At 36.0% G+C, this 119,464-nt stretch overlaps 11 protein-coding genes across 11 annotated transcripts; 6 read left to right on the forward strand and 5 right to left on the reverse strand.

Moving 5' to 3' along the window:
* Positions 1-635: 635 nt before the first annotated feature.
* Positions 636-11,379, forward strand: LOC120630163 (solute carrier family 22 member 7-like). The gene is made up of 7 exons (XM_039899315.1): positions 636-904; positions 1,984-2,218; positions 2,942-3,197; positions 3,727-4,058; positions 9,623-9,917; positions 10,444-10,625; positions 11,203-11,379. Exons 1-7 carry the CDS (start codon positions 636-638, stop codon positions 11,377-11,379), a joined length of 1,746 nt encoding a protein of 581 aa, XP_039755249.1.
* A 1,782-nt stretch (positions 11,380-13,161) lies between these two features.
* LOC120630018 (solute carrier family 22 member 3-like) lies at positions 13,162-19,342 on the forward strand. Its single transcript, XM_039899136.1, has 7 exons — positions 13,162-13,406; positions 14,468-14,702; positions 15,033-15,288; positions 16,006-16,334; positions 16,650-16,944; positions 17,352-17,533; positions 19,128-19,342. The coding sequence occupies exons 1-7, from the start codon at positions 13,162-13,164 to the stop codon at positions 19,293-19,295; spliced, it is 1,710 nt and encodes a 569-aa protein (XP_039755070.1). The 3' UTR covers positions 19,296-19,342.
* Positions 19,343-22,420: 3,078 nt separating this feature from the next.
* LOC120630014 (organic cation transporter protein-like) lies at positions 22,421-26,254 on the forward strand. Its single transcript, XM_039899132.1, has 7 exons — positions 22,421-22,707; positions 22,782-23,016; positions 23,108-23,363; positions 23,426-23,751; positions 23,972-24,266; positions 24,988-25,169; positions 25,595-26,254. The coding sequence occupies exons 1-7, from the start codon at positions 22,496-22,498 to the stop codon at positions 25,766-25,768; spliced, it is 1,680 nt and encodes a 559-aa protein (XP_039755066.1). The 5' UTR covers positions 22,421-22,495; the 3' UTR covers positions 25,769-26,254.
* Positions 26,255-27,067: 813 nt separating this feature from the next.
* On the forward strand, positions 27,068-32,562 carry LOC120630015 (solute carrier family 22 member 7-like). Its single transcript, XM_039899133.1, has 7 exons — positions 27,068-27,354; positions 27,911-28,136; positions 28,228-28,483; positions 28,548-28,861; positions 29,216-29,510; positions 30,249-30,430; positions 32,012-32,562. Exons 1-7 carry the CDS (start codon positions 27,119-27,121, stop codon positions 32,177-32,179), a joined length of 1,677 nt encoding a protein of 558 aa, XP_039755067.1. The 5' UTR covers positions 27,068-27,118; the 3' UTR covers positions 32,180-32,562.
* Positions 32,563-36,634: 4,072 nt separating this feature from the next.
* Positions 36,635-43,955, forward strand: LOC120630013 (solute carrier family 22 member 3-like). The gene is made up of 7 exons (XM_039899131.1): positions 36,635-36,913; positions 37,274-37,508; positions 38,471-38,726; positions 39,170-39,495; positions 40,482-40,776; positions 42,608-42,789; positions 43,234-43,955. The coding sequence occupies exons 1-7, from the start codon at positions 36,687-36,689 to the stop codon at positions 43,399-43,401; spliced, it is 1,689 nt and encodes a 562-aa protein (XP_039755065.1). The 5' UTR covers positions 36,635-36,686; the 3' UTR covers positions 43,402-43,955.
* Positions 43,956-45,273: 1,318 nt separating this feature from the next.
* Positions 45,274-50,938, forward strand: LOC120630012 (organic cation transporter protein-like). Its single transcript, XM_039899129.1, has 7 exons — positions 45,274-45,521; positions 46,594-46,828; positions 47,122-47,377; positions 47,563-47,885; positions 48,739-49,033; positions 50,191-50,372; positions 50,703-50,938. Exons 1-7 carry the CDS (start codon positions 45,283-45,285, stop codon positions 50,868-50,870), a joined length of 1,698 nt encoding a protein of 565 aa, XP_039755063.1. The 5' UTR covers positions 45,274-45,282; the 3' UTR covers positions 50,871-50,938.
* Positions 50,939-54,376: 3,438 nt separating this feature from the next.
* On the reverse strand, positions 54,377-88,108 carry LOC120630016 (organic cation transporter protein-like). The gene is made up of 11 exons (XM_039899134.1): positions 87,973-88,108; positions 66,800-66,860; positions 64,707-64,891; positions 62,312-62,525; positions 58,312-58,412; positions 58,015-58,163; positions 57,356-57,510; positions 57,069-57,242; positions 55,929-56,238; positions 55,260-55,441; positions 54,377-54,639 (listed from the first exon to the last, which is right to left on the reverse strand). The coding sequence occupies exons 3-11, from the start codon at positions 64,889-64,891 to the stop codon at positions 54,469-54,471; spliced, it is 1,641 nt and encodes a 546-aa protein (XP_039755068.1). The 5' UTR covers positions 66,800-66,860; positions 87,973-88,108; the 3' UTR covers positions 54,377-54,468.
* A 3,793-nt stretch (positions 88,109-91,901) lies between these two features.
* On the reverse strand, positions 91,902-100,074 carry LOC120630164 (organic cation transporter protein-like). The gene is made up of 6 exons (XM_039899316.1): positions 99,857-100,074; positions 97,369-97,594; positions 95,544-95,799; positions 94,093-94,734; positions 92,891-93,072; positions 91,902-92,072 (listed from the first exon to the last, which is right to left on the reverse strand). Exons 1-6 carry the CDS (start codon positions 100,072-100,074, stop codon positions 91,902-91,904), a joined length of 1,695 nt encoding a protein of 564 aa, XP_039755250.1.
* Positions 100,075-101,460: 1,386 nt separating this feature from the next.
* LOC120630165 (organic cation transporter protein-like) lies at positions 101,461-107,213 on the reverse strand. Its single transcript, XM_039899317.1, has 6 exons — positions 107,017-107,213; positions 105,521-105,746; positions 104,650-104,905; positions 103,424-104,065; positions 102,672-102,853; positions 101,461-101,633 (listed from the first exon to the last, which is right to left on the reverse strand). The coding sequence occupies exons 1-6, from the start codon at positions 107,211-107,213 to the stop codon at positions 101,475-101,477; spliced, it is 1,662 nt and encodes a 553-aa protein (XP_039755251.1). The 3' UTR covers positions 101,461-101,474.
* A 1,613-nt stretch (positions 107,214-108,826) lies between these two features.
* On the reverse strand, positions 108,827-113,697 carry LOC120630166 (organic cation transporter protein-like). Its single transcript, XM_039899319.1, has 6 exons — positions 113,492-113,697; positions 112,762-112,987; positions 111,972-112,227; positions 110,592-111,233; positions 110,166-110,347; positions 108,827-109,009 (listed from the first exon to the last, which is right to left on the reverse strand). Exons 1-6 carry the CDS (start codon positions 113,695-113,697, stop codon positions 108,827-108,829), a joined length of 1,695 nt encoding a protein of 564 aa, XP_039755253.1.
* Positions 113,698-114,774: 1,077 nt separating this feature from the next.
* Positions 114,775-119,212, reverse strand: LOC120630167 (organic cation transporter protein-like). The gene is made up of 6 exons (XM_039899320.1): positions 119,037-119,212; positions 118,105-118,333; positions 117,427-117,682; positions 116,577-117,218; positions 115,695-115,876; positions 114,775-114,927 (listed from the first exon to the last, which is right to left on the reverse strand). Exons 1-6 carry the CDS (start codon positions 119,210-119,212, stop codon positions 114,775-114,777), a joined length of 1,638 nt encoding a protein of 545 aa, XP_039755254.1.
* Positions 119,213-119,464: the final 252 nt, after the last annotated feature.

Raw genomic sequence — 119,464 nt, forward strand, 5'->3', positions numbered from 1 at the left:
TTTTGAAAATGGAGATACTCTTTCTGGCTCTTTGTATTCAGAACAAACTAAACAATGCCCCAGCTCACTGGTCCGCCGTTGCTATGGCTGCAATTCGAGATGCTGGCTCTGAAATATTTGAGCATATCACCTCCGTATTCACCCGACTCCCCCAGTGATTATTATCTGATTCCACGGTCGAAGGATTATTTCAAAGGACAGAGATTAAAAGAGTTTTTATGAAAGAAGTTTCAAGTTAAGGAAATATAAATAAAGATAAACAAAAAAATTTAGGAAAAAGGTATTGGATGTGTAACAGGCTGCGAGACGACTTTTTTGCTGCGTGACTTTTAACACTTTTAATTCAACGTCATACGAATATGTACGTACAACGTAGTTTTGTACATCGCAAACTTAAATAAGATACTTTGAGTTTGTTGGCTCTATTATTTTTATTATTTTTCCAGACAAATAATGGTAAAAGACTTGTTTTGGACAAAAACGAAACATTCGTAATGAGGTCATTTATGTTTTGGTTAACTGATAAGTTAATTCTACGCAATGACGATTATTACATTATGCATCAGGCACGTTTGACTGGAGGTTGCAAAATGAGATAGCATTTCTGACAAAATATAAATAATAAAATTGCCAAAATGTCTGAAAGGAATTGCGATGTTCAAAATAACAGTAATAAGCAAAACAATTGTGAAGCGAAACCTGAAAATGGAAATAAAACTAGTAATGATTTTGATTGTAAAACAAAAGTGTGTGAAAAACCCTTAGCTCTGGATGATGTTCTTACAAATGAACTAGGTCAGTTTGGATGGTTCCAGATGAGGAACATTCTCTTGGCAGCTTTGCCTATTATGATTTGTGGTCTGGGACACGAGTATATATTCTCAGCAGCTGTTACACCGCACAGGTAAAACGCAAAGTATTTAGGTGTTAATTGAATGCAACTGAGTCGGCATGTCACAAACAATAATATTTTATATTTTGATGGAATTTTACAGCGTGTAAATGAAAACCGAAATAATACTTCACCGGCTTTACATTATTTTTTGTCTGTAAGACTTATCTGTGAAACCGAAAACCTAATCATTTTTAAGTAAACCATGCTATAAGTTTTACTGAAAGAAATCAGATACAACCACTTCCTTAAGTACGCGTCGCGTAGCGTAGCTACTGTGCGCGTGGCGGTCTTTTATCTTCAATAGGTGTCATAATTAAATACATGAATGTTTTGAATTCGTTTGTATGGAAAATAGATATGCTTCTTTCGATTTTATATTTTCACAGGGTGATTCTTATGAAATAAACTTATGCATTCGTCAACATTAGTTCGTAATTCGTGCATACGTTTCACGTTTTTATTATTATTATTAAACTCTTTTTTGTATACCACAACATTAACATATTTAAAATATAACAAAAACAGAAACATATCGAAAGAATTAGTAATACAAAAGGCGGCCTTATCGCTTAATAGCGATCTCTGCCAGGCAACCTTAGAATTAGGAAAAAAAAGAAGAGGAGAATAGACTGCTGGTGGTACAAATATTAAAATACATATATGCGAATAACTACATGCTAATACATAAACTAGTGTACACAAATAGATAAAAAGTAAATAATATAATAAATAAATAAATATAAAAATAAACTAATATATATAATAACAACACTTACATAATTAAATACTTTAACATACAATAAATGAGTAAGTATATACATACTATTAATAGAACGTTTTCTAATGTGAAAGGCTCAAAATACAATGAAATCATATATATTAAAATCATGTCGGTTTTTATATTTTTGGGGTCTTAATGCCCGTGTGGTTACCACTTAACCAGCGCTCGGCGGCATCGATATTTTTCGTAAACAAATTACCTAGGTCCATAGCCCTTGATGTAGATACAACCGTTGAGGACATCTCATATTTAAATATTTTTTCTCACTTGGCTACAATTTTAGTTTGCTTGATACGTTTTCATTTAGATGTCGGATACCGGAATGTGGTGAAACGGAAAAATTACACGAATATCATCCTAAATGGATAAAAAATGCGATACCAGGAACTGGTTCAGGGTTTGCCAGCTGTGAAAGGTACGCTCCTGTAGACCTTGGCTTTAATGGAACCTTGGAATCTTGTCCCGAAAATCTGTTCAATAAGTCTGTGACTATTGCTTGCGATGGTTTTGTGTACGCCAAGGATAACACAGTCGTACAAGAAGTAAGTATCCAGCAGGTATTTATTGAAATGGAACTTAAAATAAATGTAAATATGGTGGCTGTTTAATAAATATTTTCAACTCGATATTCAATATTTGGCATATCGGTGATAGCACAGAACGCAACTCTCACTTTTCGAAGTTACGTGCGTTTTAAGCAATTAAAATACCACTTGCTTCAACGGTGAAGGAAAACATCGTGGGGAAACCTGTATATCTGAGAGATCTCCATAATGTTCTCAAAAGTGTGTGAAGTCCACCAATCCGCACTGAACCAGCGTGATGGATTACTACCTTAACTTCTTCTCATTGTGGCAGGAGAGCCGTGCTCTGTAGTGGGCCGGTAATGGGTTGATATGATGATGATGCAATGTTTACTTTGTAAACTTATTCCGCCTAAAAAATCAAATGTCAGATATTCCATAACGTATCCTCCTTGAAATTGGTGTGCTAGTATACTCTTATGAGCGTCATAGTTGACGCTACTTTGTGTTTTTCTGTGTCTTAATTTATCCGTCATAATTTACTGATATATTAAGACACTACTAGCTCTAGCACACTAGTAGCTGTTTTACTATTTATCATTGAATGTAAAAACGTGAGGTACACTTTAATTTTCTGGTTATTATACAAAACTGGTTCAGACTGCTGCAAAAAGGAGCTGCAGTTTTTGAAGGTAAATGATGGATTTATTGATCCGCCATAATTATTTATTTTTTGTCCAGTTTGACCTTGGATGTCAAGAATGGTTACGGGCACTAGCGGGCACTTTGTACAACATCGGGACAGTCTTTGTGCTGCCCATCACCGGTTATATCTCGGACCGCTATGGCCGAAGGATAGCCTTAATAGTGAACATCTTCAATGTGGGTCTTTTTGGCTTTATCAGATCTTTTTCTGTCAATTACACAATGTACTTGGCTTTTCAAATTTTACAGACTACTCTTGGGTCTGGTGCCTATAGCGCTGCTTATATCTTTGGTAAGTTTACGTATATGTGTTTCATGCAAAACAGCTACATTTTTTATTTAAATAGTTCTGTTTACGACGTAAAATATTTATCGCTACATATTTTTTCCATTAATTTTATATGATAATTAATCAAAATCTTGTTGACTTAGAAATAAAGCCACGAGGGTTTCAAACGAGTTCTGATCTATATAACAGCCTTCTCACACAACAAACAAACTCGAGAGGACATTTCTCTTACTTACACATTCCAGAATAATGTTAAGTAATAACTTTGAAAAGGCACCTTTTCATTAATGCATCATTATATAGTACTTATACATTTTATTTTATTTTGCTGCGCTTCAGTATCAAAGTACCTTTTAATTTAGAATGACATTATTACCTATTTGTGATTCTTGTATTTTTATTATTTTAATTGTAATGTAATTTTTTTTTAAACATTCGCACACTGTCTGTGACAGTCGATTGTAAAGGGACTTTTTAAATAAACTTGTTATGTGCCCACAATTATTTATAATGTATTTTTTTATTGTTTCAGTTACTGAACTCGTTGGGCCAAATTACCGAGTTCTTACGAGCGCTACTTCAATTTCATTGTTTGCGATAGGAGAAATTATACTCGGCAGCGTGGCTTGGCTGATCTCACCGTGGCGTTACATGCTCATGGCTATAAATATTCCATGCTTCTTCATCGTCTCATATTACTGGCTATCGACAGAGAGTGTACGATGGCTGCTTTCAAAAAAGAAGTACAAGGAGGCAAAGGAAATATTGTTTACAGTGGCGAGGGTAAATAAGACACATATCAGTGAAAAGTCTCTGGATGCACTTATGAATCCCCCGCGACCTTTCGCTCCGGCTGCACTCTGTGTAAGTGAATTGACTAGAAATTCTAGCAATGAAATTGGTAGCATTATTCGTCAACAACACAAGCGGTACAAAACCGTGGTATTTGGAACCCCCTAAAAATGCCTAGGTCCAGCAGTGATGATGATGATTCTTCGTCGGCCTCATAATAACCATAATAACGTTCCATAGCTAGATACTGGCCTGTTTGTCATGGAGAAGAGAGCTAAGACCACGCGTCTCGCAAGACAGAATGACTATTGTAAAAATAATGATGTTGAAAAAGCGGAACTGCTGAATTTCTCGTCGGCTTCTTCTCGGTAGAATTTGCCTTACAAACCGGTGGTAGAGTAACTCAAACTGACAGACTTGACGTTTCAAAAGTGCTTATACTATTAGACTTACTAGAAATAAGTGTTATTTTAATTATCATGTTAATAAATATATAAATTTCGACAGTGTCAGTTGTGGATTGTCGTTTCGTCCTTTTACACAGCTGTGACTTCGTGAATTTGTTTTTTTAAGAGACGGGGTATGACTAGTGTTGCCCAAATTCAGTCTTGGTCTTGCAGTCTTGGTCTTGTTCTTGCGTTTTTGCAAGACCAAGACCAAGAACAAGACCGCGTATTTTTAGCAAGACCAAGACCAAGACTGACCGTGCAAGACTTGAGCAAGAACAAGACATAGCCTGCAAGACTCTTGCGTCTTGCAGCTAGGACTTAGCGCTATTTCACGGAGTAGTTAGGTGTAACAGTTCGGTGTATAGGTAGGTAGGTACGCTTAGGAATTCTATGAGACGCAAAAAACTATATCAAAGAATATGAAAAACTGGACCTATGCGCATTACGACTAATACCATAAACATAGCGAATAAAAAAATATCTATTAAAATCAAACTGAGTGCATGCATAGTTATGTTTTAACCATCGGCACTTTGATAATGCGGCATCAAAGGTTTTGTACTTACTTCTCAAAGAAATTTGCCGCTTTTCGGAAGTACATGGTTATGATACACGCGCCGGCGGCTTCTTTTGAAATCTAAAACAATCGTTGCCGCCGCGCCGAAATCATAACATTTGACACTATTCATGCAAAATAATTTCGAATTTTAAGAGTACCTACAGGTGTTCCAAAGAATAAATAAGTTTCAGAGTGCTTAGAATGAAAATGAATACATTATACTGATCACGCAAGTAGTATTATGATTAGGATAAAATGGTGAGGATAGGTAGTAGATGTCATAATAATTCATTCTAGTAAGTAATTATAATATTGATTACTTATATGGTTTTAAACTAATTACTTAGGTACTATTATTGTACATTTAGTCATTATATTTCTTAAGTTTTTACAAGAAAAAATAGCAAAAAAGTGTTCGAATATCTCTGAGAGAGATGATGAGAGTAAGTATTTACTAGCTGTGCCCGCGACTTCGTCCACGAGGAATAGTAACTTTGGAGGTATAGTGACGTTCAGGATTTATTTATTTATTTTAAAACTTCTGTCATCAAACATACAAACGAACTCTTCAGCTTTATAATATTAGTATAGATGCACGCCAAAACATTCACTTATATGTAAAGAATAGTGATTGCCACCAATTCTTTACATATATTTTATTCACGGGTCGCGTCTGTACAAGTAGGTAATATTTAGTGTGTGTTTGTACGCCGCACGCGGCATCGTTCGATTTGCGGCGGCATCCTTTTCATAGAGCCGGCACGTGGCGAGGCGGCGCGGTAAAAAGCAAGGAAACGTACTATAAATGAAGGAATTATTTCAATTCCAGTCATTTCCAATTGAGCTGTGCTTCGATTCTAACTTAATAATTGTTTTTACTAATTCTCGTTGTTTTCTAAAAACGTATCACGTGTACAATTTAATATGAGTGACGAAGATTCAAATTATTCTAGTCCGAGTAACGAGAGTTTGAGTCACAGATCTAAAAGACCCAAAAGCAAATTTGAGGAGTTTTTCGAAATAATTCATGCATCCCAAACTGCCTTGTGTAAATTGTGCCAACATAAAAAGATTGAAATAAAAATGAAAAACAGAAACACTTCAGGCTTAAGGAAACATCTAATGTCTTTCCACAAAAAGGAATCAGAAATATTTCTTCCTGTTAAACCAAAATTAAGTGGAGATATAACAAGCTTTTTAGTAACCGCTGGAAGAAGTGGACAGGTAAGAATATTTTTTTAACAGTTAAAAGAATTTTAACTCCGCGTAGCTATTCATGCGATACTTTCAAAAACGCCATTAACTTACGTAAGTATTTTTGAGTTAGTGGTGTTTTCATCTAGGGGTGCGACATATTAAGTATGTAATTATCGTCTTAAATATTTTTTATAAACACCCATATTTTCATTTAATCGGCCAGTAACAACTAAGTACTTTATTTTGGTAAATTACAGTACAGTGCAACCTTAATATAACAAATATCAATTTAACGATTTTCTCGATTTAACAACAACAAACCTCCTCCTCTTATACGCTCAAACCTAGTATGTTTTAAATAATAACACAAGATTTATTGTTTTGTTTCAGTCGGAAAACAGCAGTGACAACATCACGACAGCTACAGTTGATTGGGTGGTGAAAAAATATCTTCCCTTCTCATTTTTCGATGACGAAGCTACACAAGTATATTTTCGACGTATTTGCCCTAATATGGTGTTTCCTAAAAGGTCTACACTTAGAAGGAAAGTCAAAGAGCGATTTGAAGAGCTCCAATTGAATCTCAAGGAACGACTTCAACCATTATCATCTAAAATGTCGTTTACCATTGATGGGTGGACGTCAATTGCTGGTAGGAGTTACTACGGGGTTACTATTCATTATATAGACAACGAATGGAAGTATCGATCTGTAGTTCTTGATTTTATACCATCACGCGGTCGACATACTGGGGAAGATATTGCAACGATTTTCCATGAATGTTTATTGGAATATGGCATAATTGATAAAATACAAGGTATCACGGTCGACAACGCAACTGCAAATACCAAATTTATGTATGAACTGGGCAAACAGCTGCCGCCACACTTTGATTCAGACAATCAACATTTCCGGTGCTTTGCTCACATTTTAAACCTTGGTGTACAAGATTTATTAAAGACCTTAGCATTACACTGTGAGTCTGACACTAACGCGCAAGATCAGCAGTACGAAGACTATGCAGACGAAACTGAGGATGAGGAAGATGAAGAATCTGCACCAAATATTGCTGACTCGCGTACATCTGTAACAAAGTTACGCAGTATTTCCAGTAAAATAAAAAGAAGTGAGATAGTGAAGAAGAAGTTTCAGTCTGCTTGTGAAGCAGCTGGCGTGCCATCAAATCTAAATGCCATTCTTGACTGTCCAACGAGATGGAATTCCACACATGATATGATTGGATTTGGTTTAAAAGTGAGAGCGGGCATTGACATATTGTGCAGTTCTGTCACCGAATTGAATGATTTTCAAATCACAGCTAATGAATGGCAGGTACTCGAAAAATTACATAAATTTCTAATAAACTTTAAACTTTTAAGTACAAAACTTGGTGGAGACAAATATGTTACGTTACCGCTAGTCATTGTATCATTTAATCTCTTGCTAGATAAAATTGAATCCATGGTAAAACAGTTAGATGAGAAACCTAATCGATCTGAAGTGGATGAAAGGCTCATTCTAGCTTTCCAAGCAGCTCGAGACAAAATGCTTAAACATTACAAGAAGAGCAACTGGATTTATTGTACTTCTTTAATTTTAGACCCAAGGCATAAGGCTCAGACTTTTGACCTGACAATGTGGGGGAAGCAACTTAAAACAGAAAGTCTGCGCAAGTTCAATGAACTTTATGAAGAATATAAAAGTCTACACTCACTGAACAAATCTCTGGAATTACCAGAAAAAGACAATAAAGTATGTGATGAAGATGAAGACGTAATAGACTTTGATAAACTCTATGAATGTCCCTCGACGTCATCTGGATCTTGTCTTCAAGGCTTAGTGATAGACGAGTTGGAGGAGTACCTGAGAAAACCAAGAACTGCCAGCTCGGAAGACATTTTAGATTGGTGGAGGACGCATGAGACAGAGTATCCGATTTTATCGAAAATGGCCCGTGATTTTCTCTCAATACCTGCAACTTCAGTACCTGCTGAGAGGTTATTTTCTAAAGCATCATTAGTAATTAGAAAACATAGAAATAGGTTAAGTGATGAGTCAGCCAGATGGTTACTTTGTATTAATTCTTGGTCAAAAGAATTGATATAAAGTATCATAACCTAATGATAAAGCTGTTGATTTGTGTTGTATTTTATTTTTTATTCAAATAAATGATAAATCGTAAAACTCTTTTATTAAATTTCTTATAAGTTGAGGGTTCAATCTCTTTCTAGACAGATAAGTATTGTTCTTTAAAATACAGTCAAGTTATTGTAATTAATTTGTTTTTTTACATGTTTTAGCAAATGTAAGCTTATAAATCATAAATGTTTATTAAGAAACAGTTACTTCCATGGAAAACGACATATAGGTCAGTTGATTTTTCGAATTTCTTATCAAATCTTCAGTTATTTATTAATCTGCTTGATCTTTACTATGGCTATGTTAATTCAAGCTCACAATGTTCCAATTCTGATACGTTTTTCTAAGATTTAAAGTAAACTTTAATAAATAGTAATAGACTAATAGGTAATTGCAAGACTTGCAAGACTCTTGCTGCAAGACCAAGACCAAGACCAAGACTGGGAGCGCAAGACCAAAACCAAGACCAAGACCAGGTGTATTGGCGCAAGACCAAGACCAAGACTGGCTAAGTCTCGTCTTGTTCTTGCATTTGGGCAACACTAGGTATGACCGAATGATGAATTATTTACTAACTTTTTAGGGGACATATTCACGCAGGTGAATTCACCAGCTTGTTATATTTTAATGATACTGAAAGAAGTATTATTATAATACTTTAAAACTAGCAGACCGCGTTTTTTGTCCTCAATTATTTCGGTAATTTAAATCCCGTGGGAACCGTTTGATTTTCTGGGATATCCAGCCTATGTTACTCTCCGCTCCGTCCTTTCATGAAACAAACCAAGGTGATTGCTTAGTTACGGGGTTAACAAACAAACAAACAAACTTTCGAATTTTTAAAATTAATACATTAAAATTAAGCGAAATCAGAAGTTTTCACTTATCAGTGTACACCAATTTACTTGTCAATAATTTATACTAATAATTGAGTCTCAGTTTTTGGACCATTATCTTTATAATTAAAGTAACCTGTTTAATAGTAGTAGAGTTTCTTCTGAAAGAGCTCGTCCGGGGAAGTACTGATACCGTGCTTATTTCTGCCACTTAGCGGCATTGTAGCAATTTTATGTTCCGTGGAACATGAAGCTTATTAACTAAGCCTGAGGTCGATGTACACAGGGCGGCACGTTGCAGGTACTGCTCCTTGGATGCTCTGCGAAGGGTTGCTCTGTTTACGCACCAGCGATGGCCCGACAATAAGAATAAAAAAAATAGGAATATAAAGAAAAAATAAGTTTGAAACAATAAAATTTAAATCGACATCTTACGCAAAAATCGTTATTTTTCAGGCTGGCGGTCCTGGTTTAATTCGTACAGTCATGCGTTCTCCAGTTTTACTCAGAAGAGTGTGCACGGTACCAGTTTGGTGGATCACTACAACCTTTATCTTCTACGGACTCTCCATCAACTCCACCGGTCTCTCTGACACCATCTACCTGAACTACATCTTGACTTGTGCCATCGAGATTCCGGGCTACTTTACAGCTGCTCTAGTTTTAGACAGAATCGGAAGAAAAGCCACCGTGTCTTCAGGTTTCATCTTTAGTGCTGCGTGCAACTTAGTTTTTATCTTTGTTCCCCCAGGTGAGTTCTTAGTGCGCATATCGATTTTTGTGGTAGGTACTAACAACGAACTCTTGCGCTAAGATCCTGGGTTTGATTAATTTATAATTACACAATTTTCTGTGGAGGCGTGAGGTAATTACACTCTACAGACGAAGGCGTGCCGCCAAGTGATTCAGCGTTCCAATACGATTTTTTTTATAGTAATGGTTGACGGACGAAGCAGATGGCTTAGCTGATGGTAATTGGAACACCATCGCCTACATAGATTGCACTACTGCGCAGGGCATGCAAGGAAGGTGAGGCGTAGATGTCAGCCCACTTCCACCTTAATGTAATGTTTATTATTAATATTCCACCTTAGAGAACGATTGTACATATAATGAGACAAGAGATAACGCTGATAAACTTCTAAAAAGAACATTGATGATTTTGGATGCGTTACAATAGCAATTTGATTTTGTACATCAATAAGGTGTCGTTCACATAATGCATCAACACTTGCGAATTGTAATTGTAAGGGCACAAATATTTATGGTGTTTCCAGATTTCACCATTCCACGGCTGATTGTGTATTTGCTTGGAAAGTTCGGCATATCGGCGGTGGCGGCATCTGTGTATTTGTACACATCAGAGCTGTATCCCACTGAGTTCAGACATACTTTACTTGCATTCTCTTCCACGATTGGTCGGATCGGGTCTATCACAGCACCTCTCACACCAGTACTTGTAAGTGCCAGTGTTAAAGTCTGTTACTTCCTGATAATTTCACTTCCATTTGATGAAAAAATGGTTGAAATCAGTCCAGTAGGTACTTTCGAAATTGGTTCAAACAAACAAACAAAAAAAATCTTTCATCTATGTAATATTAGTAAACCTTAATGTTAAATTTAAATATGTTTTTCATTAAATTATGTATTATAATTAAAGAAGTTTTGTATTAATTTAAGTGACACCAGTCGAGTTGATCATAAATTAATATTTAAACTGTAGATATTTATTTAAATAGCTCTTACTTTTTTACTAACAAAAAGCACCAGATTCCTTCTTAGGGCGTCGCCTGTGAGCGATACTCGGTTTGATTCCCGGCACGAACCTTAATCTTTTCACAATTGTGTGCGATTTTAATTTGAGCTATTAAAATATTATATGCTTTAACGATGAAGGAAAACATCGTAAAGAACCCTTCATGCCAATTTACCAATCCGCACTTGGTCAGCGTACGGCCGAAACTTTGCTCATTCTGAGAGCAAACCCGTGCGCTGTAGTGGGCTGGTGATAAGTCGATAATGATGACGTTTTTCAGATGAACTATTGGCATGGCATCCCATCTTTGCTGTTTGGTAGCATGGGTATCATCGCTGGTCTCCTCGTACTCACGCAGCCAGAGACCCTCGGCTGCAAGATGCCTGACACTCTAGCTGAAGCGGAAGCTATTGCAAATCCAGAGTCCAAAAATAATATTAGCCTAGTTGATATTTGATCTTAGGTAATTTAAGTTTACAACTATAATCAATTAAATAGTCTTTTTTTCACGTATAATATTACATAATATAATAAAACAATTGGTATCAGAGTAATAGTATCATATTTTTATATTAACGAGTCACCAATATTGTCCGAATTTTGCTCGTAAATTATCATGAAATTTAGCTTAATTTGCAGTGACACTTTGCTTTTCTAATTCAAGTCGTTAAACCGTTTTCTTCATCCTTATTTTAATACACTATTGTGTAACAAATTCAAGTCAATTCATGTCCTATTTCCAAGTTTTGCGAACGCAGAATACGGTTCTTTCTAACAAGTGCTTGACAAAGATTCAGCGTAATTAAACTTTGGCTTTACCGATTGTCAATTCTGTCGAAAGTGTAATGGCATAAAAAATAAAAAAGCTTTTTGCATGCCTACCGCCAAAATAGATTTTAAACAATCAAGTTGTCAGGCCTTGTCTATTTCGAAATAGTTTAAGTTGAAGTTTGAACCATAGAAACGTATTTAGATGGGTACTTAGCAACATATTTTTTGTATCGTTTCAAAATAATATAAGCTAATAATTCTACTATGCCTTATTCAACCTTCGCTCAAGTACAGTCAATAAGTTAACACAGTTTTATCTCAATCGGATAAACCGTACGAGAGCGAATAAAATATGAACAAACAAGCAAGCATTAATTTTTATATATTAGATTATAATATTATCAGCATTAAAACAAGTATGCATAGTTAACAGATAAGTGCTGAGATATTAACACTAGCGTTTGCCCTGAGCGTTGTCTCACAATGTTATAGACACAGCAGTACCTATTACTTCTATTTTATCATCATTTTCATCATCACCATTTTCATCATCATAGTTATCATCACTATCATAAACCCAATAACCAGTATCGGAAATTTCTATTTAATAATTTAGGAATATTGATACAAATACAAATGACGGAAATCCCTCACCTAAATTGTTAAATTTCAAAGAACTACTAGATCTATCCCCGGCTTCTCTTGTATGTGATATTTGCGTATATTCCTGAAATTGAAGGGAAATTGTATATTTATTTATAACATATAACCAGATTAAATCTTCGAGGTGTCTCTCAATAAGTTAAAAGTTTATATTTCAACGTAAGCTTACAGAAAAATCCTATTATAAGATTAAAGATTATAATGAACGATAATAATGCTTGGGGTTTAATTGCTCTTACTTTTGAGTGTGATGGTGTGATTTAGACTGTGAGATGGTGATACAAAACAAAAATTCGGCGCGTTTGGTAACCTCCTAGCTTTAGTTTTTCAGTTAATGAATGCAGTTATCAAAATAATGGTAGCCTATAATATTATGTATGAACGCTTCATAGGCAAAAATTGTGTGCCTGCAAGAATTCTTTGCTTCTTTGAAATTTCCTAATTTCACTTAAATCAATCCGTTACTCTATTACGAAGTAGACACAAATAAATAAACTTTGCATTAATATTATTACTACAGTCATTTTGGGATCTATTTAATTTTTTTTAGTAATAATACCCCGCAAGCCTGTATGTAAACATTTAGTTTTACCGATATATGAAATAAATTCAGACTTTATAGGGCTCTGGCAGACGGGCTGTGGGCCGGACAGACGGGCAGAGGGACCGATAGACGGACGGATTAGGTGCGAATTTAAAATATACTTGTGCCTCGATTTGGTCTGTCAATAAGATAGCATTCATCAAGAGTTCGCAAAACTTGATAACGTTAGGCACTTTAAAAAGAAAATAAAACTGACAAAATATGACTGAAAATCATAAAAATAGTGATGTGGAAACAGCACAAGAACAACCAAAAAATAGAGAAGAAGATGAAGACGAGAAAGCGAATGTGTACGAAAAACTTAGGGATCTTGATTATGTTTTGACAAATGAACTAGGTCAGTTTGGGCTGTTCCAGCTACGGAACCTTCTCTTACTTGCTGTAGTTATCATAATTACTGGAACAGTGCACGATTATGTATTCTCAGCTGCTTCTACAGCACACAGGTATGACAGCACTGTATTATTAATTTTAATCATTATAAACTAACGGGCCAGGCTGATGGCCCACCTAATGGTAATTGGACAACCATTGCCTATAAAAACAGCAACACGTGAAAGATATGCCAACACAAACCTGTGAAGTGACATTTTATCCTCTGTATGCTTGTAATATGGTAATATTATAAATGTGAAAATGTGTTTGCTTGGTTTGTTTGTTTGTTTGTCCTTATTTTACGCCCTAAATAAGCTACCAATAGACTTGTTCAGGCAAAGAGGTAGTTGCAAGGACGGACAGTAAGATACGTAACTTTTTATCCCAGGAAAACAAACGGTTCCCAAGGGATTTGCTATAAAATAGGAACGGAGAACGCAGGCAACAGCTAGTAAAGTTATATTTTAATTAACTACGGTTTGCCATGTATTATCTGGATTTAAAGTAATTGTATACTATAATTTAGAAGTTGATAAAATGTACGAATTCACCCCGGAAAAGTCAGACATCTCGCACTGCTTTGGCAAACAGTTAGTCGTGTCTAAATGAAGCAGTATCTCAAAGTTTTCTGGTACATACACAATAAAAATAGAAACAATAATTCTAAGTTACTTCACATACCTAGTTGGCGATCCCTAATAGGTTTTAACTGCCTCGTTGGTCTAGTGCTTATCATATTTGACTGCAGATCACGAGGTCCTGGTTTCGATCCGAGTCGGGCCAATTAATAGTATTTGGTTTTTCTATCAAGAAATTCTTAGTACCAGTCCGGATTTTGGAAATAGGCGTTGATTAACCCCCATGTCTCTGAGAGCAAGTTAAGCTGTTGATCCTGCGCCTAATCTCTCTTCAGTTCTGTCAGATCTGCCGCCCCATCGGACTTCGAGAGTGAGGGAATAGCGAGTGCTGCTGTGTTTGAATTTGAAATTTGAACTTGTGCACTATAATATTTCCCGCGTAGTTGGGAAATCTGGCAGGGAAGTTCGTTATTTAGAATTAAGAAAACACAAGTACACTTACAAATAAATATTTATCGTAATATTGGATTTATTTCTACTGATCGATTACTTAGATGTCGCGTCCCAGAATGTGGTGAAGATGAAAAATTGCAGAAACATGATCCCGAATGGATAAGTAATGCGATTCCAGAGACTAGTTCAGGGATAGCAAGTTGTGAAAGATATGCCCCGAATACTATTGGAACTAACGGATCCTTGGACTACTGTCCTGTCACTCTGTTTGATCAATCTAAGACTATTGCTTGTGAAGATTTTGTTTACGCTAAAGATAACACAGTGGTGTATGAAGTTAGTATTTAATATGATTGTACTAAAATAAGTTTCTGGACGCACATCCAATAATTACTTGGATTTGCGTTCATTTAATATTCTTTTATGTAACACTGAATGTCTGCTAGTTATGATAAGTTTTTTATTTCTTTCATTAGATAATGGAAATATATTATAGACATAAAAAAATCGATATCTCTTTCACAAGTTATCTATCATTTAGGTCATATACATAGTAGTAAAAATTTGTTATTATCTTGCATTATATATTAGTTAAACTGTTATCTATTTATTATTTAATAATCTTCAATGTTCAATTAAAAAATCTGTATTTACGTTTTTTTTTAGTTTGACCTCGGGTGCAACGAGTGGTTGAGAGTGCTAGCTGGTACTTTATGTAACATTGGGATGCTGCTTGTACTACCCATCACAGGATATATCTCAGATCGCTATGGCCGAAAGATAGCTTTAGTTATTAATGTCTTTAATGTAGGTTTGTTCGGTTTATTGCGAGCATTCTCCGTCAACTACACCATGTTCCTGACCCTACAAATTATACAGAGTACTTTAGGCGCCGGAGCATTTAGTTCCGCATATATTCTGGGTAAATATTACGTAATATTAAGTTACGTTATAATTTTTTTATTGTGTGTAGTCAAGTGGTAATGATTTTAGTAACACAATGGAAAGAAATTCTGCAGCCTAAGATGCAGTGCGCTTGCTGAAAGATGTTATTTTACTCTTGATTTGACGAGTTCACGCTTTATTCGTGTCCAGAAGATATCAACCACGTAAGAATGTAGATCCTTACGTACTCACGGTTTGATGGTAAAAGTTGTGAAATGAACCAATTATCAATCAATCAATCAATCAAATAGTTCCTGAGTCAGTTCAGTCGAGTCGATCAGTTCGAGAAGCAAAATTTCAGAAATACTTTCCGAAATTTGGTTTGGGAATGAACGCTTATAACTTTGAAGTTTTTTATTGGATAGGTCGGCCAGTGAGTTTTCCAGCAAGGCGGTCTACTGAATAGTATGCATCAATGACAAAGTCAAAGTAAAAAAATGTAAGAGGGCAATCTAGATGCGTACATAAGAAACATAAAAAAGATTAAACATGGTAGTGGGACGATGGCGATAAAAATGGTAATATTGGTAATCGTAAACTAAAGCTTCGAAGGCTTCAAACGCGTGGTCCTAATGATCTAAGAAGAAGCCTACTGGTACATGGCAAAAGTTCAGGAGCAGTTCCGCAATTGAAATTCCAAGTTTCTTGCCTGCTGTCCTTAAATTAAATAATATTAAGAAATATTTTGTTTTAGCTGCAGAGCTGGTGGGCCCGAAGTATCGTGTTCTTGTGGGTGTTTCTTGTTCTGCAATGTTTGCGACAGGAGAGGCTCTACTGGGCGGTATAGCTTGGGTGATTTCACCTTGGCGCTACATGATCTTGGCGATCACTGTTCCTAACTTCTTCTTAGTCTCATACTATTGGATAATCTCAGAAAGCGTAAGGTGGCTTTTATCGAAAAAAAAGTACACCGAGGCTAAACAAGTACTGTATACTGTGGCAAGGGTGAACAAAACACAAATAAGTGAAAGGTCGTTGGAAGCGCTCGTGAACATGCCGCAAAACTCGGAAACAAAGTCTAATGTAAGTAAATATAATCGAGCTTGTTCGCTAACTATTCGATATGCAAAAAAATTTTTTTTATTTCTAAATATTTGAATATAAAAGAGGGGAGGCTTTTTACAAGGGGGCTATTTTATTATTATTGATATTGACATAATTAATTGTAGCTTGAAGTTTATTAATAATAGGTTTTACTTATAAATAATGAATACTGTAATAATAAATAATATTTTATATAATTTCAAAGAAATTAAACAAGGTTGACTATGCTTGTTTACTTTTTTTTTAATTAAAATTAAATATGTTGTTTTTATACCATTCCAAATATTTTTTTAGGCCACCAATTTTGGATTGGTTCGTACTATTTTTCGTTCTCGAACCTTGTTCAGAAGAGTGTGCACGACACCGATATTATGGATCACTATGACCTTTGTCTACTACGGGCTGTCCATCAACTCCACCAGTCTCTCCGACACCATGCATTTGAATTATATTTTGTCGGCTGTCGTCGGAATTCCTGGTTTCTACATAGCAGTTTTCGTTTTGAATAGAATTGGTAGAAAAGCTACTATTTCTTTGGGTTACTTTTTTTGCGCTGCATGTAACATCAGTTTTACCTTTATTTCCAAGGGTAAGCATATTTTTGATAAAGTAAAAATCTGCTTTATATAAAAACAAACGATTTTTTGTTTTGCTTGTTGTTTTGCCAAAGCCCAGAGATAATCAAAGAATTCTCCGGGGTTCTTTATTCGTACGTATTCAGTATTTGTTAATTAATATCAATATTCATTTTTAAGAGGAAATTTTGTTTTCAAATCGTTTGATATTATAATATTAATTGATCCATCTTAATCGCTTTAACCGAAAAAAAAAACAGCTTAGTTCGTTGTGGGCTCTTCTTAGACCAGAGCGCATTTGAAACCCTCCTACTCATAGCTTAGTTATAAGTTAATGAATGTATTTTTGAATTCAAATTTGAATTTATTGTTGAAAGTTTTACAAAGAGGTAAATTTTAAAGGTTTGTATTATGTTTCCAGACTTTTCCACTTTACGTCTAATAATATATCTGTTTGGAAAGTTTTTTATCGCCATGGTGGGAACGTCGCTGTATTTGTACACATCGGAACTATATCCGACCGAATACCGACATACTTTACTCGGCTTCTCCTCAATGATGGGTCGCATGGGATCTATTTTTGCACCACTGACGCCAGCACTTGTAAGTGTACATTAAAAATTATTTGTAACTAAATTTATTTTATATTCCACTACAACTTAGGACGGCAATAACACCTGGTGGAAAAATGATCAGTTTAGATGGTAGTCAGTTAATATTTAGGGGGTATGGAAGGTAAATAAAACACATACTAATTGGGTCATACGCTGCGTCGGAACGGTTTATCATATGGCCGCTCGACTATTCTGTAATGATTATCAAAAGTATATTGTGCTTAGTTCTTACTAATCTTGTAAATGTGTGTTTGTTTGTTTGACCTTCTTTTACGCCCTAACCAAGCAAGTAATAACTTGATTTTTGGCATGGAGTTTGTTAAAACGACGGCAATAACTTATGCTACTCTTCAACCGACTTAAATAAAAGAGGAGATTCTTAATGCGACTTTTTTTTTCGATGACTTTTTTCTATTGGCTCGTCAATATAAAGCAAAGAATGTGAAGTGCCGGGGAACTCCGTAACCATTAACGCACTAAGCCCCATGTTCGGGAGAAAAAAAAAATTGTGAAAGTTTATGAGCAGTTGACATTTGGCTGTTAAAACTCCAGAAATACTTATAATCCCTTAATACCAATCTTCCGGAAAGCAGGGAAAAAAAATATTTTAGTAGAAAGATACTGGCACATCCTCGCTATAATATAAAAGAGAATACAAAGTATGTGATCCATACCTAATACATTTCTACATTATACTTTGCACAGACTTAAAAATGTTGTCGAAAATATTTATTTATTGCTGTTTTGTTCTTAATCAAAGTCGTTTTTTCATTTCTTTTTGCTAGCTAAACAAACGGTTCGCACGGGATTAATAAGAAACCGTAATAAATGCGGGCAACAGCTAATAATCGGTGGCAACCAGACAAATCTGTACACTATTTTCTTAATATTTAAAATGCGTAAAAAAAATCTTAACTGACAGATTTTCACCTTTGCGTGCAGCAAGTGCTACCTCAGTGCTTTGCCAGTTCAGCCACTGCCCCGTACTACCAATTTCATTTTGTTATTCCATCCAAGTGTAGGTAAAAACTCTTATTTAAATAATTGTTCTAGATATCCGTACGACGCACGCTATAATCCATACAGGTATAATAAACTACATCGTACAGATTCGAGTGGTTATTATTTAGCTTATCATGACGTTCAGACAGATTTAGTTTCTCTACTTTGCGATACCTCGCAGTTTCATGTTCTGTTATTTTATACAACTTACTGAAAATATCTGGGGGTATCTGGGGGTACCATCGCTCAAGGTAGGTCGCTCTTTTCTTCTTATATTTTAACTGACAAACTAATAGAATATAATATAATTTGTTTATTAACGAGAACCACAAAAAGAGACATACAAACGGAGTAACTTAAAATTTTATACTTAAGTCTGTCTCAGCTTATGTTCCGGATACTAATGTACCCGCAACTCTGGTATTCTGTCAGTACCTATTGAGTTGAGGGAAGTCCTGTATTTTTATGATATATTATAAAAATAATAAATAGAATTCTAAAACAATAATTCAAAAGTGTTAATAATACTGTTTCAAATAATAGTAGTAAGCCTAATACTATGATATTTTGCCTTCTTTCAGATGACCTATTACCACGGTATTCCGTCATTGTTGTTCGGAGGTATGGCTATCATCTCTGGCCTTCTGGTGCTCACGCAGCCGGAAACCCTGGGCTGCAAGATGCCTGATACTTTAGAAGAAGCGGAAAGCCTTGGAAAACGAGAGAACAAAATAACAAAATCTAGTTGATAACTTTAAGACATTATTAGTGATATCGTAATAAAAATTCTAAGACTGAGGGGATTAAACGTGTTCAAATTTGTATGAAAGTTTTAATATTTGGTTTTAAATTAGAAAAACCAAATACAGTTTTTGTTAGTTAGCTAATTAGTGGAATAAATTACCCTAACAGGCAAAATATGGACAGTTTGTTTGAAAATCTTTTATTTTATAAAATATTTTTCGAGTTATGTCCACCAAATATGGTAATTTTTCTTTCAGTTAAACATAAAGAAGTACGTGTTACAGTTTTAAAAACATCCCTAAAAGATTGAATAGGGGGTTTGTAGCAAAATATTTAACTTTTCAAGTTTCATAAGTTTGTTATTTTTACTAATATTTGCTGTAATCTCTGCCCGCAACTTTGTTGTCTGGAGACTGGAAAAGATTCCTATTCTTATGGAATATGTGAACTTATAATTATTAAATATATTATGTCCATTAAATTTTTATTTTATTATGTATTAAATATCTTCAGGTTTCACTATGATGCAGCGAATTATATAGAATCGTAACAGATGCGCCATATAAATAAATTCCACCCTCATCGTCTGGGTGCTTGGTATTCTTCTACGTTCGAAATACCAGAAGCCGGCAACGCATCGGTGGGCCCACTGCTGCTGCAGATGTTTGTGGGCTACGGTAATCACTTTACATCAGGTGACCGACTTTCGAAAAAAAACTGAAAAAAAAATTCGCCCGCGTTTGTGGTGAAATGCTACAACAACCTTAGTTAAAAAAAAACGTACAAACATTATTTTTTTTTATTACTAGCATACTACGGCAGCAAGGAAAATCTTAGCCCCAATTAATAATTTTATCTCCTATATTATACATATGTATATATTATATATTTTAATAAATCCCTTAGGAATTATCTCGTTTCCGGGATAAAAGTAATCTATTTCCATTTCCTACAGAAAGCAATCTATGACTGTGTTAAATTTCGTCAAAATCAACTCAGTGTTCACAAATAAACATACACATTTCAACTGGTATGGTATGAATTGTTTATACAAAAATAATAATATAATATAACATTTTTGTTAAAGATGTGTGAAATAGGAGTTGGAAGATTGTATGAAATTCTTATATTTTTGTCATTTTATTCTATTATGGGAGCCACTGATTCTTCCTGTGTTTTGAAAAATAGCCTTTAAAGGTAGGAACAGGGGATGGAAGTTTAAATAGAAAAATCAGAAGTTATGCGCGGTTAAACAGGTGTGCAATACTAAAGTAGTAGTACAAAAGTGTACATCAATTTCTCGTAAGAAATATATGTTTTCTTCTGCTCTTACAGAACGAGGTCTTATTCGGAGGCAAACCTCGAGCAATACTACATTAGATTTTCCTTAAATATTTATTAGATGTAGTAAAAACGTATTAAGAGTGCAAGGTTAACGGAAGGAAGGGACGTCGACTGTGCCATAAAGCACAGTCTGATCTAGATAAGATATAATTAAATAATATAACATTTTTTTTATGATCTCTTTGTTCTTAGATCTTTGTGGCCACTGTTGTTAAATATTTTAAATCAAAAGTAATTTAAATTATTCACCCTTTTTGTCGCCGTCCTTTGTTTTTTCTTTGTTCATTCCTCTGTTTGAAGCCGGTGAAAAATTAATTACTTACCGTCGTATCTTAAACACGACACTGTAAGAAGTATTTTGTTTTTTATAAAATAATATTTAAAAGAAAGAACTTGGATGAATGAATACACTTTTATTGTACACCACAGAGAAAATTTACATAGATACAAATACAACAGCACAATAAGGTAGATCGTACAATTTGGCGGCCTTAGAACTTCCTGATTAAATAGAAAAAAAAAGATCGTCTTTGAAATCCGTTTGAAATTAAATTCGCCTGTTGGTCTTAGATAGTTAAAGGCAGTGGCTTGCATAGAGGGTACGCAAAGGGTATGCAGGCGATATCAAATGAAGAAAACCTGCAATACGAGCTATAAAAAACTTAAGGATAGGCATTGTAACAGTAATAATAATTCTACCCTTATTCATAACTCAATATAATCATCTGCATACCCTGTGCATACCCTCTATGCACGCCACTGGCTAAAGGCAAAACATTAAACTTTTGAAATTTTATTTATTTTTGTTTTAAAACTAACGTCATTTCGGGCTTAGTTTAACCGTAGAAATTCGTTTAGTTCTCATCTTTACATAGGATGAAACAAAATTGCTTACCTGTCTATATATTTACTCCTTTTAAGCCACTCAACCGATGTTAATGCGGTTTTCACCATTGTATAATAACTTTTTTCAGATAGTTTTTTATTTTAGCACTCGTACAAATAAGCTGATGACCGCAATCTCACCTAAGTCTAAGATCGTATCGGGCTAACCTGGAGGTATAAGGAGGTACGGCAGTTATAATAAGGCCATACCTAACTTAACTAGTTTTACGCGTAATCGTACCGGAACGCTAAATCATATGGCAGCACTTCTTTGCAGGTGAGATAGTAGCTAGCCAAGGTCGAAGCCTTCCAACAGACATAGTTTTATAATCAGAGGCAGTAACTTGACTTTTCTTTCTTATTTATACCGGTTCGCGTTTACATTCTAAACTTATTCTGAAATTTAGGTTGTAAAGTATGTAGACTCTTCAAACATAAATATTTAAAAAATACCATGATCACCATCATATCAACCCATTAAAGGCCCATTACATTTGTCGTGAGATACGTAATTTCCCTGCCGGTTTCCTTCCACGATGAGATGGGGTTAAGGCCGTAGTCCACCCCGGTCAGGCCCAGTGCTGATTGGAGGACTCCATACAGCTTTAAGAACATTATTGGAGAACTGTCAAGCATATCGGTTTCCTCACGGTGTTTTGCTTCACCGTTGAAGCAAGTGATATTTCGCCACCCGAAAGTGGAGTCGAAGCCCTAGCCACTGGGCTATCACTGTTCTGTTAAAAGACATATTCTGTTATAATTTGATATAGACGGATAGAGTCATGAACAGAAAATAGTTAAAGGTAAAACGTACGACTTACTATATATGTTGATAAACGCTGATAAAAGTGATACACTCGTGTTGACATACAAGATGAGATGACCGATCCTATTACTAAGATAAATGTCCTAAACGTTTCACAGTTTACGTAGTGCGCGTGGTAGTGTATGTGTTCTCCTTTAAACGTATTTAATTATGGAAACACAATCTCAGAGCAAAACTAATGCCGATAATACCAAAGTGGAAGATATCGTGAAAAAGCCTCTGACTCTTGATGATGTCCTGGTCAATGAGCTAGGACAGTTCGGATGGTTCCAGCTACGGAATATTCTACTAGTGGCTATACCGATTTTAATGTCTGCATTTCCTAATGAATATAACTTCTCAGCAGCTGCTATACCGCACCGGTAAATAAATAAAAGGTGTTTTTGTTTATTAAGTTTTGCTGTTCGGTATTGTTAATTAAATTACGTGTTTCTAGATGTCAAATCCCAGAATGCGGTGAAGTTGGCAAGACTCATAAATATGATCCTGAATGGATCTTTAACGCCATACCTAAAACTGATAAAGGAATTGACAGCTGTCAGAGATACACTCCAATGAATCTGGAAAGTAACGGAACCTGGAATGATTGCCCTGCCACCCTATTTAATAATTTCTCAACCGTGGCTTGTGAAGGTTTTGTATATGCCAAAAATAACACAGTTGTATACGAAGTAAGTACATAATTGCAAAATAAACAACTAATTGAATTAAAATTTTGTAAAAGTTCATATAGTAAAGTACACTTAATAATGTTTTTTTTAGTTCGATCTCGGATGCCAAGATTGGTTAAGAGCTCTCGCAGGCACATTTAATAGTATCGGTACTTTGCTGGTCTTACCTATTACTGGTTACGTTTCGGATCGCTTCGGCCGAAGGTTCGCTCTTGTCATAAGCGTTCTTAACTTGGGCACTATTGGTCTCATCCGAGCATTTTCCGTCAATTACACAATGTACCTGATACTTCAAATCCTACAAACAACTCTAGGAGCTGGTACTTACAGTACTGCTTACATTTTCGGTAAATATCCCATATGATAAATAATTAATAGCTTAACATTAATGTAATATTGTTTATTATAGTTACAGAGCTGGTTGGCCCAAAGTATCGTGTTTTTACTAGTGCTACTTCATCCTCATTATTTGGACTTGGTCAGGTGATTCTCGGCAGTATAGCATGGCTGATATCACCTTGGCGTTCCTTGCTAATGGCTCTTCATATCCCTTGTTTTCTGATAATATCATATTACTGGATACTCTCCGAAAGTCTAAGATGGCTGCTTTCGAAAAAAAAGTACTCCGAAGCTAAGGAAGTATTGCAGACTATTGCGAGAGTAAATAAAACGAGTATCAGTGAGAAGTCACTAAACACTTTGTTACAACAATCCGAACGCATTGATACCTCTCAAGTGAGTTGATTCTGATGACAATCTTTTAAAAAATAAGTTAGTTAAAAAGCTAGGTATTTTTGAAAGCTTCAGTTACTCCAAACTATTAATACTACAACATTTGTATTACCTCGCTATCCCAAAATATGAACTGACTTGATACCCTTCTATTTAAACATCATTTTATAGTCATCAACAAAATATTTTTGACTTCGTTGATCAATATCTTTTTATGTTCCAGTCAGTCGGTCCTGGATTAGTACGTACCATAATAAGATCTCCAGTTTTACGCAGAAGAGTATGTACAACGCCCATTTGGTGGATCACTGCGATCTTTGTTTACTATGGATTATCCATCAACTCTACTGGTCTCTCTGACACCATGCACTTGAACTATATTTTGACATGTGCTATCGAGATTCCTGGATTTTACACAGCAGTACTTGTCCTGGATAGAATCGGCAGAAAGGCTACCTTATCTTCGTGCTACTTCATCTGTGCTATATGCAATATTGCCTTCGTCTTTATTCCTAGTGGTATGTGAAACTCAATATTATTATTTAATTTAAACTGCTCGTTAGTACACTTAAAAATTACAGCTATGGTCCATATTATCCTATCACGTGTATACCTCTTCGACGTAGGTCAACAATGATAACCATTACAAGTATTATATTTATTAAGGTCATTAGTACTATCTTTGTTTTAAAACAATGTAGGTATTTCTTCAGATACAATAATTAAAATACACAGTTACGAAAAATATGTTTGTACGTTTTTATTTCAAGCATTCAAAATAAAATTCTTATTTGAATACTATTTATATGCTGTACTTATATAAAGTACGAACTTTTATATAAGTAGGTACTTATATAAAGTAGGTACTTTTATATAAGTAAAAGTCAGTTAACAAATATTTAAACTGGTGTCTAGATTCCACTTCGTTATAAAGTCAACAAAATGTTAAGAGAAATGTCTATTGACCTAGTATCCTCACATATATTTGCATATTGTTCGAATATTTAAAACGTGTAGCCTTCAACTCGGCTTAAAATAAACAGACACTGGTTTATAAAGTAGAACGAAAGACTTACATTATAAAATCTCTTTTAAGTCCTATATCCATTGCTATCTTCTTATAAAAAACTGTAAATTATGAATTTATAGTTAGTTTTATGACAAAAACTGTGTAATGTATACTGTTTAGTAATGTTTAGTGGTATCGCTTAAATCCATTTAGATTTTTTCAACTTTCAGACTTGACTGTTCTTCGGCTGATAATATATTTACTGGGAAAGTTTAGCATTTCGACTGTGATGACTTCAATGTATTTATTCACGTCAGAATTATACCCTACGGAGTTCAGGCATACATTACTCGCATTCTCTTCCATGGTCGGCCGTATAGGTGCAGTAATAGCACCACTTACACCAGTACTTGTAAGTCTGAGTTATAGGATAATATAGTGTTCAACACCAAGAAGAGATCTGTATTTCGACGCATTTCGTGGTAAATGCTGATGTTGTCCAGATAGCGTCCAGACAGTTTATAAAGGCTATGCAGGTCCCTTACTAATGAGGCTAGTAAGAGTCCTTTTTCGCTTCGCACCACCCGGACTTATTTATCACTCTGTCTGTCAGACTGTGTATTAGGACCTCTGTATAGCTATTCTTATTCCGTACTCTTATACTAGTATAATTATTGACGTCGAAACTTTATAGTAAACCAAATTGCTATTTGTGAGCGATAAATACCTTTTCATAATATTGGACTCAGTTGGATATGACTTTTAGTTGATGCATGTTTAGGTCTGCGCGATAATATTATATTTTAGCAAAAACAATAAAAAATTTGAAAATTTCAGAAAGACTATTGGCACGGCATCCCATCATTCATGTTCGCTGGCATGGCCATCTTATCAGCACTGTTGGTATTCACGCAACCAGAGACGCTGGGCATTAAACTGCCAGACACTTTAGCTGAGGCTGAAGCTATAGGAAACATGAAATTAAAGAAAGAAATGCCTGAGAAGAACTAGAATTTTTATATCATGCAACATTGTAAATTTTGGGGTAATGTTTGCAGTAATTTGAAAAGATCAAGCAAAAAGGAATAAGTGTTTTTTTAAATAGTTTATAAGGAAGTTTCTATCAGAGTAAGATAGTAACAATAACATTTGTATTTTATAAAAGAATTACAACATGTTAAAATAAAATGAAAATATTGATGTTTATCAAACTAAAACCTACGAATGTTTGCGAAAAAAAAGTTGTGGGCTCAAGTGTCAATCGATTCTGCTTGGTTGGATGTATTTCAAAGACAAGCGGAAAATGAAATAACACAAATAAAATAACAAAAAAAAAAACAAATGATAAAACCTTTTCATCGGAATGATCGACATACAGATACTGATCCCTGTACTTTAAATATTTCATTGTTTAATCATACGTTACAATGAATATGTAATAAGAGTATTTGATGGCCACCTTAAGAGACTGCATAGATTACATTATTTATTGTATTAAATTTGTTATTATTATATATCACTTACAAAAGTTAGCATATAAGAATCAATAAAGTAACATTAATTCTTATATTTGGGATTATTTATTACTATTACGTTACTATTTATTGTTTATTGTTATTAGGTACACAAAACAGGTAATAACTAAAAGTAAATCTAAATATAAGTAATAACAAGTTTTGTTCTAAACTACAACCCAAAGTATGTGGACACAACTTGGAATTAAATATAAAGATTTGATGATTGAAATTAAAGATAAAATTAAAGTTGGAACAAAAAGAAACACTTAAAAAAATTATATATATATATATATATATATATATATATATATATATATATATATATATATGATAAAGATTATGTGGAATAGTGCTTAATACTTTCATTTTTAAAAATATTTATTCTTTTGTTAAAAATTTCAATATTACGATTACATGATACTAAATCATTATAAAGGCGGCACATGCGAACGATGGGATTGTAAAAGGAAGTATTGTTCTTGTAGACGCTTAGGGCAAAGGGTGTAAAATATTTTAAACTGGTATTAACGCGAGTATTTACAGAAATGAAAGTGTACAAGCCTGATTACAATAATATTATTATACTTTAAAAAAATTAAAGAAAAAAGTCATTCTGAAAATATTATATATCTTACACGATCAGAGTTCCTCACAGAATATAGTATGTTGAAAGTTACATCTTACTGAATATTTTGACGAACTATGCTGATAAGTGCTAAGCGACGAGACGAAGAGATGACTGATCTAATAATTATTGAGATCGATCGTGAATATTTACATATTATAAAGATTGTGCGCGTGGTTGGTAGTGGCCGCTATATTGAACATAAATATAATATAATAAATGCCGGAAGGCCAGAAAAGTGATGTGGACACACAATCGCAAAGTAAAATTAAAACAGACAATGATGAAAAAGCCAGTGATGTTCAGGAGCTCGTGGATCTTGACAATGTTTTGACCAATGAGCTGGGGCAGTTTGGCTGGTTCCAACTGCGGAATATTCTTCTGGTTGCTATACCTATTGTGATGGCTACTTTCTCTAACGAGTATGTCTTCTCAGCAGCTGAAACACCTCACAGGTAATCCTGATAAAAGTTGACCTAATATCATCTAGCTTTACACCTTATGGAATTACTAATTTTCTAAAATTAGTTCTTTGCCAACTTACTCCCGCTTTGCTGTATTTTATTAAAATATAACAATCAAACAATGTATCTTCCCAAAAAGGAGAAACTACTAACTTCTTGTAACTTATTCTTATGTATAACATTTTTTGGAATGGTATTTATGTAGGAGATTTGCATACAAACATTGCCCCGATATTTGTGATATTAATACCAGCCTAAAGCCTAGATCGAATCAAACTAGTCTGACAAATCCGTTGAAAATACGTAAGAATAACCAGTTGGATTTTAAAGTTAATAGTTTTAATCAAGAAAAAGTTATAATTTAGAAAACGGTTGGACATACCTATAGGTATTTCTTTTGGCCATGTGCAAATGAACATTAAAAAGTAGCAAAGAATTACAGTATCATAGAAGAGTAGTATTATTCTATCTCAACTAATATCATAGAAGAGTAATATTTAAAATATTTTAATATCTCAGCTTTATTGATTTCGTAAAATATCACTAGGTGTCGAATCCCAGAATGCGGTGAAGTTGACAAATTGCATACCTTTAAACCAGAATGGATCTTAAACGCCATACCAACAACTGATAGTAGCTGCCAGAGATACTCTCCACTTAATCTTGAAAGTAACGGAACCTTGAATGATTGTCCTGCCACTATTTTTAATGATTCCTCAGTTATAGCTTGTGATGAATTTATTTACGCCAAAAACAATACAGTCGTGTACGAAGTAAGTATCATTAAAATTATTTACGATGAATTTATTTAATTAACTTGGTTATACTAAACTTAATAAGTTTCTCCTTTATTATGTTTTTTAGTTCGATCTTGGATGCCAAGAATGGTTACGAGCTCTCGCAGGCACATTGAATAGTATAGGCACTTTATTAGTGTTACCTATCACTGGCTACGTTTCGGATCGCTTCGGCCGAAGGTTCGCCCTCGTCATCAGCGTTCTCAACTTGGGCACTATTGGTCTCATTAGAGCATTCTCCGTCAATTACCCAATGTACCTGATACTTCAAATTCTGCAAACAACTTTGGGGGCCGGTGCTTACAGTACGGCTTACATTTTTGGTAAGTTTATCGTATGAATAGTTTTCCAAGTTAATTGTTCACAATATTGCATTGTTTATTTTAGCTACGGAGTTGGTTGGCCCAAAGTATCGTGTAATCACAAGCGCTACTTCATCCTCCTTATTCGGGCTTGGTCAGGTGATTCTCGGTGGTGTAGCCTGGCTGATATCACCTTGGCGTTTAATGCTAATGGCTTTACATATCCCTTGCTTTCTGATAATATCATATTACTGGATACTCTCCGAAAGTGTAAGATGGCTACTTTCGAAAAATAAGTACTCAGAAGCAAAAAAAGTATTGCAGACTGTTGCGAGACTAAACAAAACAAGTATCAGTGAGAAATCCTTGAATGCTTTATTAAAACCATCAGAATCTAAAGTAAGTTGATTTATTTCCTTTTCAACTAATATTAAAATGTTATAAATTAAATTAATTTTTACTGTGTTACTGTGTATAATCTGTGTTAATGGGAATGAGTGAAAAGTTCAGACTACGTAAAACTATGAAAATGAAAATATTGATATATGTTTGATGGTTACTTTTATCAGCATCATACCAACGCGTGCCACAGAGCCATGTGTGAGAGCAAATTCCTTAAAACTCATCTATTGACGCATAACTTCAACTGGTACAAAGTGCCTCTAGACATTAAGTTGTAGATAACATAGGTACATGTTATTGGGTAACGTAGTCCAATTTATTGATTTCATATTAATATATTTTTGATTTTAGCCAGAAGGTCCTGGATTAGTACGTACTATAATAACATCTCCAGTTTTGTTAAAACGAGTGTGCACAACACCTGTTTGGTGGATCACTGCAATCTTCGTCTACTATGGATTATCCATCAACTCCACTGGGCTCTCGGAAACCATGCATATGAACTATATTTTGACGTGTGGAATAGAAATTCCAGGGTTCTATACAGCAGTGCTGATTTTGGACAGAATTGGCAGGAAAGTAACCATATCTTCGTGTTACCTTATATGTGCCATATGCAACATCGCCTTTGTCTTTATTCCTAGTCGTAAGTACAAATTTGTAATGCTTTCATGAATATCGTCATCTTGTAAACCTGATTCCGTCCACTGTTGGACATAGGTATTTTCTAGAATCTCTTTATTATTAGCTATATCGTCGTTCGTTTGTTTTCTACGGTTTCTTATACACTCTTGAACTTTTGTAGAAATCAGATCTTTTTTTTTTCCTTAACGTTTAAAATAGTGCATACGCATATAAATCTCAAATGAAACGTCAATAATGGTAAACAAAACAAAAAAATATTTAATTTTTGTTATTTTTTACTGAATATCTATGCAGAGAAGTATAATTATATTAGTCAAAATGTAATAATACTTCTTTGCAATATTCTAGAAAACAAATATTTAAGCTTATCTGGCGGTAAAACTTCCACTTACGATAATTTTAATCTTAACTCTTATAAGTGTCCTACCGACTTATTTATTTATTGAACTCGTCCCATCTAGTTTACCGCAGACTACCGTAAGAACCATTTTCGGTTCTAGCAGTTCCTACGGCTATTGAATTTGGCTAGTTATTAAAAGTATTTGAAATTAGCTATACTTCAATTAAAGTCTTTGTGAATGCTCATGTAGCTCTTTTTATGAATTGTATAAAATTATCAAATTATTAATTTACTCGTACTTTATTAGTTTTAATAAAGCTGTTGGTCGTATTCAGTAAATGGGTATAAGATGTGTCACAGTCAAGATTTTATAATGGTAAACTACAAATATATTTCCAGAGTTGACCGCACTTCGCCTGATAATATACTTATTGGGAAAGTTCAGCGTGTCGACAGCAATGACATCTCTGTACTTGTTCACGTCGGAGTTGTACCCGACAGAGTACAGGCACACGTTACTCGCCTTCTCCTCCATGGTCGGTCGCATAGGATCGATTACAGCTCCACTAACACCGGTGCTTGTGAGTATGAACTTATGGAATGAAAACAGATCAATATACACTTTATTGTACACCATACATAAAGCAGTAACAAACACAATGAAAGAAAATAAAGCTACTGGAGGTGGCCTTATTGCATAATAGCGATCTCTACCAGAAACTTCATGAACTTTACGTATTCTCGTAATGTTTGTGCATATCATTTCATCTAAAATGTGTCTAATTAGTTTATAAGTGATCATCATCAATGATTATATATCAAGGGATCACGCCCTTATATATTTTAAATCTTTAAGGAACCGCAGACGCTATCCTACTTATATTTAGGGTCGCAGCAGGGTGCAGAATAAAAAGATGTTTGATGACAATATTAATTATTATAATATTAAAACTAAACTTATAAACTATGCTCGGCCGATTTGTGGCACGAGCTACCTAGCCTAGGTCTTACAATTAATTCCCATAGGAAGCGTGGTAAAAAAGGATCGCATCACGATTCAAAGCTAGCCTCCGGAATTTGCCGCTTCTTGATTAGCAGGCTTACTACGGCTATCTCGTGGTTATGCCTACGTACATCATTACTAATATTATCAATGTGAAACTCAGCAGCCAATCAACTTGATTTCTGGCATACAATTTGTTCAAAGGTCGTAGACTTCTTTTTTTTTCAAGGAAGTAACGGTTCCTAGCGGGTTTGTACAAAACCTTAATAAATGAGGACAAAGAACGCGGGCGACAGCTATGTAGACACTTTATTATCAGACATATAATATATCTCAGTGTAAGTTACTGCAGCGAACAGCCCTAAGGTAGGAATGAGAACTAATAAATAGTTTAGACTCACCACGCTGATATTCAATCTACAGCCTATCTCCGTCCACAGCTGAAAATAGGAATCTCACCATCGGGTCCATGAGTCTCCACTCCAGAACACAAGAACCCCAACACCATTGCTAGAGAATCATTAAGCTACTTGCACACTTCAGTCACTATCACCAACAGCTGATAATAATCAATAACTTAGAATTACAGTGTCCGTTACTCAGCAAACCTGGTTTGGAGCACAGTGATGCACCTAAGCACTACACGTGTCACTTACGAGAGAGGAAGCATCTGCTCAGCTCGGCTAGCCGAGGCAGGAGATAAAAATCATACACCCTGACACGGGATACAATTTAAGTGGCCACCTGCCCTCGTACCTGACCCTTTTTTTTATCACACTTTTCATCTGGTGAGAGGCTTTGGCCGTAGCTAGTTACCACCCTACCTTTAAATACTTGCCGAAAAGCGATTTAGCGTTTCAGCACGACGTCGTGTAGAAACTGTAGGAACAGAAACAGTAGGGGTATGGGTTTAATATAACGGCCATAATAGACTGCATCGTCATTTACCATCTGAGGAAATTGCAGGGATAACTTAAGTATAAAAAAAAAACTCTTATATTATTTCCACACGTGGATAAAACTGTGAGAGAAGATATATTTAATCATTTTAAATTTCCCTTTTCCCCGGGGACAAAAACGTCTCCTGCCCATGATAGCAGCAACAATGAGACATTAATATAGATGATAATCATCGTGAAAACTGATTGCAATGTTTCAGAAGGAGTATTGGCACGGCATCCCTTCACTCATGTTCGCCGGCATGGCCATCCTGTCAGCACTGCTAGTGTTCACGCAACCGGAGACGCTGGGCACGAAACTACCGGACACCTTAGCTGAGGCCGAAGCCATTGGGAAACCACTGAATGCAGAATCTGAAAAGAAATAAACACATATTATCAAACTTACTTATATAGGAGATATTGTGTTGCGGAACCTATATTTATTGGTAATGCAATTTAAAGATGAATGTAAATTTATAGGAGTGAATAGTTTCAATTCAGTTGGTTGCGGTAAATCATGACCGCAAGGTCACTCGTGTAGTTAATTGTATGAAACTAAATGTAATTATAAAAGGTTTGTGCACGCGTGATTTGGAACGAAATGAGAATTCACTTGTTCTCTTGTGCCAAACTAGGATTAAAGAAAATTATCAGTTCTGTCTCCAATTTTGGCAGATATATTTTTTCTACAATGTACTGAGTAAAGAATAATGTAGAAACTAATAACAAACTAAAGTTGCGATATATCTCGTATGTGTCACAAAAATAATATTCGTTACTTAATAGATCATTGATTATACAGTATTTATGTTCTGTTATGTGTATTGTTGAAAAATATAGGTTATAAGAATTAATAAAATTAAAACTAAGATTTTCGTCACTTTCATTAATACCTGTTTCGAATTCTAATCAATATTATAAATGCCAACGTGTGTTTGTTGTTTGTTTGTCCTTCCTTCACGCCCTAACCAATCAACTTGATTTTTGGCACAAAGTTAGTTGAAAAGGCGTAAGGTAAAGAGTAATATAGGATATGTTTTTACCCAATGAAGGCAAACGGCTCCTTCGGAATTCGTTAAAAAAAACCACAGTAAACGCGGACGAAGAACGCTACCCGCGTTCTTCAGCAATATTACAGCTAATATTTTTATAATATATGTAGGATATTCCTCTACTTTCGCCGCCGCCAAAAGTCGCAGGCCAGCAGCCTGGGCAGCTTTGGCGCTGAGCCCGAGGTACCGTGCTCCTGCCACCTTCTGTGGCCCTGGTACTTTTGTTCTTTACGTTTTTACGGCCGATACCCACCAAATCATCGAAGACATTCAACTGCGCGCGAAATGAATAAAACATGTGTATCTATATGGCTCCTGCGAACTAACTTGTAGCAATTTCTTGGAACGTATCGCTAATATGATACTAATATAACAAATATATAATGCTTTGTTCTCCATCTCCACCAAATCTTCGAAGACATTAAACGGTCGGACGATTCATATGTGATTCAATTCCTCATAATGATTGCCTGGAAGAAATTATTATAAGTGATAAGGCCCCCTTTGTACACAAATTTAAATTAGTTGTACCTTTGTTCTTTTTTATTTATCTCTGGTGTGCAGTAAAATATTTTTGATTTGATATTCTATATCTTTGTTTTCTAAGTTTTAAATGGGTCCGTTACTCGTAAAGACTATTGGGAGCATTTATATCTCATATAAGTCTACCATTGAGAGCAATTGTTTTGGATTTGAGGACAAATGGTTTAAAGCCATTGAGTATAATAATAATAATGTTTGTACCTACACCGATTTCTTCGACATAATTTGGCATCCAATCTAAGTATACAATTTGCTTCTAGTTATTTAATATTATTTGAATTTGGAAGGTTTGACTAAGGAAGTGCTAGTGTTTTTCTTTTGTTAATTACATACCAATTAATGCTTTACGCTGTGTAGTCCACTTCCCGCGGGTGTCGTACGAGGCGACTAACGTAATACAGCTGAGAACGGGAAGCAGCGTCTTTTGTGCAACTACTACTGTCTACTGCGATCCCTAACCAGTCTGTCTAGTGTGGTTATTATAGGCAAACCCTCCCGTTGGGAGAGACGTTTAGTCCAGCAGTAAACTATTATGGGCTATTTGTTTAAGGATTTATGCTTAAAGTAAACACTGAGCCAATACCTATAGAGAAGGATTTGAATATTTTTTTACAGTAAGTCCATTTCTGACATGCGCTTTAAGCTGGTGTTTTTGGAACGGGGTATTATGCAACCGTTTCATAAACTATCACTTGAAGGTCACGTCACTTACAGCGGTCATATAGAGAATGATTTTGACCGACTTTGATATCATAGTGATAACATAAAGATATTTTTACTGGTCTTAACAAACGACATCTTGATAAGGATAAAAGATGACATATAATATAGTCTGCATCGAGATTAATTCTTGCAAAAGAATTTCCACTTAACATATCCGGTGAAGCTCAGTGGTTAGGACTTCAGCTCCACTTTCAGGGGGCCGAGTTCGAATATCAACACGCACCTCTAGCTTTTCTGAGTTATGTGCGTTTTAAGTTATTAAAATATCACATGCTTCAATGCTGAAGGAAAACATCGTGAGGAAACCTGCATGCCTGAGAGTTCTCCATACCATTCTCAAAGGTAAGTCGACCAATCCGCACTGGGCAAGCGTGGTGGACTACGGCCTAAACCCTTCTCATTGTAGTAGAAGACCCATGCCCTTTAGAGAGCCAGTAATGGATTGATATGATGATGATGATGATCTATATATATGATGAACACAACCCTTTTAAACATTACCATTCTTTCCGAGACAGTCGAATTAAAAGAAACAAATAAACCAAGTTTCAGTAGATGAAAAAAAAAACATATTCATATATACATCAAACGATATTGCTGTTAAATTTTAATAAGGCATAGGTCACGATAGAAACGGTCAAAACAAATACTAATTTTCTATACAATTCTTCTACCATTCCACGTGCCAAGAGAAAAGTACAATGTGCTGGTTTGGTGCCTAAACGTAAAAAAAGAAGAATGAATTCGCAACTTTACTTAGATTGGGATGGGTGCAAAGCCCAAAGTAAGATGATACAATTACAAACAAAGACAATATGTTATTATGAATGAATGAATGAATACACTTTTATTGTACACCAAAGAAAAAATGAGGTGCAGAGATACACATAGAGCAAGACAGAACAATTTGGTGGGCTTATCGCTACATAGCGATTTCTTCCAGCCAACCAAAGGCGTACAAGGATGACCTCCCTGTCGCAACGGTGAGCGAACGGTGAGTTTCAGTACGTATGCCCCGGGTTCGATTCCTGGCAGGTGCGATTTAGAAATTTAAAATGTCTAAATTTGCTCTGGTCTGGTCTGGTGGGAGGCCGTGGCTAGTTACCACCCTACCATCTTAGACCGCAATAACATCATTACATACCGCCAGGTGAGATTGCGGTCAAGGGCTAATTTATGGAAGAATAAAAAAACAAAAAAAAAGGAAAAAACATAGAAATGAGGTAGGTGGTGCAATAAACATTACACAAATGTATAAGTAATACATACAAATGAAAATCTCTAAAAGTTGTAAAATGATACTGAGAAATCTTGCTCGCTAGTATATTTATTACTGAAGTATGTCTGAAGTATCACTAACGAATATAAATTAAAAACTCGTGCGCGAATCGCACAGAGGAACGTAAAATGCAACGCATGAGCGCAATCAATTACTAACGTAGATTTTAATCTATAACCGTCATCTTCATCTACTCATCTTGTCATCAATTAAACAACCTCTCATTATCTCATATCTATTGCTAGGCAAAAGCTTCCATAGGAGGTTCGAAGGGGCGATTATATAGCGAAAGTTTTTTTGTTTGTTTCACATAGTGTGAGATTGGCGTGTTTTTTAAAACAAAAAAGTGTCATAGGCTACTTTTTTATGAAGTGTTTCTAGTGGATTAAAACAGTTTTCGCATTAAACCGAAATACTGTTATTGCATAAAAAATAATTAACGGATTTTGATAGATTTTTTTTTAATTAATTCCTCTTCAACTTAGCCCTTGATTGCTATCTCACTTGGTGGTGAGTGATGTTGCAGTCTAAGATGGTAACGGGCCGTAACGGGCCATCTTGTTACGGGTTATGGCAGTCATATTATACCAATATCCTTAGCTAGGTATTAACGTATCCAAGGACTTTGAGCAGGTACTCACGCAAGTGAATTTGTTTGTTTATCTTTCTTTCACGCAGCAACCAAAGGGAAGTAGGAAAATAGATATAGCACATGCATAAGAAATGGGCATAGCTAGTAGATACTCGTAGGTATTCTACACAGCTAAAACATCATGCTACTCTATCCCAGAATGGCGGGCTTACTCGTAAAGCTCGGACTTTTTTGTAACGAAGCCAGGGCTGACATCAAACATGCGCCGTGAAATAATTATATCTTCCATTTACCCCTCCTATTTCTATGAACACGACAATAATTAGGTACATATTATAATAATTTCTCATCTCCCGTAGTTCTACTGGTGCTAATCAGGCGTATAGTCAACAATTATCTTGGCGGACTTTTGAAACAGAAAATCGAAATCGGTTCAGATTTGCGAGAGATATACTCCCAAATCTAAACCGATCAGGATCATCCAACAATTCACGTTTAATTGGCAATCTATTCCCTTTAGAAATCGTTCAAGAAGTTGATTAGCGTGTGAGAAACTATGGTTAAATGGTTTGTTAAATGCTACACCAGTTTAAAATGTTGATGATTGACCTAATAATCTACATGCAAGCTCATTCGTCCAGAGCTCTTAGACGGGAGCACCGCGCACTCCGAAAATAACTAAAGCGTTCGTAATTTTCAGCTAAATGCCCGAAGAACGCGATGTTGCAATGGATTCAGTGTCTGGGAAGATGGAAAGTGAGAGAAAACCTAGAGTATTTGAGAAGCCCCTGGATTTAGACGACGTTCTGGTGAACGAGCTGGGTCAACTGGGCTGGTTCCAGCTGCGGATCATTGCGTTAGTGGTCGTACCGATCATGATGTCAGCGTTCATGAGTGAATACATCTTCTCCGCCGCAGCGATACCTCACAGGTATTAAGAGACTAGCTAAAATAAGTGAGGATATTTAAGATAATGGTAAATTGTTTAGCAAATTGTTTAAATATTTGATTTTAAATACCTTGTAGCAGTTTTAATTTGCGATTGAAGTTTTTAATCGGAGACCTAATTGGATTGAATCGACGATCCTTTTTGGACGATGACGCTTATCGATTAATCGTTAATGTTTTTTGGTCTTTCATGCTTCCGGCGATCGAAAAGATTTTATGTAAACCAGAGAGTGCCATAGAAAGTTCTTTTGAAATTTTATGCAGATGCAAGTTGCTAATTACAACAATTACAAATTACAAATGTTGTTATTATAATTATTAACGTTAACAATGATTGTTACAGGTGTTGGATACCAGAATGCAATGAAAAGAGTAAAGAGTTAAAATATGACCCTGATTGGATATTAAACGCTGTACCAAGTACCGGGTCTGGATTTTCCAGCTGCCGAAGGTTCGCTCTACAGACTTCTGGTACTAACGGTAGTCTCGACAACTGCCCTGCTCAGTTGTTTGATCACTCCAAAACTGTGGGGTGCCAGGGTTATGTTTATGAAAAAAACAATTCAGTTGTCTTTGATGTGAGTATGAAATTATCATTTAGATAAAGAAAAGGAATGCAGAGTTTTATTTTTAACCCCCGACACAAAAACAACGGGGTGTTAAAATTGTGTACGTGCGTGCGCGCATTTGTGTGCGTGTGTGTGTCTCTCTCTCTCTCTTTCTCTCTCTCTCTGTGTGTGGTTGTGTGTCCATCGTATTTCCCGAACGGATGAACTGATTTTAAACAGATTTTGTTTTTCTTTTTTTTGCAAAGAGTCGGTAGTGTACATAGCTAATGTTTCATAAAAATCTATCCATCATAACCGGCACCAAAAAATGGCATAATGTATATTTTAAGTCCCTGAATATGGGTATACAAATGAAGGGGCTTGACTAGTAGAATAATGTACATGTATATGTTTTTAAAATTTTAAATTTATTTACTAAGTCTGTTTCCGACTTTTGTAGGCGTTTATAACTCTAGACCTTCATTTACTTTCAACAACGTTATTCAACACGGTTTATTTATATCATGTTTAAAAATGATGGATACCTACCTCGTATTATTTGTAAGTAGAAGCAAGGCATTTTAAGCCTACAAACATAACAAATAACAAATGAATGCCTCGGTCGTGTGCTGCCTTTATTTCTTGGAGTTATCAATTCAATAAGTAACTTCAATAAATTAACAATAAAATAGTGTAGTGGCAACCTTTTTCTCGACTACATGTTTTTGATAAAGAATTCATTTTCCGAGTATCATAGTTACTTTTTTTATTAAATATTTATAATTAACTAGACCCACGTTCTTCGTCCGCGTTTATTACGGTAGCGAAACAATTTCAGTAGTTTAATCGCTGATACATTCGTTGGTCAGTTGCCGATTATGTTGCCAGTAAATATATTTTCTTGGTTAACTTCATGTCATACATATTTCTCTTTATTGTAATAATTCAAGGAGTTTTAAGTTACTAAGATTATATGATGATGATGTTTTCAGTTCGATCTCGGTTGTCAAGACTGGTTGCGAGCGTTCGCCGGCACGCTAAACAGTATCGGGATACTGCTGGCGATGCCTATCACGGGCTACATCTCGGACCGCTTCGGCCGCAGATTCGCTCTCGTCGTTAACGTGTTTAACCTCAGCTTGGTCGGCCTGATTAGAGCGTTCTCCGTTAATTACACCATGTACATGATACTACAAATTGTTCAAACCACGCTAGGTGCTGGTACTTTCAGCTCTGCTTATATATTTGGTATGTGCTTCTTATATTTGTTTAATGCTTGTGTTGTGTGCTCCTGTGAGCTGAAGCACTGCAATATCTACACTTTCTATTTGATTCAATTCAAAACCGGGCAGTTCAAACCTTCTCAGAGGTGTGTGGAATCCACCAATCCTTATGGGCCAGCGTGGTGGACTACGGCCTTAACACGTGCTCAGTGGGCCGGTAAGAAATACGATGATGATGATGAATGTCAGCAAAACGTCGAGCACGTGCTGAGTATTTCATGTTTCTCTATAGAAGAAACACATAAATAAATAAAAAAGAATCTTCTTTCCAAAACGGTACCAGAGTCCACAATACTTTGGAATTTAAATTTGAGTAAGAAATGTGCTATTTATGTATATGTTCGTAAAACCTCACCTCATACCACTTTAATGCCATTATCTTATTATTTTAATGTTATAATGTTCCAGCTGCTGAACTGGTTGGACCTAAGTACCGTGTGCTAACAAGTGCGACATTATCATCTATATTTGCAATCGGACAAGTGATCCTTGGCGCGGTGGCCTGGCTGATTCAGCCGTGGCGGTCTATGCTTATGGCCCTACATATACCAGGTTTCGTGATAATCGCGTACTATGGGATATTGTCTGAGAGCATTCGATGGTTGATTTCCAAAAGAAAATTCACCGAAGCGAAAAAAGTTTTGGAGACTGTAGCGAGAGTAAACGGGACACAAATAAGTGAGAAGTCTTTGCAAGCACTTATGGGTTCAGCGGAGACTCCACCTAAAGCGAATGTAAGTCTAATAAAAAAGTGGTAATCTTTTGCTATACATTTATAAATGAACGCTTGCATTTTAATATTAAGTCATCGATCACTAATGAAAAGGTAATCGATGTATCAAGTATTCTGTTCTTGATTCTCTACGACCTTGAAATCATCACTGATTACTGAGTGTATTTAGTGACGTCATATTTTAAACATCTAGAGAGAATAATTGTTGCTGAATTTATGAATTGTAGTGAAGGCTGCTTACTATTTAAATATTATTGAAAATAAAGACACAAGGTGAGGTAAATTGAGGTTTTTAGATCGTATTCTCAGCAACAGCCATTAATTAGGAAAGTGGCTTTATTTATCTCATAGCACTTATAGAATCGTCGGTGGGGCGGTGGGGCACTGCTAGAATCTTATAATTAATTTTTGTGAAGGACATTATCGATTTTGGTTCAAATCGGAAAGTGCCCGGCCTAAACAAATTTTGCGGAATCGTACTTGTCTGCCGAAACATTTTTTATTGGTAACATTTTTCTGAATCGTTAGAATTTCTATGGCGATACATTTTTTATTACTACACCGAAGCTGTGGTATATATAACCTTGGTTTTATTTAAGTTCTAAAATATTTAGTTTTCTACCAACTGGAATGTTTGTACGATTTATTTATCTTTTTTTGGGGTTTATGTAAAACCAAATAAAGGAACGGACATTCTTAAATAAAGAAATACATTGTTTAACATGCATATATCCACAATTTTCTCGGAAGGCGTGGGTATATTACCTAGTTGTCAATAATAAAAAGTTGACTAAACAAGTACGAGTATGTCACAATCATCTTCGGTGTCGTGATAAAAAAAAATTTAGGAAGCAAGTAGTAATCTTTAGTTTAAACACACAATAGCTATTTCATTGCTTTGCAGCACCTTAGCATTATTCTTTGGGACCAAAAATGTATGAATTGATGTCCTTTAAAACAATATTTATAAATATATCATTATTACAGGACGGAAGTCCGAGTCTCATCCGTTCAATTACACGCTCGCCAGTCCTACTGAGGCGAGTGTGCACAACTCCAGTGTGGTGGATCACCACGATCTTCGTGTACTACGGTCTCTCCATCGACTCCACCAGCCTCTCCGATACCATCTACTTGAACTACATCTTGACTTGCGCCATAGAGATTCCAGGCTTCTATACAGCAGTGTTCGTGTTGGACAGAGTTGGCAGAAAAGCTACCATTTCCTCCGGCTTCTTCTTCAGTGCCGCTTGCAACATTATATTTGTTTTTGTTCCGAGCAGTAAGTTCATTTATTTATTATTATTGTTATTAGGTTGTACAAGTAGCTTACATCGAATTCTCTGTTTCTCTAATTGCAAACATGAGAAGATTTTTGGGTCCCTTATTTTGAGACTATCCCGAGCTTCAGACTTAAGCGTGGTCCTAGATAAATCGGAAGCCTTCATTTCCGCTTCCAGTACCGTTTCCATGTTGCCTGGTCTTCGACGCTTTCGTTTCTCTCCGGAGCCTGACTGTAAAAAATACCAGATGTGGTCTAATGCCTCAGTCATAAAAACGAACTTCTGAACTAATGTGTAATGATCTGCATGATACTAATTATTGTGTGGAGGGCCATTTCTGACATATTTTAGAGTCAATGACGGTCGGGACCTGAATAATTGTTCTTAACCCAAAACGTGTACATAGAAATTACATATGCAAAAAAGTACATTTAATCCATACAAACTCATTACCGGCCTACTACAGGGCACGGGTCAGCCCTGAGAATGAGAAAGGCCGAAGTCCATCGCACGAGCCAAGTGCGTCTTGATGGACTTCACACACAAACCTTGAGAACGTTATAGAGATCTCCGAGCCATGCAGGTTGCAGGAAACTTAACCGTTTTACGGTTTACCTGCAGCCTGCTAATGATATTTTCATTGGTTAAATTACAACGCACAAAAAAAGAACATTACTCAAAAATGTGTATCCCAATTTCGTCTGTCTAGCAAGCACTCAGTAAAGTTGACGCAATCAATAAGTAATGGATGCACGATGTGTTATGTTTAAGTTCCATTGAACTCATTGCTTTATCAATTGGTATCTAAATTGGGACTGATTTGAAGTACTTGCTGCTAATATTTGATACAACTGTTTTGTCTTTCAACGCTCACATTGTTTGTATCGAAGTAAATCCTGTATGCACCACAGGACTGCCACAGCTGATATATGAAAATAGATGTTGCCCGCGGCGACTTGAACCGCGTGTTTTTATTTCTTTTTTTTACTCACCGTTAATTTCCCTGAACTAAAAATAAAAATATGCAAGCTATCGCTACGCAAAATTTTAAAACCAAATTTCATCAAGATAGCACCAGTGATTGCGCTTATACACTTTATAGGTAGAGCTACAAATAAATTACCAATAGACACATTTTATATAAGACAATACACGTGTTTTAGCAACAAAGTCAAACGAACACAGTAGCAGCAGTAGCAGTAGAGCTTTTTGCGGTCGAGTTTGTCCGGGGAAGTACTGCCTCCACGTTATTTCTGTTGCGATGTTCCGGGCCGAAGGACGTGGATGCCGGTGTATAGGCACATGAAGCTTAACACCTACGCCTCAGGTCAATGGACAAAGCGGCACGTAGCAGGACGTTTTGCTTGCATGCCCTGCGAAGTGTTTCTCTGATTAAAAGCGCTGGATTTTCACTTACCGTACAAAACGGCGGGTGTGACGGCCGAGTGGCGCAGTGGGCAGTGACCTTGCTTTCTGAGTCCATAGCCGTGGGTTCGATACCCACAACTGGAACATGTTTGTGTGATGAATAAATGTTTTTCAGTGTCAGGGTGTTTATCTGTATCCGACATCTTAGTACCCATAAGACAAGCTACGCTTACTTTGGGGCTAGAAGGCGATGTGTGTATTGTCGTATGAATGAATACACTTTTATTACCACATAAAAATACAGGAAAAATTATAAAAAAAATAATTAAAAGTTGTCGTTATACAATCGAAACCAGTAGAAAAGGAGAAGATAAATGCGAAAGTGTGTTTTTTCTTACTTTAATCCTTATTGTAAGGAACCGTTATAAACGCGGACGAATAGTGTATAATACATATCCACAGGTTTGTCGGTGTTCCGGCTGATAGTGTTTCTGCTGGGAAAATTCGGCATCTCCATGGTGATGACGTCCCTGTATCTCTACACCTCTGAGCTGTACCCCACGGAGTACCGGCACAGCCTACTGGCCTTCTCGTCCATGATTGGACGGATCGGATCTATCACGGCTCCACTCACACCTGTACTCGTAAGCTCATCCAGATTTTTACCAAATTACCTTTAAAGGCAGCGTGGCATGGGTATCTTAGAAAAAGTCCTTGCTTTTGCATTGTTATTTTCCTTTTAATTTTCCAGCTATCGATAAAAAGATTGACACACTATTGTTATCCATTTTATTTGAATGTTATTATGAATGTAAAATAAATAAATGTGAAAGCGTATTTGTTTGTTTGTTCGTTTATTTCTTTCTTTGTCTTTACTTCACGCCCTAACTAAGCTCACGGCCCAACAAGCTGCTACTTGATTTTTGGCACAGGTTAGATAAATGGACGGAGTGTACCTGAACAGAACATAAAAAAAGTCCAAAAAAATGTTTAAAGGAAGTTGGCACTGATAATAGCTATAAACAAAAATTAAATTGAAAGACTATCTCTTATATATATATATATATATATATATCATTTATTTTCAGATGGACTACTGGCACGGCATCCCGTCAATGATGTTCGGTGCGATGGGCATCCTGTCCGGCATACTGGTTCTCACGCAGCCCGAGACGCTGGGCACCAAGATGCCCGACACCTTAGCCGAGGCGGAAGCACTGGGCACACCAGAATCCAAATTGCAGCCGCCCAGTTGATCTCGCTTCTCATCAGGGCTGTCCTGAATTTACAAATATCTTTAGATTTTACCTTCTTTAAGCGTTAGTTATCGCAGGCTGATCTTCCGTCAAAGTGTCCGAAATTTTGGTGTCGTGACGCGGTGTAAAGCAATATAAAAGCAATATAAATGTGGTTCGATACCAGTCTTGCACATAGCTAGGCTAAGCCACCTTTGTTTCGTATCTCAATATAAAACACACTCTGCATTATTTTGTACTGTGATGTTTATAGAAATGCTGTGTTGATAATTTTCGAGAGTTTACCTATTACATTGTTTAAAGGTGAAATGTACCGAACCTCAGATTTTTAATAATAATATGAATATATTTTTCTCCCTACTTTATTGACTGATTTGGATTGACTCTTTTGTAAGTCTGGTTGAGTACTACAAGTATGAGAAGTTTTATATGGGAACTCGCCATTCTGCTTTGTATATTGCATTATAAACAAGCTGTAGATGTTTTTGCAGCATGACTTTTGTTATTCTGAATTTCTGCCGCGCTTAGAATCTTGTCTAGTTTACTAATGGTATTTTTAGATGGTAATTAATATATTGTTGCCATTAAATAGTGGCTTTTTTATGGCATAAATTGTTTTTTTTTTATTATGATAAGTAAGAGCCCTGTGCTTAGTTTTGACGGAAGCTCGGAATACAGTTGGTACAGACCCTCCTCCTCCCGTAACGGATGACGGGCAGCGGCGTTCTGTGTGCTACTACTACCGATAACAGCGGTTACCAACCCGACAGCCCATCGCAACGTGGTGATTATGAGAAAAACTTCCCGTTGGAAGAGGCCTTGAGTCCAGCAGTGTACTGTTAATTGTCTTGGTCTTAGTTTTTATATTTAATTCTATTATTGTGTTGGTTAATAAATAAAGTCCATAGATTATTATTTAACAACAATAACACCTTCTAGGCGGCTTCTCGTAAGACTTGACTGACGCTTTGAAGTGATCTGGTCTTGTATATTGATCTGGGATCAATCAAATAAAAATTAAAGACAAATATATGACTTAAGCGCATTTTGTTGATTAACAGGCTTATTTTTTTCTAAATCTTAAATTGAAGGTGAATCTACTTCTAGATAACGTACAAAGCTTTAGATAAGTATAACATTAATTAATTTACAATCATCTGTACGATACAATTGTTTAAATACCTATTTATCTAAATGTTTTATATGTTAATTGATAACGTAATAATCATATAACTACAATGCTAGAACCAAGTTAGTAGTGACTAGAGTTAGATCGCGTTAAGTTTGTTCAAAATTTATTATTATTAATTGAGAAGTAAAATAAAAGAGAATAAAACAATAAAAACATAATTTATAAGTAATATTATCTAAAAAATATTTGAAGTATTCATTAGTATACATATACTATTTGCAAATTTACGTCTGTGTGAACCAATCATTTTGCTTACTGAAACAAAAATTATCCCAACTAGTAATCACCAATATAAAAAAGTGTCCGAATGTTTTTTCATTTTATTTCCAATGCACTGCGTAAATCAAATCACAAATCTTAAAATTGTCTAAGTTATAAATTGAGTTTTGATGGTAGTTGCCTGTGAATTGAATGAAATGGATTGAAATCTACGTAATTTCTGTTTTTAACATCTAATGGCATTTATCTGAAACGCTTGCATACTAGTGAATACGAGGCTTTATTATGCAAATTAGCGGAAATCAAAACGTGCATTTTAAATGTTAAGTAATATATCAATCAATCATACGTTTTTATCATGACCAAGCCAAGATAAAAGAGACACTGATTATCTTTTTTAATGAAAATATTAATTCGAATATAGTACTCATTAGTAAAAACCTGGTACGTGAAGGCGCCAGTCAAATAAAATGGAGTCTCGAGAAGGTGAGAGTAAATTCGAGTCTCCAATAATGGATCGAAAAGAAGGTTTTATAAACGTGCATGGAGAATCTCCTGAAAAACCGGTGGATCTAGATGATGTACTTACAAATGAATTGGGACAATTCGGCAGGTTCCAATTGAGGAACTTCATTCTAGTGGCCATACCGATAATAATGTCTGCTTTCATGAGTGAATTCATTTTCTCTGCGGCTGCAATTCCTCACAGGTAAAATTGTTTATCGTCTAAATTATCGGACTTATTTATTTGTCATAAGTCACACAGAACAGTTAGTATATAGAAAAACTATAGTCTCATTAAAATATAAATAATATCGAACTTTGACCAAAACTAAAACCCAAAGTGTGTGCACATAACTTTAAATGAATACTGTGATTAAAACAAAAATTACTAGTTTACAAATACAATATAAAAAAACCGATAAACACACATACTTATATTGAAAGCAATAAAAGGATGAATTGATTTATTTGTTAATTCAAAAGCTATAGTGACTAAGCCAAGCTATTTAATTGGGCATTTGAACGGAATTAAAAATGGAGTGATAAATAATAAGAAAGATTTTGAACGATTTACAATATTGAATGCCCCTTTTATTGAATTTTTATACTGTTAATAGGTCTGGCGTTATCCTGCCTTAAAATTAAATAAAACCTGAAATCTGATAGCAGCAGCTTCGATAGCAAAAAAAACAGTTTAGTGACATACATTACAGATGAAATAAAATATAATTCAATTTATATTATGTATAATTTCTTATAATAGTCACTAGCAGCACATGACAATATTAAATCATGTAAACATTAATTCATTGTTCCCTTTTCAAATATAGCAACGTCACTTTGGTAGCATCGAACGATGCTTACGGAAAAGCATGCGAACACAGCGTATTTTAAATATCTGTATGGGGTTGAGTATACCATACACCACACAGATTTGTATATCGTGGATTAAAGACAATTAAGCAATCTTTACTAATTTTATAAATGCGAAAGTGTGTTTGTTTTTTTGTCCTTTTTAAACGCGTTTAACTAAGCAACCAATTATCTTGATTTCTTGACATAGAGTTTGTTGAAAGGACGGAAAGTAATATAGACTACTTTTTATCCCATTAAATCAAACGGTTTCAAGGATTTGCAAAATACAGTAATATACGCGGAAGAACAAATAAAAACCAATATTCGCATGCATCATATAAATAAGGATAAAGATGAACGGAAAGAGCGTTTTTCGGCGGGTGTAAAACACACATAAAATATATTTTTGTGCTAAAATTTAGGTGTCGGATACCAGAGTGCGACGAAATTGGAAAAAGACATGAATTTGAACCAGATTGGATAAGGAACGCAATACCCGAGTCAGGTTCTGGCTTCTCCAGCACCCAGAGGTTCGCTCCACGTAACCTAGGAGTCAACGGATCTTTAGACAACTGCCCGGCTGATCTTTTCGATCCGACCGTCACAATTGGTTGTGATGGATTTGTCTACGCTCGGTTTAATTCAGTTGTTTATGATGTAAGTAAAAGCTCTTAATTATGTTTACGCATAATAACTATTTTTACATAATATAAAACAATGTCCTTCCTGCTGTTTGTACGCTTGGATCTTTTAAACTACGAAACGGATTTTATTGCAGTCCGCAATCGATAGAGTGATTCAACAGGAAGGATTATATCCAGTAATTTATTTGCTTTTTTTGTACAATAATATGCATGTATATTATAGTAGAAAAAAAGCTAATAAATTCAAAGATTAGAAATTATTATAAACTAGAGTTTTATATATAAAATAATATGTTTTGTTTGTAGTTCGATTTGGGTGGACAGGAGTGGTTGCGAGCTTTGTCAGGCACCCTAAACAGTGTTGGTACATTGTTGGTGCTTCCCCTGACGGGGTACATCTCAGATCGTTTTGGTCGCAGAATAGCTCTCGTCATAAGTGTGTTCAATTTGGCCACTATTGGTCTAATTAGATCGTTTTCGGTGAATTACCCGATGTACATGGCTCTACAAATACTTCAGACGACTTTGGGTGCGGGAACTTTTAGTTCTGCGTATATTTTTGGTATGTATCCTTTACACTACACTGATCTGTAATCTGAGATTTTTAAGGCGTTATGCGTGATTCTAAAAAAAATGTTTTTTTTTTTTAATTTTTATCTTTGGCTTCAGATTAATATTGTATAATTTATTTAAAAATTTTTGGTGTTGCGTGAATGTTTAATTTTAAATTAATTCAATTGGTTTTAGCTGCCGAGCTTGTCGGTCCGAAATATCGTGTACTATCAAGCGCCACTTCTACATCCATGTTTGCATTGGGACAAGTCATACTTGGCAGTGTAGCTTGGCTGATTGAGCCGTGGAGGTACATGATCATGGCTCTACATATTCCATGCTTCCTGATAATCTCGTACTACTGGATCTTGAGCGAGAGTGTCAGATGGCTACTAGCTAAGCGGAAGTTTGATGAGGCAAAAATTGTGCTGGAGAAAGTAGCCAAAGTCAACAGAAAACAAATTAGTGAGAAGTCTATGCAAGGGCTTTTGAATCCTCCCCAATCAGAACAATCAAAGGTAAAAGTGCCATATTAATTTTTTTTCAAGTCACGATTTAAAACGATGACAAAATCAAAGAATGTATTCCGGATTAACTTATTATTTTAAATGTACTTTTTTGAATATTTGTTTCAAGTTTCTAATTTAATTTGCTTTAAGTATGTCTACTTTATGAGCACTTTTTTAACGTCAAGTGTATCTATTTGCATCTGAGACTTTACCACCGGTTTAGAAGGCAGATCTACCGTATAATGGAACCGGGCAAGAAACTAAACACTTGCTCTTGTTCAACATAATATTATAATCATTAAGAAGCGGTGACATATAGGTGGGTAGGTCTCCAACTTTTCTTGCGTTGGGCCGAGTTCAAATCCCAGCACGCACCTCTAACTTTTCTAATTTATCTGCGTTTTGAAATATCATTTAAAATATCACTTGCTTCAATGGTGAACGAAAACATCGTCGTCACCTGCATGTTTAAGAGTTCTCGATAATATTCTCCAAGGTGTGTGAAGTCCACCAATCCGCACTGGGCTAGCGTGGTGGAACAATTAGGGTTGATATGATGATGATGATTACAATTAAACAATGGTTTTCTATCTTGCTAAGGATGAAAGCAGAGCTGCTGCTTCCAAGCAGCCTTTTTCATGATGGTTTATTGCAATAAAGGAGTTTTAACTCATTATTTAAACCAACTATATAGGGGAAGGTCCAATATTAACCTTGGGAATTTTAATATATACTCAACACCATTAGAAACTTTTTATACCATTGGCAATATGTAATATATTGGCAAAATTTAGTTTCTGCCCATTTCTAGTCAATTATAATTTCGCTACATTTAATTTAAAGTGTTTGTATTTCATTTCAGGAGGGAAGTCCCAGTCTTTTCAAGACGATAATTCGCTCACCTGTGTTACTCAGAAGAGTATGTACCACACCCATATGGTGGATAACCTCTACTTTTGTGTACTATGGCCTATCGATCAACTCAACTAGCCTCTCTGACACCATGCACCTGAACTACATCTTGACATGTGCAATAGAAATACCCGGGTTTTATACTGCGGTTCTGGTATTGGACAGGATCGGTAGGAAAGTCACATTATGTATAGCGTTCTTCTTCAGTGCTGCTTGTAATATCGCCTTCGTATTTATTCCCAACGGTAAGCCTATTTTTATAAATTACATTACATTTGTTTTCTTCTTCGTTATTCTGGTCGGTGAAGAAGTAGATTGGACGAAAAATTTCGATCGTTGGATCAACTTCTGTATTGTGTTCTTTAAAAAAATGTAGCAAATCAAAACTTTTTTTTTAATATTAGTATTTTATTGGGTAATAGCGACTTTGTCCGATAATAAGTCAACTTAAAAAAAACACGTCAATTATGCCTATCCAAAAAACCACATCACGTCGTTTAAAACTCCGTTGCGCGGATATTGAAAGACAAATGTGGATAAAATAGCGAAGCCATCCCGTAGAAGCTGTTCGCTTTTCCGGGGTAAAAAGAAGTATATATTGTAGGTATCTCTGCCAAATTTTAGCCAAATCGGTTCATTCGTTGTGGCGTTAAAGCGTAACAAACATCCATCCATACATACATCATTCTCACATACTTTCGCATTTATAATATTAGTAGGATGGCACGCATACATTCGATCGTGGTCCCATATGACTTATTATCGACTTGCTGTTATCTGTGAAGAATTATGTCCTTGATCTCCGACAATATTCATCAGATTTTTATTAAAATTAGACAATACACACATACTGTCAAATAAAAAAAGAATGATTAAAATCGGTGCAAATTAAACGGAGATATGAAGTCAAATTGATAAAAAATTTCATCCCATATCCCGGAGGAAACTTGTTGTTTATGTTGACCCGGGATATCAGTTACCACTGTACCAAATTTTATTTAAATCCGTTCTGTACTTTTCACGTGATGCCCGGACAGACAGACAGACCGACAGACATACAGAAAGACAGACAGATAGACAGACAGACAGACAAAAATTAAATAAAAATCTGTTTTGGACTCGACTCGTATCGATTAAAAAGCTTCCCCTGGTCAAAATTTTCAAAATATATTTAATGTACAGAAATCTTCCAGTTACAGTTTTATTATAAGTATAGATTTATTGTTTCTCCAGAATTAACATTTGATGATACTGTTTACGAAGTTTTGAATCGCCGATACTACTTTACCGCACTATAACAGTGATTTTACTGCAGCCATATGCGCTTTTATTTATATTAGAAAAGCGGTACATTATTAAGAGCAACGATCTCTGTGTTCTTGATTTACTTTTTTCCTAACAGATTTGTTTGTGCTACGTTTGGTCATCTTCCTCTTGGGGAAATTCGGTATCTCAACGGTAATGACGTCAGTGTATCTATACACCTCCGAACTATATCCTACGGAATACCGCCACAGCTTGCTCGCCTTCTCATCCATGGTGGGCCGCTTGGGATCTATCACGGCACCACTCACTCCCGTTCTTGTAAGTTAACATTCCTTTAATATAATTCATTAGGTCTATTAATGAGCATTGTTTAAATACTCTCCATTTTTTTGTGAAGTAAAACTAAGTTACCAAGCGCAGTTTTATCCTTTTTTAAGGTCGAGATAATAAGCCAGTAAAAGAAAAGTTAAAAAATTCGCTCTTAATGAATATTTCTTTAATGCTTAAAAATTTTTGGGAAAATAAAAACCTGTCGCGATAAGTGATTTTATTCGGAGTGCAAATCGTTAAAAATTTTGATTCAGTAGTGATATTCTTAATACTTATTTTAGCTTTGTTATTTTATTGATTTATCTTGATATTTTTAAGATGCAATATTGGCACGGCATACCGTCCATGATGTTCGGCGCCATGGGTATTCTCTCCGGTTTCTTGGTGCTCACGCAGCCTGAGACCCTGGGCACCAAGATGCCCAACACCCTGGCTGAGGCAGAAGCGTTAGGAAGACCAGAATCTAAGGTCGAGCGACCGAGTTGATGTGAATGAGACACACTTTGGAATGTAAATTAAGGTAGAATATGGGTGTGTTTTATGACAAGATGAGTGTTAGAATTAAATATGTGTGTATACCTATGAATACTTAAATAAATACTTATGATGTTAAATTTAATAGATCGATTTGTATTGAATGTTTTTATTTATTATAAACAAAACTACACATAAAAATAAATAAAAAATAATGACAAAATCATTTATGAAGTAAAACATGGAAATATTGCTGCTACAGTGAGCTGTGGGATGGCGAATAATACGGTCTATCATGGTAAAGTTTTTCACATAGAACCTTAGACCTCCTAAGTACCTGATTTACTAGACAAGCATAGTGATCCAATGTAGAGGAGTATGTATATCTGTAAAATGTCGCAAAAACGTCCCAGCGCTTAAATGCAAATAGAACCGATTAAAAGATACATGTACAATAAAATGAGGTTTTTCCAGAAAAAAAGAGATAATAGAACTTATAGCCTTCTCGTGTTTTATCGAAGATCAATTTGCATTGATTATTGACTTGTTTAGATTGCAGAAGACTATAAGCTATTCTTAAACATTCTTTTGAAAAGCTTCTTCTCCGACCAAAATATTATGTTTGTACAGATTTAAGTTAAATATCAATCACATTAACTTCTTATTATTAATGTAATCTTATTCTCTGATTTATGTACAGTCGATTGATCACATATAAGATAACCTAAATTAATCATTTAAAATTGACAAGGATTAGTAAACATTATCTGTAATATATTACTATCAAAGAATTCGTTGGTTACTATGGATTGTTTTTATTTTTGAATATTTTTATCATTATCAGCTGTCCATCCGTTTTATAATACTAGGTATATTAAATATAATACCACCCATACCAATCTTAGTAACAAGACACTGGAATCAATGTTGGATACGCGTCACCTTGTCGCCGCGAACAAGACTCAGAGCTCTCGAATTTTAACAAAACAGTTGTGACTTTATAGCTAATTTTAAACTACAGTGCCTCTTACACTCTAAATCGACTAGTTTGTGGAAAATAGAAATGTATGATTCCCAGCGCTTAGTATTTATATTTTGAAGTTTTAGAGCCTTTGTCGTTCGGCGACAAGTGTTAACTATAATGACAGTCGTTAAGGGCCTTTAAGGTATTTTGTTATTAAGGTTTATGACAGCACCTTTATGAGAATAACAGTTGCTTCTTTAATGCAAAGATTTTAATGCAACTGTAATTATTACGTTTTCGAAGAGTTATGGTATTAATGAGCCTATCAATTAAATTATCTGTTATTACGTCTGTAATTTTTAATGCATCTATTATGACAATAGCGTTTCACACAAATGACAATATTATGAAATCGTGGTTCAGTCATATAGTACCTAATAAAGTCATTAAAAAATAATTTATCTCTACTTATTACTATATGAAGACAACAAATTTGCTTATTTGTTTATTTTTTTGTAATCAATAAATTCTATCTCCGAAAGTTAGTTTTTCCAGAAGGCAATATTTTTCAGTATTAAAAGGATTTCAGCCTGAAATAATAATATCTGTAAACTAAACTAGCAGGAAAAAATTTTGTTGGACCGCGTGCGTTGTCTAAAAGGCCAGTGAAATAGAAAAATATTCTACAAAAATACCTACTGGTCTTCAGAAGAATTAAAAAAAAAAAATTCTTACCATTACTCTTCTTTTATATTATAATTTAAGAGATCAAATATCACGATTTGTGAATAGTCTATAACGGTCCACTGCTCGACTAAAGGCCTCTCGCAAAGGGAGAGTTTGCCCATAACCACCATACCGAAAAACGTGTTGGTGATCGCAGTCAATGGTAGTAGTAGCACAGAGAACGCTGCATCCCGTTCTCTGTTTAATTTTTCGTTTGTCTCTGTACTTCCTCAGTCGACTCGTACGACACCCGCGGGTAATGGAGGAATGGTGACTACTGTATTCAGATCGGCCGTCACCACATGGCTACGACAGTTTCAAGACTTATACTCGAAGTAACTTATATTTATTTACGCTAGTTTCTATATTAAGTTGTAAAAAGGTATATTTTAAATATGAGGTAAGTGCGTTAGTGCATTAGTTATTCAGGTAATTAAACTTTTAACTAATAGTATTTTAAGAATAAATAAATTAAATACAGTATCCAGTTTTTTTTCTTCCTTACTATTTATTTATTAATAAATAAAGCTGAAATGGCAAACTTTGTTGGAGGTGACAAAGTATTTGTGTGTCTCATTATATGCAAACATACATATTTATTTTATGTACATTTTTTCGGTAGAGATAAGGTGGGTATAAAAATCTTATCTGATTCGATAAAGAAATGCATTAAACTAAATAGAAATACATATAATAATTATATATTATTTACACATAGCGGAAAAAGAACATTTTGGATGTTGGGCTTTCATGTCTGGCATTCCAAAATCTGTTTTATATAAACCTTTAACATCACCCAAAACTCGTAAGCAAATTGATTCACTGCTTATTAAAAATGGCACTCTTTTTTGTAAAAAAACAAAATAATTTGGTACATATTAGTTTTTATGTAAAGCAGATTTTATTTTCCAACAACAATTTCATCTATTTTATAAATATATATGAAAAAAGAAATTGTATTATTAAAACCACGTATTCACTAGTATACAATGTGTAAATATAATCAGTGTTTCAGATTAAAAATCTTGTAACTTTACCTACTGAGTGCATACTTACGAGTACCTACCTTTTAATCAATATACATTATAATGTGTCCAGTGAAGAATATAATCTATATATCTATAAAAATAGAATATATCTATAAAAATTTGATGTAGACGGAAAGTCTCTCGAAACATTTATTTTAGAAATATTTCATATCAATCAGTTGGTGTCTAATGTAAGGTGAATACGTAGCATCATATTCCACGAGGTGTCCATTTACAATAAGCGTACTATTAAAAAATAAATTCATAACTATTGCATCACACAAAGTTAATGTCTTTCTTCAATAAGAACAATAAATAATTATCACTAAAACGTCCGATCCATCAAAAACACTTTTGTCTTTCACTTGTTTCGAGGTATTAACACAACCCAAACCTTAATACTAGTCTTCGCCAGCAAAGACGAGGTCCACATTTTCTTACGTCATCCGTGGCTTTCCAGCATGGCAATATGCCTGGTAGGTACAAAGTTTCCTCTTACTTTCCACATCCAGAGCACATTCGTAAACAACTCTCTTACTTTTCACTCAATTAATTCCACTATCACAAGGTTTCGTCAACTTGAGCCTCCTTTATTTTTGCCAGGGCGACGTGAACCTTCTGCTCAGCTGCTGTTTCATGCAGCTGAGCAGAAGGTTCACAACAATTGACAATTGGCTAGAATTAGCTCTGGACTGAAACTATCAGCGCAGGTGGAGTGTGTTCTAACAAGCATCTTACAATCCTGGTGAAGATCACGATGAAGGGATGACGTAAACGAGGTCAAGGCTAAAACCACTCGGGTTGACGTGGAGCAACCCACTGGGGGAACTTCAACACACTACATCACCAAAATTCTATTTCTGCAGTCCTGTCTCAAGACTACCGGTCACTATCACGCAGGAGCGGTGTTATCTTTGGCAACTTGATCGTCTATTTTCTCCGCGTCTGCTATTTTCTCCGGCAGGGCGGTGCGACTGGTGTCGGGCAGGCAAAGGGATAGCGCTGCGGGGCCCAGGGCGGCTACCGCAAACACTATGCTGGGTAGACCGGGCATGAACTGTTCCTATAAATTAAGACAAACATAATTTATTTTCTGAATTCTCTAGCATAGCTACAGATGCAGCATCATCATGAGGTCACGAGTTGAATTTATCACGGTTCTAGTGTGCTTTTCTGGGTAGGCTACCTACCCTGCGCGTAAAGCTGTAGTGACAAGCAATAACATATTCCGGCATGATACTTAGTAGAAAACAATAAGTGGTATGGGATTTGTCAAACGACCTAGTACTTCCATTATTTAACAGCGATTACATCTCATACTGTTTCGATACTTATCATTGTATGAGTCGTTATAAAACTATAGTTTATTAAAAAATCAGAAAGTTGACAAATAGAGTAGGTCTGAATCATCATATCGCCTGATAACCGTCCACTGCTGGACTGGTTTTGTTGGGCGTTCCAAGAGTTTTACGCAACATTTGGGTCTACATGCGCTTTATTTTTTTCTGCTTTGCGATTCCGGGAGCAATGCCAGTAACTGTGGTTATTCTAATTTCTGATTTCATTACTCCGAGCCAATCTTTCTCCTTTTACAAAGTATGTATTTTTCAATAATCGTCCTGCTTCTATTGAGACAATTCTTCCATCAGAGACAAGGCACGTAATCATCAATAAATATCTTACAAGTAATGGAGTTTGAGGTGCAAGCACGGATCCAATCCGGCCGACGGTATTGGCAATATTTGTCAGCGAGTTTCTCGAGGTGGTGGGAAACACTTCCATGGCCACCACGTTAATGGAGAAGATGCCATAGCTGCTGCACATCTTGCCCGCCATATAGAACATCACCGATGCCCACCAGATTGCTGGTAACGTAAAAACACATTAACGAATGCTCTAATCCGTCTATTTACTGACTTTCATATATTTCGTGATCATTATTAACTTACATAGAGTTTGCATTTAACATAAAAACACGCGACGTCACAAAAAATTGTCAACAAACAAGTAAAATTAAACAAAAGGAAAACTAAACAGCTGAATAAACAGATTTGCGAGCAACACACTCAACTAAGCTGATCGTATTCCTATAAACATTTAAAGTACGCGCCGCAATAGACAAAATTTTAATAATTAAAGTCCTGTAGCATTAAAGGGGTAATGAGCTGATTATTGCTGCTCAGCTAAACTATTACGAATGACGTCATCAACAAATTTTCATTCGAATATGAAGTTAGTATTGAAAACCCTGTCGGTATTAAAAACTTGAATGGTCAAAAATAGCGAGCGGGCTGATTGGTATGCGACTAGCTTTAGTTCTAAATGGTACAATACATGGGCACTTGTACTTACTTTTAGGTACAAAAGCAGACGTCATAAAGAACACCGCACACAGACAGTACGCCACACATATTGGTGTCTTTCTGCCAAACCTGGTCAAAGTCAACGCAGTCACTATCCTTGTAGGGACGTCTACCAACATCAGGATAGAGAAGTTAAGGTATTTGTTGCCCGAGATGTTGGTGGAGTTGATGATGGTGCCGCTGTTGACAAACATGCAGCAGAAGAAACAAGCAGCTATAATGGAGATACGTAGCAAGATTTTCTTTGATCTGAGGATGGAGCAGATGTTTGGTGTTTCTTGAAATTGTGTTTTTCCAGTCTGAAAATGTACAACCATAATTTATTTAACAACATAATTTGAATATAATTTTAAGAAACTTTTTTCGTTTACTCCGCGAAATGCAGGAGAATCTGTACTGTGTAATTTATTATTTCTTCAATCCTTAACTCCAAACCAAAAAAATTTTCGGCAATGTACCATCTGTTACGCACTATTTGTTAAGATTATGAAGAATTTGTTCTTAACAATTATTCATTGTAAAGTCAACAAATAAAATGAGTGAAATTAAATGAATTGAATGAATGAATTTCTTAGTTTGTACTTTTTGAATTCAAGTTATGAAATCAAAGCAATAATCTATAAATTTTGTTTAATTTTCTTGAACCCAATTATTATCATGAATTAGTTAATGATTAAGGACTTTGTACTCTTGTCCTTGCAGTCTTATCAATCTTATTATCTACTAGCTATTGCATTCGACTTTTACGCCGTGAAATTTGGGAAATGCAGAATCTTCGATACCAGATTTTGGTCCAACTGGAAGTTACATTCAGTCAGATGAGCTTTTAAAGGATAGCTCTACAATACGTTCGATATAAACAGACATAATCTTATCAACTCATACTTAATTTATGATAATTATAGCGAGGTATTTTGAATCGTCAAATTAAAAGATAAATTAGAGTATAATAGAAAGTAAATTTTGTAAATTTGATCCATCCACTAGTTTTTCACGAATAAATGAATAACCAGAAAAACCATTATATCTTTATAATAGTTATAGATAATTTAAATAATGTCCTTTAAAGGTTTTCATATCAGTTGATATCGACCTTAGATATAATTTTAATCAGGTGTAAAAATCGTACCTCCTCGGCTTTGTTTTGCTCTTCAGTTATCATCAAAAGCATCTCTTTAGCTTTGTTGGAAAGAGTGATGTTGTTGATTTTAGCTACTTTATTCAGCACACGCACCGCCTCGTGTTTTCTATTGTTTGCTAAGAGCCATCTCACGCCTTCATCGACGAGAAAGATATAAAACACCTGAAACAGTTATAAATACACAATTGACATAAATTATTCGTGATGCAAGATATTCCGAATTTCAGATTAAAGAAGTGCGCAGAAGTTAGAAATACGAGTTTCTGCTATCATACCACAATTAGTAACGGGGCATAGATGGCTCGCATCATGTGGCGCCAGTAAGGAATCTTCCATGCTATGAGTCCGAAGAACGCGCCTCCCAAACTCGATAAGATGTCGGCGATACATGAAAATGCGACCCTGTTGTTTTGGCTCACTGACTCTAACGCTGAAAGAAAGGAGCTCATTTTTAAGATTTCCTGAACAAAAGGTTGTTAATTGATTGCGAATTTGTAAACTCCGGAGAAAAGTGAGGGGTGTAATATTTTCCTGCAATACAACGTATTTTTTTTAAATTTTCACTATAGAGTCATAATTTCAATACAAGATTAAATTGAATTTTACAATATGGAGGGTGCGTTTTTTAAATTTCCTCACAAGGCAGCCCTTGACTGCAATGTCACTTGGTGGTAAGTGACGATGGAGTCTAACATGGTAGCGGGCTAACCTGTTTGGGAGTAAAGTAGTTAAATTTAACCCAATCCCTTTTCGGTTTCTACGCGATATCGTAGCGAACTGCTTAATTGCTTAGGGGCACGTCTTAGCATTAGTCTTGAATTTAAGTCTTATTGAATAAAGAAAGTTTTACTTTAGTGGTCAAATTCCGTCACTTAAACGTTTCTGAATTTCTTTACACTAACTCTATTTTGCTGGACAAGGAAATGAAACTTACATAAAACCATAGAAGCGTTCCCATAACCGAGGGCAGTTTCTAGAAATTCCAGCACCAGCAATGTCCAGTAGTTGAAGGCGATGGACTTGAGCAAACCAGCGATGCCTACCATCAGCGGGGTTCCGACAATGATCACCTTTCGGCCATACCTTAACAAGCACATTAACAACCTTATTATTAAAATGTCATAAGCAGGAAAATAGTAGGATTCTAAATCTAATGAAGATATTGCGATGCAGATAATTTTTTTTTAAAATAGATACAATAGGTCTAATAATAAACAATATATATTCTAACCTGTCGGAGATTATTCCTGATACGACAAAAGAGAACAGAAGACCGAGGTTATGAACGGTTCCGATGAGAGTACGTTTCCAAGGCTGACAGCCCAAATCAAACTGAAAAGAAATAGTCAAACTTAAAATAATTAATAACAAATTAAACGTTCTTTGATTTAAATTAACTTGCAACATTAGTCCAATGAATATCCTGCATTGAGCAAAAGTAGTTAAAGTTTAACTAAATGTAGAGAGAGCTAGTAGTGTTTTAGCTCTGATCGCGACCTCTTCGTGTAAACTTTTAGTTTCTATAAATAAATAAATGTGGTGTTAATCTGAACATATTTCTGCCTCTTCTACTAATAATACCAAGAGTAGTAATGTATTAAGTACCACAGCATGGCGATAAACTTGCGAGCTTTGCTTTTTACGTTCAAAGATTGTAAGTACCACATTTATGACTCGTTTCCGAATCACGTGTCCAAATAACATTCATAAATGGTACATACAATCCTATATACATATACGCTCATTAACCGTATGCTATCATTTAGTTAAATACCTAATAGCGAACGTCAACGCAAGCTGGCGGTGTTTCGCGTTTAGAAATCCATAAGTGTCACCGACTATTTAGTTTCCCGCACGTCGCTGTAAGCAATTACTAGGAAAAGGATAAATTCAGCAGGCCAATTGTGTATCTCAGTTGACACAAAATTTAGCTTGCCACCGCGAAAAGTTGCCATATAATAATATTTAGGTTATTGTATCTGCCAACCGAGTTGAAATTAACTGAGTTAGGAACATAGGTTTCAGAATACAAAATATGGATTCAACAGGAAAAGTGGCTAGCTAAATTTGCTGTCAACTAAGATACAGAATCGGCGTGCAGAACATTCAACGCCCTATATATGCAGTCCCTTCTTAACTTAGCCGTAAGGCCACTGATACGTTAATGTGAGTAGGTAGGTATATTGCCTGTTGTCTGTGTGACGATTTAATACATCTATCAATCTCAAAATACCGTCGCGTTCATCTATTTAGATACAAAAGTTTAAATCAGACAATATAATCAAAGAATATGCATTATTCTGTGATATTATTGCCCCCCGGCAACTGTCGTCGTCGATTTCTAACATTATTGACTAATGGGGTTTTTCTGCCAAAAAACTCTCACTACCAATGCCTAGGGCAAACCCTAAGGAGCAAGCTCGCGGCTGTTGCCGGTTATTATCACTTACAACTGTTATTAATTGTTAAGGCCCGCCTACCCGCATTAAAGCAGCGTAATGGTTCTAACTTCTTAACCCTCTCTCATTTAAATGAAGAGGCCATTACTCCAACAATAAGGCATTAATAGCCTGGGGATGAGGATAATCTTTCAAGTGGCTAAATATTTAGTTGAACAATAATTTTCTATAATTAAAAGGCTTAAAACATATTTTTATTACTAAACGCAAAAGTCCTGTTCGGAAATTTTCAACACCTTATGATGTAAATATATTTAAATAGTTGTTTATCTATTCAATGTATCTAGCGATGCATGTTCGCAACTACACGAACACGATTATGTGTTTTCCGTTTTAATTTACTTACTGATGTACGCAAAACAATAACGGTCGCATCCTTATTATAATTAGATTATCGAAGTTTATGACGTGTATATATTTGTGTGTTGGCCAGAATCAAATCTTTTTTAATAGATTTTTATCATAATTAATATTTTTATCATGTTTTCAATCGGGGTATTTTCCTCGCACACTTTTTCCGATTAAAACACTACTCTTACCAGATACCTAAATATGTTTTTATAGTCAGTGCTCTTCAGGTATTTGGGGTACCTACTGAGTTTTGAACGAGTAATTTAAATTGCATTGTATAACGCAATTTGGAAGTACCGTTTTCCTTCTTTTTTTTTAATTTATTGACGGACCAAGGAGATCCAACGCCTACACACAGAGCAACACCTGGCTGGGTATGCAAGGAACACATCCTCCTACGTGCTGCATCGGTGTTAAGCCAACCGGAGGCGTTGGTGTTAAGCCTCACATGCCTGTAATTATCACGGCACCTTCAGACCGGAACATAAATATACAGATTGTAATAATGCAACTTAGCGGCAGAAAAAAACATGGTGGTAGCACTTCCACGGACGAGCTCCGTCACAAAAAGCTCTTTGTTTCACTGTCAAAAAGTCCACATTCGACACCTAAAGCGTAAAGATATGTATATTTTGCCGAATCTGAAAATCGTTTCCTTATCGCCGATGCGTATCATGATCGCATGGTGATGACATTCAGTATTGATCCGTGGTCTAGATTAGCCGCTCTAATACGATACGGTACGTTCCATGTGGGGTCGGTTTTAGCTATCACAGTTGTAGACAATTTGTTGATTATAGTGTTATGATCTGAAGCGGTCATAGCCTAGTGGTTAGAGCTGCGGCCTGCCTTTCGGGGTGACCGAATTCGATCCCCGGAACGCACTTCTGGCTTTTCATAGTTATACGCGTTTTTTTCACTTGCTTTAACGGTGAAGGAAAACATCGATAGAAATCCTGCATGCCTGAAAGTTCTACATAACGTTCTCATGTAAGTCTACCAATCCGCACTTGGTCAGCATGGTTGACTACGGCCTAAACCATTTTCATTCTGTAACCCGTGCCTATCCTGCCCGTATATCCTTAAGTGTCGGCTGCTGATAATCACGTCTCTACTTCTCCCACCAAGCAGCATTTTTGCAATGCTGTGTTCCGTTCTTGTTGCAGTGTAACTACAGTCACATGAGGCTTAACACTTACGCCTCAAGTTAATGGACACAGAGCGGCGTGTTGCAGGACGTGCTCCTTACATGCCTTTTGAAGTACTGCTAGGTTTATATGCGTTGGTTTTCCACTTACCATCACGTGGGCCATATGCTTGGCCCGTCAATCAATAATATCAAAAATGTTATGAAGTTAACAGGCTGAAGGGTATACAATGCGATACGATGCTTGAAACGGTAGCAAATAATGTACTCATCAATATATCTACACTACCGTAAAGAAGTTGAATCATTTTGGAGTATGTAGCGATTTTTTTTTTGAATCGAATTAAATCTCGTTTAATATATTTTGAAGATTGTTTCGTCCATGTCAATGTGCAATAAAGATTACAAAATAAATAAATAACCCTACTTTTAGTTTACCTGTAACTTTAAGAACGAAAAACTGAAGACTTTGTCTCAGTTTTAGCCATTCGTGAACTGGACAGTGATCATCAACGCAAAGCTAGCCTTGGCAATGACCACATAACGCACATCACCACTAGCGACAATCGGCGGTTACTGTCATTACCCCGTCCACACGCGTGTAATGATCGCAATGTCACGGTTGCCACCATTCGCGAGTGCATTCCAATGTCATTGACAATGCCACTGTTTGAACAGGTTGCGGTACACTGAAGCTTGATTTATTTTTATTAGCTATTCTTTTTCAACCCGGGACGCAAAAACGACGGGAGGTCATCTGACGATGCAGTGTGTAGCTGTCTAAGAAAGCATCGGTTAAACCTGTTAGGGATATGGCAATAAGATTAAAACCGTCAACGGTAAATCGCGTTACCGCATGTCTTTGTCAGTAGGGTTGTTCTAGTATCGGCCAAAGCCAGACAAGACCAGAAAAAATTCAGAAAATATTAATTCCCAAATTGCCCTGCTGGGGATCGAAACCGGAAACCGTATGACCACAGCGCTCAAACCTACGCCAGGAAGGTCGACTAACTACTATAAAAGCTCTTTTAAGACTTGAAGTTTCAAAAGTGCTAGACATTATTAATTCCTCAATTGCTTCTGCCTTCTGTTCAGCCTGGAAACTGTTATTTATGTTACACCTCTTAAACCTGCGCCAGAGAGGTCGCCTACTCTGAGAACTCATTTCATATTTGACGTTTTAAAAGTGCTTTCAATTAGGACTGGTCCTGCTTGAAATAAATGACTTTGGACCCGTGCTATGGACTCGAAACCATCTGATCCTATGTACTCACTTCAGCCACAATGCTATTGTAGTCCTCGTAAACGACTTCATCACAAGGTACCGTACTGTTCGCTCGGAACATCTCCGGCACGCAAGTGGATGTGGCATTGGTGGATGCTGAAGAGTACAGTGCTGCTCGGAAGCACGTCGAGTTGACCACGGCCAAGCTGCTCCAGGACTCATTGAAGGTTGTCACGGGGGACTCGCATTCTGGAATACGGCATCTGGAAATGAAACATAGGTATATAGTTTTCCTTTTTTTTTATTCCATGACAATTTAGCCCTTGACTGCAATCATGACTTCATCTGCATCACTTATCCCCAGCACGGCTAGCATAGCATAGCAAAGAGACAATTATTTTCCCGGGGAAAGGATAAAAAATTATCTTCTCGCACAACTTTATCAACTCTCAGAGCAATTGCGCACAAGTGGAAATATCATCCAAAAAATATTGGTGTAATAATAAACGGGGTAAAAAATCTCCTATTCCATGTTCCTGCTTTAGCAGGTGGACGCGATAATGTCAGGGGATATAGTGTTGTGCAGTTTAAAAAAACATATTGGGAGAAATTAAAATTCAACACATTTTTACACATTTAAGTCTATATTATTAGTAGGTATGAGTTACAAAATGTTTGTAGGAGGTACGTCGTAGTTACGTATGACGGAAGATCTAGTAGCGAAATAGCGGTTTTTATTCAGGCTTGACAAATGACATTATATCAAGTTGATATGTTATTATTAATGAAATAATAAAAAAAATCTACGTTACTCGCGAACACACGTAAACACACACAATATAGTTACATTTTGGTCAACAATCAACAATAAAAATATTATGTGATATTATATAATAGCACTAATTGCTAAAGCAATTACTTATCTCCTAATTTAAATGGCTCCCTATCTTTGTGGCCGTTTAATGTAAAAAATTGATCAATAATTATATTGGATGCATAAAGTTGCACAACTGTATAATAACTTTTTCAGCAAAGCGACGTCTCCCAAGTTTTATTTGAGGTGGTTTTAAATGTGTGCGTTCGTATTTCAATGTCCGTTCGTCTATGTGTTAAAGATCTGTCATATTTCTTTGCAAGTAAAACATTTGAACAGGAATTTGTAATTTTGAGTGTGAATGAGGTATTTACAATTCAAAAAAAAATAATTTCAAGAGATCTAGTTCTTAAAAGATAAGTTTGATCACAGTTTTTTAGTTATTGCCTATAACAACCACTTATGGAAAATAAAATAAGTGGGCAGTCCAGTACTCCAAAATAAGGTCCTTTCTAACATTCAATTATTTTACTTTTAGATTCGCTTTAAACTAAACTATGTATAACTAATGGGAAAAAATATGTAGATATTATCAAAATTAAGCTTTATTTGCTATACCCCACGAAAAGCAGGAGAATATGTGTGGTGTAATTGAGTAATTATTTTAATTAATGAATTAAGTCTCCTGAGTATGCTCCGGTTTCGGAGCGAAACGTGCGTAGAGGGTATATTGCCGAAAATCTTTTTGTTGTGGAGTATAATGATTAAAGAACTTATAAATTACACCACACAGATTCTCCTGCTTTACGCGGAGTATAGCAAATAAAGCTTAATTTTGATAATATAACATGTATTATCAAAATTATCTATATATTTTGAGTATTAATGTATAAGTATTATTCATAAAAAGTATTCATCAGTTATCTTAGTACCCATGAGACGCGCTACGCTTACTTTGGGACTAGAGGGCGATGTGTGCATTGTCATAGTATATATATTTATTTTATTTTTATTATTTCCGCAAAGTAACGTCTGCTTCTATCGAAAAATATAAATGGTTGCCGGATGGACGCAATAACATCCGGATTTTGTTATTCTCTTTTAAGAATTATATGAAAATCCCTAATGTAGAGAAAGCTCTGACAGATGGGCACATTGAGCTTACAAATTAGTAGGAACAAATCAGACCAATGGAGGTAGAATCAATGAATGAAACTTCATTGCATTTTGTTCCTTATTTTAAAGGCGCTGATAAAAAGACGCATAAAGAGAAAATTTTGTGTGCATCTATGTGAGTCCTAACTGGAAATCCTTCAATCGGCAAAGATATCATTGAGGCATCATCGATATATTTACCTGAGAAAGGAAAATAACGCGGTAAATCGAAAATATATTATTAAAAAAATTAAGCGACTCGACTTATATGAATCTGCAAAACTTTAGTACATATAATTTACATTAAAAGCAAAATGGCAACACCAAAAATAATTGCAAAATAAAAAACATAATATTCAGATTGTTTCAAAGAAGTAAATAAAGATTTAGAAAAATTATATTAAAAGGTCGCTCGATTCTTCGCCCACTACTTGTCGCAACGCCAACGTTCCAGTTCAAAAACTTAGTAGTGTACCTGAAAGGCACCTCGGCAGCGGTGAACACGTAGTTGAAATTGCACATGTTGAGAAAGGAGTCCCGGAATGCCAGCAGGAGCAGCAGCAGTAGCTGGTACTTGCCGTAGCTGCCCAGCTCGCTGAGGATGCCATCCAAGTTGAACTGCACCTCCTGCACCGGCGCCGCGTGCGGGGAGACCGACATCTGAAAGAAGAAGCAGTACACTAGACTACACAAAATAAGCAATTCATTCAAAGGAAATTGTATACAATTTTACAAAAATTACCGGTATGATATCTTGGGGATGTCACTAAAAAAGTTCAAAGTTTGTATTAAGCGAAAGCTTATAGAAAAGTCCTGTTATAGTATAAAGGATTACGTAAACGATAAAAAAGCTTGGGTGTGAACAATTGCTCTAACCAGGTTGCTTCTTTTATATATTTTCTAATGACAGTGTGAGATGGTGATAACAATAAGAACACCCGGCTAAGTTTGTTGTGGGCTTCTTCTTAGACCAGGGCGCGTTTGGAACCCGTAGTTTTAGTTTTAAGTTTACGATTGTAGTTATCGACATCACTACTCACTGCTATGTACACATTTTGTATATAATCAACGCATCAAAAGTGCAATCTATGTGCCTATTTGAATAAAGAAATATTTGACTTTGATTTTGAACTCATCATGATGAGCCAATACCAGTCCTATACAGGGCACGGGTGTGCTGTTATGAAGGAGAGTTAAGGCAAGGCCAACACGCTGGCCAAGTGTGGATTAGTAGACTTCGCACATTCTTGAATGTTGTTGAGAACTCTTAGGCATGCAGGTTTCCTCACAATGTTTTCCTTTCACCGTTAAAGCAAAATTTAGGAAGATATAGCGAGGCTTAATCAACATAAAGCTTTATTGGTTGCAATCCGCGAACACCAGATAAGGTGCTGGAAATCATTTTATAAGCAACACTTCAAAATAAACTTCTACGCACGTTTTGCTCGTATTGGACGATATTGGAGCATCTATAGAGGTTGACTTCATCATCATCATCATCATCATCTCAACCAATGGACGTCCACTGCTGGACATAGGTCTTTTGTAGGGAGTTCCACAATGCACGGTCCTGGGCCGCTTGCCTCCAACGGCTCCCAGCTACTCGCCTGATGTCATCTGTCCACCTCGTTTGGGGCCGACTTACGCTGCGTTTACCGGTGCGGGGTCGCCATTCCAGCACCTTAAGACCTTAAGACCTTTGACTTACGATCAATAATTGCAAAGTGGAATATTAAGATGTTCTTAGTAAAGTGATGTTATTATCATAAATTTATTTTTCCACATCTTCGTCATAATAATTGGAAACGAAGGTTTAATGTAATACGTAGAAAAACGCAATTCGATTGATTGAACGATTTCAGATTTGAGGAAATTAAACCCACGATCTGCTAATCACTAAAGAGGCAGAGGATTACGCGAAGTTGTTATTAAATTCTAAATTTTAAATTGAGCAGTCTAGTATACAAAATGTTTTATAATAATTTGCTTGACTGTAATATTTACACAAAATTAAATAAAAATTAACGGCTGAACAAATATTCGTCATATATAGAAACATTAAATACGATGAGCACTATCGCCAACTAAACAGAAGATTTAAATTTTTATATTCGTTTTGCACTACAATGATAGACAAAGCGGCGAGGTTTAATAGATAGTCTTCTATTGTACCTTGCCGCTAGAGCCGCATTTCGATTCTACACGTGATGAAGCTAAAATTTGGAGATTCGAAAAAAAACAAATGATTTAGATAAAACTACACTACACTGTGATTTGTAAGAGTCAAATACATTCTGATCTAATATTGATAGAACAAGTCTTTTAAACACTCAGAACATCGACTGGTATGATTTACTGCAAATTACTAAGATAATCAAGAAATAAACAAAGATTTAAGCCGTGAGAAATTTCCAGGACCAATCTCTGTGCAATCTTAAAGTAAACAAAATGTGATTAGTTGCAAAACTAAAAGCATAATCATTGTCTAATATCGATTAGGAAACAATATCCTTTAAATGTGTATTGTTCCATGTTATATTAGTTGTAGTTTAAAGTTACTCAACTTACTATAATCGCTAGTTTTTGACAGTTATGATCACTGACGTCTCGTGTATTACGCCACTCGCATCTAAAACAAATAATATTATTTTAAGACGATGAAGATATTACTTAACGTGAACCGTTAATAGTCAGACTTTATAGAAATGGCCGTTTGCTAACTAAAATGTATTTTGAATTATATAATTTTGAATTGAATTATTGCATTTATAATAAATATTAACAAGATCATCATTTTATAGGAGTGTAATATTTCCTATTACCTCGAAAAATATATAAAACAGGTATTATACTAGGAATGAAAGCTCCTACCGAAAAATTATAGCAAAATCGAAATTAAAAGTAAACAAAAACTATTCATACTCAATGTTGATAAATATAGATTAATAAAATATTGTAACGAAAAACAGAAAGTAATTGTAATAGAAATTCATAACCAAAGAAGTTTAAAAATTACTGGTTAAGATTTTACAAATATATAAAGAAAGATTCTAGCTGTTGGTTATTTACTGGTAAAATTTTTGTAGTATGATCAGGAACTTCACTATCTTATTCTTTCACTCCTTCGACCACTAGTTAACACTCAATATTATATTTAACATATCTTTAACAGTCAGACATATTTATTCAGTCTTCCTTAATAGTATATCTTTTTCAGATCAGCCTGTCAGGGTCTATGAATTCTGTGTATTTTAAGTCTAGCGAGTGGAGACAGCTGATTATTTTTTGTATCTTCTACTTAATCTTGCTTTATGTCAGTTATAACATCTATTCGCTTGTGTTCTTTATACATAATATGTCCAGTATCTTATTCTTTCTCCTTTTTTCTTACACTTGTATTTTGATTTTAGAATTCACGTATTTACAGCACCATAGAACCCGTTCTTTATTTCGCTATACCTGAATTCAGGGTATGAAGTGATTTTTCTTTATTTTCAGGAAACTTCTGGTCTGCCCAGGATTCGTGGTTCCGTTACGAGGTCCGCTACTGATCTGTTTACCGGTAAATCTTGAGTGAATATGTCTTATAGAGATATGGAAATGCTGCAATAGTGATACCACACAACATTAAGCGATAATAATGACCACATTGTCATTTGTGGTGAGATTAATGTGCAGCCAGAATTATATAACTTACATAACATAGCAATTAGCATTATCTTAATTCAGAATCTGTAATTTTTGAAAATATTCAGTCTGCGCTAAGACTCGCGCGATTTATATCGTGAAGTGAGTTACTATATCGTTGTACCGTAAAATTCATGTCTCTAATATGATTGATGATGAATTCCTAAATATGTTTCCCTTTGACGTGATCTACAGTGATATTGATTATAACGATATTCATTCAAACTGCATAATGATGTTGGAAAAGAGCAACCGTTTCTTGCGGCTTTATCTCGGTAGTCTCTGCTTTCCGAACCGTTGGTAGAGCCACACAAGCAGAATCTGCCGCTAATAGTGAGTATTTCGCTTATAACTTCTTCTTTTTCTTAATTCCATGTTCATTTGTTTTTTGTAAGCCTTCAAAAATCCTAATTAATAATTAGTTTAATCCTAACTAATATTTTAAATGTAAAAGAGCATTTGCTTGTATGTCGTAGTTTCACGTCATAACTAAGCAACCAATCTACTTGACTTTTGGCACAGAGTTGGTAGAAATGACGGAGTACGGCAGTACTAATATAGGCTACCTTATATACCAGGAAAACTAACTGTTTCCTCAGGATTTTTAAAACCCGTAATAAACGCGGACGAAGACCGCGGGCAACAGCTAGTATAATTATAACTTTGAGAACCAATCGTTAGATTGCGTGCCCCAAACGGAATGGGCGACAACATACGTCCCTAACTTCCATTCTTGTCTCGGAGAGCTTAGTTGGCCTTATTCTGGCCATAATAACTAACGCCGCATAATACAGGTCGATATGATGAGCGTGGTGAGTGGACCAAGCCGATGGGCCACCAGTAAGTGGAATACCATCGCCTCTGAATAATGCTAAACTTTGTAGGATATGCAAAGAACACGTTCTACAAAGTGCCACCCTGTTCAAACTGAGTTTAAGTTAAGCATCTTAACATAATATAACATCTTTGTTAAAGCCAGTATCAAAGCAATAAATAAATAAAAATAATCGCCACCTAGCCCCAAAGTAAGCGTAGCTTTTGTTATGGGTACTAAGATGACTGATGAATATTTTTATTGAATAATATACATAAATACTTATAATATACATATAAACACCCACATATAAACAACACTGAAAAACATTAATGTTCATCACACTAACATTTCCCAGTTGCGGGAATCGAACCCACGGCCTTGAACTCAGAAAGCAGGCTCGCTGCCCACTGCGCCGATCGACCGTGCAATGCTGCTTGGCGGCACAAATAAGCATGGCGTTAGTACATCCCCAAGCTGATTCCCTCTCTCCTATAAGAGAAGTTGCCCATCAGTATGACCGGATGACAATGGACGATATTTGGATACTTGGAACTTAATCTTTTCTATAAGTCGATTTTTAGGTTTTGAGGAGACGTGTATCTCTAGCCCACCAACCCGCATGAGAGCAGTGGGTTGGGCCTATGCTCTAAAACCGACTCTCCCATGACTGCCGAGGCCTGTGCTAGCGGCGGAAAGTAAACAGGCTGCGGATGTGTACCTCCAGTCATTCACCACGAGCGCAAGATTTGCCAACTTTTGGAAGTACATACTGAATAGCCGCATTGAATAGATCATAGGGTCACAGATTAAGCGCAGTGCTACTTGCTTAGACTTGATTTTGTTTTTATTATGTAGTAATGCTTACTTTTATTTTCTATGTTTCACAATGATGAGGCGTATCGCTGTGTTGTTGTTTAATTAATGGCATTTCCTTTCGCTTATAGTACTTGTGTTCAGGGCAGTCCAATAATAGTTGGGCCAAGATCATCACACATAGCTGATGAGTAATGACAGAACTCCTCAACGGATAATAGCATAGGTATTACTGGCAAGCTGTAGGAAGGTACCATACTTTAACAAGCAGTATAATTACTTTCAAACATTGTCTATACAATGAAGTCGGTTTTGTACCTATTATTTTAGCCTGTATTTAGCATTACAATAGAAAAGTCAACTGAATATTATTTTAATGAAAAAATATATATCTTATAATTGCAATACGGCGAAATTCATTCTTATTTTAATGCATGTTATAATTTGAAAGTGAATAATTTTAAATATAACCAGTTCTACATAGTTTCTAGGGTATTTACCTGAAACATCAAACATTCCTACCTGTGGTGTTTTTATTTTATTTGTTACGAAATGTTTTAGGTTTATTTACCTATACTGAGCAGAAACTCAGCGCTGAAAGCTGTGAGCAATTATTGCCATTAGTGAAGAATCTCTTCGAGTGTACTTTCGTTTTCGTTCGCATGCAATAATGATATCGAGAAATACAGATTTCCTCAATAAACTACAATGTAATTGCAATAATAAGTAGCATCGTGAGTACAACTACATTATCTCTTGTACCTACGTAGAAAACTCCAAGACAATAATTCAGTGACCCGGTCTTTTATAAGTGGCCATTATTACTTTATTAAACTCTAAACTTCATACAGTTTAGTTTAACATAAATAACGTACACCAAAAAAACATTTTGAGAATAATGTATCGTCATCCTTATCAGCTTTGTGAATGTCCCACAACTGGGTGCAGGAATCTTCTATCATATGTGAGATAAATAAATAAAATAAATAAATACAAAGTGTAAATAAAAATCGAAATAATACTTCAGAGGTTTTGGAGGTACATTATTTACTGTCTCTGAAACAAACTTATCTGTGAAACCGAAACGCTAATAGTTTTTGAGTAAACCATTGTCATAGATTTTACTGAAAGAAATCGGATACAGCCCTAACAGCACATGCAAAAGTAAAATCAAGTTACTACCGTCACATTATTAGCCTACGCGTCGCGTAGCGTCGGTACTATGCACGTGTCGGGCTACTTGCCTTCAATAGGGTTTTCGTAAGTAAACACTGAGCATTTTTTGAATTAGAAGTTAAAATAAATATGCTTCTTTTGATTTAATATTGTTACAGGGTGATTCCTTATCAAATATACTTTTGCACCCTTAAACCGTATTTCTTATTTCCGTTACACGCTGTATACTACGTCAATACACACATCGCCATCCAGCCCGCGTATCTAGTAAACGTAGCTTGTGTTATGTGTAGTAAAATGACTGATGCATTTTTACACTGAAAAACATTCATGTTCATCACATAAACATTTTCCAGTTGTGGGAATCGACCCACAGCCTTGATTCAGAAAGAAGGGTCGCTGCCCATTGCTCCAATCGGTCGTCCGAATCCGAATAAGAAACTTAAACCCACGAGGATAATCTAGTGCTGGCTGGGAAAAGTGGAAAATACTCACTTTACAATAAAAGTTAAATATACCTCGTATCTACACATTAATCAATGGTGAAGCAAGTAAGATTTTTTGGCTTACATAATTGGTATGTAACACAGGGTGCGTAGGTACTACGTAATAGCTTATACAAGATGGCTATTGTTTAACTAACAGTTAAACCTATAACCCTCCCTAAAAACTTCCTCGGAATTAATTCAATCCATGGTTTAACCTACATAGTACCTAAAGATTCTTCCATTGTATCATAGAAACACTTAGGTTCGGGCACATCCCAATAATATTTTACAACAATAATTAAATGACGAAAAAAGTAAGTACTGCGCCATAATTGTAGTAGTACCTACTAATAACTGAATAGCCAGACAGGCTTCAATTGTTATCATCAGGTTAGTGATAATACGCGGGACTGAACATGCTTAAGAATCCAGAACGAGATCAAAAATACCCACAGTTTAAAGAGTCTAAGCCATAACCAATGAAATAAGCGACAACAATACGCAGATACAAACTGTTCTTTTCTCTCTTATACACGCCAGTTTGTGTAACTTAATTATCTCTTTTCATTGGGCTTTGTTAAAACGGTGCTCTCTAAACTAATTCCATAGTTATCGTTACTTCCATGTTCAGGTAAACTAATGTAGATCACGAAACATGCGTAACGTGTTTACATAATTAATGCCGTCAAAGTTTTACTCATTTTAAAACTTTTTGATGTGTCATCCGCTAACAATACTTGTACGTCTGCTGCCATCGTCTCAGATGTTGCTAATTATTTCGAACAGTCTATTGAATGGTTATTCTGAGAACAACTGCGACAACATCTTAAAATAATAGTTCCCTGAAAGGCATTGTGGAGACACAAAAAGAATATTAGCACAGGTGGCACGTCATGATAAACAAACAAAATCCAGAAATGTTTAGTCACATCGACTAACATACACTAAGTTAAATTGGATTCCATAGTACCAACAGGTTTTAATGAAAAAAATTTTTCAAGAAAACCTGACCTACCTTCGCCCTTAGTCACACATACTTTCGTAGGTATACCTGAAGACAAGCAAGGGTAGGTGATATCTTAAAGTAATTAGGGCTTAATACAGCCAGGAGTTAGGGAATCGGCGCTACACACCCATTCATTAGAAAGCACACCATTACTTTCAGACCACGGCCTTTTCTACGATATTTTAAATATAATAATATGAACCTTTCAGAATACTGTACATTACCAAACAGCGACGCGGTCAACTGCTTCAGAGTGTACAAAACAACAATTAAGGTAAAAAGTAAGTTTTGCAACTTGGGTTCCTTTACATAAAGAACATTATGACGGTATCAAGTCTCGTTCAAATGGACGCATAGAGGGAGTTGTAAGGTGTTTCCAAAGGATTTTATTTTAAATCTTACTTTATCATTGAGTAAGGGATAAAAGTAAAACCTCGAACCCGTAAAGGTACAGGTACTCTCTCGCGGGAAACCTGCACCCAACGTGGATACTAAAGTGATTAGGAAAATACCTTTAAAAAATGGATGGCTTGGGAGAGAGAAGAGCATTACATGACGTTTGTGGTAGTAAATGCTTATCAAACAAAACTATACAATTGTCAACATTATTACACAAAGTACTAGGTAGATACATAATTCAGCACATAATAAACAATGAGTTTGCAGTTTTCAAGAAAGTGTCCCCATAACTATATCGTGGCACACTGTAAAGGGCAAATTATAATAAAATAACATGTAACAGCATTATTTGTACCCATTTAAACGTAATTTAAGGTTTCTTGCTTGATGTCTATGTTATAATTTATATGCTTCTGATTCGAAATCAATTCCATCGTTGAATTTTTTTGTACTCATGGCTTGCACCTTAAAGATCTGATTGAATAATTTTTATCCAGAGATAATAAAAGGTTCTCGTGGGATTTTTCAATAAACAAAATACGGCGGAAGAAGTGGTAGTTGCCATTTGCATTTTTAAAATTTGATTAATTGTATTCCCTGCCCTCGCACAAGTAAATACCAAGTTTGTGGTCCCAAATAATGTAGAAACCAAGGTATTGATATCATCTTATGCTTTAAAATAGCCATTATAAACTTCAAAGTAGCTGATGGAAGATTCGGTTCCAATCTTAAAAAATCTAAGTTAGTAATCTGTGCTTTTTCTTGCCACACCATATATTTTGCGACTATTAACTATAATTCATTATCAACTTGTCCAATCGACTATTTATTTGGTGCACTCAGTAATCTTTATGATACTTCAATAATTTATTAACTTTAACCTAACACTTTAACCAGAAGTACTAATACACATTTAATTTATAGTTAAAGTTCATTATTGTTAGTTAAATCTACAATCTAACCCTGAGATTTTTAATTTGAGAGAGCTCTAGTACAATCAAGTAAAGTTAAAAAATAGATTTTGACTGTATGGGTATTATTGGCCTTAGACAATTGAAATTTTTAATCGACAGTGGTATTTGCTGATTTGGGGAACTGTCTAAGTAGTTGTTTTAAGAGAGAAGGTCTCGAAAAAGGTTTTTTCTACTATTTCACTTTGCTTCGTCAATTAAAAAAAACAGTTTTAATAGATATTTAGAAATTTTTCATTTAGATAGCAGGATCCCAGAGAACCTAAAAAAGACAGAAGCAATGCAATCACATGGAACGCCAGCGGCATGCGGTGTGGCCTGACGCGCGCTATCAGCATGTTTACAAAACAGAAACTGTTTAAACGCGTATTCAGCGTCGAGTAAGGTTTTATCAACAAAATAAATTTCCTACAGACAGCATGTGGTTTATTAGGTATTTATCAGATTGATGATTTGCCAGTCAAAGAGCATATTGGATTGACGTGATTTTTTGCGTGGAAGTATTTTGCGGGCCGGAGACTGATAGATGCCCAAATAAAACCAAAGGGTTGTAATAATCGTAAGCGTTTACAAAAAAAAGCAAAGCCAATTTTCTTGATTCCATCTAAAGTTTCTTGATTCCATCTTTGATTTTCTCTTTTACGCATAATGGTTTTTATTTTATAGTTTTTTTTTATTTCTTAAAGTAAGAGGAGGGCTCTTTCTTCAAGAACCATAGTTTTTGGGATATCAGTGATATCTAAAAAGTTACTTTTACGATACGAATACGAAGGACATTTATTATATTAGTTAGTATTAAGATGTGTAGTGAACAAAACGAAACTGCGCCTTTTTTGAATAATGGATACCGAATTTTTCAATAAAATTTACAGTTTACAGAACCCTTACGAGTATATTATTGTTCAACTTTAATAGTTTCCAACTAGAAAACGAAACCTCTAGTGCACGTGCTAAAAAAATATAGAGGAATGAGAGGGCCCAGGTATTCAGATATTCACTGCAATACCCACAATGTTCAGGATGGCACTTAGATCTTTCATTAATTAACAGTATTATTGAAGCTAAATACCTAGTTTCTTATCAGTAATCATTTATTCTCATAACTATTATTCTTCCTTCCTATTAAAGTATTCATTTTCTAAAAGAAATCTTTAAAGCCCACCAACCTGCTTTAGAGCAGTGTTGTGGGTCTGTACTCTATAAACCTGACTTCCCAAGGAGTGAAATAAAACAACTGGACTGACTCTAATACTGTATATTAAGCATCTCTATAATTCATATTACTTGTTACCTTCAAATGACTCTACTACCAGTTCGGAATGCTGTCTTCGGCAGAGAAGACCACTGGCAAGAAACTCTACTGTTGCTCTTTTATTCAATCAATTAAAACAACTTATCAACACAATTACAACATTGTCATATGCAATAACGCTAGGCCCTTTGATACAAGACATATTTTAAGACAGGTAAAACATAACTACTATTATCACCTATAACATCAGGACTTTTGGAACAAGTTGTTTGTATAGAGCAACCTCTGCTACATAAACTGTCGGTATAAAGTTATGCTAGGGCTCCATATACAGGATGTTTGGTGCATCGTGTGCCAAATCGAATCTGATGATTGGAGGGGTCTTTGGCTATCTCTTCAGCCCTCGTAAAAAAATCTTGCTCAAACGGTTTTTTTTATACTGATTTTAAATTGTTTTTTTAAAAATTGTAAAAATTCTACATTTAAATTTTAATAAAAAATAAAGTTGTTAAGTATTAATTAATTTTCTTTTTAATCTTTAATTTGTAACGTTTTACGCTTCTTTTGAAACTAGAATTACACGCCAGCAACATCTAGTTTTTGTTTTACAGCCCCGCAAAGTTTTTTTTACGTAAAAAAATAAGCTTGAACGTCAACTTTCGGTTTTAATAAAAAAAAAACTAAAAGTGATCATGTTCTTCCAATTTTTTTAAAACATCTCTGGACTGTCCCCTTTCTAATGGTGTGCAATATGCCATGAAAAGTAATTAGTAACATCACTAATTTTCAAATTTTCTAAACTTGGTCGCAATTTTCTAATATTCAACAGGTGAAAGAAAAACAAGGGTTTGCGTAAATAACACTCACAATTCACAAGGCAGATGACATTTTCTGTCTCTTTCATAAAGTTATACGCCCGTTGTTCGTTTAAACAGGCAAAAATAGTTTTTTCACTCTAGTGAAGCGAAATCTATCTTCTATTCCTTTCTTGCATAGTGCAAACCTGTTTGAACCAATCGCGAACGGGCCCCGCGTCGCGTCGACACGGCGGCCATCTTATTTTTTAGTCGAGACATCACTGCCTCTGCTGCCTAACGTGTGTGCTAGCTTACTGTACTCCACGATTCTTTTATTTAGTTTTCGTTAAGTTTTGTTGTTTTTTGTTACGTTTTATTTACTTTTGGTGTTATTGTTAAACTTTGTTGACTTTTTTGTTGTTGCAATGACGACATACTCTAACGAGGAATATGCGGACATCATAATGGTTTATGGTGCAGCCCGTGGTGTCGCTCGTGCAGCGCAACGACTTTACCAGGAACGCTTTCCTGGTCGACGATTACCTGGCCGCAGAGTCTTCCAAGACACATACCGACGTTTACGCGAGACTGGGAGTGTCAATTTTCATGAACCAAGGGGACATGTTGTGCGACATAATGTTGAAGTGGACGAGAGAATACTGGCACTTTTTGAGGAAGACGACACAAGAAGCATTAGATATGTGGCGGCACAACTTGATATTTCAATATGGAAAGTGTGGAAAGTCCTTCGACAAAACGAAAAATATCCATTCCACGAGACTCCGGTTCAAGGTACGTAATTTAAAACCTTTGTTTGACGTTGCCTTTGTTTAGCAGGTATCCATAATCTTCTAGTGCAATTAATTACTGCTCAAGGGGAATTAAAAAGATTTTTGGTTGTTGCAGGTCTTGAGGGTGGCGACTTTGACAGACGAATGCACTTTTGTCGGTTTTTGTTACACACAGATGTGGATAATCCTGATTTTTTAAAAAGAATACTGTGGACTGACGAATCCAAATTTACCAGAGAAGGGATTCTTAACTTGCACAATTTACACCATTGGGCACCGAAACGGCAAAACCCACATGCCAAAAGACAGCAATCTTTTCAAAGACGGTTTAGTGTGAACGTTTGGGCAGGAGTGATTGGGAATCAGGTAATTGGACCGCACTACCTGCCTGATAACTTAAATGGCGATAATTATTTAGAGTTCCTGCAAAATGATCTGCCGGAATTATTGGCCGAGGTGCCCGTGTTTAATGAAGATGTGCCCATAGTATTTCAAAATGACGGCTGTCCCGCGCATTGGCGTTTAACTGTGAGGGAATACCTCGATAATGTGTTCCCCAATTCGTGGATTGGGCGCGATGGGCCTATTGCATGGCCTCCACGTTCCCCAGACTTAACTCCGTTAGATTTTTATGTCTGGGGACGTGCCAAAGAGCTAGTATACGCCACAGAAGTCCCAACGAGGGAGGTACTAATACAACGCATAGAAGCGGCCTTCGGTACAATTAAGAACGAAATACGGCTTCGGACTACAACTGTAACAATACGTCAAAGATGTCGGGCCTGCATTCGAAACAGGGGTGAACAATTTGAGCAGAATTTGTAAAAATTATGAAATAAATGTTTCAAATGCAATGTATTATTTTTATTTCAAGTAAAACCTACGAAATTTAAAAATTTTACCTGCTTGTGAGTTTTATTTACGCAAAAACTTGTTTTTCTTTCATCTGTTGAATATTAGAAAATTGTGACTAAGTTTAGAAAATTTGAAAATTAGTGATGTTACTAATTACTTTTCATGGCATATTGCACACCATTAGAAAGGGGACAGTCCAGAGATGTTTTAAAAAAATTGGAAGAACATGATCACTTTTAGTTTTTTTTTTATTAAAACCGAAAGTTGACGTTCAAGCTTATTTTTTTACGTAAAAAAAACTTTGCGGGGCTGTAAAACAAAAACTAGATGTTGCTGGCGTGTAATTCTAGTTTCAAAAGAAGCGTAAAACGTTACAAATTAAAGATTAAAAAGAAAATTAATTAATACTTAACAACTTTATTTTTTATTAAAATTTAAATGTAGAATTTTTACAATTTTTAAAAAAACAATTTAAAATCAGTATAAAAAAAACCGTTTGAGCAAGATTTTTTTACGAGGGCTGAAGAGATAGCCAAAGACCCCTCCAATCATCAGATTCGATTTGGCACACGATGCACCAAACATCCGGTATGATACCTAAATAAACCAAAGGATGAGATATACTTATCTAATGCAACATCAGGTACAACCATAGTACCAACAACTTTTAACAACTCCATCACCAGTATATACGACTTGTTTCGCCACAACAATATTTCTTTAAGTGTATCGTTTCCATTATAAATCATCTCAACCCAATTTGTAACGTTCTATCCACAATACTTTACTTAATCTCCTTTTCTTAATTAATTCATTTTTATATCCGTCCTCACTTTTCTTTGCCGCCAATCTAACTTGTCAAACTCGCGTCTCCCGCCATAGATCCTATACTTTTATTTGACAGTCTACTAAAGTCCATTATTCTATTTTCAATACATTATCAATGAGTATACAAACTATGATTTGTTGATACATTTAATATAATCATCGGGTTTATTATAGATAAAGTGCTGTAATTCCCTATTTCCTAACACGGCCATTCTGACAAGTACTTCGTTCTCGAAGTACATAGGGTTATTCTTTTTAGGTATATGTATTGTATCATAAGTCTTTAGTTTCAAAGAACATCCTTATAAGTACATCATCTTATGTACACCTCTATAACATTAGTTCAAATGGTATATAAGCATAAAAAATCATCAAATCCGTTACATTCTGTATACACTTTTATCAATAAACTGTAAACAATATTTTTTCAAAAGATAGGCATAATCATAACATTTTATAATTACATTTAAGTGAAAGAGACCAAAAAAAATTTTCATCAAAATTCCACACCATTTAACATATTACAACAATATAATACTTCTATTAAAGTAAAATGATTAATTTTCAACAATGTAAATCATAAATACTCATTTTCATTTAACTTGTACATCTTAACTTGTACCTACAATCACAATCCAAATATTTCCATCTCAATATAAATATCAAACAATTTATCCATTTGCCTCCAGTCCAACTTTATCAAAATATACACATAATTGTATTTCTCCTCAATTCTGTTATTTGCATTGTTAGTCTCATTTAGTCACAGATGCAATAGGTACAGTCTAAATATGCCAAGGCAATTCGAACAATGTGCAATACAAGTCTCAACAGCTCCTTACTCACAAACACTGAAGCCTAATCAGCTGTGGGCAAGAACCTGACGCATGACTTACTTAGCCAATACCAAAACACCAACTCCTACTGATGATATCAACATAATCATCACCCACTGGTGATATTCATATTCTTTTCACTGTCCAAGTCAAGTAATATATAAGATAAATATAAATAAATTAATATAAAAACGCTAAGATGGAATTATTTCTATTATGGAGGGTTTACCTCTTTTTTTATCATATCATCAAAAAAGCCAAGGTTTATGTTTAATTGTTATTTCTATTATTCAAAGATTATTTCAATCTAAACATCAATTAAACCACCTGTTTAACAGAATATAATCTAATTATTTATAATGCAACTAATATATTTTCCTTTGCAGCAGCAACATTATTTTGTTTATAATTGTATTTTATTTATATCATTTTTAAGAACTTCTCTCAACATCATACTGAAAGGTCTCTAACCTAACCTAACCCGCAACATTTAAGCTGACTCCTAATTCTTTTCTTCACACAACCCAACATATAAACTATTTCATTTAGCTATTCAGTGGTAAATTTCCCTATATGTATTGTTCTGATACATAATCATATTCTATTCTATTCTACCAACAAATATTTTTTTTTTGTTTTGTTTTGTTGTTTTATGTGTATTCTTTTATATGTTCTGAATAATTTACATAATCTCTCCTATCTGGGCTTTCCTGACAAGTACTTCGATCTCGAAGTACATAGAAAAGTTCCTAAATAAAAGTTAACAGCTCAGCTAACCTGACTAGTTGCTCAATATAAAATTGAAATCTTGTATGTAATAAATAAGAATTAAAAGAAAAATCTATTACACATTCCGTTCGGCTAACCTGACCAGTTAATTTATTTTAGCCTGGACAGACTAATAAAATAAAACTTAGCACAAATTCCATTTGGCTAACCTGACTAATTAAATAAAACTTGATAATTCAAATTTATCAAACTTATTACACATTCTGTTTGGCCAACTTGACTTGTTGGTTATCACAAACAAACTTAATCATTTCAGCAAAATAAACAAAGAGCCACTAGGCCATATCAGTTTCAGGTAATAAGTACTATCTTTCAAAAGTAGAAACCACAAAAAGAAAAGATAAATAAAAATATCACATCAATTGGTTCCCCGGACCACATATACTTCAATGGAATTTTACCAAGTCTGGTGCTCTGTCTCCAGAGTGTTTCTGTTTTAGCACATACCAGCTATTAGTTGAGACATCATCAAAAACATCAAACCATGTACTATATCCACATTTGCAGGGATGGTTATTAATTGGTTCCTCGGACCACATATCCTTAAATAGAATTTCAACAAGCATGGTGCTTTGTCTCCAGAGTGTTTCTGTGTTAGCACATAGCAGCAAAAAGTTGAGGCATCATCAAAATCATCAAACTCTTTACTATGTCCATATTTGACGGGATGGTTCTAAAAAAAGTAAATCTGCATTAGAGAAAGGCATAAATTGGACATGAATAGGATCCCACTTCTGATGCTAAAAAAATATAAAGATATGGGAGGGCCCAGGTATTCAGATATTCACTGCAATACCCACAATGTTCAGGATGGCACTTAGATCTTTCATTAATTAACAGTATTATTGAAGCTAAATACCTAGTTTCTTATCAGTAATCATTTATTCTCATAACTATTATTCTTCCTTCCTATTAAAGTATTCATTTTCTAAAAGAAATCTTTAAAGCCCACCAACCTGCTTTAGAGCAGTGTTGTGGGTCTGTACTCTATAGACCTGACTTCCCAAGGAGTGAAATAAAACAACTGGACTCACTCTAATACTGTATATTAAGCATCTCTATAATTCATATTACTTGTTACCTTCAAATGACTCTACTACCAGTTCGGAATGCTGTCTTCGGCAGAGAAGACCACTGGCAAGAAACTCTACTGTTGCTCTTTTATTCAATCAATTAAAACAACTTATCAACACAATTACAACATTGTCATATGCAATAACGCTAGGCCCTTTGATACAAGACATATTTTAAGACAGGTAAAACATAACTACTATTATCACCTATAACATCAGGACTTTTGGAACAAGTTGTTTGTATAGAGCAACCTCTGCTACATAAACTGTCGGTATAAAGTTATGCTAGGGCTCCATATATGATACCTAAATAAACCAAAGGATGAGATATACTTATCTAATGCAACATCAGGTACAACCATAGTACCAACAACTTTTAACAACTCCATCACCAGTACATACGACTTGTTTCGCCACAACAATATTTCTTTAAGTGTATCGTTTCCATTATAAATCATCTCAACCCAATTTGTAACGTTCTATCCACAATACTTTACTTAATCTCCTTTTCTTAATTAATTCATTTTTATATCCGTCCTCACTTTTCTTTGCCGCCAATCTAACTTGTCAAACTCGCGTCTCCCGCCATAGATCCTATACTTTTATTTGACAGTCTACTAAAGTCCATTATTCTATTTTCAATACATTATCAATGAGTATACAAACTATGATTTGTTGATACATTTAATATAATCATCGGGTTTATTATAGATAAAGTGCTGTAATTCCCTATTTCCTAACACACGCGTATGACGCATACGTCGCCTGTGTTATTTTTAATTGTATTAATCCACATGACTAATGCCGAAGTAATACTGGACATATTTTGATACGGTTTAACCATATTACAAAATATTTACACGGAATTGATGTCACGCTTTTCCGCACTTAACACTTTTATGGCTTTAAGTGCAAAATAACTGCGTTACTGAATTATTTCCACTAAGAATTCGATAAACAGTGTAATGAAATTAATAGATTTACTTCGGTTCGTTTTACATATAAGTATGACATGTTTCACATAATGCGATTTACCGCCTTATATGTTGATGCTGAGTCCTTTTTTCAGCTTCGAATAATTTTGTAGATATTATATCACTCTTTTGCTTTCCCTAATGCAAAAAAAAATTCGAAGCAGATGGCCCACCTTATGGTGAATGGAAAAAAATCGCCTATATAAACAGAACAACACTTTACAGGGCATGCAATGTATGCAAGCAAGGCAGTAGTTGGTACTTTGCCGGACGATCCTTTCACAACAAGCTCTTCTACTACTACAACACAAGCAACCACTATTAAATATAGGCGTTTCCAAGAACGCGCCACTGCACACAGTCCTCCGCCTATCTCATCCAGCCGCTTCCAGCCAACATTTTAAGGTCATCTATCCAGCGGGCTGGAGGTCTTCGCAAACTGCGCTTTCTGATTCGCGGTCTCCACTCCAGTACGCGTCTGCCCCAACGGCCATCGATCCTAACAGACATGACCCGCCCACTGCCATTTCAAGTTGCTTATCCTACGAGCTATGTCGGTGACCTCGGTCTTTTACGGTTTTCCTGGTTGCGAATTTTGGTCCAGAAGAGAGACTCTCAACATAGCTCCATAACGCGTTGCGCGACTTTGAATTTGTGGATCAGGTCGACTGTCAGTGCCGTACAACTATTTAAATAAAACAAATAAGCTTCGTAGTGTGATCCTGTAAACTTAATATGTCCTGTTGCCATTATGTCGACTAACAGAGTTCTCATGCCTTTAAAACTGTTATGACAACTCTAAAGCATGCAGGTTACCTCACGCTGTATTTCTTCACCGTTAAAGCAAGTGATATTATTTTTATTGTTTAGAAAACGCACCTAATTCCAAAAAGCTAGATGTGCGTGCCAGAGATTGAATTCGCCCGTGAAGGGATGTCCAAGCCTTCGCTCCGTCCACTAGGCTATCACCTTTATATCAGTAACAGGTACCAATAATCAAACAGGCATTTTGATAAACTTTTAACAGTCTAGGTTTCCATCAAATAGTAGCAGGGCTGGCATAGGCAGGAGATAAAAAATATATCCCCCGGTTATATCCCCTGACGAGAGATATAATTAACGTGCCCACCTTCTAAAACACGGGAAAATGGAATAGGTGAAGTGTACCCCCGCTTACATAATATATTATAATATACACATATATTTTATGGATATTATATCCTGCTCTACCAATGCTCTGAGAGTTGATAAAGCTGTGGGAGAAGATACATTTTTATTCTTTCTCCGGGGAAATCATTATCTCTTGCCCATGCTAGCCTGCACGGCTAGTCCAAAACGATAAGCAAATTAACAATTTATTATTTTCGGTCTTTCCCATGTAACCATCCTAAGCTTATGAGAGTGGTATATGTGTGGCAGCCGTTTGAGGACTCACCTTTGTTTGGAAAGCTAAGGTTGTTGAACCTACGATCGATATAATTCATAAGTAGTGTTTATGTATATAATTCATTCAATATTCATCAGTCATCTCAGTACTCATAACACAAGCTACGCTTACTTTTGGTGATGTGTGTATTGTCGTAGTATATAAATTATTATAAAATATTAGTCAATCTTCTCAGGTTCATACAACGACCTTGGATTTCATTCCGTATTTACACTTTTAAGTTATTGGAGCATCAGTACAAAGCCACGAGTATCACTTGATAACAGATCAGCGACCCTTCCTATTTATAGAAACCCACTCTCACTCGTTAGTTATAGTCTAGCCGGTTCCTATCTCTGACGGTTAACATTGTAGTATTTATATACATTTATATGTATATCTAAAATTACTATCTATTACATGCGCACGTGTGATAGCCCAATGGGTAGGACTTTTTTTCACTTTCAGAGCGGCAAGTTCGAATCCCAGCACGCACCTCTAACTTCTCTAAGTTATACGTTACAAGCAATTAAAATGTATTTTGCTTCAACGATGAAGTAAAACATCGTGAGGAAACCTGAGAGTTCTTCGTAATGTTTTCAAAGGTGTGTGAAGTCCACCAACCCGCACTGGACCAGTGCCATTGTGGGGGGAGACCCTTGCGCTTGCGCGGTTCTAGGTTCTGAATAATGCAGTAGTAGAGGTTTTTCTGAGTAGTAGAAGGTTTTTGTGACAGAGCTGCTCCGGGGAAGTGTGGTGACTCGTCCGTGTTGTTGCCAGTTTAAATAAATTTCAATATAAAAATAATTTATAAAAAAAAATGTTTTTAAAATGAATATCATTAATCTATACCTTGTCACATAAACTCTGTGTGGTTTGAGATGAGGTGAGTGACCTAGTTGTCGTAAATTGTTTTACTCTTAAGTTGACCAATAAAATTAAAAAAAAAAAAAAGTACAGGCACACGAGGCTTAACACCAACGCCCTCTCTTTATGGACACTGTCCGCACTTTGCAGAACATGTTACTTGCACCCCCTGCAAAGTGTAGCTCTGTTTAAAGGCCTACCATCTGATGGAACTTCTGCCATCTGCTTGTTTCATATAATATCTACTATAAAAAGCAAAAAAAAAACCTTATGATTCAGTACCCTGAGTACGACATAGCATTTCTCGCAAGCATCGACAGTATTCGATTATTGAAAAAATATAACGTAACTAAGCTAAGTCCGTTCATCCATTTACAGCGGAGAATTCGTGAAATAAATCAGAAGCACGGAGTATAAGACTTTAATTTTGTTTGCTTTTTTAGTAATTATAACAAGTTACGTTATTTCAGCTCTTGGAAGTTTTTAACTGATTTTAAGTGTTTTGTATCAAAAATTAAATTATTATGATGATACATAAGTTCGTAGATACTCACGGATTAAAATATCATTACCAATTATGTAAAAATCGAAAGTGATAACAAAGTACTTATTCATATTAGAAATTAATATTATTAGATAATAGTTTAAATTAAATTAATTATAGTGTCGTTTGATACGTGCTGATGCATAATGACTATTTATTTTTACTAATTTTAAAATCACTCTCAAATGGTTTAATCCATTAGGTACATAGATATTTTAAACTTATTTCCAAACTATGTTTTATTTAGATGATAATAATATTGTAGGTACTTACTTTAAATATATTACTTCCCATTATGCGTAAAAAAGTATTACAGATACATAAATAAATAATCTGACGTTAGTGTGTTGATTGAATCGTAATCCAGAGGGTACTTTTGTCGTAGATTCCGATCGTATTCGAGCAATATGCTTTATTATATACTGAATTTCCCGTAGCCTTAGTACAAGATTCGCTTGCTCGCAATCGAGACGTCGTTTTCGAATACGGAAATACTTCAGCATCCTAGTAAAATGGATCTTGATAGCATAATATTAAATACCAAATTTACCTACAACTCTTTAGCTCGGGTTTTCAGGACATACGGTAAGCACAAATTATTAAGTAAAGGATTTGCGACTCAAAACAAGTGACGGTTTGATTTGCAAAATCGACTCCTCGGTTGTGAGCGTGCAAATCTCGTACTAAGGCTACAGGTATCGTGATGTCGGGTGTGTCAACAAGTAGCGCTTTAGTTCTTGCTCTCACACATAAATCGAGCCATACATAAGCAATGAGGTGCCCATTAGCTAGAAGAAAAGACAATTGACGCATTCGCCTGCCTGAACAGAAATGAGCACGTTTTGATTGTAATTAGCGCAATGGCAGTTATGTCTTTTGTTTGAAACTGTCACCACGTCAACACAATATTTTCTACTTTAGGCCCGCCGCCGACGAAGAAGCAACGATTTATGGTTCTTTCGCTCATGAAGCGTAAAACAAATGCAGACCGCGTGCCAATAAAAAAAAAATCAGTAATCAATACATCTCATTGATCGCTCAATGCTTACACTGTGAGCGAGAACTCTTTCTTGTTTCTCACAGCAACAAGACCTTGCAATAAGAGATTGGTGTGTATACCATCGCACTCGTACATTCGCTTATAGTCCAGACTAAACTATAGGATATACACATTTGCTTTAAGCACTACTCGTTTTCATTCATTATCAGGACAGATGTCATTGCGTGAGAAACTATATGATTTAGTGCTGACACATAGCTAAAACGATGAATGTTGGGGACCTGAACTAATTGGTACGACTTGAAATCACATTAACAAGTATGTGTGTGCGTATGAACTTGTACCAGAGTTATTTGTTTATATATGATCTCGGACCATATCCTTTTTGTGGTTACCATAGTATTCCAGAACATTGTAAAAAGACTGGTGATAATTTAATTATTATAAACATATACGCGATGGCCGGAGCAATTGGGATATATGCATTTTAAGTCAAATAAATATTTGCAGAAAGGGGATATAGTATACAATCGTTATCTATACAAATACCCAAGTAGTGAGAGTTCAATTTCACGGTAATTTGCGACGATTACATAATCTTAATGAGGTTAATATTAATAATTCTGCCACAGTTTAATGCTGCGAATCCACGACTAAAGAAAAGACCGAACCGATGTGAGATGGTGATAACAAAAAGAACACCCGGATATGTTTGTTGTGGGCATTTTCTTAGACCAGGGCGCGTTTGGAACCCTCCTAGATTTAATTTTAAGTTTACGTCTGTATTGATCGACATTATCTTACTACTATGTCCACATTTTGTTTGTAATGAACGCAATTAAAGTTATTTTTTTGACTTTTTGAATAAATAAATTGACTTTGACTTTGCCTTATAGGCGATGGTTTATTGTTACGGTAAGATGAGCCATCAGCTTAGTCCGCCAATTTTATTGCTATATAAAAACACAAGACTGTGATGCACAAATGCGTTGAACGTGAAATTAAACGCCGCTTGAGGAGCAAGTTATAAACCGCTAATTGGCCCAGCGTTTAGTTCTTACTGAACATTTTTGACTATAAAAACCAGTATTATGACTACAGCCTCCTGTGCGGAGGGGACAGAAGTTTATCCGGCACGCAACTCTTAACTTTACAGAACTGTGCTTAAGCAATTCAATATTCCTTCCTTACTTTGAAGGAAAACATCGTAAGGAACCCTGTATGCCTGAGAGTTCTCTATAATGTTCCCAAAGGAGTGCTAAGTCTACAAATTTGCATTGGATACAAAAATTACATGAATGCCCTTATCTCGGCGGGAGGAGACCTGTGTTACAGAGGGTAGGTTTTTATTTAAACCTGTGTTTCATGAAATCTACACATTATAACAAATTAACAGGTATAATAATAAATTAAACTTACAGAAAATAATAAATTGCATAGGTCTTGGAAACTGTATGGGGTATGCATAGTGGACGGATATAAACTTTATTTATTCTATGAGAAGACCTGCAGCTAGCAGGTCTATAATGAGTTGATGTTAGTAGATAGACTTTGGCTGCCACCAGACCTAATAGTAAGTGATGCGTGTGCGAGAAAAGGAATGCTTATTTACTGTACTTATATTTTATGGTACCCATAATGTTTAGTAATAACTGAGCCGAAGAGCTAATTTTGTTTGTTTGTCTGTTAGTTTGAACGCGTTTATCTTTAAAATGAATGCACAATATAGCATTAGGCCGATTATTGACACTTACATGTGAAATTAACCGATAAAGCCCGCCATCCCGTAGTGGAACAACGTTAAAAGGGGTGATGGTGAACTGGAATTTATGTTACGTAGTTACATCAAAAGGAGATATGGTGGACCGAACCAATGCCAATCGTGTCTTAAAAATACAATAAGTTGATCCACAATTCATAAAAACTTATATCGCAATTCATAAAATTCAAAAAATTCAATATTAAGTTATTGCAAGTAGGCCTAATATTAGCTCTTTTGAAACGTCAAGTCTGTCTGTTTGTAGTGACTCTACCACCGGATCGGAAGGCAGATTCTATCGAGAAGAAGCCGGCAAGAAACTCAGCAGTTGCTCTTGCTCACAACATTTATCGATATAAAAAAAAATTTAAACTAGGGTTCACTTTTATTAGATTGAGAAAGGTGCTACGAATTTCACCGGGTCATTATAATCATGTATATCTTTATCTCTCTATACAAGAAATGTGACAATTTGTCAATATGCTGTTGAGACGTGGTCTCACGACCGCGTCGCTGCGTGAAAAGATGACATACAATAATAATGTCATCATAATTATTTCAGTGGTTTTAATATGATTGTATTGTTTATTTACCTTTTAGTTTATCAAATTCTAGAAGATCCGCTTTTCATAAATAGCTTATTTCGTAACTTCACCACACTTATCACAACCCACAGCACTGTTTATTTTTTGGTTCTCTGTTCGAAAATATTTAATTTTATTTCTAAAATTTTCAGAGATTAGAGATATTTAATAAAAACAAATAAATTGGGTTGAATTAATTGAAACTGTGTTTTAAGACCTCCTGCATACATAAAAAAATAACTCTCGAACAAACTTTAAATTGGAACTTAAAATTAATTTAAACTTTTATTTCGATAACTAGTCTGCTTTCGCGCATGCGTGCCGGTTCGCGTCGCACGGCCAGCGCTAATGTAGTGATGTGCCGGCGAGGTTACACAGACTGCTGCACCGGGGAGAGTTGGCAACAAACTACCACTTCACTAATTAAACACTATAACAATGAGTATTGGAACAATATGTAAAATTAATCATGAAAACGTGGACTGGTATAATATGGCTGGGTATTGTGCGTAAATTATAATGGGTAGGTATAAGGCAGCGGTGATTCATACAGTGCGTAAACCCCAAACGGTATTACCGCAGTAGGTGCACTCCATCATCTATAACAGTCCAATAGTCTATAACAGTTCACTGCTGGACTAAAGGCCTCTCGCAACGGGAGGGATTGTGATCTCTGCGACCCGTTCTCAATTATATTCCTTTAGTAGCCTCGAACACCCACATCATAACCACCCCCAGTACCACGGCGAGAAGGCACCACCCGTATTGCCAAGGGTGTCGTACGAGACTACTACAACTGTATTTTAGTCTGTCCTCACAACACGATACTAGATTCAAAACTCAAACTCAGCACTTTTTCATTCAGATAGACCTATCAAAACAATTCCCGAATCAAAGTTAAAGTCAAATTGGCCTATTACAGCCGGTTGGCGCAGTTGGCAACGGCCTTGCTTTCTGAGTCCTGTGGGTTCGATTCCCACAAAAGTTTGTGTGATGAACATGAAATATTTTCATATCCTGGTGGTTTATCTTTGTATTATAAACATTTATATTCATTAAAATATTTATCAGCTATTTTAGTACACACAAGCTACGCTTACTTAGGCGATGTTTGTATTGTCGTAGTATATTTATATATTCACAGGTTATATTTAATATTTATATATAGAACTTCTATATGTTCCTATATTACATACAAAAATATGTATATAGTATTAGAGGATGGGGATAACTACTATATTCGTAAACCTAAAACGACAGCTACGAGGGTTATTAGCGCGAAGCTGGTGTAAGAAAAAGTCCACCTTGTCAATTGCCTTGTCAATTTATAACACTTAACATAAATAGTAAATAATTATATTACAAAAACACACTTCGCCTTTTATCCCTTAAGTAATCGTAGTTTTTTCTATGGTTATTAAGATAGCTGAGGGATATTTTTTGAAAAATATCGGTCAGACACTGAAAAAAGATCATGCTCATTACACGAAACATTTTCCAGTTATGTGGGAATCGAACCTCCAGCCTTGGACTCAGAAAGCAGGCTCACTCCCACTGCTAGTAGGACGTCAAAACGTTTGAAAACTTAATTAGAGGCAGTTAGAATTTTCACTTAAATGTCTTCTGTTTTGAATACATAGCATGTCAGTGATTTAGTTTTTGTCTACGTGGTATATGTGGTTATGATGATGTAGCCTAAGGATAGTTTTCCTGACCGAGTGCAGACACGGTGGTCAATCTCCAGGGATATTATTGTGGACAAGTGTGTGCGTGAACACGGGTAACACAGATCTATTCCATCACTCTCCATGGTCCGATGGGACGAAAGCTCCGACCGGAAAGAGATCCACGGGGTGAATCGCCACCAATTCCAAAACTCTGGGCTGGTACTAGGAATTTCGTGATAGAAAAACCCAATACTACTAACTCATTGACCAGACCAGGAGATCAAACCTAGGGCCTCGTGATATTCAGTCGAACATGCTCTCGACGGACGATGCAGTCGGAACGAACTATACTAAAGCTATGACGAATCCAAACGTAAACCCCTGTTTCTTTGGTGATCTACTTACGATAGTGTAAATTAAAGCAAACCCTTATCGTAAGAGATTTATGATCCAGGTCCTTCAAAATTATATTTTTTTCAGTCTTAAAGTACTTACACACTTATACAGACAAGTATAGTCGACTTTTTAACCGACATTATTTGGCGAGTGGAAGGACAAGTGTAGGTGAAACACTATTCAAAATTATAAAATTATCAAAAAAGCAATGTGTTAACTCTTGTTTCAGTGAGTTGCTGGTACTCATTGACTTATGTACCTTTGAAAATTAGATCGAAACTACAATGTTTCTACAGTCGCTATAGGACTGATAAAAACGCATATACTAATTACTAACTACTAATACTGGTGTTCGGTCTAAGTGGTCAAAGCGCTCAGGACGTAGGTTCAAAAACTGTCGGTTCCGATTTTTTTTTCTATATGCATTTTTAAAATTTATAAAATGTTACTGTAGCTGTGCGAAATATTAATCGATTTAGATGGTAGTAGTTTTTAATTTGAAAAAGTGTTTACAATTGCTCTATAAAATACACGGCACACTACACTGACGGCACTTAAGTAATTAATGTGTAATTAATATTAAATTAATATGGCTAGCAGGATAGGCGCAGGTATTAAACTGATGGGGCATAAAATCATTTGAAATAATGAAAACTTTTAGCGAAATAACTCAACAAAGTTTAAAAAAAAATACGCAAGAGTCAATATAACATCAACTCTGCTTACATTAATTAAGAAGAGAAAGAAGAAACACTTTACACGTATACGTTTATTACACGTATAACATACCAGCAAAGAAACATTAAGAAGTTTACGAAGTTACTCCCATTTTATAACCGTCTGTGTGAATTTATTATATAATCAACTTCTTTCGTGGCATCAATACAAAATTGCTATTTCGTTAATGAAGGCGCTATTTTTTTATCCCGAGGAAATAAAGGGTTACCTTGCGCAGCGGTGAGCGCTGTGATTTTAAGGAGGACCCGGGTTCAATTCCCGGCAGGCGCAATTTCGGAATTTATAATTCCTGTATTGTCTCTGATCTGGTCTGGTGGAAGGCTTCGCCGTAGCTAGTTACCACCCTGCCGACAAAGACGTGCCGCAAAGCGAATTAGCGTTCCGGCACGGTGTCGCTTAGAAACCGATTAGGGGTATGGGATTAAAATAACTGCTTAGAAGTATACTTCTTAACTATAACTTGTAGTGAAATGAAAACAACATTATTTTGTACCAAGGTTTGGCTCAACCGCTGAACCAATCCTAAAGTAATTTAATTTAACGCAGCCGCGGACACAGCTAATTGTATAGAATATGTAAAGTATAAACATAGTATATGAGATATTCTAGTTTGTTGATATACTAATTACATATCTCCAACAGTGTTGTAATCTTATTGCCTGACGCGGGACTCGTGAAACTTCATAATACAGCAATTAAATGATTATTTATTATTGTATTTTACGAACAAGTTTCAAACAAAATTACTTTATTCTTCAATGGAGTTATAAAAAGTCAACTTTGTGTATGCGTTAACGTCATTTGGCTTAATTAAGATGTATGCCTTTATTGTTGTTTATATAATGATATGTACGGCTTACCAAAACGATCTTGGAGATTTTTTTACAGTATCAATTGATGGACCCACCAGATGGCAAGTGTAAAACCAAACGACCATCGGCTATAAGCAGAACCACACTTCTCAGAGCATGCAAAGAACACGTTCTGCAACGTGCCGCTATAATTTTCGCAAGTATTTAAAAGGAGTGTTAAACAATCATAAGGATTTTCGCGCTGAAGGATCTTTTTGCCTGTGTCTGGGTCTTAGTGGTACCATCCTAATAGTCGAATGACGCCAGATCGTCAGACAAGCGGCGTTTACTCGACAATTCGAGGGTCAGATTTGTTGGCCCCGATGTCAGCAGCCTCCTCCAATGTGTCCGGAAGCTTGGTGCCCAGCGTCTCTGGCGCCAGGAATACTAGGGCACCAGACAGCAAGGCAAACCCACAGAAGAGCATCGAAGGAAAATTATCAAAAAGGGCCGCTCCCTGCAATGAAATAACAAAGTTAACTTAAACAGATAAAAAAAGTTAAATTCATTTATTTTCAATAGGCCTAATAAATGCACTTTTGGGACGTCTGTCTGTTTATAGTGACTTTATGACAGGTTCGGAAGGTACACTACCTATCGAGGTAAAACTCTGTTTTGGTTCGTAATATATATTTTTTTAAGTAAAAGTCAAGCTGTAGAGGATATATTCAAGAATCAGCAGATGGAAAACGTAAAAAATTCAAATGGATTCTATTTAATAAGTGCAATAATTTTATACTTAATAATATGTGTGATGGCTATGGAAACAAACAATAAGTTACCAAAGAGAAAATAAATTAATTAATTTAAAAAAAGAATGTTATAAATTATTAGTAACATACAACAATTAGTTAAATATGACAAATATGACACAGACAAAGTGCTATTATTAGTTTAATATGACATATGATGTACTAGTTTTAATTGATTAACTTTAGTTTTTAAATAATAGTTTGTAATATAGAGAGAATAAAAGAGGTAACATACATTGGGACTTCATAACATGTAATTAGCTATATCTAACCTGTTATATGCAATAAATGAATTTGAATAAAAAATAGGATAAACAAACAAACTCGTCAGCTTATTATTATCACTGATAATAACTGATAATTTATCAGTATATAGGTAGATACGCTCATTGATGCATGTTAAAAGTACAAACGAATAAATAACTTATAAGTAGACAAAATGACATGCTGATTAACTCAGTGGCTACTTCAGTATTATGCCAATAGCTAAAATAACTAAATGGGAATAATTAAAATGACTTACAAATGCCGGAGTCAAAGGGGCAGTCATCGCACCTATTCGCCCAATCATAGAGGAAAAGGCAAACAAACTGTGTCTGTATCTGGTCGGATAGATCTCCGAGGTGTAAATGTACAAGGACATCATGACGACGGCGATGGCGAGCTTGCCGATGAGGTACATCATCATGGAGAGGCCGTACTTGTCTGCGACAAATATAAATAAATTATCAGTAAAATAATAGTAATTGCTAACCACCGAAAAATTGTATACGACGACGACGATTTAGACTACACCTAGCGCAGCGTTGAGCGCTGTGGTTTTAAGTGGAGGGCGAAGGATCGATCCGGCAAAGGATTTGGGAATTTAATTTATTTCTGAATTTTCTATTGCCTGATCTGGTCCACACCAGACCTCAATTACCCTACCGACGAAGACTTACAGTTAAGTGATTTAGCGTTTTGGTACGATGTCGCGTGGAAACCGATTAGAGGTATGGATTTAACAAAAACTGCGCTCCCTGTTTTTCATATTGATCTTAACGGAATAACCCGTCTATATTCCATCTTATACGACATCATCACCTTTTACCAAGTGAAATTGCAATAAAAGGCCAATTAAAACAGAATAGAAAAAATATTTTTAATATATAAATGTGAGTGTGTTTGTTGATTTGTCGTTACTTCACGCCCTTATAAAGAAAACCTTCGACTTGATTTTTAGCATGGAATTAATTGTAAGGACGGAGAGTAAATCGGCTACTTTTGGACCTAGTCAATTCAAATTAGAAGGGTTACCGCCAAATTAATATTAATTCACGAAATATAATCCTTCACGTCCTAACAAACTAACCAAATGACTTGAAGCATCATGGACACCACGATAGTTAGCAGCAGCATCCTCAATTTTTTCAAACTTTATTTCTGCATTTAGCACACAGTCAAAGGTCACTAACAAAAACGTACAATATACACAGTGGCGTCAATAGAGGGTATGCACAAGGTACGCAGATGACATAAAAAGAAGAAAATGTCCAGTAAGAGTTATAAAAACTTAAGGATAGGCTTTTTATAACTCTTACAATGCCTATCCTTAGGTTTTTTAAAACTCGTACTGGAGATTATATTAAGTTTATATCATCTAAACTCCCTGTGCATACCTTCTATGCACGCCACTGAATATACAAGATTATAAAATTAAAATTATCAACATGCTACGAAACTTACTGATTGGTAAGAAAATATAGCCCAATTGGCACGCAGCGCAAATCCAGTAAGCACCAATGAGCACAGGCTTTCTCCCGATTCTGGTCATTAACACTACAGCTATCCAATATCCCGGTATGTCTGCTGCAGCCACCGCCATGTAATTAACATATCGATTACCAGATATATTGACTGCGTTTATCGACATTCCGTAGTATACCAGAGCGCTCGTGAACCACCACACCGGTGATATGCAACAGCGTCTGAGGATAGCTTTGTTCCGAAAGACTAAAATGATCAGCCAAGGTTCCTTGGCTTTAGTTACTTTCTCTGCATCAGCCCGAATTTTCTCAGCTTCTGCGCTGTGTTTCAATGCCTGTAGAGATTGATCCGACAGTTGTCGTTTATTTGTTCGGGCAACATTTTTGAGAAAGTCTTCAGCGTTTTTGAATTGTCCTTTACTCAGATACCATCGCACAGATTCGGACATAATCCAGAAATAGCATATAGTTATGAATTGTGGCAAATAAAGAGCGAGCGTTAAATTCCTCCAGTTGGGAACTGCCCATGCTATTAGAGCCATAAGCACTTGGCCAAATGAGAAGAAGGTACTGATGGTCGCCCCTGCAGCCACGCGGTATTTTGGCCCGACTAGTTCCATAACTATAAAGAAAATAAGACACATTTGGAAATATTATTAAATTTTACACGAATATACGGCAGGCTGGGTAGAATGAGAAAAAGTTTCAGGTTTTCACCACAATCTTATTGTTATCATAAACCAAAGTCTAGAAATACCTACAGAACAATAAAGACCACTACACTTCGGTTGAGAAACTTAATGATATCAACTCTAGCATTCACGTCTTAAAACATCGATAAATAAAAACTAAAATCATCATCATTATCATTTACCCATTTACAGCCCACTGCAGGGTACGGGTCTTCTTCAGAATTAGTAGTGCTTTGGCCGTAGTCCATCACACACCTTTGAGAAGATTCTGGAGAAATCACAGGTGAAATCAAAATATTTGTAATATTGCATGCAGTTATTGCATGCAGTGTAAAATGTAAATTTTTGATGTTGGAAAAGAGCAAATGCTGAGTTTCTTGCCGGCTTCTTCTCGGTAGAATCTGCCTTCCGAACCGGTGGTAGAGTCACTACACACGGACAGACTTGACGTTTCAAAAGTGCTTGTATTAGGCCTACTTGAAATAAATTAATTTTGAATTTGAATTTGAATTTTGAGTTAAACTAAATTTATCTTGATACCTTTTTTATGCATAAAATAAGAGCTTTTACATAATATACATAATAACATTTTTCCGCAACAGTTGACTTTAATTGATTGATTAATTAAAGCTTAAATATTCTCCACAAATCACAGAAAATTTAAGCATAAAATTGTTCCAACCGAATCGCTATTTTCTCTAACACAAATCTGACATGATCTAAGATATTATTTGCTGACCTAAAATGTAGGCACAGGAGTAAGCACCAGCTCCAATCGCCGACTCGACGACTTCAGAAATGACAAAACCATAGTAAGTGTCCGCCCAGTAGCGCACGGTGCCCACCCACGCGGTGTTGAGGGCGTTCAAGCTGAGGGCGAAGCGCCGGCCCCAGCGGTCAGACGTGAAGCCCACGAGGGGCAGTGCTAAGAAAGTGCCAAAGGTTCGCGCCGTTCCGATAAAAGCTCGACGCCATTCTTCACATGCCAAGCCGTACTGAAATTAAATACAAAATAATATTGATGCCAAACGTGGTGGAACTAATTCCTTGTCATCCTGAGAAGTCCGGCTAGCATGGGAAAGAAACAATTTTCTCCCCGGGGAAACAATAAAATTGTATCTGCTCCCAAAGCTTCCATATAATAATAAACTGGGATCAACTTCAGAATATTATTTCCCCTTGTGCGATAGTCCTTTGGGAGTTGATAAAGCTGTGGGAGAAGATAAATTTTTATCCTTTCCTCGGGGATATAATTGCCTCCTGCCCATGCTAGCCGCGCTGGACACGTTAATTTTATGCCTTTTCAGGGTAGCTGATAAAATTTGTCTTATAAGATCCCCAAGACAGTGGTGATTCGAGGGGCGTTCGAAAGTTCGAAAGTTTCGAAAAACTTTTCAAAGTTATTTGCGTTTTAAGCAATTAAAATATCACTTGCTAACGGTAAAGGAAGACATCGTGAGGAAACCTGCATACCTGAGTGTTCTCTTCGAAGGTGTATGACGTCTACCAATTCTGGGCCAAGGTGGGGCCGGTAATGGGTTGATATGATAAAGGTGCCCAAAGGTATTCTCAATATAAACAAACAAAATAGACAGTAAAACAAACAGTATAATACAGCTTGTTGAAATAAAATATGAAAATGGCCAACCAATTGTGAAAGGTCTTTTTTCAATCTTGAACCCTGCTTTTTTTAAATACACCTCTTTCATATAGCTATTTCTATTTCACTTTGGGTTATCTCATCGGCGATTATTTCATATACGAGTAATTTCAAAAAAATAATTAATACGGAGATGATAATATGGATCTACAGATATCCGACATTCATGACAAAACTTTATTATTCATTATTCTTAGGCCAAAACCGACTGCACAGTCTGCGATAAACTATAATCGTAAGTGTGACTGCGTTTGTCAAGTGAAGTCAATCATCTTATCAACTAGTATCACCGTCTTTATATTTTTTCTTTAAAGTCTGTTTATAACAAGAGAGCGAAAAAACAACAGAACATCAAAATAAATAATATTTTGAAGTGACATCGCACAGTATCGCTAAATCACTTCACGTCCACGTCCTTTTCGACAGGGTGGAGAAAATATAGAAATTATAAATTCCTAAACTGTAATATTGGATGCCCCTACCGGGATTCGAACCCGGGACCTCCGAATTGAAACCACAGCGTTCACTACTGCGCCAGAGAGGTCGTCAAAAAATAATTTCAGAACCTATTCGGGGTATGGATTGCATATAACCGCCATACTCCTTACAGGTTAGCCCATTACCATGTTCCATGACTGCATCAAGTTAAGGGATATTTTGTAGTAGAATAAAAAAAGCTGTTTACATTATTATTTTTACGGCCGATTGGCGCAGTTTGGCGTGGGTTCGATTCCCATTATTGGAACATGTTTGTGTGACGAGCTTGAATGTTCTTCTGTGTCTGGGTGTCATCTTAGTACCCATAACACAAGCTACGCTTACTTTGGGGCTAGATGGCGATGTGTGTATTGTCGTGGCATATTTATTTATTTATTTTTTAATTTCAAAATTAAAAGAATCTTACATCATAAGCAACGGTATTCGTATTCTCGTACACATATTCCGTGCAGCCAACATGCTCTTTTCGGTTAAACCATTCTGCGGGACACTCATCCCTGCTCGGAGTCCCATTGCTGGAGTCGAAGCGCAGGCAGTTGTCAAATGAACTGCCACTAGCCGGGATAGCGTTCAGAATCCAGGTTGGAGAGAATTCTGCAGCTTCCGAACCCTCGCACTCTGGGATTAGGCATCTGTATCATTATAAAAATATATCTCTGATGGTAAAACAGCCTTAGCCTCATTTATCCGACTAATATCATAAATGCGAAAGTCTGAATAATATTTATACTCTTACTCACTTGTTACTATTTGTTTAAACTTTATAGATATACTAGCTGTTGCCCGCGACTTCGTCTGCGTTTGATTTTGTTTTTAAAGTATTCAGTATCGCTAAGCTTTAAATGAGTATAGTAGTATATATATATATAACATGTCACTGCCAATTAATTATAGACAAATAATTTGAAATAAAATAAAATTGCGACTATAATTAAAGATCTAAGCTATCCTATCTCTTAAGTTGGACCAGACTGCTCACGGTGTACCAATTTAATTTTAAATCGGTTGAGTAGTTTAGGAGTCCATCGCGGACAAACATCGTGACAGGAGATTTATATATATTAAGATAATTTATACCTCTGAATAACATATTATAGGCTATTTATAAGCGTATTGCATAAATTGGCCAAAATATAACAATACATTTCAACTAAGTCGGAAAAACCATCTGCCATCGGACAGTTATCTGGGCGAGGGCTGCATAAAACATTAGAGGTAGAATGAAAATAATGTATAGAGGAATTAAAACTGTTAAACACATCCTATAAAGACTGCCACAGCATATACGAGTATCTATCTTTTACGTGGTCATTAGCCATTAAAGTCTCATAGCCAAAATATTAACGGTTCGAAATACAAACTTCTTGCTAACAAGTAATCCAAAGGCATCTGCTTGTCTAAATCTTATACTTACTAATATATAAAGCTGAGGAGTTTGTTCGTTCAGTCGTCGCGTTGATCTCAGGAACTACTGGTCCGATTTAAATGAAAATTTATTGTAGTGGATAGACTATTTATCGAGGTAAGCTATATATCATCACGCTACGAAAAGAAAGAAAAGTCTGGCCTCAGTATATGTTTAGCTTTTAAGATTGACTTATACGCAGACAAAGTCGCGAGGGACTGCTAGTAAATTATAGAAGTCTATACTACTACTACTAATATAAAGGAGTTTTTTTTTTTGCTTAAACGCCTAACTTCAGTTAACATTTTTTTGCATTCGACATAAACAGATTATTTAAAATAATACTAATCTTACAAGCAGAGTAACTGAAAGAAAAGCGATGTGACGCGGATATATCGTGTCGAATTGTTGGTAAAAGTTTTTATGAAAGAAAAATTAACTTTACAAAAGTTGTAAGCTGACAAGGTAGCGGGAACCACGAATTATAAATAAAGAAATTACAAAATGATTTGTGAGCCTACTTGTGACATTTCAAGTAAAAGAAATACCAGTTTGACTCACAGACCAAACCGCAGCAGAAGTAATCGTGGTCGCTGACAAATTGTGTTCGTTAATGATTGTCCTTCCTTAAGTTAATATTTCTTTGTCATCAAAGCTTTACGTTTGGTTATTCACGATAGCGCATAATTACGTGCGTTCCTCTACGCCCTTTCGACTAACTCTATCCCAAATATCTAGTTTATTTGTTGCGTTGCGTTGGAGTTAGGTTGGTGAAGGAAGGACAAACAAACACACAAGTAGTAGTAGAGCTTATTGTGTCCGATATTGTGGGATGGTGGTAGTAACTACCGTGCTTATTTCTGACGCTAATCAGTATTGTTGCAATGCTGTGTTCCGGTCAGCAGGGCGTTGTTGCCGGTTCAATTAAAGGCATATGAGGTTTAACACGACGCCTCAGGTTAACATAGGGCGGCACGTTGCAGGACGTGTATATTGCATACCCTGCCATATCTTGCCCTGTTTATAGACATTGGTCTTATGATCAGGTGGGCCATGTGCTTGGTCCGGCAATTATTAATTTATAAAAACATTTCACTTCACTTCACATTTAGTACCGTATACATCGCTTACTATAGGCCTCATAAGAAGACTCAGAGTCACTCAGCGGGCGATGGAGAGAGCTAGGCTAGTATCTCTACGTGATCAAATCAGAAATGAGGAATTCCGTAAAACTCCGTAACTCAGCGAGTCGCGAAGCTGAAGTGGCAATGGAGAAACGATGGACGTCTCGACGATGGAGGTCTCAAGGTGCTAGAATGGCAACCCCGCACCGGTAAATACAACGTAGGTCGCCGCTAACGAGGTGGTAAGACGAACGAGCCGCTGGAGGCAACCGGCCCCTGGACCGTGGATTGTGGAACTGCCTACAAAAGACCTACGTACAGCAGTGGACGTCAATTGGTTGAATTGATACTGATACTTCGGTTACCTAGTTTTAATCCTCGCAGTTGTGAAAATGTACTCCGTGGCGCCCCACGCTCCAAATATGATCACAACCAGTGTTAGTATTAAAGTTCTGACCTGGTACCTCCCGAACTGACCGATTTCTTCCACCAGAATGTTATCCAAATTCACTTTCTTATTCGGCATTTTCACAATCGGATCATTAAGATTAACACTATCTATTATATCATTTCGGGATGCCATCGTTCACTTGTCTGCCGCAAAATATAACTTGTGTAATATTTATACAAACACTGTCGAATCACGATAATATGATATTCTCCCAATAATGTCATTCTGAGATAATTTTTTGTATCCATTCGTTGAAATTTTACCTCAAACGTACGTGAAATAGAGAATAAATTACTTTACTAACCTCATAAAAATTGTTATGCGAAATCTTATTGTAACTTTAATGTCACAGCGGTACATCGTTAAAAAATTATCTTTGACTTGTCATTTGGGCACATACAAAGTCTTGGTTGGATGTATGCCGCAGATTAGTCTCATCTGAAGAAGTACTACGCTATGCTTTTTTCTGCTGCCAAGTAGCATTGCTGTGTTCTGGTCTGAAGGGCATGGTTACCGGTGTGATTACAGTTACATACAGGCTTAACATGTAAGCGTAATGTTGATGGACACAGGGCGGCACTTTGTCGGACGTGTTCCTTGCATCCCCACAGACACATAAAAACAAACAAACATAAGTGAAGGGAACGACAGTTTTCCACTAACCATCAGGCGTGCCATTTGCTTGGTCAATCAATTAATACAGAAATACTGCTTAGTGGGATTAAAAAGCATTGCGTAGGTATTGCCCCGGTCTAGCACTGACACAAAAATCTTTACTACTAGAATGTTGGTTGGCTTTAAAACAAGTTCCAGCTCTGACTAAAGACAATTTTAAGGTAATAGTGAACGTACTGGAACTAAAGACAAAATATGTAAAACTAAAATGAAGACGTCAAAAGTGGTGGCCCATAATAACTACAAACGGTGCAAATCATACGCACTGTTTATTTGTTCTAATACATATTATTACCGGAAGATATGCAGGGGTGATGGCCTAGTGGTAAGGTTGACTTTAGCGGGACCAGTTCGAACCTCTGCACGCCCCTTTAATTTTTTTTATGTTACTTATGTAAATTACGTGCGTGCTAAGCGATTTAATATAATTTCTTTAACGGTGAACGTACATACATGACATCGGATATTCTTCATAATATTCTACACGAATATCTCCTCTTCATGAAGTCCACCAATCCGCACTTTACCAACATTGCGGCCTAATTGCGGCCTAAGCCCTTAATTTAATTCTTATACAGGTTCGTGTCCTCAGTAGTGGGCCGCTAAAGAATTGTATTATTAGAGTCGTATGTTGTTTTAGACCGCCTTCATAAATAAAATAGCAATAACGTTTTCAAGTACATTTATTATTTAAAGAGAACGCTAAATATTTATGTTCATATAAAGTTAGGGAAGATTTAATAAAGCAAAATAAGAGTGTTTTTGTATTAAATTAAAAAGGAATAAATATGATGATGGCATTTACTCCTACCAGCAAATAGAAAAGAGAGAGATAATCTTAATCTAATGTAGATCAATCAATGAGCATTATTTTTAGCGCCGATCTCGGAAGCCTCTTCCATGGTGTCAGGCAGCTTGGTGCCGAGGGTCTCCGGCGCAAGGAACACCAGCGCACCAGCCAGCAGTGCGAACCCACAGAACAACGCTGATGGAAAGTGATGCCAAATCGCCGCACCCTGAAAAATAAAATGCCGCCATTGCAGTTTTGACTTCTAGTAGATCATTAAGAGGCAAATTTCGTTTCAACTTGCTAGTGTTTTAACCTATTAAAAGCAGATGCGCGGCTTCTTACGGGATACTCAACCGCTTGGTGGTACGTGTTTGACGGTAGTACGTTAACTAGCCACGGCCGAAGCCTGCCACACCACCAGAGCAGAGAAAATTCAGAATTTATAATTTAATCTTACTCACGATCTTCCTCACCTCTGCATCAGGGAGGTAGGCTCATAAGTTGGAGGTCCGGGATTCGATTCCCAGGGATAATATCGGAATGGATAATTTCTGAATTTCCTCTGTTCTGGTCTGGTGGGAGATCACAGCCATGGCTAATTATAACCCTACAGAAAAAGACGTGCCCAAAATGGTTTAGCGTTCCGGTACTACGCTGTATAGAAATTGATTAGGGTTATGAGTGCAATACAGAACAGATTAGCCTGCTACCATCTTTGACTGCATCATTACTTACCAGGTGAGATTGCAGTCTGGGGCTTACGCATAGTGGAATATAATAGTTATTTATATAACTGTTGTACAATAAGGGATATTAAAACACGAATGTAGGTTAATTAATAATAGTATCACATGAATGTTTTAATACCCAATTATTAAAAGATTTTGAAACTGTTGTCTTACTGCTAACATTAAAACAGCCAGTTCTAATAACACATTAAATACAAATAAACTGGCGAATTAATGACAATGTTCTTTTGTGGAATTCGTACAGGTTCCAAGCATCAAGCAGTAAGAATGTGTCTGTCTGTTGAGTAAACCCTTTGCGCAGGAGTAATCAAAAAAAAAGAAGTGTTATTATAAAATCAGTACAACCTTATATCATCCGCTTGGATGATGTTGAGGTTATTAGAATACTAGGTGTTTTAACGTTGGCTAACGGTTTTAGAATATTTTATAGCGGATTAAAAGAATGGGAGTACATATAAAACATATAAACAGCGTCCCCATTGTTAAGATCCAAAAGGTCGATGTGCTCAACTCACTAGTGCGGGTGTGATCGGGGCGACAATCGCCCCGATCCTGCCGATCATGGAGGAGAAGGCAAAGAGGCAGTGACGGTACTTGGTGGGGAATATCTCCGACGTATAGATGTACAGCGCCACCATCACTACCGCTATACTCAGCTTGCCCACGAGGTATACCGTTAAACTGGCTCCATACAAATCTGAAAACAATATTTGATGTAAAGAAATAAGAACATTAAATTATTAGACATACATTGAAGCGGTGATAGCGTAGCGATAGCGGGTTCAACTTCACTTTTGGAGGGCCGAGTTCGCCTTTCTAACTTTTATAACTCATGTGCGTTTTAAGCAAAAGATATATCAATAGCTGCAACGGTTAATTAAAACATTGTGAGGAAACCTGCTAAGTGTTCTTCGTAATATTTTCAAAGGCATGTGGAGTCCACTAATTCGCACCGGGCCAGTGTGGTGGAATACGGCCTAAACACTAGTGGGGGTAGACCCGTGCGCTGTAGTGGGCCAGTAATGGGTTGATATGATGATGAGGATGAAACATTAATTACATCAAGTGCGTGTTAAAACAACAAAAAACCCGAGACGAGTTTTCATATCTGAAAAAAAAAAATTCGTTAAACAGCAAGAAATTAATATTTAATCATTTTTAAGTATAGGTGTAGTTAAAACTCCTACGCTTTCCGCGGTAGTCGTACGGTTGTAGCAGTGGACCGTTACGGGCTATTGATGAATAAAAACATAAATATTATACTTACTACTAGGTATAAAAATGTAAGCCAGTTGGCAGGCAGCGCAGGTCCAATAAGCGCCGATGAGTACAGGTTTTCTGCCAACTCTATCCATCAATAGTACAGCTAGCCAGTACCCAGGTATTTCTGATGCGGCCACTGCTACAAAGTTGATGTACTGGTTCCCGGACATGTTGACTGCATTGATGGACAATCCGTAGTAAATGAGAGCGCTTGCTATCCACCAAATAGGCGCTACACAACACCGTTTAAGGATTTCTTTATGCCGAAACACTAATACTATAAGCCAAAGTTCTTTTGCTTTTATCTCTCCTGCCGATGCTTTGAGTACTTTTTCTAATTCTGCGCTTTCTTTCAATGCTCGTAACGATTTCTCTGACAAGTCACGTTTGTTTACTCGGGCTACATTTTTTAGGAATTCTTCTGCTTTTTCATAACGACCTTTACTCATGTACCAGCGTACAGATTCCGACATAATCCAAAAGTATGAAATAAACATTAGTTGTGGTACATACAAGGTGAGGATCAAATTCTTCCAATTAGGGACTGCCCAGGCGATGAGGCCTAATAATACCTGTCCAATTGAGAAGGTGGTATTGATGGTCGCCCCTGCAGGCACTCGGTATTTCGGGCCTACTAATTCCATAACTGTAAAATAAATTAAAGGTACTGTATTTATATATATTTACATAGATAGGGAGCAAACTACCTGAAAACCTCAATGGAAACAGATGCGAGCTGCATATAGGTAGAAAAGTTTTAGTAGTAGTAGAGCTTTTTGTTACAGATTTCGTCTGGGGAAGTACTACCACCATGTTTATTTCTGCCGCTAAGCAGTATTGTTGTAATTGTTGTGTTCCAGTCTAAAGGGCGTGGTTGCCGGTACTTTTACAGTAATTACAGGCACATCAGACTTAACACGTACGCCTCAGGTTGATAGACACAGGGCGGCACGTTGTAGGGGGTCCTAGCATGCCTTTCGAATGCTCAGTTTATATGCGATGGTTTTCTACTTTACATGAGGTGAACCATCTGTTTGGTCAATTAGTTGTTTTCTACTATTTGAAAAAAACCGTTCTGGCGAATCTTGACGGTGGAGGTGAAATTTTGTTTCTGCAACGCAAAGTGCGATTATCGATGTCGATCGAGGGTCGCAGGGAAAAACTCTCCAACGTCCTCCCAAATTGTACATAGTAGTAGTTTATTTTAAGGCATTATAAATCTATTCTTACCTAAAATATAAGCGCAAGAGAAGCCACCTGCGCCAAGAGCAGCCTTAACAAGTTCAACAGCAAGGAATCCGTAGTAGTTATTGACCCAGTAGCGCACGATGCCAATCCACGCGATGTTCACAGCATTCCAGCTTAGGGCGAAGCGTCGGCCCCAGTGGTCGGAGATAAAACCGGTAGTAGGCAGCGAAATGAAACCTCCTACAGTTAGAACTGAGCCGATAATGGTTCGACGCCACTCGTCGCATGCTAATCCAAACTGGGAATGAATTTTGCATTAATTATCTTGCATATCATACTCTGCCTCGAGAGCCACATAGCTAGTATGGGTGAAGCACATAACTAGGAGAACCGATGAATCCTAAGATTGGGTTCCTAATGCTTGAATGGTGACCCCGCACCGGTAAACGCGGCTCCCAACGAGATGGACTGACGCAATTAAGTGAGTCACTGGAAGCCGATGAAAACAAGCTGCCCAGGATCGGGGATTTTGGATTTCCCTACCCTATGTCCAACACTCGACGGCAATCGGTTGAATTGGGGATGATGATGACTTTGCCTTATTAGTCTAGTGGTTAGCATGTTTGACCACGGATCACGAGATTCTGAGTTCGTATCCTTTTTGCGGACCAAAAATTGCGATGTATTTCGTTTTTTCTGGTAAAGAATTTTTATTACTCCGTGTTAACCCACCTGCCTAAGGTTCCCTGCAGACTTACTGACGATGCTTTTAACCATTCTTTATCAGCTGGCCCATAATCCACTGACCGGTAAATTGGCAGAGAAGCGCATGCCTTGGCCGTTTCTGGCATTTCTTTAACAAACCCTTTAATCACGCGAGTTTTACATTTAAGTGACAGGTTTGATGGCTTACGTGATAAACAAGAGTGTCGGTGTTCTCATAAACGTGGTCGGAACAACTAATCGTCACTTCGCGATTGAACCACTCGGCGGGGCACGTGGAGATCCTCGCAGTAGCATTGGTGGATGCATAGCGGAGGCAGCTGGCGTTAGAACTGTCACTTGTCGGAATAGCATTCGCAATCCACGCTGGTGAAAAATCCGCAGCTTCCGTACCTTCACACTCCGGAATAAGGCATCTGTGGTATGTGATAGAATTACGGTCTAAAATAGCAAACTATTAAGGCACTTCACTAAAGTGCTAGTCCGTCTATAGTCCGGCATAATGACAGTTTATTGGAAATTTATTGATTACCAGAAAAATTAAAAATTAAAATAAAAATACAGTTCGCGCACAAAGACGCCTTGTCTCTAAAGATATTTCTTCCAGAAGCCCTCGAATGTGAAAAAAAAAATTAAGAGTAGGTAGTTAAAGAAATAACGGATACAAAGAGATACAATTCATAGACATGCACAGATATAGACATCAAAACTTTTTATAGCTTTTTAAGCATAACTTAATGTAATTTGTTATGGATATCAAGATAACTGATTAATATATTTATAAATAATATGCATGAAAACTTATAATACGATTATATATTGACACACCGCCACCAACATTAATGTTCATCACACAAACATTTTGCAGTTGTGGGACCAACAGCCTTGGACTCAGAAATCAGGTTCACTGCACTCTGCGCCAATGCAAAGCATATCTGTGTTAATAACATAGTTTTTTATTTACTAGCGAGATAATTCTACATTGTATTTAATGTTGTTTGTAAAGTGATCTAAAGTGGATTTTGACAAATAAATATATTATTAATCATATAACTACAAGGCATGGCTCCTCCCACAATGAGAATGGCTTAGGCTGTAGTATGGAGGGTAGAGGTAAGGAGAGTCATCTTATATGGGAGAAAAGTTGAAAAAGTGTCCAGTTGTTGCGCTAAATAACAGTTCAAAAATCCACCACAATGGCGCTGGTGGATGCACAGGGTATGGTATGAATGTAGCAATCGTAGATGAATTGAAGCATGCCGAGTTAAAAAATTTAATGTCATTATCGACTAAAGTAGTTAATTATTGAGAATTTCAACAACTTACGTTGTACAAAATATTGTGGTAAATATAACCTTACTTGATACTTCCTTGTATCTCCATACTTCCTTGTTTATTTTTCAAGCCTACTCTAACAATATTTATATTTGGCGCTTCTTTTAAGAGTTACCCTGATGCAAATGTGGCGCCATCCTAATTTAATACATTTTGACGACACTTTTTCATATACACAGATGACTCTCCTTACCTCTACCCTCCATAGGCTGTAGTTAACCACGCTGGCCCAGTGCGGATCGGCTGTGACTAAACCGAGAAGTACGTGGTAGCATTTCATGACGGAATAATTACTTGTATTAATTACTATCGAGATAATATTAATGATAATATAATTCTATATTTGTTTACCTTGTATTAATTCTGGCCGTAGAAAATATGAATTCCATAGCAGAGAATGCGATGAATATCACCATTATACAAGTCAACACTAATATTCGAAACTGGTACATCCCGAACTGTCCAATATCTTCAATAAGAATTGTATCCAAGTTGATCTTCCTTTGTTCTTCATTATGATCACTTTCTGTATATTTTTGTGACCTCATCATAAGTAATTAATATTCTTTTTCACAAGGCTGCCATCCGAACTTTTAATGTTTTATACCGAAATAATATTTATTCACTTCTTACAGTTTCCAAGTAATCAGAATGTTTTATAAGATAGCAGTTTCGATTGTAAAGATAAAATTAGTTTTATTAGGTGCATGATTGTCTTAATTCCGACTCTGTAGACTGCAGTTGAAGATATCTTATTATTTTAATGTATATTTTTGTGGACACGACACCCGCCTTCCCGCTGGTGTCATACGCGGAGAATAAGACGATTATAATAGAAAACGGCAGCAGCGACCTCTGGGCTACCATCTACTATCACCAACCCATCTGCTTAAACCCTCTCGAGGCCTTTATTCCAGCATACGGCTGCTAAAGACTATTGATTGATGGATTTATTGATGAAAAAATGCTTCAAAATATGAGTGTAAGTATTTCTCTCATTTATATAAAAATCCCAGAACAATTGGTGTTAAGGTGTTTTCTGCCCCACCCCTAACGGATATAAAATAATAGCTAAAGACAGAGAGCTAGAGACATAGTCCCTGATCCGCCATTTTCATACCATCCAGTCCTGACTTACAAACTCAACACATTTTCAATGTATTGCGGAATTCTATCAAATATGTAGCATGCAAGCGTGCTATAATGGTAAAGAAGTTAATTAAAAAACTTAAGAAATATGATTTCTGATGGTAGGATTAGAACTTATTAGAACTTTTTATTTGACAACATGCCCCTTGACTGCAACATCACCTGGTTGTAAGTGATTATACAGAATTAGATGATATCGGGCTTATCAGTTAGGGGATATGGCAGTTATAATCAACATATAAACGCTAAATCGCTTGAATGCTCTTCTTTGAAAGTAGAATAGTAACTAGCTGCGGCCGAGACCAGACCAGAATTCCAGACCATTCAGAAATTATAAACCCTATTTTTTTTCCGGGCTTCGAACCTGAGTTCTCCCACTTAGACTGCAGCGCTTCAGCACTGCGCAATCAAGAACAATTTATTATCTCACGTCAAATCCATACTAGTAATATCTTGCCCGGTAGTTATCCAGTTCTAAAACTAGAATGTGGAACTAGAAACCGGGCCCATTTAAATTACCGGGTAATACCGGTTACCGGTTTTATAGTGTGTGTAACTCAACTCACCAGAGCGAGTGATAAGTGAAATATTGTTAGGACAAAATATTTGCATTAGTTTATCTGTTTATTGATAAAGGCGCATCAAGCAACAACCTGTTGACTCTGATGCAACCGCGGGGCACAGCTAATGGTAAATAAGAAAATTATTGATAATTTATTGATCACAATGTCACAAACTCTAAAACGTTATTTTCTTAAAATATATAGGGGTGTTCTACTCACTAGCCTGCTCATCATAGACGCGGCACGTTTGCGGATGATCATCCACACGAGCAACGTAAACTTAGCCGACGCACCGCAGCGCCGAGGTTTCCTCAACTTATATTTATTATTTCTAAATATTTATCAGTCATCTTAGTAGCCAACTTTGGGGCTAGATGGCGCTGTGTATGAAAAAAAGTACCTAATTCTGTAGTATACATTTATTTTCTTCAATGTAGAATTCGTTGTCATCACAGATCAATACGCTCTTCGTCTCTCTGCTTTTCTCTCTTAACTCCAATCACGGCAGCTTCTTCCATGGTGTCAGGCAGCTTGGTGCCGAGGGTCTCCGGCGCAAGGAACACCAGCGCACCAGCCAGCAGTGCGAACCCACAGAACAACGCTGATGGAAAGTGATGCCAAATTGAAGCCCCCTGGAAAATATTAAAATAATAAATGAAGGTTATAATGTGTGCATTCAAAAGCAAGACAGTTCAGTAACAAATAAACAGAATGTTTAACGAGAGAAGGGAAGTGGTCAAGACGAAGGCAAAGAATAAGGAGATGTGATCATCATCATGGGTCTCCTCCCACAATGAGGAAGGGTTAAGGCCATACTTCCACCACGTACCTACTCGTACGTCCACCACGCTGGCTCAGTGCAGAGTGATGAAAGCAGGTGTGTGGAGTCCACCTTTGAGAACAGTACGTACAACTCATAGGCATTCAGGTTTCATCACGATGTTTTCCTTCAACCTTGAAGCAAGTGGTATTTTAATTACTTAAAACGCACATTACTTAGCAAAGTTAGAGGTGTGTGCTGGGATTCGAACTTGTACCCACTGGGCTTATTTTCGAATTGTGTTAAAATGTTTAAGCATCATGACAGGGACTGACGCGTGATAGAGTAACACGGAAACGAGAAAGCGAGAAAATGTAATATTAAATACTATTTGTTTTCCCAGTTCTTCATCCGCGTTAAATACGGTTTTTTACAAATCCTGTGGGAACCGTTTGCTTTCCTGGGATAAAAAGTAGCCTATGTTACTCTCCATCTTTTGAAAGGGAAAAAAAAACAAACACACTAAGAAAATTAGCTGCTTCAAAATAAGTTTGAAAATTTAATTATTAAAATGTTTTAAAATTAAGTGTTTCCATGTGGTTTTCATTAATAAAGGCCTTTATTATAATTTCAATATTACCAATTACTAATTATTGTAGTATTTTATTTTGGTTATTTTGAGGTATGCTTATTACTGTCGCTAAGCAGCACTGTTGCAATGCTGTGTTTCGGTCCGAAAGGCGTGGTTGCCGGTGTAATTAATGCCTACGCCCCAGGTTGATGGACACAGGGCAACAAGTTGAAGGACGTGTTCCATGCATGCCCTGCGAAGTGTTGCTCTGTGTAAAGGCGATGGGTTTCTACTTACCATGCTTGGTCTGTCAATTATTATAACTCATTATTTTTTAGATTGTATGTAATAGTTTTCAATGTAATTTTTTAGCTATTGTTGCCCTCATTAAATAAATAGAATCGAAAAATAAATGATTGAAAATAAGTAATCAATCAACCTAAAGACAAATATTTACAAATGCTGGTGTTAGCGGTGCTACAACAGATCCAATCCTGCCTATCATAGATGAGAAGGCCATTAAACTGTGTCTGTATCTGGTGGGGAAGATCTCCGCCGTGTAGATGTACAGCGACATCATCACTATCGCTATAGTGAACTTGCCGATGAGATACACGGATAAGGAAGCGGCGTACATATCTGAAAAAACAAAACTTATTTCAAGTGACATACATTTTAAAGCCACACATTTATATGATAACAGAGATAGAGATGATTTAATACTTCGAGATATGGGCATATCTTACATAGCACTCTTACACAGTGCTGCATTTTCATTTGCCATTGTAAGTTTTATTATAACTAATAAAGGCTTTATTGCAATAATCAAGATTAACGAGATAGTACTTTTGATGTAAATTAAAGGAATTATGATAATACTCACTGTTGGAGAGGAATATGTAAGCCAGTTGGCAGGCAGCGCAGGTCCAAAAAGCACCAATCAGCACTGGCTTCCTACCGATTCTATCCATCAATAGCAATGCTAGCCAGTATCCCGGTATTTCTGACGCAGCTACCACCATCAAGTTCAGGTACCGATTACCCGCCATGTTAACAGAGTTGATACTCAAGCCGTAATAAATAAGGGTGAAGGTTACCCACCATACAGGTGATATACAGCACCGTTTAAGGATTTCTTTATTCCGAAATACTAATACTATTAGCCAAGGTTCTTTCTCTTTATGTTTGTCTTCAAATGTTTTCAATTGTTCTTTTGTATCAACACTTTCTTTCAATTCTTGCAGCAATTTCTCCGATAGCTCCCTTTTATTTACTCGAGCTACCCTTTTAAGAAAACTTTCAACTTCCTTATACCGTCCCTTGCTCATATTCCAACGTACTGATTCTGACATGATCCAGTAGTATGATATAAATAAGAAATGTGGGATATAAATGGTAAGGATCAAATGCCTCCAATCGGGTACCGCCCATGCAAGGGCACCTAATAGGAAATGTCCCGATGAAATACATGTACTCAAAGCAGCTCCTGCCGCTACTCGGTATTTGGGTCCCACTAATTCCATAACTGAAAAAAAAAAGTTGGCGTCAATAATAAGTTGGCGTTTTATTTATTTCATTTCATTATCATTATTCATTGTAAATTTTTATTTTTTATTTTGTCTTTTTAATTTTAAATTTATGACATGCCATTTGAATCAATTTATACTGTAATTTTTATTTTTAATTCGATATTGTATATTAACTAATACTAATTGTTGTTTTAAATGTAAATGTGTCTGAAATAAAGAGATTATTATTATTATTATATTTATATTGGAAAGTAATTTTTCTAAAATTTCTCTTCTACTTTTAACCTTTAATAAAGTAAATAGCCAAAGTGCATAGCTATTTTAGCTGTTTATTATTACTTGTATTACTAAAGTCTAGAAAATTGAATCGTTAATTTAACGACACGTAGAATTTGAAACGAGATGTAACAAATATGTAGTTTAAGTGAGTGGCGTGCCTTACTCATTATTGTATTTCAATTTCTTTATCTTTCGAATAATAATGAATGAATGAATGAATATACTTTTATTGCACACCACAAAAAGTACATAAAAAAACACAAAATAATGTGTAATGTCTATTTTAAGTGTTTATCATTTGAACAAACAAGCAAGAATTAGATTTGATCAGATTCTTCTTAGAAAGAGAAAGAAGAACTAAGTATTATCATCAAAATTTTACCAAAATTTTGATGATAATTATATTATCATCGAAAGAAAATGAATTGTACCAATTATGATGAAGGTTTGCTAACCTAAGATATATGCGCAAGAGTAAACACCGCCTCCCAACGTGGACTTGAGGATCTCCGTAAGCAGGAACACGTAGTAGCCGCTACACAAGTAGCGCACGACGCCCAGCCACGCAGTGTTTGCCGCGTTGATGACAAGCGCGACGCGGCGGCCCCAGCGGTCGGACACGTAGCCCGTGATGGGCAGAGCCAACAGGCCGCCGAACGTGTGCACAGCCCCGATGACGGTGCGGCGCCATTCATCGCATGCTAATCCATACTGAGTGACAGATATAATTCAAATCTACCTTGGATTTCTATAGAAGATCAGTTAGTTGTCCCTATCTTTAACTCAATTTCCATTATCATCATCATCGTCAACTCATCACCGGCCCACTACAGGTCTCCCCTCCGAATGGGATTTAGGCCCTAGTCTGCGACGCCCAGTGCGGATTGGTAGATTTCACATTTGAGAACATATGGAGAACTCACGAGTGTGCAGTTTTCCTCGAAACAAGAGCTTTTTAATTGATTAAATTATAACACACGTAACTCCGAAAAATAAGAAGTGCGTGCTGGAAATCAAACTCGGTCCCCCCGAAATGAAAACCGAAGCCTTACCCTTTGGGCTACATACGCTTTTCTCAACATTGTTATAAATTAAATCCCAGGCCCTGATCGCCCGTTTATGGAATTCAGAGACAAAAAGAACTAAATTCTTGAGTGTAATTGTTTTGCTATCTGTTGTATCACTCCCACTGCCAAGAGTAAACAGAATAAAAAGAGTGTCACAAAACACGTTGGAAATACTTACATCATATACAATAGTATTTTTGTTTTCGTAGATGTAAGCAGAGCAGCTGATTGTTTCGTTGTGATCGAACCACTCAGCAATACACGTCCCACTCTTAGCAGTCTTATTGTCAGGTTTGAATCGCAGGCAGCTGTCGAAGGAGCCGTCCCTTGTTGGCACGGCATTTAAGATCCATGGAGGTTTAAAATCTGCGGCTTCTGAACTCTCGCACTCCGGAATTAAACATCTAAATTAATATTAATAATCTATCCTTGTAACCATAGTTGACACACAATTGGCTGGCGGTAGAGACGGAGTACGGGTACTGGTTTCCTGCATAGGCTTTTAAGAAACCGATAGCAGTGAGAACACTGCTACATCAAATGTCTATGAAGGATATCACCTGGCCGCGCCACGTCTCCGCTACTCAACTAATTGTACAACACTTATTGTCAATCTATTACGAGTTAGTGGCAGATTGTAATATAACCAAATTGAATGTCATGGACCCGTCTTAAATAAAAACGTTCATTAGGGTAAGGGATTTTTGAAACGACATTTTATTTGCAGCTTTATACCGGAATGGTGAAGCGCTTGGTTAAATAAGAATTTAGGAATTCCAAAAAATTGCATCTGCTAGGACTCAAATCCTGGACCACTTACTTAATCACACTACATTTAAGAACTAGTTAACTTAAAAGTTTATTCATTTTACTACAATTATCATGACAAAAACTGTTAACCTTTATACCTGGTATTTATCCTCGCTGTAGAAAACACGTATTCCATGGAAGAAAACGCCGTAAATATAGCTAATACAGCTGCTAATACTAGCATGCGCAACTGATACCCCCCAAACTGACCGATAGCCTGGATCAAAATTACTTCTAAGCTCACTTTTGCTTTAGGCACTTCTTCGACAAAAAGTTTATCCGTTTCATTTTTCTTTGATTCCATATCACTATAATAAAAAAACTTTTTTTCTATTCTTCAATAATAAAACATCAAACAAAACGTCTAGTACAGATGCAGTATAAAGCCAAGACTGATGTTTATGCACACGATAGCAGTGTTTATTGATATTACAGCATTTTGTCACTTGTAAAGATAACATTCTTTAATTCGATGTGGTATTTGTACAGTGATGAAGGCAGAGTCCATAAAAGGCATTTTGTGTGAGTGTGTTGGATCGACTAGCACCGAACGGCTCTTCTGTTCGTTGCATACCTAAGCTGGAAGATTATTGCCTAAAACCAAAATCAGTCTTCTGGACTGTAAAGAGCTAAAGTTGACCCGCGCTACGAAGTAATAAAAACTAAATATTTTGATCAAAAACGTTTCAATATTTTTTGAGTTGAAACTTGTACACTAATTAATCCTGAGATCCTGTGTGTGGTCTTTTTCACTTTATTTGATGTTATATTTGAATGCTATAGAATAGTTATTTTCAGACATTTAAATTCCAGCGTCCTTATTTTTCTGATATCTCTATTTTGTCACATTAGTAACTGTACTTTGTGACGAAAAATACAATAGATTTAATTAGAAAAGGCGTGAAATATGATGTTTGATTCTTTGTGAATCGTGGCTTGAGCAGTTTCGATTTCAATGTCACAAGGGAACAAGGTGCATGACCACGATCCTATACTTGCAAGGAATCTTATATTTGCAAGCTTTACTACTGTAAGTATTTCTTTACCCTTGTAACTATAGTTCCTACTACACTAATATATTTTTATTCTGTGGTTCTACTATCTCTCAAAATAACCTATGTAAATGCTTAATGTGTTTTATATTATCTAACCGGTTTTTTTTACATTCTTAACTCATTTGACATCCTAATTTCTATTTTTAATTACAGAAGTAATGAAATGAAAATAAATAATGTTCTTTCATATTTAATTGTACAATTGTTACCAGTCCGATTTCAAACTAATATTTGCCGTTTGATTCAATTTATTAAGGCAGGATTTATGTCGTAAAACATCAGATTGTTACTTCAAAGTGCAGGACAGTTCATATTATTAATAAACTTCACGTCTTCTTAACGCCTATATTCGAAGCTTCCTCCATGGTGTCAGGTAACTTGGTGCCAAGGGTTTCCGGAGTGATGAACACCAAGAATCCGGACAGCATAGCGAAACCCGCAAACATTGTGAACGGAAGATTAACCCATACCGCTTCTCCCTGGTAAACAAAACTACAATTCAGATAACTACAACTTACGTGACAAAATCAAAAAAAAACAAAATACAAAAATAATAAGATACTAGCAGTTGCCTGCATTTTTCGACAGCGATTGTTCTCTTCAAATTTACGCATTTATGATATTAGTATGGATTGCTTCAAACATAATGGCGCCCATGACTTTGAGCGCAATTGTTTCATTATTTTTGTAATCCTGCGAGAACCTTTCGAACCTCAAGCGCTCTGTATATTAAATTTTGTTACGATTAGTCTAACTGCTATAAGAGCATGACTTGGCAGTAACAAATAATATTTTTAAAACCACGAGTTGTTATCATTCTGAGGTGAAGATAATAATAAGAATACCTAGCTAACTTCGGTGTGGGTTTTTTCCCACTTTCAACTTAATTTTGTTGTTGAAAGAATAGAATTATCACCATCAAGGGTAGCCTGTTCAAGAATAATTTAAAAATGAGTTGAATATGGTACTAAGTTCCAAATGTTTAGATAAATATAGTATTCCTGGACAATACTGACCATCATCAGAAGATAATAATTAGTATGGTAGCATGTGCAGAGGAAATTCAAATTCAAATTCAAAAATTTTTCACTAATGTAAGTCTATTTGTAGTCTATACTTATCATATACCTATGCGTCCATTATTGTGATTATGGTGATAGCTAAATTCGTTAACTAAAGCCTAAAAAATAAATGTCTAGATAAAAATGTAAAATGACGAAACAAACTCTAAATAAGTGCAACTTACAAAAGCTGGGGTCAGTGGTGCTAAAACTGAGCCAATTCTTCCAATCATGGAGGAAAATGCAAACAATCTGTGTCGGTATTTAGTTGGATATAGCTCTGCTGTATACACATAGAGTGAAGTTATCACCAAAGAGATGCTGTACTTTCCAATTACGTAAATAGCCAAAGCAACGTTTGTAAAGCCTAAAAAAATAAACAATCATAAAACATTAAATGGGTGTCGCTAAACCAACGAATCTTATAAATATAATTCACGATATCATAGAGTATCACTAAAGTATAATAAGAAAGTACGATGTTAGATCAAAAAGAGATGTTCTATAATGCTATACACACACTGTATACATAGTGGAAATAATAGGAATAACAATTTTAATATGGCAATCAAAATATATGATAAAACAAAACGCTACTAATAAAAATTACTAATTGGACACTTTCTCTTTCCCTCTCATTAAAATCCTATCTTTATTTACTTCCTACCCGTCCGTCCAAATTTATGAACAAAAAATCGACCTCCTCCTACAGTCGCGCGCGCACGTATCATTCGTGAGAACAAAAAACATGGCCGTATAAGTTACCAAAATTATATAAATTAATATTGTTTTGCATAACGCCGTATTGAGTATTGTGTTGGTGAATTAATTGTGTGTACCTAAGTGAAAATAAGTGACACGCTTCGCGATGGGGTACAGTGAGTTGATTCCTTTTAATCCAGATTTGTCCTTCACGTGTTTTCCTAATCTTTAAATATCTTTCTTTTTCTATATACACTAGTGGACAATATAGTCCACTTTTTTTTAAATATTACAGCTCTCAAAACGCTTTATTCCCACCACATAGTATATTTATTATTCCAAAAACAAAAACGTTGATGACTTACCATGAGGCACAAATATGTATGCGATCTGGCATAACGCGCACATCCAATAGGCTCCAATAAGTACTGGCTTTCTACCAATCTTGCCCAACAGAAACACCGCAGTCCAATAACCTGGTATCTCTACAGCTGATACTAAAATGAAATTAAGATATCTATTGCCCACCATGTTCACTGAGTTGATGGACAGGCCGTAGTACACGAAGGTCAAGGTTATCCACCAGACTGGAGACACAATGGTCCTTAAAAGAATTGCTTTGTTATTGAACACTAGCATGGGCAACCAGGCCTCTATTAAAGATTCTTCTTCTTGCGATTCTTTTGATTTCTTTTCTTCGTCTGCCCTGTGCCTCAAAGCATGTAAAGATTTGTCAGACAACTTCTTTTTATTAACTCGAGCTGCTTCTTTCAGAAGATTTTCTGCATCCCTATAACGCCCTTTACTTATGTTCCAGCGTACAGATTCTGGTATGACCCAAATATAAACTATTATTAAAAATTGTGGCACATACAATGCCAGTGTCAGATTCCTCCAATCAGGTATAGCCCATGCAAGAAGTCCTGTTGTCATTTGGCCTACAGCAAAGAAAGTGTTGAGGATAGCTCCTGCCATGACGCGGTACTTCGGTCCTGTCATCTCCATTACTAAAATAATCAAAAATATCATCGCCTAGCACCTGAGGCAAATACCATAGCAGTCTACGTACAGTGTAAACTTGAAACAATGAAAAGTTAAAAATATTTTCACTTCAAATGCTAGTTAATTCAGCAAAGTAAATTTTTCATATGTATATTATTGTTCACGTATTAGTAGTAGTAACATTTTTCTAATTACTTTAATGCAATAACTTACTAAGAATATACGAGCTTGAGAACCCTCCCGAGCCAAACATAGACTCAGCAAACTCTGACATGACAAAGCCAACATAGGTGTAAGACCAGTATCTGATGAGCCCCAGCCAGGCGGCGTTGAAGCCACTGAGCACAATGGCGAAGCGGCGCCCGAACCGGTCCGACACAAAGCCAGTGATTGGAAGAGAAGCTAGGGTGCCCAGGGTGCGCGCAGATCCGATGAGCGTGCGACGCCATTCATCACACGCCAAAGAAAACTAAAAGGCAGATAATTACGGTTTCTAATAATTCTTTCATTGTCCGAAAAGTTTACAAAACCTCATTTTTAACCAGCTTACAAAGGGAAGTTATCAATTCGGTTATATTTTCTTTTTTCTCAGAACTCTGTAATTTTTAAACCGATTATATTTTTTTGTTCAGGACTATATACTTCCTACGTGGTCCCATTTTCATAAGGTCAAGATCTGTTCAAGGAATCCAGGTTAAATCGAGAGAACTCTTCAAATTCAAATTCAAATTCAAACAGTTCATTTGCAGATGGGTTTTACATTCAAATATCGTAGCGGGATTTGCTTTCGTAGAGTACCATTACCACCAAGGTACGTCAGCAATTTATGCACGTTGCAATAAAAATCTGACCACTGGAAAATACTCGATGCTGCTAACTAAAAGTACTCACATCATAAACGGCTGTGTTAGTATTTTCGTACACATACTCTTCGCAATTTACTATTCGTTGTCGATTAAACTTTTCGTTTGGACAGTCTTCGGTCATTGAATTTGAGGAATTAATAGGATAAAAGCGTCGACAACTATCAAAGGAGCTGCCACTGGCTGGAACGGCGTTCAGAATCCACGGCGGGGAAAATTGTCTAGCATCTTGGCCTTCACATTCTGGGATATAACATCTGTAATTTTTGATTGGTTTCAAAAAATAACAGGATCTTTCTTCAATCGGTTTAATATGCCTACTTATTATTGAGCAAACCAATCAATATGAACCCCTGTTATATCATAAATTATGGCTTCCGAGTGGCTATTTATCCCAGGAAAACACAGGATTCCCACGGGATTTGTAAAAAGCCGTAATAAACGCGGACGTAGAAAGCGGGCAAGTAATTCATCAGCAAGCTCATTAACTCAAGGTCATAGTGATGATGATGATCTTTATAGTGACGTGAATAACGAATAACTTCTAAAATTGATCTATCAAATACAAATTCCGTATCCTCCTTATTTGCTTGAATACAAATGAACACGTAAACATCTAATTACACTATTTGAATACAAAAATGTTATATTAGCATTATTAAAAGTATAGATAATATATAGGCTAGTCATTCCGGCACCCAACACTCATGATTTCATGATTTCTTTCCATCCGGCCTGTCATAAGCCTGCTATCAGTATAAATATTTCCCTGCGTCAGATTTTATCAATTTTTAATTTTTAATTGCAATTTAAATTTAAATTTCTTTCATTATTTGCAGATTGAGTGGTGGGTACAATAGTATAATAGTACTATAATCGCCATGAATTGGCACGCAAATTTAAATTCTTAAAAACTACAATGATCTTGATATTGATTCATAAATAAAATGTTTAATTTACCTTGTGGGAATCCGAGCTGCAGTAAATAAGTACTCACTGGTCCCCCAGCCTATGAATATAACAACCACTCCGGCCAATAACACTAATCTCAGTTGAAACCAGCCTATCTGGCCGATCTCATTCTGCAGAATTTCATCCAAATTAACTTTTTCGTTTTCTTCTTTTTGCTCTTCCATTATTTTCAATGTAGGAAATATGATTTTATTTAACGTTTTTACGTTCACTCCAAATTTAACAACCGATCATAACTTTATGATAAAAGATTTGGGTTTTTTTTATCATAATATCATAAAATCATAAAATATAATAATAGTATTATTATTTATGTAAAGATTAGTTTAAATAAACTCACAAGTATTGTTTATAGAGAAAAGTTTATTTACTAACAAGTGTTTATGAGTGCTGAAATTTTCAATGCTAAAAGACTA

This window comes from Pararge aegeria, chromosome 15 (assembly GCF_905163445.1).
Source record: "Pararge aegeria chromosome 15, ilParAegt1.1, whole genome shotgun sequence".
Lineage (NCBI taxonomy): Eukaryota > Metazoa > Arthropoda > Insecta > Lepidoptera > Nymphalidae > Pararge > Pararge aegeria.

What these genes read in the sequence shown, in the direction of transcription:
- LOC120630163 (XM_039899315.1), top strand. Translation starts at nt 636, where the DNA reads ATGTCTGAAAGGAATTGCGATGTTCAAAATAACAGTAATAAGCAAAAC. An exon ending in TTTTATCTTTGTTCCCCCAG is followed by an intron (nt 9,918 to 10,443) that starts GTGAGTTCTTAG and finishes TGGTGTTTCCAG; the next exon opens with ATTTCACCATTCCACGGCTG. An exon ending in CACCTCTCACACCAGTACTT is followed by an intron (nt 10,626 to 11,202) that starts GTAAGTGCCAGT and finishes GACGTTTTTCAG; the next exon opens with ATGAACTATTGGCATGGCAT.
- LOC120630018 (XM_039899136.1), top strand. Translation starts at nt 13,162, where the DNA reads ATGACTGAAAATCATAAAAATAGTGATGTGGAAACAGCACAAGAACAA. An exon ending in TAGTTCCGCATATATTCTGG is followed by an intron (nt 15,289 to 16,005) that starts GTAAATATTACG and finishes ATTTTGTTTTAG; the next exon opens with CTGCAGAGCTGGTGGGCCCG. An exon ending in ACTCGGAAACAAAGTCTAAT is followed by an intron (nt 16,335 to 16,649) that starts GTAAGTAAATAT and finishes ATATTTTTTTAG; the next exon opens with GCCACCAATTTTGGATTGGT.
- LOC120630014 (XM_039899132.1), top strand. Translation starts at nt 22,496, where the DNA reads ATGGAAACACAATCTCAGAGCAAAACTAATGCCGATAATACCAAAGTG. An exon ending in GCAGCTGCTATACCGCACCG is followed by an intron (nt 22,708 to 22,781) that starts GTAAATAAATAA and finishes ACGTGTTTCTAG; the next exon opens with ATGTCAAATCCCAGAATGCG. An exon ending in CACCACTTACACCAGTACTT is followed by an intron (nt 25,170 to 25,594) that starts GTAAGTCTGAGT and finishes TGAAAATTTCAG; the next exon opens with AAAGACTATTGGCACGGCAT.
- LOC120630015 (XM_039899133.1), top strand. Translation starts at nt 27,119, where the DNA reads ATGCCGGAAGGCCAGAAAAGTGATGTGGACACACAATCGCAAAGTAAA. An exon ending in GCAGCTGAAACACCTCACAG is followed by an intron (nt 27,355 to 27,910) that starts GTAATCCTGATA and finishes AAATATCACTAG; the next exon opens with GTGTCGAATCCCAGAATGCG. An exon ending in CTTTGTCTTTATTCCTAGTC is followed by an intron (nt 29,511 to 30,248) that starts GTAAGTACAAAT and finishes ATATATTTCCAG; the next exon opens with AGTTGACCGCACTTCGCCTG.
- LOC120630013 (XM_039899131.1), top strand. Translation starts at nt 36,687, where the DNA reads ATGCCCGAAGAACGCGATGTTGCAATGGATTCAGTGTCTGGGAAGATG. An exon ending in CAGCTCTGCTTATATATTTG is followed by an intron (nt 38,727 to 39,169) that starts GTATGTGCTTCT and finishes ATAATGTTCCAG; the next exon opens with CTGCTGAACTGGTTGGACCT. An exon ending in AGACTCCACCTAAAGCGAAT is followed by an intron (nt 39,496 to 40,481) that starts GTAAGTCTAATA and finishes TCATTATTACAG; the next exon opens with GACGGAAGTCCGAGTCTCAT.
- LOC120630012 (XM_039899129.1), top strand. Translation starts at nt 45,283, where the DNA reads ATGGAGTCTCGAGAAGGTGAGAGTAAATTCGAGTCTCCAATAATGGAT. An exon ending in TTAATTCAGTTGTTTATGAT is followed by an intron (nt 46,829 to 47,121) that starts GTAAGTAAAAGC and finishes TTTTGTTTGTAG; the next exon opens with TTCGATTTGGGTGGACAGGA. An exon ending in CACCACTCACTCCCGTTCTT is followed by an intron (nt 50,373 to 50,702) that starts GTAAGTTAACAT and finishes GATATTTTTAAG; the next exon opens with ATGCAATATTGGCACGGCAT.
- LOC120630016 (XM_039899134.1), bottom strand. Translation starts at nt 64,891, where the DNA reads ATGTCGGTCTCCCCGCACGCGGCGCCGGTGCAGGAGGTGCAGTTCAAC. An exon ending in GCTGCCGAGGTGCCTTTCAG is followed by an intron (nt 62,526 to 64,706) that starts GTACACTACTAA and finishes TTTCATTTCCAG; the next exon opens with ATGCCGTATTCCAGAATGCG. An exon ending in ATGCCCCGTTACTAATTGTG is followed by an intron (nt 57,243 to 57,355) that starts GTATGATAGCAG and finishes TAACTGTTTCAG; the next exon opens with GTGTTTTATATCTTTCTCGT.
- LOC120630164 (XM_039899316.1), bottom strand. Translation starts at nt 100,074, where the DNA reads ATGGCATCCCGAAATGATATAATAGATAGTGTTAATCTTAATGATCCG. An exon ending in CGAATACCGTTGCTTATGAT is followed by an intron (nt 95,800 to 97,368) that starts GTAAGATTCTTT and finishes ATTTAATTTCAG; the next exon opens with TACGGCTTGGCATGTGAAGA. An exon ending in CTCCTGTGCCTACATTTTAG is followed by an intron (nt 94,735 to 95,543) that starts GTCAGCAAATAA and finishes TTTTCTTTATAG; the next exon opens with TTATGGAACTAGTCGGGCCA.
- LOC120630165 (XM_039899317.1), bottom strand. Translation starts at nt 107,213, where the DNA reads ATGAGGTCACAAAAATATACAGAAAGTGATCATAATGAAGAACAAAGG. An exon ending in ACGGCCAGAATTAATACAAG is followed by an intron (nt 105,747 to 107,016) that starts GTAAACAAATAT and finishes CACATACCACAG; the next exon opens with ATGCCTTATTCCGGAGTGTG. An exon ending in CTCTTGCGCTTATATTTTAG is followed by an intron (nt 104,066 to 104,649) that starts GTAAGAATAGAT and finishes TTTATTTTACAG; the next exon opens with TTATGGAATTAGTAGGCCCG.
- LOC120630166 (XM_039899319.1), bottom strand. Translation starts at nt 113,697, where the DNA reads ATGGAATCAAAGAAAAATGAAACGGATAAACTTTTTGTCGAAGAAGTG. An exon ending in TTACATATTCCTCTCCAACA is followed by an intron (nt 110,348 to 110,591) that starts GTGAGTATTATC and finishes TTGTTTTTTCAG; the next exon opens with ATATGTACGCCGCTTCCTTA. An exon ending in CACCGCTAACACCAGCATTT is followed by an intron (nt 109,010 to 110,165) that starts GTAAATATTTGT and finishes AATATTTTCCAG; the next exon opens with GGGGCTTCAATTTGGCATCA.
- LOC120630167 (XM_039899320.1), bottom strand. Translation starts at nt 119,212, where the DNA reads ATGGAAGAGCAAAAAGAAGAAAACGAAAAAGTTAATTTGGATGAAATT. An exon ending in CTAACACAGCCGTTTATGAT is followed by an intron (nt 117,683 to 118,104) that starts GTGAGTACTTTT and finishes TCTGCCTTTTAG; the next exon opens with TTTTCTTTGGCGTGTGATGA. An exon ending in CTCAAGCTCGTATATTCTTA is followed by an intron (nt 117,219 to 117,426) that starts GTAAGTTATTGC and finishes TGATTATTTTAG; the next exon opens with TAATGGAGATGACAGGACCG.